This window comes from Ptiloglossa arizonensis, chromosome 1, assembly GCF_051014685.1.
Source record: "Ptiloglossa arizonensis isolate GNS036 chromosome 1, iyPtiAriz1_principal, whole genome shotgun sequence".
Classification (NCBI taxonomy): Eukaryota; Metazoa; Arthropoda; class Insecta; order Hymenoptera; family Colletidae; genus Ptiloglossa; species Ptiloglossa arizonensis.
Genome location: NC_135048.1, coordinates 26573467 through 26717645, shown reverse-complemented (window position 1 = coordinate 26717645; position 144179 = coordinate 26573467). Strand labels below are relative to the sequence as shown.

Genomic DNA, 144179 nt, shown 5'->3' with positions numbered 1-144179 from the left:
ATATGAGAGATATATAGTCGCTTTAAAGTGAAGTGGTCACTCAAGGTCACCAACTGGGAGAAACAAAACACCCAAAGTATGACCAAAGTGTGTAAATATGATACTTGGGCCCATTCGGGAGAAAGTAAACAATGCGCGGTGATTAGGGCGCGATAGAGTCGCTACGAAAAGAAATGTTCGCTCAAGGTCACCCACTAAGAGAGATAAATCTCCCCAAAGTACGATCAAAATGTGTAACTACGATATTTAGGTCCATTAAACGAAAAAGAAACAACTCACGATGACTAAATTGATTACTGTCAAGAGCAGTAGCAACTGCGGTAGACGATCAGTTCTCTCAACGTCAATTTCGATGTTCAAAAGGAGGCCCGTTTTCTGAACAATCTACCTACTTTTTCTAAATAAATACGATAAAAGTGTACGACAAAAAAATAGAAAAGAAACAACGTTGTATAATAAAAAGACATACATACATCAATACGTATCGAAGGAGTGCTTACATCGTGTAGATACCCGTGTACCATCCTGGAACAGATTCTCGATATTCAACGGTACCTGACCTCGCATTTCCAACGCATTGGAAGAAATCCCTCTTATAGGTGAAACTAAACAGGATATTACTTTTCTCGGCGATCAGTCGCGTCCCTGTTCGGAACGTGAAATCTTAACTCACGAGAAACTTATCCCACTTGTGCCACACCGAGGCTGTACCCCCGCCACGAAGTTAGGCCACCCCACCCCATCGAGAGACTAGCAATCGACTCAGCGAACGCGTACTTCGTTCCCAATGCGATTCGCGGTCGGAAAATTGGCCTTGAGCGACCAATTGATTTTGACCCGTCTATAGCCGTGAAGCAACCGCGGTAACGGCTCCACGGATTTTCCCATAATGTCAGCGGGTTAGCCGAGGCCGTGTTTTCTAAAGAGTCCCGCGTAACGCGCGGAAATCGTGATTCGCGCGCCGCTGCCCGATTATCGATGTACCGCGCCGTCTGGTAACCGCGGGATACGTATATTTCGTTCGACTTTCTCACGCTGACTATTGTCATCATAACACGGTTAGGCTCTTGTCGTGAATTACTTATGCTTTTCATGCGATTTCCCGGCCCCGACGGCGATATTTCACGCAATCGCTATCTGGGTATCGCTGTTTATCGGTTATACGTGGCCGGGCGTCGTTGATTCATGCGCGTCAACATCGGTTTCACATCGGTTTCTAACTCTTGTATAATCCTGTTTGCACCTACCCGTATTAAAATTGCATCGTAATGCGGCGCTCGTCGGGATAATCTATACAAAACACGGACCGAGGAGGTTTTATACCGCGACTCGGCCGAGCGAAACGTTCGTCGACGTTTAATGTCTTCTCGTTCGCGCAACGAACTTCGAAAGGGAAGCTCGTGAGAAAAATAAGTCTCGTGGTACGACCTCTACGTTTTTAGCGCGCGATGCTAATCGATCGGTTGCCATTTCTTCGTCGTTGGTCGTTCTTGAATCGTAACGTACCGAGTTTGAACCAACCGAATTGACTAACGAGATGGAGAGTATCTCGAGTAGCGACAGAGGAGCTCTCAACGAATAGTAACGATTCTTCGAAGTCTCTCGACTTTGATTCCTCGCTGATAAATGTTTGTAGCGATTGAATTGCGTTTGGATCGTCCTTTGTGAAATCTACGAGTCGAAAAGTACCTCGGATGGCTGTAGTGGTGCTTTTAACGAATATTTGAAAAAAGTTTCGTCGTTGGTTCCTCGCTGTTAATAGATCGGCTACTTTTTCTGCGTCGTCGGTGTTTCTTGTATAGCCTCTGACGAAACTAACGAGATGAAAAGGACCTCGAGTCACAGGGGAGCTCTCAACGAATAGTAACGATACTTTGAAGTCTCTCGACGTTATTGCCTCGCTGTTAATCGATCGACTGCTTCTTCTCCGCAGTCGATCGTTCTTAAGTGGTCTCGTACGAAACCAACGAGACAAAAAGTATCTCGAGTAGCTATAGACGAGCTTTTAACGAATAGGTTCGAAGATTCTCGTCTTCAGTTCTACGCTGCTAATCGATCGGCGTTTTTTCTTCGTCGTTGATCATTCTAGAATCGTCCCTGATGAAACCAACGAGATGAAAAATACCTCGAGCATTCACAGAGGAGCTCTCAACGAACAGTAACGATTCTTAAAAGATTCTCATCTTCGGTTTAACGCTGCTAATCGATCGGCATTTTTTCTTCGGTCTTAGTCGTTCTAGAATCGTCCCTGATGAAACCAACGAGATGAAAGTACTTCGAGCATTCACAGAGGAGCTCTCAACGAACAGTAACGATTCTTCGAAGATTCTCGTTTTCAGTTTAACGCTGCTAATCGATCAGCATTTTTTCTTCAGTATTAGTCGTTCTAGAATCGTCCCTGATGAAACCAACGAGATGAAAAGTACTTCGAGCATCCACAGAGGAGCTCTCAACGAACAGTAACGATTCCTCCAAGACCCTCGACTTCGGTTCTACGGTGCACGCAACTGCGTTGTCGCAGCTCGTGTGAAAAGTCTCCCGCGACGGCGTCACGACGCCGACTCGACTTTTACTTGGAAGACGAGCACCGTCCACGGTCGCGGTTCGTCGTGCAGCGAATCGGTGCACTCGCTCGTTACCAAGGAAAACCGCGGCGATCGGCGGCAGTCGAAGGCTGTTACAAGGAAACTTTCGAACGTCGCCTGCGCCACGGTTGCGTTGCGAACGCCGGTATAATACGTGGCGAGTCATAGGAGCATTAAAAGACACATCGTGCGCGAATAGTGATTACTACGAGGCTGCTCGCAGCTATGGCTGCGGGTTGATTATCTCACCTGTCCGGACTCTTTTACTCTCGCTGTTGCTATAATAGGTTCTTCGTCCCCATGCCAGTGGTCTGCCGCTGCCACACTCGCTATGCGATTATATTTCTTGCTTCCCTGTATCTTTACCCCCTCCACACCCTCCCTCCCACATACACCACTCCGCATCTTTCCTTGAACTTCCTCCGCTGTTTCTTCCCGCGCCTACGCCCTGTGTCCCTCCTCTAAGAGTCAGGTGGGACCTTTCGATTTCAGCAATGCTGTCCACGTCCACTCTGGAAAGTTTCTGGGATTACCCATGCGCCAGGAAGTCGCGAGAAAATTGCTGGAACGGGGGGGATGAATCCCCTTTGACAGTGACATAAAGTCACTCTTCCGCTTCCTTGAAGCAAGTCCTACATTCAACATGGCTGATACGAATCCATCGTTCGCAATCGTCGTCCCTTTCGGTTGTTCTTAGAGGACACTTAGCCTCGCGAGTGTTCCATTGAACTGTTCCATGGAAGATCCATTCGTCAGATGAATTCCACGGTAATCCTTCCTTCCTGAACCCTCAATCCCATCGATGGAGATACACCCTTAACCGGAAGTCCCCGGTAAAATGGTCTCGAAAGATTCCCAATTCTTCCTTCCTTGTGTTACATCGATTCTGTACTCTTCTAGGACCTGGCGACCACGCTCTCAGCCGCGATACTTTTCAGTGGAAGGTAGAGCCACACCGTTAAAAATATTCCAATCACAAAACCCATTCGGTGTCCGGCAGGCAGCACCGGAGGCTTAACGTGGAAAATGAAGTAGTTTTCTTCTCTGACAACGACAATCGCTCGACTGCCCGGAGCGTTCCGCGGCAGCAACAGCAAACCGGCAATAGCAACGGCAGCCGTACCAGTCATAGCCAGCCAGCAGCACCAGCAGCAGCACAAGCAGCACAAGCAGCAGCAGCAGCAGCAGCAGCTTCCTTTCGTCGTGCAGAAGGGATCGAGCAGTGCATTACCCGTTAGACATGGCCCCCGCGCTGATATATTGACTTGGACAAAAAAGCGACTGTTCTTCTGCTCGCTGGCACCGCGGTTGCCGCCGCCGCCGCAAAGTCCTCCCCCTCTGTCCCCTCCATCACCCCTCGACCTGCCTCTAACGTCTCGCTTCGCAACGCGATGCAGCCAAGCCGCACGCCGGTGCACACACGACCGTGGACTCGCGCGAAGGAAGAACGATCTAACGTCTAATGGAGTTTTCTGTTGCGCCGCCGTGTTTTCTTTCGGCGATTGGATTCACCTCCCTCGATCTTTCAAATTGGTTTCATGCTTTGGAACTGCCCGCCGAGAGAGAGAAAGAGGGAGGAGGAGAGAAAGAGAGAGAGAGAGAGACGAGGGCTGATAGCGAGACCTATGGTCTTCTATCTCGGTGAGCGCGTACGTCCGGTATTAACGGAGGAGAGACAGTTCAACGTATCCATCCGCTCGGTATCTTTGTGCATTTTGCTCGCTACGAGGTAGATCGGTCTTGGGCTCCGCGAGTTCATCCGTCTTCCAAGTTTCGTCCGGTAGATATTGCGAACACGTGGTTTCTCGGCTATGTTGACAAACGTGTACGCAATTGTTCAGCTTTTCCTAGAAAGGGCTATTGTTGAGTGAGTTCATTCTTCTGAAAAGTTTGGTCTGGTGGACCTAGATGCTCCAAAAATGTGATTTCCTGGATAAATCGATAAAGACGTAGATCACTCTATTGTAGGTTCTGCAAGTTCATTCTTCTGAAAAATTTGATCTAGTGGACCTAGATACTCCAAAAATGTTATTTCCTAGATAAGTTCACAAACACGTATCACTCTATTGTAGGTTCTGCGAGTTCATCCTTCTTCAGTTTGGTCTGGTAGACCTAGATACTCCAAAAATGTGATTTCCTGGATAAATTGACAAGCACGTAGATCACTCTATTGTAGGTTCTGTAAGTTCATTCTTCTGAAAAGTTTGGTCTAATGGACCTAGATGCTCCAAAAATGTGATTTCCTGGATAAATCGACAAACATGTAAATCACTCTATTGCAGGTTCTTCGAAGAGGTGGTTTTGTAGATAAGTAGACTAACCCTTACCATTTGAAATATTATCAGCATTATCGGTTTCTATTCGGTCGAATAGTTTCTGGGACTCGATCCAATTCATAATACTCCGGAAAAATAACTATACAATCTTGTCCAATCGCACTTGCTGGACGCAGAGGGTCCCTAAAGATCGTACGTTCACACGAACCCGGTTATCCTTTTTAACAAATCGTGTACGCCTCAGAGGGAAACGTGTTTAACCCTTTGCACTCGAGGCTTCTTCGTTACCAGAAACCGACGCCTCGAGAAAATCCTTCAAGCCGTAAACTTAATCCGAAACGGAACATTTTTACATACTTCGCGTACATGTGTTCACGCTCTACGAGAACGCAATATGTCAACTCCAATTTGTATTCCAAACCACCGAGTTTTCCCGGATCGAAAATAGTACAGTGAATTAGGTGGCGAACGAGGATCTCCTCTCGGGTCCAAAGGGTTAAAAGAACGTACCATCTCGACATCTCGACGAGTCTCGGAATATCTGAAGCCTCGTATCCGTCGTGGAGCGAGTCCCAGCGAGAGTAGGGTTCGCGCGGTTCGCGTACGCGCATCCTAGGTCGCGTCACCATCGAACACTCGTCGTTCAATTAGCCTCGCATTCCGCGAACGACAGATGCTGCTACCACCCGCGGCGCGGCACAGTGAATTTGATCGAAAGAATATGGATACGCTCGCGGTATCGGTGTTAAAGGTTTCACGCGGCGCGTCGAACGACGGACACCGAGACTCTCCGCACCGCGTGTCGCTGCGCGCGCCGTGAAATATCAAATTCAGAAAAACAATTAATTACAAAATTGCATAACGACGTAATGGCAGTTTACGGTGGGCCCGCGAACGCGAACACGCGCGCCCGTGCGCCCGCGCGCACGAGCGAGCGAGCGAGCGAGCGAGCGATCGCCGCGCACGATATGCATAATGCATGACAATCTCACCGCGGCCGATGGTTTTTGATTTAAACGACCGGGGGGATCATTAAGCGAGGCTATTCTGCGGACCAGCCGCTGCTATCGATCAGTAGCCAGACACCGGTCGATCTACTCTGCCCGTCTCTGGAGTGACGTCGAGTCGATTAGCATCTGGCGACCGATCGCTCCACGAATTATTGTCACTAGGGGCACCGCTTCCGGGACGGCGGTTTCTTTATTCCCCACCGTGGCGCCCACTACTTACCTAATCGAGTCGAGAAAGTGGAGGACTATCTTGCTGTAGAACAAGGGGCACGAGAGAAACTTTTAACGGGGGAAAATTTCGGTGAAAGAATTTTCTCTCTCGCGAAAACTCCCTGTGTATTCTTACTTGGGTCGTCGTCTTCCGGCATGGCGGAATTTTTTTCTTTCTTTAATGTGGCGCTTACTATTTACCCAATCGAGTCGAGAAAATGGAAGACTACCTTGCTGTACAACAGGGGGCACCAGAGAAACTTTTAACGGGGGAAAATTTCGGTGAATGAATTTTATCTCCCAAGAAAACTCCCCGTGATGGTACTTCGTGTATTCTTCCGGGATGGCGGAGTTTTTTTCTTCTTTAATTTGGCGCTTACTATTTACCCAATCGAGTCGAGAAAATGGAGGACTACCTTGCTGTATAACAGAGGGCACGAGAGAGACTATTAACGGGGGGAAAATTTTCTCTCCCACAAAAACTCTCCATGATGGTGTCCCGCGTATTCTTCCGGGATGGCGGAGTTTTTTTCTTCTTTAATTTGGCGCTTACTATTTACCCAATCGAGTCGAGAAAATTGAGGACTACCTTGCTGTAGAACAGGGGACACAAGAGAAACTTTTAACGGGGAGAAAATTTCGGTGAAAAAATTTTCTCTCTCGCGAAAACTTCCTATGTATTCTTACTTGGGTCATCGTCTTCCGGCATGGCGGAATTTTTTTCTTTCTTTAACGTGGAGCTTACTATTTACCCAATCGAGTCTAGAAAGTAGAGGACTTCCTTGCTGTACAATAGAGGGTACGAGAGAAACTTTTAACGGGGGAAAAATTTCGGTGAAAAAATTTTCTCTCCCATGAAAACTCCCCGTGTATTCTTACTCGGGCCACCGTTTTCCGGCATGGCGGAATTTTTTTCTTTCTCAACATAGGGCTTACTATTTACCCAATCGAGAGAGTAAAGAGCCATCTTAGAATCCAAAGGAGGCACTATAATTAAAAATTTGAATGTCTAGTGTTATAGATTGGGTACTCGTTACTTAATCGAGTCCAGAAAGTAGGGGGCTACTCCAAAGGGGGCACGAGAGAAAAAAATTAGAGTACAGAGAACTAAGGGTGAGATATCATTTCCATGAAAACTCTCGAACTATATCGTCTACTCATTACTTGAAAAAGTAATCGAGAAAATATACAAAGCCACCTTGAAACCCAAAAAGGTGGAGGAATAAATTCGAAAGAAGAATAATTTAGAAAATAATTACCTTCTCCAACAAACCCCACTAACATATTACCACGCGAGGAACTGTTTACTCGACCAAGTAAGAAGTATACCATCCGCTTCAAAAGTGTCACAAACCATTCGAAAACAAAAATTGTTCAAAAAACTTCTCTCCTCCCTTTACCATAATCTCGAAGAAACCTGGTAATCGGGATTCTCGCGATTCCGCCTCGGGGTTAAAATGTCCAACTCGTCGACCTCTGGTTCGGTTCGCCGTGGTAGCCCGGGCCATCTTTCGCCTACGCGCGAAACGCTCGTCATTCTTCTCCTTCGCGGTGCCCCCTGTCCCCCTGTCCTCTCCCCACCCCCTTTCCTTCACAGCTCCGGCGTTCTCTCCCTTGATTTACGATCGCGGCGATGGGCAGCCGCGCGAAAGTCACCGCGAAAGGTATCGCTAGGAGCGTATCGAGCGCGTCGTCTTCGCGATTTTCTTATCGCGGGCGAACGAGCCGCGAAGCCTAGAACCGGACGATCTCCTTCTTACCGTGGCCGTAAGTAGCCACGGCGCGCCGTAGGCCTCGCCGCCTCAAAATTACCGGTACGCCGTTATGAAAATGATAATTTACTGTGACGGGCCCCTCGGGGCTGTGTATATCTGGTTCACGCGAAACGCGCGCGGATACCTCGCGTGCTACCGTGCGCTTCCCGCTTCCTCGTGAGACCAAGCCGATAGTTAGTCGCAATATACGGCGGCCCGCTCGTAAACTATGCTTTGACGCCGAGTGTACGACGTAAAAATGGGATTCACGAAAATGGACGGGTCTCGTTTCGGACCAGGGGTACAGGTCGATTCAAAAGTAACCGTGCGATGAGTTGGACGTTTGGGAATTTTGTCACCTAGGTGATTTAGAAATCGTGGGGAGTGTTGTTCTGGATTTTCAGGGGAGCTTTCATTTCGATTCTCTTGGTTCTCCATTGATATTTAATTTGACGAGAAATGACGATGAGTTGGTCATTGAGGGATTTTGTCACTGGGGTGATTTAGAAATCGTGGGGAGTGTTGTTCTCGATTTTCAGGGGAGCTTTCATTTCGATTCTCTTGGTTCTTCATAGATATTTAATTTGACGAGAAATAACAATGAGTTGGTCATTGGGGAATTTTGTCACTGGGGTGATTTAGAAATCGTGGAGAGTGTTGTTCTCGATTTTCAGGGAAGCTTTCATTTCGATTCTCCATTGATATTTAATTTGACGAGAAATGACAATGAGTTGGTCATTGGGGAATTTTGTCACTGGGGTGATTTAGAAATCGTGGGGAGTGTTGTTCTCGATTTTCAGGGGAGCTTTCATTTCGATTCTCTTGGTTCTTCATAGATATTTAATTTGACGAGAAATAACAATGAGTTGGTCATTGGGGAATTTTGTCACTGGGGTGATTTAGAAATCGTGGAGAGTGTTGTTCTCGATTTTCAGGGAAGCTTTCATTTCGATTCTCCATTGATATTTAATTTGACGAGAAATGACGATGAGTTGGTCATTGGGGAATTTTGTCATTGGGGTGTGTTAGAAATCGTGGGGAGTGTTGTTCTCGATTTTCAGGGGAGATTTCATTTCGATTCTCTTGGTTCTCCATCGATGTTTAATTTCACGAGAAATGACGATGAGTTGGTCATTGAGGAATTTTGTCACTGGGGTGATTTAGAAATCGTGAGGAGTGTTGTTCTCGATTTTCAGGGGAGATTTCATTTCGATTCTCTTGGTTCTCCATCGATATTTAATTTGACGAGAAATGGTGGAAAAGGGGGTTGGTGGATTTCTGATTGAAGATTAAAAGGGACAGGATAGGCACCAAAATTGGGTTTATATTTGTGAGTTGGTTTATGTATATGTAGAGATCAGAACCACGTTTATTAATTTTCATTTCGGGATAATTAGAATTTGATGGAAGAGATATATTTCTGGTTGAAAGACACGAGGAAATTGGAGCAATTGATACAAAAATTTGGTTGGAATGTGAGTTATATCGTATATACAAGAAATAGTCTAGTGGTTTCTAATCCGATTCAATTAGGGCTTCGAAGAGAAAAAAAGACAGAGATCTAATCGAAAATTACAAAGAAATCGAAGCGATACTTCCAGAAATCTCGTCAAAGAGCCACGCTATATATACACAAAATGGTTCTGATAATTTCCACTTCGATCCAATTATGTTTTCACAAAAAAATGAGAAATTTCTAATAAAAAGTTCCAAAAGTTTCGTCAAAATGTAAGCCACACTGTATACACAAAAAAAAGTCAAGAAGGTGGTTCTGATAATTTCCAATCCGATCCAATTACGCTGTCACCAAAAAATAACAGAGATTTGATAAAAAGTTAGAACGAAATCGAAGCGAGGAACACTTCCAGAAAATCCTTTATACACAAAACGTAATTCTTCTAATTTCCAATTCGATCCAATTACGCTATCACCAAAAAATAACAGAGATTTGATAAAAAGTTACCACGAAATCGAAGCGAGAAACACTTCTATAAAGTCCGTCAAAATATGAGCCATACTAAACATATACACAAAAAATGGTTCCGATAATTTCCAATCCGATCCAATTGCGCCATCACGAACGAAAAGAAAAGAAAAGAAAAGAAAAGAAAAGAAAAAAAAGAAACAAATAAGAAAGATCGCTCGATGCTCGGTCAAAAATGTCTGCCCCTTAAACCTAAAAAACGAAGCTGGAATCCAAGAGACGATCCGGAGATCTACCGGCCAATGATTTTCGAGCTGCGGTTAAGATCCACGTGGAAAAGTTCGCAGCCTGTTCGCTGCCCCGCGGGGCCCATCGTTCGTTCGCTTCCATAATTTCCCACCGGGTCGTCCAAGCGAACGCTAATTAATAACAAACATTTATCCACGACCGTCCCGATTAGGCTCGCCGATAAGCGCGCCGGGCCGGTTCCCACAGAGCGTTCGTTAGAGCTGGTCTTAGGGACGTAATCATTACCGTTGTTATTATCGTTATCGTCATTATTATACCATGAATAACTAAAACGCGCGGACGAATCGGCGAAGTCATTCTCGCTCTCATCTGGCCGGGGCGGTAGGGGCGAGGGGGCGGCGGAGGAGGAGGAGGAGGAGGAGGAGGAGGAGGAGGAGGAGGAGGAGGAACCGAGAGACTTACGGTCGCAGCTGGAAGAAGGATGAAGAACGTCGAGGCCTCCCGAGGCCTTCGCGCGTACGTTTTCACTCGCTCCGTCTCGTTCCACGTACAGTATTCCGTCTCGGTCCGAGCACCGGGTATATCTCTCGCTCTATGCCGCCTCTATACACCTATACGCCTCGCGCAGGGACCGAGTATTCGCCAATTAAGCTCTATTGAAGCGGTCAGGCACCGCAAGGTGGCCTCACGCCGGAGACCTCGCCGTTAAATCCAGATTAAGAGCGGCGCATGACACGTTGAATCCGCGGCTCGTCGATCCAGAAACATTTAATTTAGACGTTACCGCCTGTTGCCAGGAGGAGATATCTCTTTATTCACGGGTGTACCGGAGGCCGCTCGCCGGGCCCAGGGGCGGATTAAACGTCCTCTTCTCGTTCGCTCTTCGGAATTTATTACGCCCGATTCTTTTCACTGGCTCCGCCAGCGACCCGCTCCCGGCGTCGCGGAAAAGATTCTTCCACGTTACGGACGCGGATGACTACGCGAACCGCGGACTAGTAGCGGTCTAGGATACGCGGAGATGTTTATCGACTATGATCCTACACGGTGTTAATCCCTCAACGACCGGGATCGCGGAACGAAAACCGTCCCGGCGTAAATAGCCTGCCTTGCAACTGACGCGGTGCGAACGAGTTCAACGCGGTCATCTGCACACGGTACCGCGTCGCGCTTTACCCAGCGGTATCTCGAGTGTTTCTTCTCGCTCTTTTTTCCACAAACGTTTTTCCCCTTGGGTGCAATTTATTAAATAAAGTGTTCCATTGAACGAGGTATTACATCGAGGTGATGTATATTTTTCACCTAGATTTATCTTCTTTTCGGATTCTACCACAAATTCAGAAATACCTTCGAACGAACGATCCAGACAGTTCCTACCACGAAATCGCTGTTCGTATGAACAACAATATAGACCCGGGGGTAAAATAAAAAATCGATTTCTGAAATGTTATATTTCTTCTCGCGAAGTCGTTAATAAACTGTCCTCCAACGTCGCAACTCGACAACGCGATAGACAGATCAAGATTGGCATTTACCCTCGGATTCGAGTGAAACTACCTAAGAAAACACAAGCGCTGTGCGTAAAAAAAAAAACAAAAAAACTGTAGGGTTCGTAGGAGATACGATCGCTGAAGGATTAATTGTTATCGAAGGAACCGGAAGAAGTTTCTCGAGCGGTCTTCGCGTTCGATTCCACGAAATCGTTCCGTAATCCTCGCGTCCGTACGCGTTCACGGTGTAAACGAACAAGAGGCCCACGGGCCCGGGACAAAGGTGGTGGGGGAGGGTGGGGGTGGGGGGACGAACCAAGAACGATGAAAGTGGTTCGCTCGGGACCACGATTACGATCCTCCGTCACGTAGCCGCGAGCCGAGACGAGACGGTACCGCGGCGCGGCCACCTCATCCACCCACTTGTCCCTTTCCATGTGTTTATTCAATGATAACAAATTACCGAACGAATCTGTGCAGTCATACTCTATAATTGCGACTACCGGCGGCACGGTGCGCTGTGGCTGTCCGGTCGCTCGTCGATGAATCGTTCCGGGAGGTTAGGATCCGCGAGAAAGTCGAAGGTGAAAAAGCCGCGGCAATAACAGGGGGCCGCGGCGCGGAGCGACGCGTGTAAGAGAGTCAAAGGAGCGCTAAAGAGTATGTCTTGCGCACGAAAGTATTCATCCTATTTCTATCGCGCGGTGATTATATTGCTCCGAGCCTTCGTGGCCTTTTTTTTCTCTCCGTCTCTCGTTCTCTCTCTCCGTCGGCATCGTAACGTGGAATTATTCTGCGTTCCGCGACCGAAGGCCGTTAACCTTTAACAGTGGAAGGAACTTCGAAGCGATCGTTCGCGCCGCCGGACGCGTGGACTCGATACACGAGGGGCGTTTTCGAGTGTGGGAAACCTTTCGCGGAATTTTTCGAAAATCTTCGGAGTAGATTTAATCCTCTACACCCGTATCGAGGATTTTTCGGGGACGTGAAGTCCCTCGTTTGGAGTAGGGGGTTCAGTTGGGAGATGCGTTTCGATACCGACCCTCGTTTAGGAGCTTTAGAGGATTTTTTTTTGGAAGAGAGGTTTCGTTTCGGGGAAAGATACGATTGTTGTTGCAAGAGTTGCGTATTTATCGATAATACGACTTTTTCAAAGTGAAATTTTCTTTTTTGATTATTTTTGATTGTTGAGTTTTTTCTTCTTTGTTAATGTGACGTAAACTCTTGATACGGTTACCTATGTAATTTTACGATGTGAAGTATCAAATGAGAGAATACTTCTTCGAGTCGTTTGAAGAGTTTACAACGATTTCGACAAGAGTTAACGTATTCGATAAGAGTTTACAACGTGAGTTTTAGACTCACTTTCGATGAAAATTCTTATATTTCTGGACAGGGGTGTACGTGTAGGGTAAATGCACGAAATATGGAACAATACGTAATGTGGAACATTGCAAAATCCCGACAGGTGAGTAATAAATACACTGTCGAATTACTTTCTAGTGGACAGAAGGCAGCCATATTGACTGTTGAATTTCGGTCAGAAATTTATCATTGAGAAGGAAATATTTTCAATAAACTCAAAAACGAGCCAGATAATTTTTGAACAACGCACAAAAATACTACTTTTGTCAGTAGTGAGAATTTTCAATTTTTTTCCATAATATGAAAACTTTCAATCGTTTACAGATTCGATACATACGAATATCGATCAATTTTTCGCGTTTCGACAGTTGTGTTCGTTAAAAAGAAAATTTCTGCACATTTATTTCATATCACTCTACTTTGATTTCGACACTCTGGTATTATACAATTCCAAAGGAATGTCTCTAAACGATTCGAGAGTTATCGAGACACGCGACTGTCGTATCGATACCTATTAATTACGTCTAGGTAGCCGCTTAATTGCGACGGTAACAAGCGACTATCGTTTCGAATGTCATTTTGCCGTATGGAAACCGAAATGTTTGAACGTGACACATCTCCTTTGGGCAAAATAATCGTGTTTTATGTAAATAACCGTGAGTATAATATTGACATCGAGAGATACTTTTTAATTCGCGAATTTCGTAATCGTGAACTTGCGTGAAAAATGCTCGAAATATTGACAAAAATTATTCTCGAAAAAGTAATTTTTCCCACAGCTATATACTGTGACTCGATTTCGTTTTATATCGATAACGTAATTCGAGAAAAGAAAAAAAAAAATGCGTACAAAATCAGGGAAGCGGTTTCTATGATTAAATAATGTCGCAAGCACGCTACACGAAAAATAATGAAAAATGTTCGGTTGCTTGTACGAACAAAGATTTATTCCAAGTTATTCGAATAATCTACGACTCCGATAACGGACCAACTACATCATTTTCTTGTTGAAGTTTCAATGATACTTAACGCTTGATTCGATATTAATGAATATGTCATTGGATCGGTCCCCATCGCTGCTACAAAGTATTCGATAAGATTAGCCGTATAACAGCGTTCCCGCGCATACACGACACATTATACACACGATTTCTTGGGTAATTATTCTTGTCACCCAAACCTTATATTCGATTATAGGTATCTTATGCAAAACACACCGGTGAGGATCCACGAGCGAGACGCGATACCAAGCACTCTCGATGAATTTGGAATCGTCGCTCGAACCGTGCCTCCATACCGCGATCACTATAAATATTTAATCTCGACATTGCAAAATAAGAAACGAACGAACTGTAGAACATCGTGTAAATTTTCGACAAAATTCAACGATACCGCTCGATCATTCGTCGTGCTCCTCGAATATAATTCTACGTAATAACCGTCTAAACAATCTTCCACGAAGAATACACCATTCAACCAAAATCGCGGCACTTATAGTTGGCAAAAGTGTCTACCTTCAAAAGACGAGTACTTCGATTAATCAAGTTCTTTCGTTCGGTGGAACCGAGTCTTTTATTTCGATCCAAAGAAACCGAACCCGGTATAATACCTTGTCTGCCACGCTTGTTCGCCGAAAAATCATACCGGTTCACGAGGGAATAGCGCGTATTTTAAAACGGTCCAACGAACAAAAGAATGCTCCGCGTTTAATCTCGACCTCCACGGATCCAATCTGCTCGAAAAAAGTCGGATACAATAGCAGTTTCCATTTAAAGGTACAATAATTCTTTGTTTCACTTTGGTTGCAATATAGTAGTGGAAAAATAGATTCAGACTCGTTTTCGCGAGAACGTGCGATACGAAAGTTAAACGTTGATTAATTTCTAAAAAAGACTTGGAAATGTGTATCGACGATGGTTAACGTACGAATTTTTAACAGCTTCTATTAATATCTGGATGCTGGATAAATTGATTATCGTAGCGAGATACTTTGTCAAAAATACGAACTTCGTTTCCAAGTACACGTAATGCTCGCAGAGCAGTTCAAAAATCGATTATCGTTGAAAAGATCGCACTGTGTCAAAAATATACAGTGATATCGTTTCTAACGGAGTACACGTAATGGTCATAAAACGGTACGAGAATGAAAAATATCAAACTACGCACCGATATCGTTTCCAAGTACACGTGATGCTCGCAGAACGGCTGAAAATCGATTCTCGTGGCAAAAATATATAGTAACATCGTTTCCAACGAAGTACCAACACGTGGACATCGTTCGTATTCGAGCATGGTCCCCTAGAGCGCGCAGAGTCCACCTAACAGGACGATAGGTACGATACGGTCGTCCGCCTAAAGCACGGAATTCGTCTCGTTGAAATTTCCCGCCAATTTCTCCGCAGCGGTGAATCTCGAAGTAATTAAACCGGACCGACCGATTCCGCAGCGAGAGGTGTCGGTGGCTGTCATAAATCTCGTCAAACGTCAATCAAAGGAATACCAAGCTGGGTCGGCACCATAAAGCATGAGCGGCGAGGAGGTGACGCTGGAAATAGTCGATAGATGCGCGGAAGTGTAACGCGTACCGCAGGCACGTAGACGTTCCAGTCTGGAACACTGGAGAGTCCAGGCTCGAGAGGAGCCGGCAAACTCTCACGGCCTCTGAACTCGTACTCGTCATAACTGCAAATGGAATGAATACCTGCCTACCCGCCTATAGTGGTAGCCACGAGTGGCCATTGCCTGGTGGATGGTTACTGGCATTTACGGCACTAACCCACTGAATGCAAGCTCTAAGATTGGCTCGAGATATTAAGCGCGCGGTGTGTAGACGTTCACGAACGCTCACGAGCACGAACGCACGCGGAACAGACACACCTGGAGAGACGGCAACACAGAGAGGAAGAGACGCCGCGCACCGTAGAGATACGAGGTGAGGATATACGTGTCTGGACGCGTACGACGGTAGGTAGGAGACCCCAGTCCCCGAAGCAACGAATTACGGGATGACCCGACGACGATGACGACCACGACCACGACCACGACCACGACCAAGACGACGACAACTGAGACTACGACTACGAAGACGAAGACAACGACGTGGACGATGATCGCAACGCTCGTGTGTCTACGTGTACGCGGCCAAGAAGATCAGGGAAGCAAGGTGCGAAGGTGGCATCGACTCGAGCACCTGCTACCGTCATTATCATCAGCCAGTTCAGAAAACACGGGGAGCAAGGAGACGAGATTCGAGTCTAATTTCCGCCTGCGGGTGCAATCCGCTCTCGTTGCTGGTCGTCGACGCTGGCCAAGCTTTAGCCGATTTACCGTGCCACTTGTCGGCACGGCCATTACCATTGCCTGAGTGACGAGACTTCTCCTCCCCCGGGCGAGGAGTTTCGTCCGGTGACTTCCGGTTGACTTGGCGCGCGGGATTTCAGTAAAGCAGTTGGGAAACTGATGAGCTTTAAAGTTGTCCGTAGGAGACGCGGAGGCAATCAATGAAGTACAAACGCGTTCTGTGCACGCTGTGGGTGTCTTTCCTGACTCGGTTCAAGAGGAGTTGTAGATTATCCGAGGTACGAACTATTTTTAGACAACACTCTTCGCGAGCGATACGCTAGAATCGAAATTTGGGGAGTTGTTTTTGGACGTGTGAGTGTGTTTACGGATTTATTAGAAAGATCGTCACGTTTTGTAGACACTATGGGTGTCCTTTCTGACTCGATTCAGAAAGAGCTGTAGAGTCTCTGAAGTACGAACCATTGTTGGATGGATATTTCTCGCGGGTAGTACTCTAGAATTAAACTGTGAGGAGTAGTTTTGGGACATGTAAGTGTGTTTACGGATTTATAAATAGGATCGTAACGTTTTGTAGACACTATGGGTGTCTTTGCTAACTCGATTCAGAAAGAACTGTAGAGTCTCTGAAGTACGAACCATTGTTAGATGGATATTTCTCGCGGGTAGTACTCTAGAATTAAACTTAGTAGAGTATTTTTCGAACATGTAAATGTGTTTAGGAATTTATTAGTAGAATTGTGATGTGACAGCATCGTGACGTTTTCTAGACACTATAGGTGTGTTTGCTGACTCGATTCAGGAAGAGCTATGACTCTTGGAGCTTTGAGAATCGAACTTTGGGGAGTATTTCTCAAAGAAATAAACGTGTTTACGCACCTATTAATCATCTTACTTTATACACGCTGAGAAAAGTATCGGTCCTGCCACGATTGGAAGGAGCTGTAGAATTTCAAACTTCGACCTCCAACTATGAGATCTCATAGTCGAAAAAAACTCAAGCTCGGTGTACATTATATTCAAAGTTCGAAATAGAATATACTTCGCTGAAGTGAACCTCACCGCTCGAACCGAGTGAATAATACCGATCAATAACACAGCCATTTGCTTCGGATGAAGTCGTTGAAACAATTCCTCGAGCACGACGTTAATGCAGATTATAGAAGAAGCTAATAGAGACGTATCGACATCGTTGGCTGGTTTAAGAGGGCAGCCAGTCCCGGGTGGATTAGAATCGATCCATCGATTTCGGTGCCTCGGGGTAGCCTCGAATAATTTGAATTCGATCGGCAGCCCGATAGTCGGATCGATCGATCCCGCGCCGCCCGTTTTCTTCGGCGAAAGAAACATTCGTGCGGCACGCCGACGTTCCACTCGTTGGATCTTCGGCCGTCCTCTCCTCGTAATTCTCTTTCCGCTCGAATTCCCGCGATTCTCCTGCCGGTCTTCGATGCGATAATGCCCTGCCCGGAGTGAGGTCTCGTTTCCTCGCATCGTCGAACCACCACGGGACGCCTAACGTACGATCGCGTCGAGCTATACCTTTCCCCGGTCATTCTTTCCTGCTGCACGTTTCTTCCTCGCCCGTTGAAATATATTCCTTATAAACTGGAAACACTGGAGAGGTTCAACTTTCCAAAGCAATGTATTCAGTCCGCGCTTCCCCGCAGCCACGATGCGAACAAATCGCTACGGGGAATCCTTTCTCGCTTCGAATCGGTTTCGACTTCCATTTGCTCTTTCCGTCGATAACTTCGATCCTCGTTAGTTCGAAAGAACTCTCGCGGAGTCCTACAAAAGGGATGATGTTCTTTGGGTGCAACTGAGATCGTACGGTGGGAGTTTTTATACTCAGTTGCACGGTACGAGTGTAGTTTCGCAAATGGCTGTGTCATCGATCGGTATTATTCACTCGGTTGAAGCGGAGAGGTTTATTTCAACGAAGTATATTCTATTTTGAACTTTGAATACAATATACACCGAGCTTGAGTATCTTCGACTACGAGATCTCAAAGTTGGAGGTCGAACGTTGCAACTGAGATCGTTTGACGGGAGTTTGTATTCTCAGTTGCACGGTACGAGTGTAGTTTTGCAAATGGCTGTGTCATCGATCGGTATTATTCACTCGGTTGAAGCGGAGAGGTTTATTTTAACGAAGTATATTCTATTTTGAACTTTGAATACAATATACACCGAGCTTGAGTATCTTCGACTACGAGATCTCAAAGTTGGAGGTCGAACGTTGCAACTGAGATCGTTTGACGGGAGTTTCTATTCTCAGTTGCACGGTACGAGTGTAATTTTGCAAATGGCTGTGTCATCGATCGGTATTATTCACTCGGTTGAAGCGGAGAGGTTTATTTCAACGAAGTATATTCTATTTTGAACTTTGAATACAATATACACCGAGCTTGAGTTTTCTTCCACTACGAGATCTCAAAGTTGGAGGTCGAACGTTGCAACTGAGATCGTTTAGTGAGAGTTTCTGTTCTCAGTTGCACAGTGTAGTTTTTCGATGAGTTGCGTAACAGTTCTGCTGGACAATGGTGACTGGAAATTAACCCCTTCGTCTACAATTAGATGAGACTCAGGGTAAGAAAATAGGAATAAACATAATTCGAATATATTTTCTTGAAAATATTTGAAAGAAACTCTTACATAATGTTTTCAAGATGAAAATTTAACGTAGAGAGTTGCGATCGAGTTGGATGTTGATTACGACACGCGTTATCGAAATTTAAATCGTAGGTTGATGGAAAGAATCGAGTTCAGTTTGAAAAACAGTATCTTGGTTCCACTGACCAGAAATAACCAACGACGAAGATGAAACAGATACGATCTAAGTATCTTCTACGTTAATGGAACGGAAAATTTCGTTCGCAATTGGATGAGAAATTGTCGCCGACTTTCAGCGAAGCTTCGTGCCTCGATAAAGAGATGGCACTGGCTGCACTGCTCGCGAGGATCCCAGGACCCCTAACACCATCCCCTTGCGACCATCCCTCGTACTCGAGTGCGGGGAACCGTCGACAAAATTAATACCTTCGATACCTCGAAATGTTCCACGCTTTTGGAACATCGATTTCTGGCTGCTCAATTCCGGACACGGTATGGAATACTAGGTTGTTCGATAAGTTTTGTCGTTTTTCCATTATAAAATTTCAAAAGAATTTTGAAGACAGTTGTAACGGTGATAAATTCTATTTCGAACGCCTGAGAGTTAAATACGATCGCTCCAAAGTTCATGATAGTAACTCGATGGATTCCACGAGATAATTTCCACAATTAAGTTCGTCCATTTCGAATTTTCAAGATACTTGCAACAATGATACTTTCCACAGTTAAATTCATACGTTATTGTTTCGACTTTTGAAGACGGTTGGTAAATTCCACTTCAAACGTTCAAGAATTAAATATAGTCGTTCCAAAGTGTAAAATAGTAACTCGAGATAATTTCCACGGTAAAATTGATCCGTTCAAATGTTCAAAGACACCTGCACGATAACAAATTCCACTTTAAACGTTTGAAAATTAAATATGGTCGCTCCAAAATGTAAAATAGTAACTCGATGGACACTTCCAGATAATTTCCACAGTGAAATTCGTCCGTTCAAATGTTCAAAGACACCTGTACGATAACAAAATCCACTTTAAACCTTCGAGAATTAAATATGGTCGCTCCGAAGAAGAAGATATCAACACGCCAGATTCCTCGGGAATACTTTCCACGGTGAAATTCGTCCGTTTCGAATTTCCAAGACAACGACGATAAATTCCACTTCGAACGAGAATTAAATAACAATCGCTGAACGTGTCCTCCGTCCGGCGAGCCGGAGATCTAAATTCTCGTACTCGATCACCTAATTCTCTTCCTTCGCGTCCTCGCCACGGTATCGAAGTTTCAGCGCGGCCATTGAGAATTATGTAAGTCACCGTCGCTGGGAGACCATCGAGCAACTATCGGCTCGTAAAATAGGGAAGCAAGACGCGCATAAAGAACACGGAAGGAAGAGATAGAAGCGAGCGCGAGACCGAAGGTGGAAGATAACCGTCGGGAGTGCGTGGACCCATAGTAACGTACCACCCAGCGAAAAATTAATAAATCCTGCTCTTAAACAAACAAACTCCACCCACCCGCGGATCGGATAAGGGCCCGGCTATTGATTTATTAATTTAGAGCTGCCCATTCTAAGACGCGGCCGGGAACAGGCCGAGGGAATATACTCGGTCGCGCCCGCGCCTGCGCCCTCGCGCTCCTTCGTAGCGCTTCAGGACCCGAAGTTAAGGGATCCGCTATCCGACGTGGTATCGGTAATTATAGCCCTGAACGCGGGCGCGCGTCGGTTACGTTCATTACTGAATTATCGGCTCTGCTCGGCAAACAATGTACCCCTTTCAACCCTCGCTCCCCTTGGTCCGTCCGGTTTATACCCCCTTCTATCTATCCCCTTCCAGGTCTACCTCTGCACGGGCGATCCGTGGCTGTACCTTTTCGTCGTTTTTCTTGCTCCTTCCTCTTCTCGTTCACCAAGCTCGTCCTCCACCTCCTCTACCGATATCTTCTCTCCTCACTCTCGGAGAAAGAGACTCGGTGCTATCTGATGGGCCACGGGCTGAACTACGACCGGCTCTCTTTTTTCTCTCCGTTCCTCGTTCTTCTTCCTGTTCGTTCTTTCCGCCGGGTCCTCGCGCGCCTCTACGTGGCAGGTTATCTCACGCGCACGCGCGCCACCGAGGCAATGGAATTCCGCGATTCTTTTCGCGCGGGAAATACACAACGGGGACAAATGTTTATTTTCAATTTTTCTCTCGTTTCTATTTCTTATTTTTTCGTGCGTCTCGAGGGAATCGGTAGCGGTGAAACACCGGTGCGAACGAGATAACGAAGACGTCCGCCACGGATGATTTTCCAACGGGGCGCAAGAAACGTCTCGAAGTCCCTCTTTCGTCTCGACTTCGAGCCGACCGGGCCGCGAGGGAGATAAAAGATCGATCCCGCGAGCATCCGTGAAGGGAAATGATTAATGGCCTTATCCCTTGCCGCGGATTTCGCGTAATACGCGATCGGTGAAAATAAGAAGAAGCGAGCGTGATTCCATTATGCAGCATCCCGCCCCGCTTCCGATACGCTGAAATTTAATAAATTCGACGTTCCGCGAAACCTCGTTACGGATACGAATTTTACATTCGCCACGGTGTTATTAAGTGTGAATCGACCTTAATACCTAGGCGCACCGTATGACTATACGAGAAGACGTGAACCCGTGGACGCGGCGTGCACCTTTGCTTCGTCATCCATGATGAGGAACGCAAGAACGCGCTTTACCCACGAGCCGCTGCGGCTTTTCTGGTCCACCGTGCGACCGCTTCGACCACCACCATCGACCATTGCCCATCTTCTCCGCCGACGGGAACCCTTTCGTCCTAGGAGAACGCTTTCGATTGAGATTTTCACCGCGAGCCGACGTATTCGCGCCGAGATCTCGCGCGTTCAAACGAACGAGCGCGGAATCGATACCCGTGTGTCTACGATATCGATCGGAAACTATTTTAGTCGTTCGTTTATATATATAAATTCGATAAAAGAGTCCGATTATTATTCTTCGGGAATTTCTAGTAAGTATATTATTATATTTACGTCCGAAAAGTATTTCTATCGGTCGTTTATATACGTAAATTCGATAAAAGAGTCCGATTATTATTCTTCAAGAGTTTCTAGTTAGTTGTAGTAAGAGGAGTTCTAGTAAGTATATTATTATACTTACGTCCGAAAAGTATTTCGATTATTCGTTTATATACGTAAATTCGATAAAAGAGTCCGATTATTATTCTTTAGGAGTTTCTAGTAAGTTCTAGTAAGTATATTATTATACTTACGTCCGAAAAGTATTTCTATCGGTCGTTTATATACGTAAATTCGATAAAAGAGTCCGATTATTATACTTGAGGAGTTACTTGTGTAATTTTACTTATTGTGAATTGTGATCAAAATAAGTATACGGCGAATAAATATAGCATTTATGATATCGATCGAGAAGTATTTTTATCGGTCGTTTATATACGTAAATTCGGTAAAAGGGTCCGATTATTATTCTTGAGGAATTTCTTGTGTAATTTTACCGATTGTAATGAAAGTAATTATATGCTGAATAAAAATAGCATTTACGATATCGATCGAGAAGTATTTCTATCGGTCGTTTATATACGTAAATTCAATAAAAGGTTTCGATTATTATTCTCGAGGAGTTTCTTGTGTAATTTCACCGATTGTGATGAAAATAATTATACGGTGAATAAAAATAGTATTTACGATATCAATGTAGAAGTATTTCTATCGGTCGTTTATATACGTAAATTCGGTAAAAGGGTCCGATTATTATACTTGAGGGGTTACTTGTGTAATTTTACTTATTGTGAATTGTAATCAAAATACTTATATGGTGAATAAAAATAGCATTTACGATATCGACCGAAAAGTATTACGATCGTCCGTTTATACGTAGAATTTTTAAAAGAGTTTGATTATTATTTGTAAGTTAGTGATATACTCGTGTAATTTTACTGTCTATAATCAAAATTTATACGGCGAATAAAAATAACATATGCGCTCCTAATTATTTCTAAAGGGCGCGGAATTAATACGCGTTTTAAATTCCACCTACCCAAATTTGCGACCATTTGGATATAATATTAAAATGCTGCAAACTATACTTACATTTAGCCGAATATGCCCATAAGTAGAAATTTCTCGACACATAAGTATAGAACAATCACCGATACGTTTCATCCAAGTTAAGCAGTGCGCGACGAATATAAATCTCCCAGTCAATGCTCTAAACTCGGCTCGAGTAAAACAACTTAACCTCGCAACGATAAGTATCCGTCGAATAAACGACAACTTCGCTTCGAACGTAACATATTAAAATACGCGAGGAAACGAACCGTAAATAATACCGTGAAAGATCCGTCCCGATAATGGAGTTAATTCCCAACGAAAGAGAAACGCGAACGCGATATTAATGGAAGTATCGTCCCGATGGGTGATTTCAATGCGTGGTTTTCGAGCCTCGAGTCGCAACGTTATCGTCTTCGCGCGAAACGTTCGTTCCGGAAGAAAAAAGTGGCGAAGCCTTTCGATCTTAAAATCCAAAGCGAATTACCATCTTCGAAGAGGAATGCTCGTTTCACGAGAGAAAGGAGCAAGGCCTCTCGATCCCCGACGTCCGAAGCGAACTACCGTCCTCGATCGAGATCTTCGTTTTGCAACAAAAGGGAGCAAACCTTTTTCCACCGTACGTCCAGCACACGTTCGATTCGCTCGTTTATCTCCGGTTGAGAATGAATCCCGTCGCGGATCGAATTATACGTCGAATCCGTACCGCGTCGATAACCGCTCGAGTCGCGAGCACGGAGACAGGTGTCGATGATTCACGAGTGGCCGGTTACAGGGCTATCCATCCATCCGTATGCCTCGTCTCACGGTTCTCTCCTCGTCTCGGTACGATTTTCTGGCCGTGGCGAGCCGAGACCACGGGAACAAGGTACACCTAGCCGGCTCGTAGGTCACGGTGCTGGATTCCACGAAACCGTGGCGGATCTCGACCGAAACGTTTCCGCTGACACGAGGTTTATGGTTCCAGACGTGGAGATGCGATGATCCTCGAGGTAGCGGCCAAACGGGACGACCAACGGGGTATGAGGGCCAGCTGGAACAGGGTAGAGAGAAACGAAGTCCGTGGCAAAATGTAGCAGTCTACGAACGCAACGCTAGGTATAAATATGCAGTTCACCCGTGTCCGAGTTGCGTCGGCGGATAATTTATGCCGCGGTGGTTCCGTGCCGCCCAGTTCGCCCTAAAAATTATTTATTTGATTGAACGCCGCTTCGAGGAAGGCTATTCTTGGCCAACCCGGATGATCGTTCGCAGGAACTCGTTCTCTTTCGACGGTGCAAAAGGGGAAGCACGGGACTGGTGACGCGCAGGTGGTCGATCCCGAACCTCTGTTTCGTGTTGCTGGCAGACACGATCGCCGATTGTGAACCGTTTATACGTTTCGTTGTATCGAAAATGCGTAATATACGTTTCTTTCGCGAACGTTTCCCGTAACCACGGACCGCGTAACGACGATATCTCGCGTTAGAAGCAGCTAATCGGTCGTGAGATTATTCCAGACACGATTTAGGATACAATTCTATTTATTGGAAAGAATTTCTCCTCGATTTGACCAACTTCGATCGGATACTTATTATTTGAACTGCTCAGGGTTGCTCCACTTGTGCGAACACCTGTTGTGTGTAGGAAGGAAAACGAAGCATGTTTATGCGTTGTAAATGTGTCTCAGTCGCGAAGCAGGCTTCCTGTGTCGAATAATTGTGTTCGATTTTATTTTGAGACGATGGTTTTTAACAATTCTAAACGTAAGAGAAACGTACTTGGTGTTTCGAAAGAAAGGAATCTCAGGTGGTAAGATAGTTGTTTGTCTCAAGTGTTCGGTATTGGAAAATCAACAATACCGAACGTCGAGAAAAACGAATCTGGTACAATGATGAGCGAAAGTGAAGTGGTAACGAGTGGAAACAGTTTTCATAAAAATTGGAATATTGCCGTAGTCCGAAGAACGAGCTTAATGTACTGTCGAAAAATGTTATCAAATGAACTTACCTTGTTACATGTAACCAGTGGAAATAATTTTCATAAAAATTGGAATATTGCCGTAGTTCAAAGAACCAGTTTAATGTACTGTCGAAAAATATTATCAAATGAACTTACCTTGTTACGTAAACTGTTTCTTCCTTGTTGGGTTGGCATAAATGAATTTCTCTCGTACTTTGAAAGCATGATACACGAATTACACCGTATCCAGTAAGCAGAAAGCATGTTTCTTCTCCAACCTGAAATCGAATTTCTCAAATTTTTGAATTAAACTGAACTCGTGTAGCATACAACGCGTGCATAGAAACTAAAAGGAAAACCTACAAGAAGATCGTCGACGCCTCCTCGAGATCGGAGTATCCCAACGGCCGATTTCTTTCGACCATGCATTGCCAGTCCATAGAACGAACGATACTCCATCGAACGTCCCGGTGTCTTCAATACCGCGCGCCCAGCAGCGCAGCATCGTAACGAACGATACGAATCTGGTATAATTAGGAACACCTGCGAGGCTGTTGCAAACAATGTCGAAAGTGCGAGCTTCACGCATGAATCATGTATCCCGACCGATAGCTTCGAGGTCGTGTTACGTTGATCGCGAGCCGGAGATCGATGCGGACGCGCGGGGCCCGTACATCTCCCATCGTTGCCTAGACTTCGCTCGTAACAACAACAACAACAACAACAACCAGAACAGCGAAAGAAAAAGAGATAAAAAAAAAATCCACGCACACGTACGGGACACACACGAGCCACCCGGCCTATAACTTTCTATCTTACGACCCATTAGCTTCCCACACTTGACTCGTACGCGTCCCGGCGAACAATGCCAAGCATTGTCCCGCCGTGACTATAATTCGCAATTAGCCTCCTGATTAATTATCGATTTATCGGCCAATTATAATAATTATCTCGGCGGCCGGCGAATCTCGTGCACTAGAGTATCCCCGGTTTTATCTGATAGCCCGAAAGGTCTCTTCCCTCTTTCGATCGGCTCGTGGAAGCTTACGTAACCGTTCGCGAGCTTCTTTCGCAAATAGATCTCTCCGGGTATCCTTCATCCTCCCTCCTCCACCATCATCCCTCCGTGCAGAGTGCTTCGTTCGCGTATCGAACCGTACTTCGATTTTACGACGCGACAGGAAGCCCCGGGTAAATTGGCGGGATTAAACGCGTGCATCCTCTTCGATATCGCGCCGGTGCGAGCCTCGCTGGAAACTCGCGAAAGGGGTACGTACCTACGGCCGCCTCGACGCGACCAACGCGTCGGGTTACACGGGGAATAATTCAACCGGCTAATACGGCTGGATAAATTACACGGGATGATAATCGATGTCTACGCCTATGTCATCCGACGCAATAAATGCACCGTACCAGGATCTACGATCCTCGCGCGGTTTATCGCGCCGTGGTCTCCGCGCATCGGGACTTCCCCTACTCGGGACGCGAGATTTCTCCCCCCCCCCCTCTCACTCTTTCTTTCTCTCTTTCTTTTTCTTTCTCTCTTTCTCTTTCTTTCTCTCTTTTTCTTTCTTTCTCTCTTTCTTTCTCTCTTTCTCTCCCTCTTCCTCTCTCTCTCTATCTATTTATCTATCTATCTATCTATTTCTCTCTTTTTCTCTCTCACTCTTTCTTTCTCTCTATCTATATATCCATCTATCTCTCTCTCTCCAAGTTTTCGCAAAATCCACGTTCCACGTGTCTCGACTCCACGGTGCCGAGTCAAAAATCGGGACACGGGTTCCCGCGAGAACGAGCGCCCCCTGCACGACGCGCCACGTCCGTCCGTCCGTCGGTCCGTCCGTCCGTCCTTTTCTCGGTATTCCGCGAGTTCCCGAGCGCATCGGGACCGAGGACGGCTGGATCCGAGTCTTGGACGGCCGATTGGAGGAGTGGTCGATCCCAGATACGAGGGTCGACCTAACTTTATTGTATTTAATTAATTACTCCGTCCGATACCCGATCCTGCAATTTGTACCTTCCCATACCTCCGCGCCTCTTCTACACCGTTCTTCTTCGTTCTCGGTCGCCGCCTCCGCTCCGAACCGACGTCCGGAATCCCTTTTCATCGTTCCACGGGAATCGCGGAGGATCGAATTCACGGTCGGTTGGCGCCCTCTAATGTATAACGAACGCGACCGCGTTAACGTTTCGACGAATACGCGGTGAAGAGTGGAGGGTGGGAGGTGGAGATCGTGGGAACGTCGATTCCTCGAAAATTCGCGAACACGGTGACACCTTGCGGTTCGGGTCGCTTGTCCTCAACGTTTGAAGATTCAATTCGACTCCCGGAGCGCGAGTCCGCGAATCGGAGTACTCCATCTTGTACACTTTCAGCGATTGTAACGCGCGATAACGTTCCGAGTATTCAATTACACGGCGGTCTCTACCAAGTAGCGCTTGTATCGATATTATTACACAAAAACAAGTCCTGTTACCGATCTGAACATTCCGCGGTTACGATTTACGTTCCGGTGTTCTGTAAATGAAACGAAACTTTCGGGCTTCCGTCACCGACGTACGCGATGTATTCGAGATTCGTCGCCCACGCGAAAAGTTTCTTTCATTTATTTCTCGCCCGTGAATTACGATCCCGACATTGTCGCGTAAACGAGGAATTTAATTTTTTCGCTTCGAGCGAACTGTATCACGCAACGGTACGCAGCGCCACCTACTCGTGTGTTGAATATCATAGGGTTCACCGTGTCACCGAAAAATACATATCTCAACGGCCCACGTCGATAAAACATCGTTCGGTGGCGATCGACCGGCAAAAAGTCGCAGCTCGCTCCGTGGATCCGTTGCGGTGGAATACGGTCGACCGTAGAGTCGCGATAGACCGCCGATAAAGTAGACCGTCGAATTGGAAATATGGCGCGGGCTGCCACGATGACATCGTAAATAACGCGTAACTCGGTGTCCCCTTGGATAAGGAATAAGCGGTGTATACCGGCGTCGCGAGTCGCGGACCGCGCGGCATAAATCAGCGTTAGAGAGAGCTGATCCTACGCGCGGACCGTCCCGACGCGGATGATCCGCGCGCGTGTAAGGCGGCGTCACAACATCGGTAATGCGACCATAATGCTAATTTACCGTTCGTACCGACCGAATCCCTCCCTCTTTGGTCCTCCTCGCCGCTCCGCGAGCCTCACCGCGCGGCCCCACGTCGATCGTCGTTACCCGCGAACCCGGGGAGTCCGGCATTAACACTGGTTCCTTCTAAAGGAAGGCTTGACCTTGACCCTAGCCTGGACACGATTCGCGTCCATGTAGAAACATAAGTACGGCTCGAGATAACGAGAAAACGACGCGTAAGGACGCTAAGCTCGTCGAGTTCCGCTTGTAAACGGTCTCGCGGTACGCGAGAGGTGGAGGGGGGAGCACGCGGCTTTTTAATATTCCCCGACGGTGGATATCCGATCGTCGAAACGCTCACACGTGGGAAGGAGATCGGGAACCCACCCCGATCGATAACGCGGGCTCGATGCGTTATTGCGTCGTAGATTCAGGGTTGCGTTTCATAATATGACGAAGTACCACGGGCACGGCGCGTAATAGGGTAGAATTTATGCTAACCACGTACCGAAGCACGCCGCGTTGCACGTGTAACCTACTTACGGCGCACGCACAATTTTTCTTCTTGCCCCGCCGTCGGATTTATGCTTCGAAGCAGCGACGCCTTGAATTGAGCCTTTAAAGCATTTTTCTCGCTTCCATTCGGAATTTATACACGATCCGCCTACTTTCACGAGTGGGTAATTCAATTTTACGAGAATCGTCGATGAGGGATATATCGGGCACGGATATAAACGCGAGATAATGGACATTATCCGAACGGTAAATCTAAATCGCGTACCACGCGCACGGGAGTATTTTATTCACTTCGAGAGAACTAACTTTTTTCGATAGAATGCATCGGAACGAAATTTGTCGCGTGATTTACAACACGTGCCTCGCGAAGATGCTTCGATTCCCTACCGGACGTGACCGTTGCGAACGCGAGATAAATTAACGGCGTAGCTCGAGACGAGTCGTTGCAACTTTGTAACCGATCCGTGCAAAGAATGCCACGACCGTAATCTCGAAACACCGGGAGGACGAGAACGCACACGCACGAGGTTCACGCTGTATCATGCCCTGTCTTTGCCATTGTACTCACCAATCTGGAACTCAGCACCGCCGCCCACCACGTTACTACGGCTATTGGCTCGAATTTAGAGCTCTTCATCCTTTCAGAGATTCCTTCGTCGGTGTTCCATTCTTCGGTAGGCGCAGCATCCTCGAGTGGACGAGAGTGGAGGTCGAACGAGAGCTTCCAGCGCGGCTCAACACGCGGATAAACATTCATCGGGGCCGAGCCAGGTCGGCTAAAAAGGCGTTACGCCATTGAGCCACCGACGAGTGCACTCGTAACGCGACGTTTGCAAGTCACTTCGTGACCGAATCGTGAGAAACACAAATATGGAGCTCGGCCGGTGCCCGCCGTTAGAGAATCCGCCTCGTCGAGCCTCGGTACGTACCACGATTTTCTTTCGTTCCAAGTTTACGTACACCGTAGCACGGTTCTTGTTTGTAATATATTACGCGCGTTCCTCGTCGAGCAACGTGAACATAATTCGAAACAACACTCGATCGGAAAGCGTACGGTACGGTCACTGCGCGGTCGTTCTACGACGAGATGGGAAACCGCGTGCGAAATCGGGAGCCAATCGCGAGCAATTTTTAATTCCTTTGTTGACCGGGACGAGGGCGCGCGACGCGCCACATGTGCGCGAGTGTTTTCCATAGGTTACGCTGGGTCTTCGGAACGAAATGTAAGCAACGTTGTCGGTCGCGTACCCTTTCGTCTTTTGTTTACTCGAGGACCGTGCTCGTGGAAACAGTTCCTGGAATACCACGTCACGAGCACACCTGCGAACGGTTACGTTGAACGCGAAAAGTCGCGGTGACAGTCAAGTTTTCGTCCGTACAAGAAGCAGAGAGCACGCCGTGCGAAATGTTGGTGGTTCGTCGTCGTCCTGTACGATTGCGCGGAAGAGTGTGCGCGGGGAACCACTCACGTGACGTTTCGCAGGCTTCGTCGTGTGCATCAAACGAAAACGGAATTGGGCCAGCGGAATTCATGCGTGAAAGGACGATCGTTCACCTTGAAGCATCGATCCGTAACGTGAGTACGACTAAGATACATTATTCGCGTTTATGGAAATACTTGAACCGCGTGGTGAACATCTTTATTATTGCACGGAGCGATTCAATGACGTAAACGGTCACCAGCCATTATTACAGTCCCTATTACCGCCGATACGTTCTTTGTATACGATGCTACGTGCCGGTAAACAAAGATTCTTTCCCCCGGTGTACCGCGCTTCGCGTTCTTCGACGATAAAGCGGGAAATCCGTGTTCGTCGGACATTTCTTAAAGTTCCGTGTACGAGATAAAACCGTGTCCAACTGACCGGATTTATTATCGCCAAGCGTATTCGACTTACACGCGCGCCGAAAGGTCCACACGCGGGAACGATTCGTCCAATTAAAGAAAGATCGTTTAATTACGCCCGTTCGATGCGTAATATTATCGCATCGAACAACGGTGACTCTCGTTAATCCATACCGAGGATACACGGGAACGATCGGCCGTCTCCGTCTACGTTCCCCCCCGCGTCCCTCTTTCGTTCTCCACGTGCACAGGACGAGAAAGACTCGAAGCAGAATAAAACGAAACGAAGGGTAACGGAGAAAGAGAGCCGAGAGAAAAGCGTCGAGGCTGGCTTCGGGATATTAACATTATAAATCGTCCAGGCCGGCGACACGCCCGGGGCGGAGCCGATCGTATCGGCCCGATACCCACCTCTGGGCCCGATATCGATTACACTCCCGTGATTGGCAGGATTCGTAACACGCCACGGGGAACTCCTGGCTCGACCGATCGATCGGCGATCGCGCGTATCGCGGCGCAAATCCCTCGATAATCGTCCGCTCGGTTCACGTTGGGCCCGAATCGCGGAATTTCTCTCGGTCGACGCGCACGCAAACGGAATCTCGTTAGATATCGACGCCGATACCCGCGGAAATCCCGCGTCACCGCTTCGGGGAACTCGCTCGGCGTATACCGTGAGAGAGGAACGGTTCGTGCGCTACGAGACTGACGCGTTCTTGCTCGAGAACACCGTGCACGGAAATTCTGAATAATTTTGATAATTGAATCAATATTGTTCTCAAGGTTGGAGAATGTTATTCCGTTTGAAAAATTTTTGCTCGAGAACACCGTGAACGTAAATTCTAAATAATTTTGACAATTGAATTAACGTCGTTCTCAAGATTGAAGAATAATTTTATTTCATGATTGGAAAATTTTACAAAATTTTTGCTCGAGAACACCGTGCACGTAAATTCTAAATAATTTTGATAATTGAATCAGTATTGTTCTCAAGGTTGGAGAATGTTACTCCGTTTGCAACATTTTTCGAACGTGAAATATAACTTCCGTGATACGTTTTCTGGGAGTTTTTCTCACAAGTTTACACTGGTAATTGCAATAGTTTCCATTAGAATATATTTAAATAAATATATTGATAGATTTATTTCTGTATTTTATTACGTACTCTCTGGTATTGTTCCTGAATAAATCTATTTCCATAGAAACGTATACAAAATGAAAAATTCTGATTGGAGTAGAAAGTTTAACAAGTGATGCTTCGAAACAAGTCGATCGAATATCATTTATTATCGTAAATATTTAAGTATTGAATATTTGGATACGACCAACCTTAACAATTACTTCTGAATCTAAGATCGGAGTTAAATCCATACCAATGATCCAGAACGTCACAAATTTTATTTCCACGTTAGTCTACATTCGAATTCGAATCAAAATATAGCAAGTCGATCGAATATCATCTATCATCGTAAATATTTAAGTATTGAATATTTGGATACGACCAACCTTAACAATTACTTCTGAATCTAAGATCGGAGTTAAATCCATACCAATGATCCACAACCTTACAAATTTGATTTCCACGTTAGTCTACATTCGAATTCGAATGAAAATATTCTTACGCACTTTGGGAATCGACTCTCGGATGATCGACATTCGTATTACCGCTGGACGATGTCGCAAACGGAACAAACACGAGTTCGAAAACCAAATGAAATGAACACGAGCATCGTGTGACTTTTTATTCGTCTCACGGGCAGTGAATTCTGCATCGACGACTGCCATCGACCGAGTGTAAGAGTTCGAAAGAGCACGGAGCCCGCGCGCGCAGTCGATGTACAGTAAACGATCGTACTGCGGGACGCGGCGCGATGAACGTCAGGTAAATTTATTAGGAAGTCGGTGGAAAAAATCGCTTATCGCGTGGCCGGCCGCCGCCTTTCACCGTGTTTATCGACGCTAAAGGTGAAAACTCGTCACCCCCTTTGACGACAGCCTGTTGTCGAAGGGGATCCACCTGGACACCGCCGAGTGAAATCGTACGACCCCCGCCCCCACCGAAACGGGATTCGAGCACGAACTGTGGCTCCGCAGCGATGATCCTGACGTTAACTGTCGAAGTGTCACCGACGTCGCGCGGAATCCACACCGCTCCTCGTTTACAGGACGATTTTATGGTCTCCGGTGAGCCTCGTAGCGCGTTCCTCATTTTAGACCGCTTACGAGTCCTCGGTGAAACACCTTGGAACACGCGAGGAGGCAAATTATCGCTCGACGGAAGCCCGAAACGATTCAGGCAACCTCTTGGGAGATATTTAACCGATCGATGCGAACTTGACGGTTGAGAAGATACGGTGAGGTGTAAGGGAACGAGCTACTTAGTTACACGCTGGAATCGGGGATAATTGTATCTCTTGGATGTTGTTACGGGCTTGTAATATTCTGGGTGAAAATAGGTAAAATTATTTTGTTACGATTGAACTTTGGTTATTGGTACTAATAAGTAAATATATTATACGCTGGAATCGAGGATAATGGTGTTTCTTGGTTGTTGTTAGGGGCTTGTAATATTCTGGGTGAAGATAGTTAAAATTATTTTGTTACTATTGAATTTTGGTTATTGGTATCAATAAGTAAATGTATTACACGCTGGAATTGCGGATAATGGTATCTCTTGGATGTTGTTACGGGCTTGTAATATTCTGTGTGAAAATAATTAGAATTATTTTGTTACGATTGAACTTTGGTTACTGGTACCAATTGCTATGGTTACATTTGGAGTCAAACGATACGAATCATGAATAGCGTTATCTATCGGTTATTGTGGTTTTGAAATATTCTATGTGAAAATAGTTAAAATTATTTTGTTACGATTGAACTTTGGTTATTGGTTTCAATTACTGTAATTACACTTGAGGTAAAATGATAAGAATTCGTAGCAACTACTAAATGGATCTATTTTTTGAAATTTGGTTTTAATAAATTCTTTTTAAATTTTACACGGGTGTATGGCATTGTAAGCGATGACATACTGAACTGAGTTCGATAATACAATTTTCCTATCTTCTGTGTAATGTCGTCAGTTATTTTTACAAAAAATTGCAAGTTCTGGAGTGATCGTAATAAGCGGATGCAACTGTAATATTCGATAGCAGCTCACTTTTACCATTTATACTCAAATTTATCAAGAAGATTTTTGAAGTAATAAGATCTCGAGAAAAACTTATAGAAAATTACCTACCATTGCATTATCTCGATAGCACGTGGTAGATGTTACTATTTCGATAGTACTCCAATTTTATTTATTACTCCATCTATTGGAAAATTTATGAAGAAAATTTTTGCGGTAATAAAACCTGAAAAAAAAACTTACAGAAAATTACTTAAGATTGTATTATGCTAGTTAGCATATGATAGCTACGCAGAAATACCTCGAATGTTACTATGATAGTGCTCTAATTTCATAATTTATTCGAAAATTTATCAAGAAAATTTTTGCGGTAATAAAATCTACAAAAAAACTTATAGAATCTTACTTAAGATTATGTTAGTTAGCATATGATAGTTACGCAGAAATACTTAGGACGTTACTATGATAGTACTCCAATTTCACAATTTATTGGCAAATTTATCAAGAAAATTTTTGCGGTAATAAAACTTGAAGAAAAACTTATAGATAATTATTTAAGATTGTACTATATCAGTTAAGATACGATATTTATTCAGAAATACTTGGAATGTTACTATGATAGTACTCCAATTTTATAATTTATTGGCAAATTTATCAAGAAAATTTTTGTCGTAATAAAACTTGAGGAAAAACATATAGAAAATTATTTAAGATTGTACTATATCAGTTAACATACGATATTTATTCAGAAATACTTGGAATGTTACTATGATAGTGCTCCAATTTCATAATTTATTTGAAAATTTATCAAGAAAATTTTTGCGGTAATAAAATCTACAAAAAAACTTATAGAATCTTACTTAAGATTATGTCAGTTAACATATGATAGTTACGCAGAAATACTTAGGACGTTAATATGATACTACTCCAATTTCACAATTTATTGGCAAATTTATCAAGAAAATTTTTGCGGTAATAAAACTTGAGGAAAAATTTATAGAAAATTATTTAAGATTGTACTACATTAGTTAACATACGATATTTATTCAGAAATACTTGGAATGTTACTATGATAGTGCTCCAATTTCATAATTTATTGGAAAATTTATCAAGAAAATTTTTACGGTAATAAAACCTACAAAAAAACTTATAGAATCTTACTTAAGATTATGTTAGTTAACATATGATAGTTACGCAGAAATACTTAGGACGTTAATATGATACTACTCCAATTTCACAATTTATTGGCAAATTTATCAAGAAAATTTTTGCGGTAATAAAACTTGAGAAAAAACTTATAGAATATTATTTAAGATTGTACTATATCAGTTAACATACGATATTTATTCAGAAATACTTGGAATGTTACTATGATAGTACTCCAATTTCACAATTTATTAACAAATTTATTAAGAAAATTTTTGCAGCATTAAAACTGAAAAAAAAAAACTTATAGAAAATTACTTAACATTGTACTATATCAGTTAACACACGATAGTTACGCAGAAATATTTGAGACGTTACTATCTCGATAGTACTCCAACTTCACAATTTATTAACAAATTTATCAAGAAAATTTTTGCAGCATTAAAACTGAAAAAAAAAACTTATAGAAAATTACTTAACATTGTACTATATCAGTTAACACACGATAGCTACGCAGAAATATTTGAAACTTTACAATCTCAACAGTACTCCAATTTCACCGAGCATACCACAAAAACTCGTGGGATCGCGTTCCGGGAGAATACCATTATTGTGTCGTTTCGTGGAAAGTACGTCACGTCGCGCGCGGACGTATGAATTTGTTTGATCACGAGGAAGAGTCGACAGGACCGTGGCCGGCTTCGAGATCGATTTTACGATCCACGGCGACCGGGCGCGAAAAAGTCCTCTTGGAAGTTTGCTGTTCCGTTCGCTCGTCCCTCTTCGCGTTAACTGCCGCGGCACGCCGGCGAACGGATCGACTTTGCGGTCGCGATCGTTCCGTTCTTCCGAACAATGGGCAGCCAGTGCTCGAGAGACTGTGTCAAAGTGCCCTTTTATTGGGCCGTATTTCACCCCTCTGCATTCGAGAACGCACGCGTAACGACGCCAGACGATTCACGACGGACACCGTCGATCGCGACGATCGATGTTCCGTGTTCGTGTCTGTCGGTTGGTTCCTCGTGTCCACGTCCGAAAGAAAACCAGAAAAATCATCGAGATCGGTCTCCACTCGTTGCAGATTCGACCACTGCTACGGAAAATCGAGTTCGATGATTTCTACGCGAACGAAATTTAGATCTCTGGTCGAAGAACGGGGAATACTTGAAATTTAAAGAAAAGGAAGTACACAATATACTAAATCGAATCTTTTTCTCGGTTTAATACACTTGTGGAAACATTCTACGAATTTTTCGGGTACTTTAGTCCAACAATAAAGGAGTTAACATTCCGAAGCTGTACCAGAAATTGTAATCGTAGTGCACTGTACTTTACTTTTATAATACAAACATAACTTTCCAAGAAATGGAGGTAATCTCAATTCGAGACGAAAATTGTACATTTATTTTACATTTAACAAAATTTACTAAATCTCAAATCGGCTAGTTGATCAGTATCAGAAATATCTTCGACACGAGAGAAACACGTTTGAAACACATTTTCGTGCCTCAGTCGATCCTTCCAAACCTTGAAAATCGCATTTGATGATTAGAGAAACTTATTTAAGACGTTGCTATCTTAAATACGATATATAAGAACGATAAAATTTCGTGTGTACGGTTTTCCAATGAAAACGAAAGAATATCGTGAAATAATTGATAAGATCAATTTTCGTCGTCCAACGTGCAAGGAAACCTTCGAGTCCCTCGTAATGGAAAACGCGAACGGTTCGATCGTAGAAAGTTGTCTCCGTCGAGAAAATGAAAGTGCATTTTATCGCGAACGCGACAAAAAAGAAAGAAAAAAAAAAAGAGAGAAAAAGAAAACGGTGACCTTTGGGATTCCTGGATATTTTTATATTTGGTCTTTGTTCGCGAGTTCCACGGCCGAGATTGAATTTCTCGGGTGAAGGGGACTCGCGATTGACAGAACCCTCGGGACGAAGAATTCCGCGGGAAGAAGCCGACCGCACGAAGAACGAAGCGTATGTGAACGCGAGTGTGGGCACGTCGCGTCATAACTCCCCGGGCATTGTAAATCACGGTGGACGCCTCGTGCACCCATAGAAATGGTTATATTCGGCCATAACGGCTCGTACCCACCGCGACGACGACCAGGCTATATTTTAATAGTAACGATAAATTACTTACGAGAAGAGAATCGCGTCCCGGTACTGGCGGCGATGAAACCCTCACGCGGAGAGAGCGCGATCCTCTTGTCGAGCATCGTTCGCGTTCCTCGTACCACTCTCTTCCCCTCCGTGCTCTTAGACGGAGAGTATTGGGTCAACGTTAGACCTGGTAGACGTTTAGTGCCATAACGTGCCTGAAAAGTTTATCCATGTATGCAGATACTGATTGCGTTTCATTCGACCGCGGAATAATGGTACATGTTTGTCTCGCGTACGCCAGAGGCCAATGATCTGTCGCCTCGACGGTCTAGCGAGAATAGAAAAACCGTTGGTGCGATATAAATTGTGAATGGAGTACAATTTACTTCGTTAAGTTTTCTAATAGGTATGGTAGAATTTTGTGGCCAGGGTTTTCCAATAAGAACGATAGAATTTGGTATGTAGAGTCTTCCAATGAGAACGATAGAATTTCGTGTGTACGGTTTTCCAATAAAAACGAAAGAATATCGTAAAATAAGTTTTTTTTAATAAGAACGGTAGAATTTTGTATCCAGGGTTTTCCAATAAGGACGATAGAATTTCGTATGTAGGGTTTTCCTATAAAAACGATAAAATTTCATAAAATAAGCTTTCCAATAAGAGCTTTCCAAAATAAAATTTTGTATGTAGGGTTTTCCTATAAAAACGATAAAATTTCATAAAATAAACTTTTCCAGTATGAATGATAAAATTTCGTATCTAGGTTTTCCCAATAAGAACAATAGAATTTAATATGTAAGGTTTTCCTATACGAACGATAGAACTTTGTATGTAGGGTTTTCCAATGAGAACGATAAAATTTCGTGAGTACGGTTTTCCAATAAAAACGATAAAATATCTTAAAATAAGCTTTTCCAATAAGAACGATAAAATTTCGTATCTAGGTTTTCCCAATAAGAACAATAGAATTTAATATGTAGAGTTTTCCAAAACGAACGATAGAACTTTGTATGTAGAGTTTTCCAATAAAAATGATAGAATATCGTACATCAATTTTTCCAATAAGAGCGATAAAATTTCGTATGTAAGGTTTTCCTATAAAAACGATAAAATTTCATAAAATGAACTTTTTCAATAAGAACGATAAAATTTCGCATCTAGGTTTTCCCAATAAGAACAGTAGAATTTAATACGTAAGGTTTTCCAATAAGAACGATAAATTTTCGTATCTAGGTTTTCCCAATAAGAACAGTAGAATTTAATACGTAAGGTTTTCCAATAAGAACGATAAAATTTCGTATCTAGGTTTTCCCAATAAGAACAATAGAATTTAATATGTAGGCTTTTCCAAACAAAACGATAAAACTTCGTATATAGATTTCTCCAATAAAAACAATAAAATATCGTACACAAGTGTTTCCAATAAGACCGATAAAATTTCTCACACAGAATTTTCCAATAAAAACGATCGAATTGAATATGTAAGCTTTTCCAAGCAAAACGATAGAACTTTATACACAAGGCTTCCCCAATAGAAACGATAGAATATCGTACACAAGTGTTTCCAATAAGCCCGATAAAATGTCTCACACCAGATTTTCCAATAAAAGCAATAGAATCTAATACATAGAGTTTCCCAATAAGTCGTCACACGCAAAGTTATTACAAATATTCGAACGCAAGAATCACAATGTAACTCGAACAGCGTCTCCTATCGAATACGCGACGCCAGATCCACCGTTCTCGATTCAATCAACCGAGCGACATAGTTCAAAACCGCGATGGACGCTTCGCGCGTTCGATATCAGCTGTATCAATTCGCGCGCGTATTTCAACGAACGGCTGCAATGTCCATCGAGGCGCTGTTACAAAGTGCCGTACCAAGCCGCGTGTACGCGAAAGAAACTCGTTTCTGAGAAAACGGTGGATCCGCTTAATGCCAACGTTGTACGCGCGTCAACTATTTTTAAAGAACCACCGGGTGTTTAATTGTCGGCGTTCCTCGCGCGGTGGATAACATTTTCGACGCCCACAGGGACCTCGTGGACGCCGCGGCCGAAACGGAACAGAAACGACCCGACTCGTTCGCGTGTTCTAGAAACGCGCTCTCTACCCGCGAACACTAATCACCCGTTTATCTGTCCATGGAGGACTGCATGATTTTCGCTTTTAGATATCGCCTGGGTGGTGAACCCCGCGCGAGCCGGTATTACGAATCCCGCGGCAAGATTAATGTTCGGCTCTCGTCCCTGTTCATTAATACCCGTAAGCGAGCGCGGGACCGAGACCGAGCTCGTGCCCCGCGTATGTTTAGGATTACACTCCGATAACAGAATGGATTTCACCGGAACATTGTGTTCGTACAACTGGTCGCTAGCCGCGGCGAGAAGACGCGACGCTCCGATCGCTCTTACGAGTAAACGAAATTCCAACGACCGTGACAATTTATATACCGAGCTTCGTGTAATCTCGTGGTGTCTCGTGGTTCACCGAGATCGGTGCAAGTTCCGAACAGGTGTACCTGATTGCGTTCAACCTCGAAATTCGAGTGTGATTTTTCAGATACCTATAAAATAGTACGGATTGATATTCGATACGTGAGATAGAAGAACACGAATTTTACCTTGATTTTACTCAAATTTACTTAAATTTAATTTTTCATTGAAATAAAATAATAAAGTTATTTCGAGTGAAACTTCCGTAAGTTGGCATCGAAGGGAACTTTGTGGAATTAATAGATATGATTATAATTGTAGCTGATTCCGTTCAGCCTTGAAATTCGAGTGATTTTTCAGATACCCATAAAATAGTACGGATTGATAATCGATAGGTGAGATCGAAGAACACGAATTTTACTTTGATTTTGTTACAAATTTAATTTTTCATTGAAATAAAATAATAAAGTTATTTCGAGTGAAACTTTCATAAGTTGGCATCGAAGGGAACTTTGTGGAATTAATAATAGATATGATTATAATTGTAGCTGATTCCGTTCAGCCTTGAAATTCGAGTGATTTTTCAGATACCCATAAAATAGTACGGATTGATAATCGATAGGTGAGATCGAAGAACACGAATTTTACTTTGATTTTGTTACAAATTTAATTTTTCATTGAAATAAAATAATAAAGTTATTTCGAGTGAAACTTTCATAAGTTGGCATCGAAAGGAACTTTGTGGAATTAATAGATGTGGAATAGAATTTTCTTTACCTGAGTTTAGCGTACCTCGTGGTATCTCGAGATCGGTGGAAGTTTGGAACAGGTGTACCTGATTCTGTTCAGCCTCGAAATTCGAGTACGATTTTTATGTAAACGAGCACCAATTGTTAATCAATGCGTGAGATCACAGAACATGAATTTTACTTTGATTTTACTCGAAATTTAATTTTTCATTGAAAGAAAATAATCAAGTTATTTCGGACATATGGAATAAAATTTTTTCTACATGAGCTTAGTGAACCTCGTGGTATCTCGAGGTTCACTGGAATAGAATGAAGTTCAAAACAGGTGAACCTGATTTTGTTCAGTCTTGAAATTCGAGTGTTATTTAATACGTGAGATAGAAGAACACGAATTTTGCTTGGACGTTACTCAAAAATTTGCAAGCAGAGTAACGAAGTAAATCGAACGAAATTTTGTAGAATGTAATGGATATATCTCTACAGAGATAATAGAATTGTCTCTTTACGGTGTGAATACGAACAAAACTGCACCGTTGCGCGTTAACGAATTTCTGGTTACATCGAACGTGTCGTGATGAGCGTAGCCGGAAAAATAAGTAGCGTTCCGTGTGTAAGAAACGAAGCAGTACCGTACGATGGAGCGGGAGAAGTAACGGGTGTACTATAATATATTCGTACACTAGGTGTAACGTGCCCCACTCCTTACCCACGGAATTGAATTTATCTTTCAGCCGCGCTTGTCGTCACTCGGACCATCTTCCACGTGTTCTCAATACCGATCCAAGTGTTACGAAAAGACACAGTAACGGAGAAAGCATAGTGAAAGGGAGAGTCGAAACGAGACAAATGTAAGATTTCGTAAGACGCGATCGATTTTCAAACCGATGTAAAAAAAAATCTCTCGCGGAGTTCCTCTACGTAACGTTTACTGTTCACTCGGACAAAATTTTCTTTAAAATGTCCAAGCGCGAACACCGTCGAGTAGATCTACGAGAACGCTCGAAACACCGGAAAAAAAGCAACGGAAAGTCGAGTAGAGCTACGAGAACGCGAGTAACAACGGGAAATTGTAGCACGTTTTCACGATCACGTTTCCTTAATTTTCCCAGCCGAGTCTTTCCGGCCGTACCGACTCGGTTGTATCTCGAGCTTGCGCAAGCTCCGCTAACTGCTCGCGAGCCGGTCGCCCACGCGGCGTGCAAGGTGGTCCGGGCACTTGAGATCTTCGGGTCTCGGTCTCCGGACACTTTTATGCCCCCGACGACGAGCGACGACGACATCGCCGAGCACCTTCCTCGCGGCGTGGGCGAGTCATGGGAACCTGCAGCCCGTCGTTCCCTGTCTCCCTTCTTGTTTCCCGCACGACCATTTGTACAACGTTAGTGCGCCAGTCCTGCGTAACGTCCACTTCGTTATATATTCACTGGCTTCACTATTGTATTTTAATTGATACAGGTCGGCCGAGTCGAGGGGAGGGATCCCGCGGTCCCGTTAAACTCGAGAATCTTCGAGTTATTCGAATTTATTCCCCCTGGTTTATGGGAAGGTGTTGTAAGCCTCCGAGAACGAAACTCGGCCCCCTCGAGCGTTCACGGTGGATTTTTACTGCGCGAGACTATCGCGTTTTTGTACCTTGGACCGATCAACGTGGATCCGAGATTGAGAAATCGGAGTCGTTGTATCGGTAACTCGTGTCACCGACAAGTATCGTCGAAGCTCGATTAGGGAATCGGAGCCACGTTAGTATCCGTGTCACCGTCAAGTATCATCCGGCGGGTACGAATGCAAAGAAAGTGGATCGCTCGAAGGGAAATTGTGCGTTTAGATACTGCCCTAACAGCTCGAGAACGCCCACGAAAAGCGAGAAACTGTCTCGAGGAAGTAAACGTGTTCTCAGAAGTGTATCCAATGTCTTTGCAGTCGATTAGGGCTATTGTCTCGGATTTAGGTGTAGTATCTTCCGTGCTGTGAGTTACAGTAGCTAGTGTCTGTGACGAGTCTGTTACGTGTTACTATAGGCTCCAAAAAGTAGCTTCACGGTCTTAAATTTCGATCCACGGTATCCCTCCTCCATCGTGGATCAGTAATCGAGATCGTGACGCGTTGTCAATTGGTCGACTTCGATTCTGACGAATTTTTATTTTTCCTTCGTTTCTCCAAGTAGTTAAAACCGTGTGACTCTCTTCTTTATTACGCGAAGAAATGATCGTCTTATGTTCCCCAAGGTTACACAAAGCTACGAAATATCGAAAATTTTTACCTCATTTTTTCCAAGGTGCTTTGAAGGTTGCGCGAAGATACCAAATATCATCGAGACAATCTGCAGCGACCTTCGAGCGAACTAAGGTTCTAGAAGTTATCGAAATGGACACCACGGTACTCGTTGCTTCCTGTACTTTGGTCACAGGACATACTCCAGATTTCCTTCGAAACTGAAGTATCATTGTCGTCGGTGTCGACTCTGGACTCGTTCAAAGACGGTACATTGGCTCGATGAACTTAGAAAGGCACGCGATGACCTTGACGGAGACCTTGCGAAACCGAGGAAAGGATGGGCATTTTTTAACCTCGAGACACTCTGTATCGATCCACGCTTCTTTCAAAGTCGACCATCCAATCTTTCGAAAGTTCCACACTGTAGAACTCATATGTGCCTAGGCCTAGGATCCTTGACCCAATTACAACCAAACGTATCCACCAAGTATCTATTACTTTCAGAGGGGTTTGATTCCGTATAACTAGACCTGTCGTCTCACTCGAACCATCGAAAATACAAGAATGTTTACTCTTTTGTTCAGCTGTTGAGGCCCAACAGAATTTCACCAGGAACACGATCCGTCACCTAACCCTCATCTCGAATTTCCCTCTCTGAAGAGAGAGGAACCGTCTCAAAGAACTATTTTAACCTACACTTTTGACAGTTCTACACTGTAGAGTTCAAGTATACCTAGTCTACGAATTCTTGACTCAGTTGAACCGAAGATGACGAATCAAACGTATGCACCAAGTATCTATCATTATCAGGAGTGTTTGATGTGCAATAACTACATCTTTCGAACACGTACAAGAATAAGGATGTTTACTCTGGCCCTTTTCTCTGCTGGAGCATAACAAGATCCACCAAGAACACGATCTGTCACTTAACTCCAAATTTTCTTCTCTGAAGAAAGAAGAACCGTCTGAAAGAGCTATCTCTACTATTGTAGGGTTCAAGCATGCCTAGTTTACGAAATCTTGACTCAGTTGAAGAGAGAAGAACCGTCTCAAGGAACTATTTCAACCTACACTTTTGACAGTAGTACACTGTAGAGTTCAAGTATACCTAGTCTACGAATTCTTGACTCAGTTGATCCGAAGATGACGAATCAAACGTATCCACCAAGTATCTATCATTACCACGAGTGTTTGATGCTCAATAACTAAATCTCTCGAACACGTACCAGAAGAAGGATGTTTACTCTGGCCCTTTTCTCTGCTGGGGCATAACAAGATCCACCAAGAACACGATCTGTCACCTAACTCCAAATTTTCCTCTCTAGAGAAAGAACCGTCTAAAAGAGCTATCTCTAGAGCTATCTCTAGAAGTATCTCTACTACTGTAGAGTTGAAGTATGCCTGGTTTACGAATTCTTGACTCAGTTGATCCTAAGATCGCGAACCAAAGACACACAGTATATCGATCCACGTTTCTTTCAAAATCGACCACCTAATCTTTCGAAAGTTCCACACTGTAGAGCTCACATGTGCCTAGGCTACAAATCCTTGACCCAATTACAACCAAACGTATCCACCAAGTATCTATTACCTTCAGAGAGGTTTGATTCCGTACAACTATACCCGTCGTCGCACTCGAATCATCGAAGATACAATAATGTTTACTCTCTTGTTTAGCTGTCGAGGCCCAGCGGAATTCTACGAAGAACACCGTCACCTAACCCCCATCAACCTCGAATTTCCCGGTCCACGTGTCCACCAAGTACCTATCACTGTCACGGATATTTGCTTCGATCTGATCCAAACCTCTGGTCGCCCTCGAACCATCGAGAAAGCGTATCGGAACAAGGATGTTTACTCCGTCCCGTTTCGTCGTCGAAGCGCAACAAAATGCCACGAAGAACACGATCCGTCACCCAAAACCCCAAAAATGTCCCTTATTCCGAAGAAAGAAGAACCGTCTCGAAGAACATCGGGTGTTTCCACGTCGGTCGAAAACCTTGCGAGGTAAATTCCGCGCGCGCGAGCGCGTCGCCCCGAACGAGCAGAAGAGGAAGAAGAGCACACCGAGTCGAGCAGCCGGAGAATTCGGTGATCGGCCGGAGTCTCGTCACCGTGGACCGCGTTACGGTACGGATCGTGGTCGATTTTCGATCCGTGGGACACGTGACCGTTGCATCGAGCGATTTACCATGCTGGAATGCGGCGCAAGGTGGTACGCGAGAGAGAAAGAGGAGAAGCTGGCAGTTTATGCGAGGCGAGAGAAGAGAAGCTCCGTGACTCGTACTCGACGTTCCTACATACACCCATCTCGTCGTCTCTTCTCTGGTCCGTGGCTAGGCGTCTCGCTTCCCTCCACGATCGTCTCTCTTCTTCGCTCCGTTGGTCTCCACCGTCTCCACCGTCTCCACCGTCTCCTCCCCACATCACGGGTTCTCCACCTTTTTCCACGGTGCGCCGTTCGTCCTTCTCTTCTCCTGAGCGGCGTACGTGTTGGTTAGGGCCTCGTGAGAGCCGTATGTAATACTCGGCGCAGGCCCCGAGAGCGTATAAAACGCGTCTTTGTGCGCGCTCGGGCCCAGCTGTTTGTCTAACACCTCGTACCTGCCTGAGGTCAGTGGCGATTCTGTTACGAGTCCCCGGGAACGCCGTTCGATTCACGGGCCGGGGTCAACGCCACGCGTTCCTGCTAGATCGACGGTTCTTACTGAAACGTTCGGACAACGGCTCCGCGACATCCACGTCCTCCGCCATGGCCGTGGCCTCCCCGCTTTCTCGAGACGCCGCGATGATTTATGTTTATTCGGCCGTGAGCGTCCACGGGACCCTGGACGACGCTTACGCGCGCCGTCTCGACGACGGTTCGGAGACGTCGGTGCGTCTCGTGAGCACCGAGTCGGAGAATCGCTTCTGTAAAATTCGCGGCGTCTACGGGGGTCCGGGAGCACACACGCCCCCCTGTACCCACCCTCTACTCGATCTTTGTAACGCGAATTTTCCATTGAAAACGCGACTCGGACGATCAACGCAGACCGCGTGCGCGGGAACGAGAGATTTAAATTCCTACCCGGGAAGCATGGAAACGGCTTGTAACGCCCGCGGTGATTTCCGCGTAGACCCCGAGACTCGCCCGCGAAATCCTGATTTATCGTTGGTCGCTCTCCTCTGCGCCCCTACTCGTCGTGGAATTAACAACGGATCGTTGAAACGGCTCGTCAGCGTTTTCGATGGATATCGGTGCGTCTGTCGGGAACGTTCGGATCTCGCGCGTACGAAACCCGGTGTCGGATTTCTTCGTTGGTAATCGGGAAATTAAATGGGCGGGGCGAATCGAACGTCGAAAGTGATTGCATCGAGGGAGCCGAACTCTGTGTTTTCGACGTTGGCGCTTTTCGGGCCACGAACGACCAAGAACGGGGTACTGTTTGGGAAATTGTAGGGGCGTTCAATACGAAAATTGGAGAGATATTGAATTTCGATATTGGAGGGGTACTGAATCCGAAAAATCGGAGAGGTGTTGCGTTTGGAAATGGGCGTGGCGAATTTGGGAATCGGAGGGGTGTTCGAGAATCGGAGACGTTGTCGCGTTTGGAAATGGTGAGGTAGTGGATCTGGAGATTGGAGGGGTATCGAATTTGGAACTTGGAGAAAGTGTTAAATGTGTAAGTTAAAGAAGTATTCAATTTGGAAATTAAAGAGGCGGTGAATGAGAAATTTAAGATTGTATTTGGAAATTGGCGAAGTGTTACATGAGAAAATCGAAAGAGTACATTTAGATAATTAGAGAGATTTTAAATTTGGAGAAACTTATACGTACTCTGAACTTTACACGAAAGAAAATCAAATAAAAGATTAGAAAGAAAGAGATTTTTCCTCGTCTGGTATAGAGGAAGGTCCACCCAATACCAACCACTGTAAGTGTTTTTGTTATAATTTAGTTCAAAGTCGCTGAACCACACCTTTCGAAAAAGGTGTCATTATTACCGTAAATGGTACTCGATAAATGTAGGAAAATTGCTTCTGGAGATTCAGTGGTAAAGAATAAAAATTTCCAAATAAAAATTTTCTAATACACTCCGAACGAAGAATTTTCCTCCTGGTATTGACCACACTTACTCGCTAAATTTTCACTTACTAAGTACTCTCGTTTCCTCTACCCACCTTCGATCGTCCAATAACGAAGCTAACAATTATTCTCAGTTTGGACATTCCTCTGTTCTGCATCCTCCAAACGTCAAACACCACTAAATCTTCACGTATGAAAATTACGTGAATAACGTTGTTCGATCGTCCAATAACTTAGTTAACAATTATTCTTCATCTGGACCGTGATCTGATTCCCCTGTTCCGCATCCTCCAAAGGTCAAGAACCACTAAATTTTTACATACCAACTACTCTCGTTTCCTCTACTCACCTTCGATCGTCCAATAACGAAGCTAACAATTATTCCCAATCTGGACATTCCTCTGTTCTGCATTCTCCAAACGTCAAGCACCACTAAATTTTCACATACTAACTACTCTCGTTTCTTCTACTCTCGTTTCTTCTAACAATTATTCCCGATCTGGATATTCCTCTCTTCTGCATCCACCAAATATCAATCACCTCTCCAAGCCACATTTCCATCTCCTTCTCGCCTATCTCACCAAATTAACCCCAACCGAGCCAAGTACACCACCATTAAAAACCAGCATCGTCGTACGACGAGGGGTTGCTTCGCTGACCCTAAACGCAACCGTCTCTCCCGCGGACGAGAGCGGACGATTCGTCAAAAATTCGAGCTGGACGTCTTCTACGCGGGCAAGAAGCCCGAAACTCATCCAATATTTAACAATAGGCGCAAAACGACATGGCCGAGTCAGCCGCGATCCATATTCACCGAGGATCGTCGGATGACTCGGCCGATTCGAGCGATTGTTGGAAGAAAACGTTGGGGCACGAAAAGGTGAGGAGGAGGGGGAGAGGAGAACCGAGCCCCCTTGGTTCGCCCTCGGTAAAGGACGCGAGCACGGAGGCAATAACTCGGCCGTGATCTTCTGGCTCGCGTCGGGGTCGATGAAAAAGTCGATCGGCGGTAATAAATACATCGCGGATACGGGGTAGGTCCGGTGGTTGGGCATTGATATTCGCGTGGTTTCTTTCCCGTGCAACCGCTAATAACTTATCCGGTAGACGGTGACCGTGGTTCTTGCGCGTCTATCGGGCGTCTCGGTGGAGATCCAGCGGGCAGTGGGTCCGGTGTCCCTCGGGTCGCTCGCTCGGGGGCGAGTGATGTTTTCTGGCGCGGGTAGCAGCGCTCTGTGTGGTCCTCGTGTCAAAATGTGTCAAAACTCGAGTTCGCGGTCTCGGCTACGCCGGTAAAAAGCGGTTCGACGGCCCTACAAATTAACGGGCCGTCCGGGCCGAGGGCGCCCGTCGCCGAACGAGGACGCCGATGCTTGAGAAAAGCCACCACGACGCGACGCGCCGCGCCGCGCCGCCTCGAACTACGGATATACCGGGTACCCTACTACGGCTCGAAAGCACCGGACGCGGGAATACGGGGTCCGGTGGCCTTGAACACCACGAGAGCCATAACGTCGACGACGAAATTCTCAACGTTCAATTCCTTTCGTTCAACGTCACGATCAGACTTTTCTCCGTTTCCGTAAGGAACGCTGTTCGAAAAGGGTCGGTAGTCAGAGGTGTGGTTCAGGTGTGGTGGCCTTGAACATTACGAGATCCATAACGTCGACGACGAAATTCCCAACGTTCAATTCCTTTCGTTCGACGTCACGATCAGACTTTTCTCCGTTTCCGTAAGGAACGTAGTTCGAAAAGGGTCGGTAGTCAGAGGTGTGATTCAGGTATGGTGGCCTTGAACATTACGAGATCCATAACGTCGACGACGAAATTCCCAACGTTCAATTCCTTTCGTTCGACGTCACGATCGGACTTTTCTCCGTTTCCGTAAGGAACGCAGTTACCAAAGGGTCGGTAGTCAGAGGTGTGGTTCGGAGTGGAAATACCATCGTGGTGTTCGTTTCACTCTGGTAGGTTTGGTGCTATTTTTAGAGGAGGATGTCCGAAAGATGTCACGGGTTGTCCTTTCGAGATTGATGGTTCTGTTTCGTGCTTGGTTTCGCTCGGTTTCGGGTCGACTATTTGTTGTTTTGCTGTGGACGATTTGTTTTCTATTTGAGGAGAGTCTGTGTAGATTTAGGGTTTCAGTTGCGGGGTACTTTGGCGAAAAGATACTGGGTTGTTCTTGCGACGTTGGCGGTGCAATCGTTCTGCAACTATCACTCGTGCAATTCCTTTCTACATCTATCACCCGTGCAACTCCAGTTTGTAGCTCCAACTCGCGCAATTCCCTCCTGTGACTATCATTTGTGCAATTACATTCCACAACTATCACTTGCGCAATTCCATCTTACAACTATCGATCGAGTGATTTATTTCTACAATTATCACTCGCGCGTTTCCTTTCTACAACTATCAATCGAGTAACACTATTTTGAAACTATTTACTTGTGCAAATTCTTTCTGCAACTACCACTTGTGCAACTCCATTTTACAATTTCCACTCACGCAATTCCTTTCCACAACTATCACTCGTTCAATTATTTTCCACAACTATCGCTCGTGCAATTCCTTTCTACAACTATTATTCATGCAATTCCATTCCACAACTATCACTTGCGCAATTCCATCTTACAACTATCGATCGCGTAATTTCTTTCTACAATTATCACTCGTTCAATTCCTTTCCACAACTATCGCTCGCGCAATTCCTTTCCACAACTATCGCTCGTGCAATTCCTTTCTACAACTATCACTCGCGCAATTTCGTTCTGAAACTATCACTCGTGCAATTTCTTTCTGCAACTACTACCTGTGCAACTCCATTTTACAACTTCCACTCGTTCAATTCCTATCCACAACTATCATTCGCGCAATTCCTTCCCACAACTATCACTCGTTCAATTCCTTTCCGCAACTACCACTCGCGCGATTCCTTTCCACCACTATAACTCGTTCAATTCTTTTCCACAACTATTATTCGTTCAATCCCTTCCCACAACTATCACTCGTTCAATTCCTATCCACAACTACCACTCTCGCGATTCCAATCCACGACTATCACTCGCAGTCCCGTTCCATTTTCTTTCATTGCCAACGACTTTCCTCCGCGTCTCCCTCGACGCTACACTTTCCTACTCGAGAAGAATTCCACGTGGTGACGCACCTCGAGCAGCGACACGAGTCGCTAACAGAAAAAAAAAAAAAAAAAAGAAATACCGTTCCCCGAACACCGTTTATCGGAATCGTTTTCCGTAAACTCGCTCGCTCATTCGCTCGCTAGCTGGCTCGCGCCGTCGGCCAACGCACCGAATCGGCGTTTCCATCGTTTCGCTTCGTCGAGGAATTCCAAGAGTCTCCGCTCGGGCACGGGTCATCGCCGGGTACCCTGGCGCTGTTCCCTGAAACGTTACGCCGTGTTTTCCCGGTAATTATCGCAGGTGTTAAAACGATCGTCGGCTAACAGCAACAACAACAACACTGGCCAACCTGTCCCGGTGGATACGTTACCCCGTGTACGTCCACAGTCAACCTTTAGAATGCCACCGTGGCGCACGATGAATACGCGATGCGTCGGCTGAATGAAACGATCGGGCCGCGATGGAATTGCTCGTGCTCTCGGGACGCAACCTGGTCGTCGTCGTCGTCGTCTAAATTCATCGAACGACGACGTCGTCAAACGCTAGCGTCGCTCTTTACGGTGTCGACCTTAACACCATCGGTATTTCGCGGCCGACCTTCGCGAGCCAGACCTTCCTCCGTTTGTTTCCGCCTCGAGGACGATTTCCGGCGCGCTGCCTCCTCCCGCCTTACACCCCCGATCGAGATAAAATCGCGGTTTTAACGGGACACTCGACCGCGGGGGCCATTGTTCGACAGAATCGAACCGTTGATTTTCTATGGGATACGGGGGCCGTATTGTGCAAACCGCAACTGGATGCGCTTGTGTGTACACACGCTTGGGTATCGCGGGACCGTCTGCGTTCTCAACCGCGCGAAGCGGTTTTTGTCGAGTATTCTCGATTTCCAGCGATAAGCTCGCCCGTTCAACGACGATGAATACACCAACGATGGATACACCGGCGGCGTTACGGCGACGAGACCATCTGTTCGCCATCGCGGTCTTTCGATCTCGACGTGTTTTCAAAATAAGGGCCACGGGGCTGGTGTCGCAAGGATCGGGGATTCTTTCGCAAACGCGATCCGTTTGATAACGCCCGAGAGGACACGCTCGAAATAATTGAACGTCTAGAATCAAGTGTCGGGGAATTGAGGAAATTGTGTACCCACCGTGTCTCGAGTAACCTTGGGAGTGGTGCTTTTAGGGTTCTGGGGAAGCTTTAAGGTTAGGTTTTGGGTATGAGCTCTTAGGGGGTAGGAATTGTTTGGGAATTTTCTTTGGAAGGTTGCGTGTGCGAGAAGAAAAATTATGGATGGGGGAGCGACTGTTGTTTCTCGATGAGAGATCGCGAGAGCTTTTAGCGAAGAAACTGGAAAATGTTTTAAGCGTCGGATTGAGTAGAAATACAATATATGTATACTAAAATTTCTTGCGTACGCGAGGAAAACGTAAATATGGTTATATCTTGGGTTGTTTCTCTTAGTGAACGCGTGAGCTTTTATCGAAGGGAATGTGGAAAATGTTTCGAGCGTGGAAGTAGGTAGAAATACGATATATGTATACTACAATTTTTTTGCGTACGCGAGGAAAACGTAAAGATGGTCAAATTTTGGGTTATTTCTCTTAGAGAACGCGTGAGCTTTTATCGAAGAAAATGTGAAAAATGTTTCGACCGTGGAAGTATGTAGAAATACGATGTATGTATGCTACAATTTCCTGTGTACGCGAGAAAAACACAAAGATGGTCAAATCTTGGATTGATTCTCTTAGAGAACGCGTGAGCTTTTATCGAAGAAACTGTGGAAAATGTTTCAAGAGTGGAAATAGGTAAAAATACGATATAAATATACCAAAACTTCTGTGTACGCGAGAAAAAAGTGAAGATAGTGAAATCTCTCGTTGTTTCTTTTAGAGCATACACGATCTTTTATCGAAAACAATGTAAAAGTTTCGATCGGAGAACTCGATGGAAACAAGGTACACGTATCGTACAATTTTCGTCGACACTGCTTCGAGAACTTCGTCAAGTGGTTAAAATCAAAGCACTCGTCGACAACTTTGACAACTGTTAAAAGTATCGAAGGTGGTTCTCGTTGATCCGTTTCTCGACAACGCTCGGGGCGGTTGAGAATCCCTTGAGAGTGATCTAAAAGAGATTGAAGACCGCTAACGAGGTTGTCTATCGTGTAAACTCGCGCTCGATATTTGCTCGATTATCGAGAAGGTATCTGCCGTGTTCGACACAGGCCGCTCCGCTGCGGAACGATTTCCTCGTGGATCGACGATTTATTTGTGGATCTACTACATTCCTGATAAATCCTTATTCGCGCTCAAGGACCTTGGCGTCGCGCAGCCACGTTTGCTGCCACTCTCTTTCTGTATTATATACTTGTCCGACATTGTTATTATTGCGAGCACGACTGCAGCTGCTCACCGGGAATAATAATGATCGTCCGTGCACCCCTTCGTTACACGGATGGCATCGAAGTCACGTACGTTCGGTATTGTTATTTAATCTGAGGCATTCGTTTAAATTAACCGCGCAAATCCGTCTCGCATCCATGGAAATGCTTGTACGGTGTCGGACGCGGAAACGCTCCTACAGCGATCAATCGATATTTCCACGTTACTCGAGGGACGATCTTTTATCGAGGATACTAATTTCACTCTCACGCGTATCGAGAAGTTTTCAATTTTTTTCTAAAATTGTGAAAGTTCAAAGTTCAAATTAAAACGAGATCTAACTAACGTTTCTGCCGCTTCCTTGTGACAACTGTCTACAATACTTTGGAATCGACGAGAGGATCTTTTATCGGGGATAATAATTTCATTTTCTCGAGTATTGGAAAGTTTTCAATTTTTTTCTAAAATTGTAATAGTTCAAAGTTCAAATTAAAACGATATGTAACTAACGTCTCTGCTGCTTCCTTGTGACAACTGTCTACAATAATCTAGAATCGACGAGAGGATCTTTTATCGAGGATAATAATTTCATTCTCTCGAGTATTGGAAAGTTTTCAATTTTTTTCTAAAATTGTGAAAGTTCAAAGTTCAAATTAAAACGATATCTAATTAACGTCTCTGCTGCTTCCTTGTGACAACTGTCTACAATAATCTAGAATCGACGAGAGGATCTTTTATCGAGGATAATAATTTCATTCTCTCGAGTATTGGAAAGTTTTCAATTTTTTTATAAAATTGTAATAGTTCAAAGTTCAAATTAAAACGATATGTAACTGACGTCTCTGCTGCTTCCTTGTGACAACTGTCTACAATACTTTGGAATAGACGAGAGGATCTTTTATCGAGGATAATAATTTCAATCTCTCGAGTATCGAGAAGTTTTCAATTTTTTTCCAAAATTGTGAAAGTTCAAAGTTCAAATTAAAACGACATCTAACTAACGTCAAAAAATTGAAAACTTCCCGATATTCGAGAGATTGAAATTATTATCCTCGATAAAAGATCCTCTTGCCGATTCCAGAGTATTATAGACAGTTGTCACGAGGAAGCAGCAGAGACGTTAATTAGATATCGTTTTAATTTGAACTTTGAACTTTCACAATTTTAGAAAAAATTGAAAACTTCTCGATACTCGAGAGATTGAAATTATTATCCTCGATGAAAGATCGTCCACTCGTCGATAACAAAGTATTGTAGACAGTTGTCACGAAGAAGCGGCAGAGACGTTAGTTAGATATCGTTTTATTTGGACTTTGAACTTTTACAATGTTAAAAAAAAAAAAACTTCTCGATACTCGAGAGATTGAAATTATTATCCTCGATGAAAGATCGTCCTCTCGTCGATTCCAGAGTATTCCAGAGAAAGCAGCGGAGACGTTAAATAGGTATCATTTTAATTTGAACTTCGAACATTCAGAATATTAGAAAAAAAATTGCAAGCTTCTCGAAACGCGTCAAAGTGAAATTAGTATCCTCGATAAAAGATCGTCGATAAAAGTGAAAATATCGATCGATCGCTATACGAATTTTGTTCCCCGCACCGTGACCCTAAGTACTCCGCATACGTTCCATCGCGCCGATACGATTTTCACCAATTTCGATCCCATCCGCGGCGCGTATCCGCAAAACCGGCACGTCGATCACGCTTAATTAACTTCCGTGGCGTATCATTATCCAATTAGCAATATATTAGCCGTTGGTGGTGGCCGCGGAAAAATGCCACGTCGGAATGTTAATTGGAAATTAACAGGCTCGAGTCGATGCCGTAGAGCCGGCGAAATTGCGCGCGTATTGCAACGACACAATAGATGCGCGGCAATAATCCCGGGACAGCTTCCGTACGCGTGATCCCGGCCCGGACTACGTCCCGTGCATCCGTGGCTCGTTATTACGGAGGCGAATGGTTCGACCGCACGCACGGCGGGAGGAGGCAAAAAGTCGTTTTCGCGTAAAACGATCGGCGTTGCTCGGCTTTCCGTCGTAAAGTAGCGCCCACACGCGCCGATCCCGCGCCTCGGCTGCGCGAGACCCGCGCAGCCACCGCCAAGAACGTGAGAATGTCCGCGGGACGATAAAAGTTACGCTCGTGAATTTTACGCGGCCCTCGTGGGCCCCTGATCGCGAAACATCGCGAATTTATACCGATTTCCGGCGATGAAACATCAACGCGAGATTTCTAAATACATCTCGGTACGGTTACGGGATCATGTTGTCCGGTTCCGTGTGCTCTACGAGAAGATGAAAGTCAAGTTGGTGAATTTTACGCGGATCGTTCCTCCTGGGCCCCTGATGGCGAAAAATGGTAAGAAAGTGTCGAATGTACCGGTAACAATTCTTCGCGATGTTTCTGCACGAGTTTCGGTATAGTCGCGCGATCATGTTATCCGGTTCCGTGAGCCCTGCGGGAAGATGAAAGTTACCGAGATGATTTTTACGCGATCGTTCTTCCTGGGTCCCTGATGGCGAAAAATGGCTGAAAAAAGTATGGATGGAACACGTGCGTGTAAATGTTGCACGATATTTTTCGATGCGTCTCGGTACGCTCGGTCATGTTACCCGGTTCCGTGAGCCCTGCGGGAAGATGAAAGTTACGCTCGAGAATTTCACGTTCCCGTATCTCCTGGGTTCCTGGTCGCGAAAAATCGCAAAAATCTACCGAATACGTACGCGGAGAAATAAAGGGCGAACGTCCCGCGGTGTTTCTAAGTACATCCCGGAGCAGTTGCGGGGTTATGTTATCCGGTTCCGTGAGCCCTGCGGGAAGATGAAAGTTACGCTCGGAAGTATCGCGTCCCGTCCCTTCTGACGCCCTAATCGCGAAAATATAACGAGATCGTAAAAAGGTAAAGGGTAAAATGATTCGTAACGTTTCCAAAGACAATTTAGAACACTCACTCGTATCAGCCGGCTTCGTGAACTCTGAGGAACGGTAGAAGTGTCACGCAAACATCTAGAATTCAATAAAAACAATCATAGTTCATTCAACGAGCCTACACCAACATAAAACCATCACCAACCCCAAACTCATTATCCACCCCGGATTCAAAAACACTAATTTTCTCTCCACTACTGTTTCTCTCTTTCCACCGGTCGATCCATCCGTATCGATCCGGACTCGCGACAAAAATGCTCACCGACCCCGCTTTGGAAGTCCCCGATCCCACTTTCGTATCTTCTAAACGACAACCACGAGTATCTTCGAACCGAAGTGTCTCGAGCTCGTGGAAAACTCGCGAAAAAAGTGACCAAAGTCGACGCAACTGTGAAACCAAGCGATGTAACAATTTCCCGCGACCAACCCTCGTTCGATGATCGGGCAATTATTGTCTCGAGGTAAGCCGGAAGGGTTTGGTTGATCAGCGATTCGATTGTTTCGGTTTGAAGGGATCGCGGATCGAAACGAAACGAAACGCACGCGCCTCTCGGGCCATCGTCGGATTGTTTATATCTGGTTGGATTCCAGCTCGATAAATTCGATTTTTTACACGCGTACGAATATAGTGCCGGCCATTCAGTCGGGTTTGCAGCACGGGTCGTGTCGGGCGCAGCGTCGTCGTCGTCGTCGTAAGCCCTTACAAGAAGCGGGGTCCATTCAAGAGTCAAGCACACTGAGTTATACCCCGCTACGGATTCGCACGGATCCGCTGGCGCGCGAATTCGCAGCCGGATTCCCCTGGTTGGACCGTGGCTGACCCCGCGAGGCCAAGAATGCCCGGGAAGAAGAGCGGGCACGCTCGAGTGGCTAGTGGTCGAACGTCGGCCGGCCAATAATGGAACGGGCACTCGTTACGTAAACGCGCGTGACCTTATCGAACGGCGAATCGAACCGTGGCTGTCCGCAATAATATCGGATACCGTCGGCCCGTTATTAATAATAGTGATTACGGGCATAAAACGACGGCGTACGCCGCGCAACAATATGCAGAATAGACCACCGTTCCAACGAGAGGGAACTTTGGTTAACGTTCGCCTCGCGCAACGACACGCACTAAGTTGGCGGTTCGCGGTGTTCTTCGACGGTGCTGGGCGTTACGGGGACGCGAGGTATCCTGAAAACGAGAGTAGATTATTTGGAGGAATCTCGTTGTGATACTTCTTTCGTGTACAAGTCTCAAGTTTTCCATGGAACTTGAAAGTTCTCTTGGATAAATAGACCAAACGAGAGTAGATCATTTGGAGGAACCTCCTCGTGATACTTCTTTCGTATACAAGTCTCAAGTTTTCCATGGAATTTGAATGTTCTCTTGGATAAATAGACCAAACGAGAGTAGATCATTTGGAGGAACGTCCTCGTGATACTTCTTCTGTATACAATGTCTCAAGTTTTGCATGGAATTTGAAAGTTCTCTTGGATAAATACACTAAACGCGAGTAGAGTTTAGTAACTCTGAACGATCGATTCACCGTCCGGGAGGACTTCTGTTCCGCGTCGGTTCCAAGTTACGTTTCGTTAGTGGGAGAAGTGTAGGGAAGATGTTCCTCGAAACGATCTGTTCGCTTTCGGTTTAGTTATCGTAAAAGAGAATTTGTTTTCTTCGTCAGTTCCGTGGAGAACTTGCGCCGGGGTGTAGATGTATCACGAGGAAGTGCCTCGAAACGATCTGTTCACGTTTGGTCTATTTATCCGAGAGAATTTTGAAGTTTCATGGAAAACTAGAGACTTGTATATATGGAAGAATTATCACAAGGAGGTTTCTCCAAACGATCTACTCGCGTTTAGTCTATTTATCCGAGAGAATTTAGAAGTTTCATGGAAAATTTGAGATTTGTATATAGGAGAAGTGTCACGAGAAGGTTCCTTCGAATGATCTGCTCGCGTTTGGTTTATTCACTGTCCCAGAGTATTTACTGTACCTCCTTTTTTTCATCGGTTTCAAGTTCTACGGAGAACATGCGCCCCATTGACAAAGAAAATATCGCGGGATCGTTGAGAATTTTATGAGCGAGCTCCTCTGAACGATATACTCGCGTTCGGTCTATTTACTACCCAAGAGAATTCTTGTTCTTCGTCAGTTCAAAGTTCCATGGAAAACGTGCGTCTTGAATGCGAGAGAAGTATCGCGAGGAGGTTCCTCTAAACGATCTGTCCGCGCTCGATTCATTCATCATCCATGAGGAGTCCTGTTCTCTATCGGTTCCAAGTTTCACGTAGAACTTTGCGTCCCGTCGATGGAGACAGTATCGCGAGAAGGTTACTCCAATTGATTTGCTCGCGTTCTGTCTATTTAATAACTCCTTTTGTTCGTCGATTCCAAGTTCTGCGAAAAACTTGGCCCCATCGACGAAAAAAATATCGTTTTCCCCGTTTAGAATCCTGTGAGCTTCTCTGAATTTACTGGATTTACTCCCATTTGGAGTATTTACTCTCCAAGAGAACTTCTATTCCTCGTCGATCCCGTGTAGAAGTTACACTTCATAAAAGATATCACAAGAAGGTTCCTCTAAACAATTACCTCGCGTTCTGTCTATTTAACAACTTCTCTTCTTCGTCCATTCCAAGTTCTGCGGAAAACTTAGCCCCATCGTCGAACAAAATTTCATTTCCCCGATTTACTCCCATTCGGAGTATTTACTCTCCAACAGAACTCCAATTCTTCGTCGATCCCGTGTAGAAGTTACATTTCATAAAAGATATCGCAATAAGATTCCTCCAAACAATAAACTCGCGTTTGGTCCATTTATCAAAAAAAAAAAAACTCCCTCACTTCATGAATTCCAAGTTCCACGTAGAATTTAGCGTCCCGTCGACGGGAGGAGGTCACCACCGCCATCGTACGCGGCGCGATAGACCCGTTCGAGTAATTTATAGTCGCGTTAACCATAATAGACACGAGCGTGCCGTATCCGTCGGCTGGAAATGACAAGTACCAGCAAGTATCGGTTGTACCTGCGTGTTTTTTTCTTTTTTTTTTCCTTCTTCTTCTCTCTTTGTCTTCTCTGTTCTCTCGTCACTCGTGCTCGTCCTTTCTCGTCTTCTCCTACTACCTGCTTCGGCTACCACCACGGACGAGCAAATAGAAGCGCGTAGCGTCGCTACGGAGAGAGAGCTCTTAACGGAGAGACCGAGGCGGATAGAAAGAGACGCAGACTCGAGCGGGGGCACGGGGAGGGGGAACGAGGGCGACGTGGAAGGGGCGCTACTCGCGAGGAGCGATTACCGATGACACGTATGCAGGCAATCTCGCGGCGTTTGCGCAATTATTGGAACACCTCATGTCCGTAATAAATGGCGGAATATGCCCTGAAAGGTGTTAGTTCAAGATCATCCGGTGATACAAGACCACTTGGACGGTATCGCGGCTGCCTGCCGCGTGTATTTCATCACCGCGTGCTCATCCGCGCGCGGATGGCTACCTACAGCCGGCTGGCTGGCTGGCTGGCTGACTGGCTAGGTTTATGTAACCGCGGCGCGGGACATTAAGGTTACCCTCGATCGTGGAAAGTCGCGCCTACCCTATTCTCCTTCGTTCCGCCGCGTTTTCATAATTATTTTCCAACAGGCGCAGTCGTTCTTACGCACACCGTTTTCACATCGGGTACACGACGACGAGCCATCGCGTAAAAGGTCGCGCCACGGCATCCGTGGATCGTGATCTCCTTCGAACTGCGCGGTGCCGCGCCACGATGCCCGCTCGAGATACACAAGTTTGCGAAACGATCGCCGGACTCGAAAATCGATACACACGCGTCGAACAATTTTATGAAATACACGCGAGAATCTTTAGTGGGGATTTTTTTTTTAGATGATCGACAGGCGTGTTCTTGGGTTTCGAACGAGTGGATAGAAAAGGTCTGCGAAGTGTTTGGACGTTTGTATTTATTGTCGTTTATTTTGAAGCGTTGTGGAACTTTTACGAGTACTGTAAGTTTGGCGGTGGATTTTATAGGATTGTTCGGAAAGTCATTTCGTTTTTCGAAATTGAGAATATATGATTCAATAAGATGTTTATACATTCTTAAAAAATTGTGTTTTATTTTTACTAAAGAAATACGAAATGGCTTTTCCAGAAGGAGCCAATTGTAAAATTCGAAAGTGCTGAAGTCTTCGCGAAGGATATCGAGAAGAATTCTAAAGAGGTTTCGATTTGAAGAATTTTCTCGGTTTTTTGGCTTTTTGAGAAATTGAAAGGGGAAGGTGAAATTTTTTGATTTGTCTTCTGGTTTGTACGATATGGATTGTTTGGGGATATTTTAAACGAATTTTCCAAGCTTCTCCAATTATTTTGTATATATTTGCAATTCGTCGTGAGAAGGAAAGTCGAAATTCCTAGCCTGAAAGTAAACCTACTTATCTCGAAAGGTCAACGCGAAACTGTCTTGGAAAAATTCTAAACAAATTTCTAATAAAAATATAAATATAAATTTAATTTTCTATTTCTAATATTAGGTATATTCTTCATGAATCCTATGTACAATGGAGGCGTCGAACGCCTCTGATTATTGTGTAATATTGGTTCTTTTAACATTTGCAATTCTTTGCAAAAAGGTAACTTCAAAAATGATACAAAATAATTCTACTCGCCACTGTGACGAAGAATACCTCGAAATTGTCTTGGAAAAATTCTAAAAATATTTCTAATAAAAATATAAATATAAATTTTATCTTCTATTACTAATGTAAGAAACGTAACTTTAAAAATAATACAAAATAATCCTACTCACCGTTGGAACGAGGTTTAACGCGAAACTGTGTTGGAAAAATTCTAAACATACTTCTAATAAAAATATAAATACAAGTTTCATTTTTTATTCCTAATACAAGAAACGTAACTTTAAAAATAATCAAAAATAGTAAAAAATAATTCTACTCACTGCTGGGACGAGCTTCAACGCGAAACTGTCTTGCAAAAATTCTAAAAATACTTCTAATAAAAATATAAATACAAATTTCATTTTTTATCCCCAATATTAGAAACATAACTTTAAAAATACTCAAAAATAATCCCACTCACTGTTGAAACGAGCTTCAACGCGAAACTGTCTTAGAAAAATTCTAAAAATATAAATACAAATTTCATCTTTTATTCCTAATATAAGAAACGTAACTTTAAAAATAATAAAAAATAATCCTACTCACCGTTGGAACGAGGTTTAACGCGAAACTGTCTCGGAAAAATTCTAAACATACTTCTAGTAAAAATATAAATACAAATTTCATTTTTTATTCCTAATATAAGAAACGTAACTTTAAAAATAATCAAAAATAGTAAAAAATAATCCTACCAGCCGCTGGGACTAGGTTTAACGCGAAACTATCTTCGAAAAATTCTAAAAATACTTCTAATAAAAATATAAATACAAATTTCATTTTTTATCTCCAATATTAGAAACTTTAAAAATAATCAAAAATAATCCCACTCGTCGCTGAGACGAGCTTCACCGCGAAACTGTCTTGGAAAAATTCTAAAAACATAAATACAAATTTCATCTTTTATCCCCAATATTAGAAACTTCAAAAATACTCAAAAATAATCCCAATCGCCGCTGGGACAAGATTCAACGCGAAACTGTTCCAGAAAAATTCTCTTTTATCCTCTACGAAAAGAAGAACGAGGAAAACAAGGTCTCCTCTCTGGCGCGTCTTCGTCGGTGATCCTCGCGCGGAGATTTCAATGCGCCGTGACGTGGGAGTAATTGCGACACACGGAGGCACACGCGCACGTATACAGACGCGTCGTTCGACCTTGCGCTCGTCTTCCCTGCGCGGCGCAATCGTACGCTTTGCGATCAATTACGCGATATCCAGTTTCGTCGCGCTCCTTGCCTAACGACATGGCCCAATTAAGGACGACGATTAATGCGTTCGCCGCTCGCGAGACCTTTTCTCCCGCTGCGACGGCCTCCGAGTCGGCCGCTCGTTAGTTTCTCCGTGTCTTCGGTAACCGAGATTTTTTTTCTTTTTTTTTTTTAAACATTTTTCACCGTTCGATGTCTACGAACGAGGTTTCGTAAAATGAAAGGAAAAGGATCAGGGGAGAATAATAAAGAAATAAAGTAGATGTAATATTTGGAAGACACGGCCATTTTGATCTCTCGATACGCGAATCGACGAAGAAATTGGAACTGTTCACGAACAGTCGAGACATGTTCAATGTTTTTAATCTTCCAAAGATTACCTTGTAGCTGAAAACAGTATCTGTCGAATGAATGTTAAACAATTATATACAGAATTCATCGAAACTTTAATTACAGTAATTTTAATCTTCCAAAAATGGTCGTTTTACATTCCTCTCGACGACCAAATTGAATCGTTTACGAATAATCGAGAAGATCGCTCTGCGAGGTACGCTCGAGACTCTTTTTGCAAATTGAAAACCAAACTGGCTGCTAATTATTGAGAATTAAAAATAATGGATCGATGAGAGAGCTCTGTTCGTGTCTATTTAATTGTTTCTTAGCTCTGGGGAATGGCAGCACGATTTCGTGTTCAAATAATGGAAAGTTTGCGAGCAGAAGTTCTTCGCGCGATAATATAATGCTCGCTGGTATGTCAGGAACGACGACACACGTAAATCACTAAACGTTCCATCGGTACAGGAAGAAATTATTCGTTTAACGAACAAACATAAAGAATCGATATCCACGCAAAACCCACTAACAAGAAACTGCCATGACGACACAGTTAGAAGATTAAAATGAAAACAACCGAATGATTTATTACAACTATAACTCTCATATGTATATCGCCAAGTTTATGGTAGTACTTGCCATTTGAAGTAACGGAAGTCAAACGCTACTGACCGTTATGTAGATATTTGTCAATATTTTTTCTTTAAACGGGCACAAATAGTAAAAAATAAAAGTCTCTTTATTTACGTTCACTGATGTCGCGATTACAATTACTCTCAACTCTTACATTTCAACAGTAATCATTAGGTTAGGTCTGGGTTAGGTCTCTTACACTTCGATAGTAATCATTTGGTTAGGTCTGGGTTAGGTCTCTTACATTTCAATAGTAACCATTGGGTTTGATTTAGGTTAGGTCTCAACTCTTACATTCCAATAGTAATTATCGGGTTAGATTTGGGTTAGGTCTCAACTCTTACAATTCAACAGTAATCATTAAGTTAGGTCTAGGTTAGGTCTCTTACATTTCAACAGTAATCATTGGGTTAGGTTTCAACTCTTACATTTCAACAGTAATCTTTGGGTTAAGTCTAGGTTAGGTCTCTTACATTTCAACAGTAATCTTTGGGTTAAGTCTAGGTTAGATCTCTTACACTTCAACAGTAATCTTTGGGTTAAGTCTAGGTTAGGTCTCTTACATTTCAACAGTAATCTTTGGGTTAAGTCTAGGTTAGATCTCAACTCTTACATTCTAACAGTAATCATTGGATTATATTTGGGTTAGGTCTGAACTCTTACATTCCAACAGCAATCATTAGATTAGGTCTATGTTAGGTCTCAACTCCTCAATTTCAACAGTAATCATTGTCTAGGTCTCAACTCTTCAATTTCAACAGTAATAATGAACTTAAGTCTCAACTCTTACGTTTCGACACTGATCATCGTGTCCAAGTATTGCGAAGTAAGCCCCGATCGCGCACTACTCTCGTGAAGTGTTCTCACCCGGTATTTCGTCTGTTTGAACGAACCGTGGACTCGTCCCTGGTTCACAAACGCACTCGTACACCCTCGTCCTCTCCGAATTCCAATCGCCTTTTCGAGCGCCGCGATCCCGCGCACTAACCGTTAAATCGCAAATAGGCATACCGGTGACTCGTAAATCAACGAGCGTAAGTCGCCAAAAGCGCGCAAGATCGCCGACGAATGGCGAGAATCCGCGCGAGATATGTACCCCGAACGTGTACGGTTAGCAGCTAGCGTAAGAGGACGTTTTGCCTACGCAGAACGTACGCATTAGCATCGGGCGCTTACGCGTATGAACCGTAGAAGGAACCATCCGTGGCGTAGCGTAGCGAGCGAGTATCCTGGCCGAGGATGATCTTTCAAGTGAGAGGACGACTCGTCCTTGTCTGTTCGGTCGAATGGCGCGGCACGGAGCGTGTACATCATGCCCGGGACGCCTCTCAAGATCAGGCTGCTCGCGTGTGACCACACATGTGTAATTCCAATTAACATCGCGGCGAGAGTGGAGCTCTCGCGCCTAGCTCGAGAGCTCGAGAGCCCGAGCGCGTAATGCCAGCGTTACGAGTTACACGCGAGTTGTTTCGCGCTAAGGTTAACGCGTGCGCACCGCAACGCTGACTAACTGACTGACTGATTGACTTTTATTCGTTATCCTTCTCGCTCTCGTTGCACATCGCTCCTCCTCCTCCTCTTCTTCTTCATCGGGTTGTGCATCGCTCGACCGCCAATCGACCCAGAATTTCCATACCCGTGTCGAAACACGACCGCGTCGATTTCCCGCGGATTCGAAAACCGTAACGCTCGCGCGGACCGATCCTCGTACCTTCAGGTTCGAAGATGGTATCGCGGGGGGAATTCCAAGCAACCGCGCCATTTTTCACAACCGTTTCTCGACTTTTCCGATCGTGAAGGATTCCACGCCTCGCTGAACCGCCGCGCCGATCCCATTAACCTCCGCTCTTACGTGGCCGTCTCGAGCCGTCCAATTTCTCGAAAGCCGGCACCGATCGAACCGGTTACTTTGACTTTCCGCCATTTTTCTCCCTACCCTGTTCCCTTTCTGTTGGCGAGAAATTGGGAAATTACGGCTCGACCCTCGAACAACGAGTCGACGATTGGCTTCGAACGGTTTTTTACAATGTTTGGGACAACGATCGCGATGGTTTCGGACGATTGTGGTTCTACTTTTTCGTTTATTCTTCGAACTTTATTGTAGAGATTCGTAACGTTGTATGTATAAATGTGTAGTACGTGTTAGAAAATAGTATTCTGGAGTAGATTATTCGTTGTACAGTTCAAAGGCCGTGACAACTATCGTAAGGGTTTCAAATGCCAAAGTTCCCATTATTCATTAATTCTTCAAACTTTATTTTAGAGATTCATCACAATGTATATATATATATAAATGTGTAGTACGTGTTAGAAAATAATATTCTGGAGTAGATTATTCGTTGTATAATTTAAAGGCTGTGACAACTATCGTAATGGTTTCAAATACCAAAGTTTCCATTTTTCGTTAATATTTTCAAACTTACTTTATCGTGAAGATACACAACAATCCTTATAAATACATACTACGTACTAAAAAATCAAATTCCAGAGTAAATCGCACATTGCACAATTCAAAGACCACGAGAACGATCGTAATACTTTCAAATACCAAAGTTTCCATTTTTCGTTAATATTTTCAAACTTACTTTATCGTAAAGATACACAACAATCCTTATAAATACATACTACGTACTAAAAAATCAAATTCCAGAGTAGATTGTACATTACACAATTCAAAGGCCGCAAGAACGATCGTAATACTTTCAAATACCAAAGTTTCCATTTTTCGTTAATATTGTCAAACTTACTTTATCGAAAAGATACACAACAATCCTTATAAATACATACTACGTACTAAAAAATCAAATTCCAGAGTAGATTGTACATTACACAATTCAAAGGCCGCGAGAACCATCGTAACACTTTCAAATACAAAAGTTTCCAACTTTCGTTAACTTTTCAAACTTACTTCATCGCAAACGTACACGATAACGTATATAAATACACAGTATCTCTCAGAAAAGAATATTCCAGAGTAGATCGTACATCGTAATCGATCTAGGGGGAGTGAAACACTTGAACGTGTACTTGAACACCCCCTGCTGTTCGATGGACGACCCGTATATCGATTTCGGTTCGCGAAAGGGCGAAGAAGGTACTCGACGCGAGCCTTGTCCGTGTATCTCTCTCCGCGCGAAACGTTCCACGGTATTTCTAAACGCGGTTTCGTGGCAGTTGCGGAACGAGTGACTTCGACTTTCGAGTACACGTCGTGTCTCGCGTTAGGTGTATTCTCTCTCCGCGAGTAGATTTACCCGGGATACCGTGGACCACACGCGCTGTCGGGCAAGTGTATCGCGGGATTTATTTCGAGAGAAAATATTATCGTAACATCGGGGGCCCCCGCGAATAATACCCAAGCCGGGCACTCACGCGGCGGAAGCACGGAATAATATCGAGCCTCGAGTCTAACCGCGAATCGTGTTTATTTTCATCGAGTTTGTTTGCTTATATAAATCACGACGACTAATTTTCACGTAAGATGCGCGCCGCCATTATTATCAAGGACTCGCGCTTCCCATCTGCGCGCCAGCTTATCGATACCTCCGGCGAGAAACGACGGCTACTTAACGACGTGAAATCGTGCAATAAAACACACCAGGATTTCTAAATGAAACGGGAATCGTAAAACTTACGTAACTCGCCGATTCAATGGCTCGCTACAAATCGTTGGTAAGCTACTACCGATGGTCTACCGTGTACCGTTGCGATTGTCGATACTTCGAACGGGAGCACAGGAGATTCGTAATGGAGGAATAGAAAAATAGAAAAGATGTACGGGAAGGTGTATCAAGAACGCTGGAGATAAAATAATCTAAAGTGGAGATAGAAGTTGGTGGTATAGAAAGAAACTGATTTAATGTGTCGTTGTAAATCGTCGGTTGCAACTCGTCGATCTGCTCGTGTAACGATGAGGTCACTGGTACCCTAGTGAAGGAAATGTGACTTCAAATGGGAGAAAGAAGATTTTCTAAATAGAAAAGAAGTTTCTTTGGAAATTATCACGTGATACACTTCGATTCATTGTATAGCGATATAGGCATTGATATCAGGAAAGAGAGCACGTGAGTTAAAATACAAAAATGGTAGAAGAAAGAATATCGAGAGCGAGAGAAGATTCTCTGCAAATCGTCAGTTGCTACTCGTCGAACCACTATGTAAGAATGTGGTCACTGGTACTTCAATAAAAGACGTGTGACTTTAAATTCAAAATTGAAAGAAAGAAGAACATCTAAATAAAAAAGAAGTTTTCTTGGAAGTCGTCAGGTGCTACTACTGTGCAACGATGTAGTCACTGATGTCCCAATAAAGGGCGCGTGACTTCGAATACAAAAACAGATGAAGAAAGAATATCGAAAGAAGATTCCTTGCAAGTCGTCAGTTGCTACTCATCAATCCATCGTACAGCAATGTGATCACTGATGCCCCATTAAAAGATATGTGACTTCAAATACAAAAATGGAAGAAGAAAGAATATCGAGAGAAGATTCCTTGCAAGTCGTCAGTTGCTACTCATCAATCCATCATATACCAATGTGGTCACTGATTTCCCAATAAAAGAAATGTGACTTCAAATACAAAAATAGAGAAAAGAAAAACATCGAAAGAACCTTCCCTAAAGAAAAAAGAAGTTTCCTTGCAAATCGTCAGTTGCTACTCATCAATCCATCATATAGCAATGTGATCACTGATTTCCCAATAAAAAATATATAACTTCAAATACAACAATTGAGAAAAGAAAAACATCGAAAGAAACTTCCCTAAAGAAAAAAGAAATTTCCTTACAAATCGTCAGTTGCTACATCCACCGTGTTACAATGCGATCACAAGTGCCGTAAAAGGGACCGCTCGACTTAAGCCGCAAGAATAAATCGAAAAAAAAAAAAGAAAAAAAAGAACACTTAAGATTTCACGAGAATGTAACACGCGCGAGGGACTACTCGATCCATTCGTTGGTCGTTTGTACCGCGATGAAAAGCTTCTGGGAACGATCGTCGAGCGAACGCGACAATTACCAGGGCGAAAAGGAGCGGTCGAGCATTGTAAAAATCAAACCTGGACTATTTCTGGAGATCCTCCTCCTCCTTCTCCAGCCAGCAGCGCGTTGCACGCGGTCAATTCGGCGCGATCTTTTACAAATGCGAAATTTATCTGCGATCTGGACCCGTGGGTCAATACCCGGTACCCGATGGACATCTCTCTTTCAGCGGTGCTCCTGACTCCCATTGTCGAGCCGGTTCAACGGGGTCGTCATTGTCCCGAACCACTTGGAAATGGATGTTTTGGTTTCCTTGAATGCGTCGAGTGGCACCTTCGAGCGGTCCCCGCGTCCACGATCGTTTTTCTTCCTCGAGATTTTCGTCCCGGGTCTCTCCACCTCCTTTTCCTCCGTTATTGTCTACCGGCGCTCCTGTGTTCTTTCCATCGATTGTGAACCAAAGAAAGGAAACCGCTCGAAGACGAATCGAGAACGTCACCTTCGGCAGGAGTCGGTGAATTATCACTTCTCGTCGATCCCGATCGTCTCTAACGGGCACGATTTATACAGAGTTTCGGGAACCACTTGCTCGGAACTCGACCACAGGTTCTGGAACGTGCGGTTGGAAGTTTGCGTTAGATTCTAAACACAGGGTTCGTGATCCGTGGTAGAAACGAGGTCGGAACGATTTCGGAGATCGAAACAAAAAGAGGAAAAATGGACGGATCGAATCGGGGGTATCGTTTTCGAGACTCTTGCCTTTGAAAATCTAATTGTGTAGGTTTCGTATTAAATATTTGAAATGTGTACAGTTTCTTCGAAAATTGCGAATCAGATTCGAGAAAATTTTTCCATAAATTGGAACGAATAGACGTCGACTGGAGAAGGAAATTAAAAATGATCAAAATTTTGAACAGGTACGAAACGGTCGATGTAACATCTAATCGATACTTATCAGCACAATCTTAACTCTTGTATAGTTTCTTCAAGAAATGCGACAGAAATTCAAGAAACTTATTCGACCGATTATAATAAACATCGACATCGATTGTTTCCAAAATCTCAATCAGAAGTTTCTATTCGCGTTTCCAACTTTTCAAGAAATTTTCCAACGCGAACATTCACCATCTTTACCACCTGTATCTTTCTTACTATTCTTGCAAATTTGTATCAACGTTTCGTAAAATTCACACGCATTGCCAGCAGGTTACCGAGCAAGTCCAGCTTCCAGAAAGTAATAATCCATTGGTCCTCCCGTCGCAGTATTCAATTTTTCAAAATTTCGTCTGCACGGAATTTCCAGAAAACTTTCCCTCCGTTACGGAGATTCGCTATCGGTTCGCCTTTTCCACGAAGCCAGTGACCACGCACACAGGGGCCCCGAAAGATCCGTCCAGGTACATCGACCGAGCCATTCATCACGCGCTTGTTAATTTCTTGTTATGAATCGACGCCAGGTCGACTACTGGCACCGACCTGAATGTCTTTAATAAGCGAAGAGGCCAAACGGTTTAAGAGCAGCCGCAGGCACGGCCGCGTGCATGCGAGATACAGATTGCGGCCGATTGTGACCGGCAGCCATGATTAATCGCGACGATCAACCCTCGTGCGAGCAACGTGTGCCCTTCCAGCTCCCTCAATGCCCGCAATTAACCGTATGGGGTCCCTCTCGCCTCTCTTCGACTCGTCGAACCACACCTCGTCGAAATTTCGACGACGAAACTGTACCGTCGTACCGATCTCTTTTCATTTTTGTTTCTTTTTTTCTTTGTTTTTTTTTCTTCTATCTCTACCGGAGGATCGATGTGAAAACGAAAAAGAAAACTCGTAAACCGCGGAAAAACACCAGAAAACTGAACGTCGATCGTAAGGCCGCGTCAATCACGCTCTGATTACGTCAGTACCTTCTCACGGGCTAACAGCGGATAATTGCGTTCGATTAAGTGCCCGCCGCGGCGAAAACAAACGTTTTCCTCCAGGACGATAAATATGTCGGCCGGGATCCGCTAATCGTTGTGCAACACGCGATATTGAAAATCGGAGTCCGTACGTGTTCGAGGAATGTTCGACGATTTTATCGAATCGAGTTTCTTTTAAGCTGAACACGCGGTTCGTTTGGTATCGGACGTCACTGACGAAAGGAGTTCACGAATATCGTTCGCGAACAATCGAAACGTTCGTATACTTTCGATCGATTCGAATCGCTCGATAGAATTAATCTTTGTCTTGTAAACTTAGCTACGGTAACTTAGTTTTCTCGCAATCGTAATCGTTCTTTCGATAAAATCTTGCTCGAATTGTGATTTGATTTTTTTGTTCATTCTAACGGGAATATCGAAGCGGTCGGTATCGGAGAACATAAGAGTTGGAAATTGATTAGTATCGATTCATTTTTTTTTTTTTTTTCGAACGGGTACAGTTCTTTATTGTACTCGCAAGCTTCGTAATCGTTTTTTAGATTAAATCTTACTCGAAATTGTTTCTCGAGAAATTTATTAAAGTTTGTGGAGAGATAGGTTGTATTACAATATTTAGAATCTTGTACGTTTCTGTCTTCTGCTGGAGAAAGATTGCTCGAATCCGGTACGAGATGATAATCTATCAAAGGGTAAACGTCATTGAAAGATCTCTTAGAATCTTTTTCTTTTGTGTTCATTTTTGGAGGAAGGTTGCTCGAATTCGACACGATACGAAAATCTATGGAAAATTAAATGACATTGAAACGTCTACAATTTTCTTCCTTTCAATCTACTTCTGGAAAAGTTACTCGAGTACAACGCAGAACGGAAATCTATCGAAACTTAGATGACATCGAAATATCTACAATCCTTTTCGTTTCTGTCTACTTGTGGAAAAGTTATTGGAATTTTACACAAAATGGAAATCTATCGAAAAGTAGATGATATCAGAAGATCTACTATACTATCTTCTTCGTTTCCATCTACTTCCAGAAGAATTACTCGAGGTCAGCTCAAGACGAAAATTTATCGAAAAGTAGATGACATCGAAATATCTACAATCCTTTTCGTTTCTGTCTACTTGTGGAAAAGTTACTGGAATTCTACATAAAACGGAAATCTATCGAAAAGTAGATGACATCAAAAGATCTACTATACCATCTTCTTGGTTTCCATCTACTTCCAGAAGAATTACTCGAGGTCAGCTCAAGATGAAAATTTATCGAAAAGTAGATGACATCCAAAGATCTACTATACTATCTTCTTCGTTTCCATCTACTTCCAGAAGAATTACTCGAGACCAGCTCGAGATGAAAATTTATCGAAAAGTAGATGACATCGAAACGTCTACAATCTTCTTTCCATCTACTTTTGAAAAAGTTACTCGAATTCAACACAAAACGGAAATCTATCGATAAGCAGATGACATCAAAAGATCTACTATACTATCTTCTTCGTTTCCATCTACTTTAGGAAAAGTTACTCGAGACCAACGCGAGACAAAAATCTATAGAAAACAAAATGACCTCGAAACATCTACAATCTTCTTCCTTTCCATCTACTTTTGGAAAACTTACTCGAGACCAACGCGAGACGAAAATCTATGGAAAATAAGATGACGTCGAAACACCTACAATCTTCTTCTTTTCCATCTACTTCTCGAAGAGTTACTCGAATCCAACACAAAACTCTATTCTATCGATAAGCAAATGCCATCGAAACATCTACAATCTCCTTCCATTCCATCAACTTCCAGAAAAGTTTCTCAAAACCAGTACGAGACGAAAATCGATCGAAATCTAGATAATTGTCACCGAAAAATCAAGAATCTCATTCTCTTCCATCCACTTCCATTGGAAAAAGTCACTCGACTTAAACACCAAACTCCGAACAAAAACAATCGCGACGAATGTGATCAATGATACCCAATACAACCAAGGAGGGTTCACGCTCACGGAAACACCGTCCTTGTGAAAATCATCCTCGAAGGAGAGAAGCGTGAGCAACATCTGTCCGGAAAATTCTTTTCGTCCGTCGTACCGGGGGTCATTAATACGAAATGACGACGCCTGGTAGTCGTCGTCGTGGTCGTCGAGCCCCGTGAAATCCTGAGGATCTCGTTATGCGTAACCGAGTACACGGAAGTGGCACAATGTACGGGCGCCCTCGAGAAGAAAAGGGACAGAGGGCCGTCCCTTAATCCGACGGCGCACATAAATTCGCGGGAACGAGTCAGTTTTCGTCGGGCACAAATCCGGGGTCCGCGTCTAAAAGGGTTTCGCCAGATGTTCCCGATCGCGGGCTGTCTCCGATTCTCATGGCTCGATCTAACGAGACGATTATCGACGATCGTGCCATCCGGTCGACGTTGGAAATTGCCGCGCAATTTGCCCCCGCTCTCGCCACCACCCCCTCTCGACGCGAAACAGAGAAAGAAAGAAAAAAAGAGAAAGAGAGAGAGAGTGAAAGAGAGAAAAAAAGAAAGAAACAACAACAACAACAACAACGATCTCCTACGCCGTAAAACCGGGCATCGAGCCCCGTCGAGAGGCGCATTCGGGATGCGTTAAATGCCTCATCTTCATAAAATTTCCGTTTTATTATGGTATCGAACGAAATCGGCCCATAATGAGGTACATTAAAGGGTAGATGGTGCGTGACACGCGTTGCGTATTCGATCGCGCCACGCCTATCGGAGTCATTTCTTCAAATGATGGAAAAAAAATTTCCGCCAGGTTTACAATCGGGCCGTGTTCCAGGGGAGCTGGAATTCCAAAACGGCGGCAGCCGAGATTTTAATTCGACGAGCGTATTTAATTGGATACACGCGGACAGACGATTTCGGAATGTCTGATCGAGTCTCGGAACCGCGGAACGAGTTACGATCGTAAGAAAATTGGCGAGAGCTTCGATCCAATGAATAATGCAAACAGCTCGCGGTTGATCTTGCGCTTAATAGAACACTATCGGTTCTTATTACATTAAGTACCGCGAAACCGTGCCCGACGAAAAAACCCGAAGCTCTGGATCGAATCTGAGCAGCTTTTGTCACCCGCGTGTCATTCCTCGTCAAAACGGCACTGTATCGAATCAACGTTGCACCGTACGGTGTACCATCGCATCGAACGTGGATGTTTTTATTTCTTCGATAGAGTTTTCTAAAACTGATACCAGGTTCAACTGTTTTATCCTTGTTCTTGTGGTAAAACCGGGTGATTCGATACCTTGGAAGAATTCTCTTCGAATCGAATAACTTTATCAAGACTGGAACTATTGATGTAGAATGTGTTAACTTCGAATCTTTGAAGTTAAACGAGGAAAGGACAAATTAATTTTCGATTATTTGTTGTTTGTTTTAATAATTGTCTACGAATGTTGTACGCAAAGACACCGTTAATAATTAAGTCATTTTAAGAAGTTAAAAGAAGCAGGTTAACTTGATCCCTTGGTAGTTCTAGTGTTAAAGAAAGATTGTCATTTTCTCGTTTTATAAGGGGAATTATGATTTTTGGTGTTGTTCAATATTTTTGTTTCATTCGATTTTTTACCAGCAGGAGAAATATATTAGGTTTTAACCTACTCGACCCTATTCTGTGATTTTTGCACCCAAAAGAAAGATCATTCGCGACCCAGCAGAGCAGGAAAACATGGTTGACACTGAGTCCAGACCTAACCGCGCATCGAAATCTCCAGCGTTGTGCATTACCATTTTATTACACCGATCTTTTCGCCATAAAATTCGCGATTCGAGGTAAATGTACCAATTTGAACTTGTTTCGACACGCTACTTTTCCAAATTCTTCGAGATTCGTTCCAAGATCTAGTATCACCTAACCCAAGTGCATTTCTCGGGTCTTTTTCGACCCATCGCCTACTTTCTTATAATTAAAGTTACTTTCTTTCGATACCATACTTTTCCAAACTCTTCAAGATCCATTCTGAGATCCAGTATCACTTAACCCAAGTGCATTTCTCGGGTCCTTTTCGACCCATCGCCTACTTTCTTATAATTAAAGTTACTTTCTTTCGATACGATACTTTTCCAAATTCTTCGAGATTCATTCCAAGATCTACTATCACCTAACCCAAGTGTATTTTTCAAGCCTTTCTCGACCATTTAGAACCCAGCTTTAGTTATTTTTCAATCGTTGAAGCTATTTCCATTCGATTACGATATTTTTCCAAACTCTTCTATATTCATTCAGGGCTAACGTCTCTCGTTATAATATTTTTCAATAATTACATCTATAACTTATACAATAAGTTGCTTAATAAATTTTATCGTTCGATAAGAAATGGATCTATAAGGTTCGTCGCCTTATTCTTCCAAAGATGATACCAATTTTTGCTGAACAGCAGACGTGTAAAATTTCATTCATACTACACTAGTAACTTTACGCTACACTCTTCTTCTCTAATTTCTCACAAATATAATGTATCATACAAAAGTACACGATTCTTTCAGATAATAACTATTTAAAAAAATTAACCATCGATTCATTCCGTTAATTTTCCTATATTCCTTAGATCTCTTCACTAATTCGTATATTTACTCTCCTTCAAAATTCAAGCGCCATACTATCTTTTTAACAATGGAGAAAACGACAAAACTTACCAAACAACCCAGTACGATACTAGAAATCTTCTCCCACACATTCAGGGCATTTCTCTTCCACAGACTTCGTGAACACGATCGAACCTTCTCGTTGTTCTTCGCGAACACGATCGAACCTTCTCAGTGTTCCTCAAACCTCTCTTCATTTTTCGACTGTCGTTTCTCGATATCAATTTTCCATCATTTCTCGACCGAAACGATCGAACCTTCTCAGTGTTCTTCGCGAACACGATCGAACTTTCTCGGTGTTCTTCACGAACACGATCGAACCTTCTCGGTGTCTTCAAACCTCTCTTCATTTCTCAACTATCCTTCCTCGATATAAATTTTCCATCATTTCTCGCCCAAAACGAACAAAACTGGCCCGAAATCTCGCGTACCGTATCGCGTTAACGTGTCGTATCTCTTCGAAAGAAAAACCCTCGCGGGGCTGATGCACGCGTCGCGACCGAGTGCCCTTGAATTAAAATGGTAATAGAAATGTACGGATTTGAATTGCGAATGTCATAGCGTGCACGCCGCGGCTGAGCCCGGGATATGTATATGCTAAGCAGCGTCTTGTTTTGAATTTAGAACAGGCGCCATCTTGCCGGCGAGCGGTTTGCTCTTTGCCCCCTTCCAGCGGGTAATTCGTGCGCGACCAATGGGGATGCATTCCGGAAACCACGTATGTACCCGGCCGCTATAACCTACGAAGGTATACGTACCTATTTCATCGGGCGAAACACTGGCCCCTTGCCTGTACTTTTATTCGTGACAGGCAGTAGCAAACTCATTAACCTTCGGCTCGTCTACGACCCCCCCCCATACCCTCCCTCCAGCCACCCCACCCTGCTGTGGTTATTTTTCCGCTAAGGTAACCGACGGAAGATGCAACCAAGCTTCTCGGAACTCTGGCAAGAGTTTAGCATTATTTAGATGAATGGAATATTGTTTATCGTCCGAATGGGATATTGTTTATCGCTTGTTACTCTTCGCCAGGGGATTGGTATACGGGTCGTTGGTCCAAGTTTCTATTTTCTAGCGTCGCGAGTCGAAACCTTTTACGTTGGGTGTCTTGTCGGAGCTGGGTTTTCTCGGGTATGAATAGGTATACTTTAATTGGAAAAAGTTCTATTTTTCTTTGCAAAGAAGTACCGTTATCTTAGTGGCTGTTGAAGTTCTTGAATAAATGAGAATGAAATAATCTGAGGTTCATTGAAATAATCGGATCGTCCAATAAACGATGGTTCGACAAGTGCGGTTGTCCTCGTGGTCGTTGAACTTTTAAGATAATTGTTAGTGATTCATCGTTAAACGAAGCTTCGACTAGTATTGTTTTTCTCCTGGTCGTCAAAGCTTTGAAATAAATGAGAATTAAAGTAATTTAAGCAAACAATTAAAGTAATTCTTAACGAAATTAAGGTTGGACGAGTACTGTTCTTCTTGTGGTCGTCAAAGTTGGTTTGAAATAAATGAAAATAAAACAATTAAAATGATTCTTAATAAAATGACGGTTCTAAGGTCACGAGGATAATTTTAATTTCGTGTAATGTGAAATTGAAATTTTCCTCGATGCTTTGCCCCCCTCTACTTCAGAGCAAGAAATCCTTCGAATACTCGATTCTACTGTTTTCGAAAATTGGGATTTATGTAAAGAACGACCTCGTCGATTTCCATGACCTTGGAATATATTGTCAAGATCAACATTCTACGATCCGAGGTGAGTCTCCCGTGTTTGGCGGGAAACCAGAGCAAACATTCCAAGATACGGGACCCGTGGAGAACATTATGTCGGCCATTTAGCGGAATTACTGTTTCGAAGGCAATAGAATTCTGACGGTCGTATAATTGGTTGCTTTAATATTTACTTAATTTCCACTTCTCCGTAGAAGATTGTTCTCGTTTCTAACCCGATAATGCATCCACCATCGTTCGAAATATAATCGATTTTCATTTTATGAGTATAGTTTTTTCGACCTGTGTCCTCTGAACCTCAACTCGTTCAAATCAGTTCAATCTCACTTTCTTAAATTAACGTTCGATGGTAGACTAGTTTCGATCGATCCTCCAAGAAAAAGCAGACTCGAGCAAGAATTAAAGAATTAAAGAATTAAAGAATTACAAGCTGTCGTGGGTTCAATTCTCCAGAAAAAGAAGATGAGAACATGCAACTGTTGAGATGGAGTCTGACAGACTAGTGAATTTTGTTACTGTTAAAAATTCGATTCTAAAGACATTAATAAGAGTAATTCACGTAGAGATTTCTTCTCAAAAATACCTACAAATAAGTATTCTATTAATATCTAAATATCCAAACAATTACACAGGGTTGTACAAACCCCACCAAACCGTACATATGACAAAATAACCATTTGAAAGTGGACTCGAGTAAAACGTTAAAATAACTAATATTTGCCAATTTCGAAACTGTTCCTCGCATTCCACATATATTCTCCAACATTTCAAGATACAAATTGCTCTTCTTCGTCCCAAATGATAATCAACTTTTCACGAAATAATAAACTTCCTCTATGAACCTTTCCAACCCCAGTCTATCATTCTTTTAGATCAATCTGAAAATCGAACAGATCATTCTCCGCAATAGACTAGCGCATGGTAGTAAAAACCCTATTTAAAGACCCTAAAATGAACAATAACTTGCGTTACGAAACATCTCTGTAAATTGAATGTTCGAGCTCCTCGTAATCGTACTTCCGTAGCTCGATCCCTCGCGCGTTCCTCCCGATTCGTGTTCAAAAGACGAGGTAAATCCTGGGTAAAAGCTCGAACAGGTACTCGGTGACGAAGTTTCCTCGAGCGGGGGTCGGTGATTCCGAGCACGTCTCCGGAGAGAGAAATCTCCCGCAATTAGAGAAACGGGGTCTACCGCGACGCCCTGGGTCCCTTTCGCCCTCTGTTTATCCGGGGCAAACAACGCGGGCCGTTCAACGAGTCGAGAGAAGAAAAAGAAAAAAGAAAAAAGAAAGGTTCGCGTCGAAAGGAGGGAACTGGAGGAAAGCCGTAGAGAGACGAGGGCCAGCCTTGGATAAGGACAGAGAGACTCTCTCCTCATTCGAGAAAGAGAGACAGGGTCGCGTAGGAAAGAGATCGTGCCTCGAATCCCGACAGCCACGAATCGCCACCCTCCTTTTGTGTCAGGACCTTTCTCCGCCTCGTATTATCCGCTCGCCTAAGTCAACAGGTCCTCCCGAGATGTCGTGCCTTCTACTTCTCTCTCTCTCCTCTCTCCCCCCTCGTCACCGTTTCTTCCTTTTAGACGTCGACACCTCTAACCGATCGTCTACTCGCACCGAACGACGCTGCTTCCTCCCGGTGCGTTTCACGTTCGATCGTCGGGGTGTTGCCGGCACGTTCGTCTCGAGGGATAATTATCTCGGTTCGGGTCACGGGACGCGGAATCACGGATACGGTGAACGTTCCACGGATCGTGGATGTCGCAACGCGTACATTAGTGTCCAATTTTAATTACATCTCCGGGAAGCCGAAAGCTTGCGCAACGATAATGAGAGGCGGGGATCGATTTCGTACGGATCGAGATACCGGGTGGAAAAATTCCGCGAGCGTTCGCCAGGGGGGAGGGAACGTGACTGGCGTGCGCGCCAGCTGGAATTTCGCGATCCTGCGCGCGCATACCGGTTCGTTGCATCCTGCGCACGCGCTGTTCGCCTTGCGATTTTTCTTTCGTTTTTTTTTCCTTTTTTTCTTGACGATCGATTTTCCAGCCGCGAAAATGGATATGGAGGAGTTCTCGTGAGTAATTTTCGGGGAAATTTTATTTAATGGTGAGAATTGTATGGGGCAACGAGCACTCGAGAATTAATGTAAGAATAATTTGTTCTTTTTTACGGATTTGAACGACGATGCAAGTGTACGGTGGAATGTCGTCGAAGTCGGATTTGTGAAGTTGGTATATGCGTATCGAGTAATGGAAATCAAGTGTTTCTCTTTGAAGTTTTGTTTAGTGGATAGGTAGTTTAGAAAATTGAGGAAAATCGATATTGGTAATTTCTGATTAATACACTTGGGTTAATTATGGTCCAACGATGTAATTTTAGAGTGTATTTTTGAATTTTTCTGCAATTTGGGTTATTATGTATTTTATATCTATTTTATGTACGCGAGTAAGATCACGAAAGGTGATAACAGGTGCTACAAACGAGGAGATGGAACAGAGTTCGAAGAAATTATTTAGGTCGATTATTGCCTGCCACGTACATAATTTCCATCAAGGGAAAATTCGTAGATATTCGAAGATCATAGACGTTTCTCTCGCGCGAGTGTTTATGTATGTTCTTCGATACACGGTATTTTCATTAATATTGAAACCCGACGAGTTGTCACAACACGCGTATTTATCTGCAATTTCTAATATTGAAATTTCTTTCGAGATATTACTTAGAGATACGATCGATTCGTTCTTTTATTAATTTCGTGGATAATAATATATAGAAAATTGAATTCCTTGCCTTTTTGACTAAACAATCAAGTACACGATGAAGGGAAAAGAAAATCGTTCTTCAACTTTTAGGGGGTCGTTGTAAAGAGGAAGCTTCGCTCTTCAAAATCACGGTAATCTTAGATGCGTAAAAAATTTCTGAAACAATTGGAAGCGATTTGAAATTTTTCAATTTTTTTAATTGAAACAAACAATTAATAAAAACATTTTTCATTTTTTTAATCGTTTTCTACGGTAGGAGGATTTTCAGACGAATTCAACTTAGAGTCACGAAAGTAGAGAGTTCGATCTTTATAATGACCTCACGAAGATTTTCATGGGACCATTTTTCACGAAGTTTCTATTCTAAATTGAACTAAAAAATTTCATTTTGTCCACGATGGAATTACACAGAAATTACTCGTATCCTTATCATTGCAAGATCCCATAAATAAAAAATCACTCTATAAAACTAACATGGACAAGTTTCGCGAGCAGCTGAATTTTTCCTCTTTTTACACCATCGTTTTGCAAAATTTCGATAATAGATCAAGTCTATTATAACTCTTATAATTCTCTAAAAGATTTCATTTCCCTTTTCTTTATTTTCTTTCACGACATATACTTACATAATTTCGTTCACGTACCACTTCCAGACTTCGTTCCATTAATTCTACACAAATAATATTCGAAACCGTTAGTAAACTAATAACAACAATAGACTACCGTGCTTCAACCATGTTCACTTTTTTCCATTTCCCGTCCATTTTCCCAAGAGCGACGCTCGAACCTCGCCGAAGGTTACGGCGCGTAAAGGAAACTCTTATTCACCGTCTAATCGAAGAGTCCCGGGATGCGCGCGAGGTATCTAATCCGTGGCATCAACGATAAACGGGCAATATCGTCGAACGGGTCGTCAAGAGTCGCGGAACATCGCCATCTTTTTCGCGGTCGTCTTCGTCGTCGAATTAAATGAAAACACGCGGCACTCGACGGGACCTCGAGGCTTCTCTTTCGACGTAAATTCCGCAATTAATAAATTCCCTCCGCTCTCGGTGCACGCGATTCAACACGAGGCGCGTAATCCACTTAATCGATCATTACACTCGCGCCAAGAACGCCAAGTATTTTTTTTTTTTTCTTTTTTTTTTTTTTATTTCTCGTGTATCTCTATGTATCTCTCTATTTTTCTATGCACCGCCAAGTACTGTTTTACTTCTTCCACAGCTCTGTATACCCCTATATTTCTCTATATACCACCAAGTATTTTTTGGTATTTCTTGTACTCTATATCTCTACTACATACCTCTATATTTCTCTATATAGCGCCAAGTACTTCTTATTTCTTATATATCTCTAGATACCTCTATATTTCTCTATACACCGCTAAGAATATTTTTATTTTCTATATATCTCTACTCACCTCTATATTTCTCTATATACTGCCAAGTATCTTTTTTTATTTTCTATGTATCTCTAGATACCTCTATATTTCTCTATATGGCGCCAAGTATTTCTGATTTTTCACACATCTCTAGATACCTCTATATTTCTCTAGATATCTCTATATTTTTCTATATACTGCCAAGTATTTTTTTATTTCGTATGTGCCTCTATACACCTCTACATTTCTCTATACAGCGCCTAGTATTTCTTATTTCTTACATATCTCTAGATACCTCTATATTTCTCTATATAGCGCCAAGTATTTCTTATTTATCACATCTTTAGATACCTCTATATTTCTCTATATACCGTCAAGTATTTTTTTATTTCGTATGTGCCTCTATACACCTCTATATTTCTCTATACAGCACCAAGTATTTTTTTATTTCATACACATCTCTAGATACCTCTATATTTCTCTATATACCGCCAGTATCTTTTCATTCCGTATGTGCCTCTATACACCTCTATATTTCTCTATACAGCACCAAGTATTTCCTATTTCGTATGTGCCTCTATACACCTCTACATTTCTCTATACAGCACCAAGTATTTCCTATTTCATACACATCTCTAGATACCTCTATATTTCTCTATATACCGCCAGTATCTTTTCATTTCGTATGTGCCTCTATACACCTCTATATTTCTCTATACAGCACCAAGTATTTCCTATTTCGTATGTGCCTCTATACACCTCTACATTTCTCTATACAGCACCAAGTATTTCCTATTTCATACACATCTCTAGATACCTCTATATTTCTCTATATACCGCCAGTATCTTTTCATTTCGTATGTGCCTCTATACACCTCTATATTTCTCTACACAGCACCAAGTATTTCCTATTTCATACACATCTCTAGATACCTCTATATTTCTCTATATACCGCCAGTATCTTTTCATTTCGTATGTGCCTCTATACACCTCTATATTTCTCTATACAGCACCAAGTATTTCCTATTTCGTATGTGCCTCTATACACCTCTACATTTCTCTATACACCACCAAGTATTTCCTATTTCGTACACATCTCTAGACACCTCTATATTTCTCTATATACCGCCAAGTATCTTTTCATTTAGTATATGCCTCCACACACCTCTACATTTCTCTACACAGCGCCAAGTATTTTCCTATTTCGTACACATCTCTACATACCTCTACATTCCTCTATCCACCAACTATACACCACCAACTAAATTTTTCTCATTTCTTTCAAAAGTTGAGAGTCCAGCGGGAGGCGGCCGTTCGATCGGTTAAAATTTCATTTCCATCGGGCATATCGCACCGGGGCTCGTTACGACCGCGATCGACCGTTCCGTGATCCGAGCAGAGAATGCCAATTACGTTTGTTTCTTCCGTTGGCGGCGTCGGCGCGGCGCGGCGCAGCGCTGCGCTCGCTAGCTCGCTAGCTCGCTAGCTCTCGCGGGTCGAGGCGGGCACGAAAGCGACGCGCGTGCATCGTGTGTGCGTTTTTCGACTCGTTCTTACTTCCGCATCGATGGAAACGTAGTCATATCGATGCAGCCGTAAGATAGCCGCCCGTGTGCCCCGTGTGTGCGGAGCGTTGTTCGCGATCAATAGATCGCTGTACCGGCGGATCGGCGATCTGGCGATCTAGCAGCGGGAGATCGTGTAGCGATCGTTCGTTCCGCGATCGCGCACAATACGAATCGTACGTTCCGGGGTCGTACCGGGGGCGACTGTCTACGTATACTACTTCGGATCCGTGAGAAGTGTGCTGCCTGCTCACGGACCCGTACACCGCTCGTGCTGCGCTGTAAAAGATACTTTCGACGACGCTATACGGACGTCTCTACGAATATATACAGGGTGAGGCGCTGCGCAACGCCCGAATCGACGCGGTTTCCGTCCCGAGATCACCACGATCTGGCTCCGTTCCTCGACGATCGTTCGGGTTTCGCGTTGATAGCCATTTTTCGTTTTCGCGAACCTTACGATGGGGCATCTCACTCGAATAAGTACGAAAAGGTACGGACCGTGGTACAGGAACAAGTACCACGAACAAGCACGTATTTCACGTTCGAAGATCGGGGAGGAATTCGTCGCGAGAATGTTTGAACGCGTTTGAGTCTAACTTTTCGATAACTCTGAAAGCATTTAGTATTTCTTCGCGAAATTTTTTTTATACATGGTCGATGAGTTTATCTTTTGCTTCGTGGAGCTATATTTTTCATTTGGTTATTTGCCAGGTTGATATTCGGCATTGAGGAAGCATTTTTAGGTAAAATGTTTCTATTTTGTTTCGATGTAACGTAATTTTCCTGCGGGTTTTTTAATTGAAGAATTGCTACCTTCGACGTGGTAGAATTTAATAAAATTCTATCCAGTTTCGAATTGAATCACTTGGAGAACCAAGATCAAATGGACAGTGGAACTATAATTCATACGGCGCGCATATATGAAAATTAATTCGTCTGCCATGTTTGTTTACGCGCAATTAGAACAATTTTTCTTTTTAAAGAACTACAATGTATCCCCCTTCAGATGAAACAAAAATGAAATTAATTCACGGGATAGTTTCTCTGGAATATTTTCTCGTAGCGATACCTTAACGTTTGCAGCAAGTCTGTCGAATCTTTTTGACAAGGGTAACGTCACAGGTGATTCTCATCGATTTTAAAAAAATTTTTCAGGCTCGTAGGTTTACGTGTACAACAATCGTGTCCGGAATTATAGCCGCACGTGACCTGCCGGTTATGAAAAAAATATGTAAAGTTTGCAACTCCCGATGTTCCCCTCGTGGAAAGACCGTCATGGAAGTCTCTCGGTTTCAGGTCACTGCTTTGCATATCGCTTCGAACCCACTTTGTTAACCTCCGGAGGAAGTTCTACAACTTTCTTGCTACTCGAACGATCGAATGGAGTCCCTCTGTCACAGGTCACTGGGTTGCATTGTGATCTTTAACGGTAGCTTTTTAATATTCGGAGCAAGATGCTTCCGGCTATTTCCATTTCGCTCTAGCAGAAGCTTCTCAACGTTCTGTATGAGACGATTCTATTAGCTTCTTCCTGAGGTGAACAACGTAGCACCAGAGTCCAGTTTGACCCACTGTATCGCATTATTCCCTAGCACCGATTTTCTAGAATACAAAATAAGATGCTTCAACATCCATCTTCTCGTTACAAAAAATTATAACACTACTGTCGAATAGTTTCCAATCACCACCTATCAATTTTCATGAGCACCAGCTTCTTAAAACACCAAGTATTCTTCAACTGTTATTAGCTTCTTCCTACAGTGAACATCGTAGCACCAGAGTCCAGTTTGACCCACTGTATCGCATTATTCCCTAGCACCAATTTTCTAGAATACAAAATGAGATGCTTCGACATCCACCTTCTCGTCACAAAAAATTACAACACTACTGTCAAATAGTTTCCAATCTCTATCTATCAATTTTCACGAGCATCAGCTTCTTAAAACACCAAGTATTCTTCAACTGTTATTAGCTTCTTCCTACGGTGAACATCGTAGCACCAGAGTCCAGTTTGAGCCACAATATCGCATTATTCCCTAGCACCAATTTTCTAGAATACAAAATAAAATGCTTCGACATCCACCTTCTCGTCACAAAAGATTACAACACTACTGTCGAATAGTTTTCAATCGCCACCTATCAATTTTCACGAGCATCAGGTTCTTAAAACACCAAATATTTTTCAACTGTTCCATTCATTGAAACAACCTAACCCAGAGTTTCAGGGCACTACCTTACGTGTCATTGTAGGTCCACTTTGTTAACAGGGGATGTTGCTCTTTCAAATTTCTCGCTATTCGTACGATTGGACTTCCTGCAGTTCGTTCTACCATCAGTTTCTTACCATTCACGGCTGGATGTTTTCACAATCTTCTTCCCACCGAGAAGATCGTAGTCTTTCAGTTTCGGGTCACTGCCTTGCATTTTGCTTCAGCCTTCAACTTCGACGAGCTTCTTCGTCGAGTAGTCTCCGATAGCTATCAATTCCCGCCGGGGTTTTCAGAATTCCAAGTATTTTCCGATGCTTCTGCGAACTTCTTCTTTAACGAGACGATTAAAGCAGTACAGTACCATCGTTTCGGGTCACGACCTTACATATCGTTGTTGAACGTACTTTGTTATTCCTCGAAGGAAGTTGCTTCCGTAGCTTTGTCGCTATTCGAACGATTCGAGACAATTGATTCTTCCTATTTCGTTCTGCCAGTAGCTTCTTAACATTCGGAGCTAGATATTTCGACAATTTTCTTCTTATCGAGAAAATCCTGACACCAGAGTTCCTCAGTTTCCGGAGAATCAGATGATCTAACGTCAGTTTTCCAGAATTCGGAGCAAGATGTATAATCTTCCTCCTGATCACTGAATATCACATTCGAATCGGTTGACTTGAACTCATGTCTCTGTATTTTATTCTAGGATCAGTTTTAAGAATTTTGAGTATTTTTGAACATTTGTACAGCCTTCTCATCGAAAAGAGTAGAGTGATATCAGTAGCTCGATTTATCTCTGTCATTACTTTACTCTAGAATCAGTTAGTTAACATTTAGAGCAAGATACTTCTACAACTCTTTATCTAGTAGATCCCAGTACCAGAGATCATCAATTTCAGAGGTATCACATTGTACTCTAACATCAATTTTCCAATCTCCTTCCAGGTTAAGAAATATTACATTAGAATCAGTTAACCTCAACTCATATCCCTATATTTCGTTCTAGGATCAGTTTTAGGAATTTCGAGTATTTTCCAAAATTTGTACAATCTTCTAATCGAAAATAGCAGAGTGATATCAGTAGCTCGGTTTATCTCTGTCATTACTTTACTCTAGAATCAGTAGTTAACATTTAGAGCAAGATACTTCTACAACTCTTTATCTAGTAGATCCCAACACCAGAGATCCTCAATTTCAGAGATATCACATTATACTCTAACATCAATTTTCCACTCTTCTTCCTAGTCAAGAAATATTACATTAGGATCAGTTAACCTCAACTCATATCTCTATATTTCGTTCTAGGATCAGTTTTAGGAATTTGGAGTATTTTCAAAAATTTTTGGAGTACAGTCATATCAGTAGCTCGGTTTACCTCTGTCTCGAACTTTACTCTAGAATCAGCTAGTTAACATTTAGAGCAAGATACTTCTACAACTCTTTATCTAGTAGATCCCAGCACTAGAGTTCTTTAATTTCAGGAGCATCACATTATACCCTAACATCAGTTTTCCAATCTTCTTCCTGGTCAAGAAATATCATATTTGAATCAGTTAACCTCAACTCATATCCCTATATTTCGTTCTAGTATCAGTTTGAGGAATTTGGAGTATTTTCCAAAATTTGTACAACCATCTCATCGAGAAGAGTATAGCGTTGTCTCGTGCTTCGCTCTAGGATTAGTTTTAGGAATCTGGAGTATTTTCCAAAAGTTGTACAACCATCTCATCGAGAAGAGTACAGCATTATCTCGTGCTTTGCTCTAGAATCACTTCGTTAACATTCGAAACGAGATACTACCATGAAAAATATAAAAAATAAAAACCCAAGAATTAACGAAACCTATGAACGAAGCAACACACTTCCTCTTCCTATCGTGGACAACAGCTGTTCGATGTTCCCAAATAAGAAGAATCCTCCGCTCGACGAAAGAGGTCGTTTTATCGAGGCAGGAATCGATCCCTTTCCTCCTCGCACCGGATACGATCCACGGATCGAACTCGGACCCGTTTCGAGACCCATACGATTAAATTGGTTACCGAATGCTTGTTATTATTTCGCAAACGCGAACCGCAAATACCAGTTAGCTTCCTGACCGACTATAAGGAAACTCAATTTCCACGGGTTACCCAACTCACGAATCCGCGTCGATCCGATTACTCGCTCGTTGATTTACGCGTATCCATCGAACCGAAGAATTCTATTTAACGCGTTACCGGTCGAATTCTCGAAACACCGGTCTATTTTTCACCCAATTGGTCGAGAATTATTGTACCCGTCGCGTTGTAAATTTTCTTCGCGGCGCGCTTTATCCAAACACCGTGAACACACCGTAATCAAAATTTCACGATTCTTTTCGTACGAAAAGTCTCGTCGCTATATTAATTTATTCCGCGTCGACGTAACCTCTCCGTAACGATTTTCATCGCCAACTGTAAACATACAGGGCATCTTTTATCACCGGTTTGACGACCCGTGTCCATACGTCTATAAAACCGATCACTAGCCAGGCCTGTTAAATGCCTCGGCGGTGTTATTCGCGTATCGATCGATTAGCGGTGTGTGACGTAGCCTTTCGCCGCGATAATTATTTGTTTAGAAAGTATATCTCGAAAGCGTTCGGTAGTGATTCGGGTCGGGGGTCGAGATCGTTTAAAACGCTCCGATCGGTCGGGCCGTGTACGCATAAATTGGCACCGTTTCTATCCGGCCGCGTTCCGATTGAATTCTCAAAGGTATTCGCTATCAATCTCGTTTTTCGTGCGGCTCGCTTTCACGCGGGATTAATTTCAATCTCCGAAACGCGGCCGTAATTTGTCAGAAGTCGTTAGCCGACGAATAAAGACTTTCTTTCCGTGTATCGTGGATCCCGTAGACGGGGATTTAATGGCGGTCGTAAAACACGATTAGTCAATACGGTGATTAATTTAATATACTTACCTTGGAAGTCGTCCGGTGTCTCGTTCCTGTTGCGCAATTATCGAGTGATTACTCGACCGGTGTCGATTGTAAATTGTGTGTTGATAAATGGTCGATAAACTCGATCGACGAAAATTCTTTTTCTTTTACGTTCGCGTTCGAACGAAACGAAGCATTCCCCGGATAACTGATCAGGGTACACTGCCCGGATAACTGAGCGCGCGTCGTTCCCCCACCACTGTCGCTCCACCTTGTCCACGGTCGGTACGTTCGAGTCCCTGTCGGTACGCGCGAACCACACCGACTCGACTCGAAGCTACGGAAGGTCGATTCGTGGAAAAAGAAACAATACCTCCTCCGAATGGCTGATCAGGTACGGATCCGACTCGCGATCTCGGCTCGTGAAATTTTTCTCGGCCATCTACGCACGCCAAAAAGTGACGCGACCGGTAACCCTTATAGGGCCCACGGACGTAACAATGTATTTCTACGTCGAGCTGTACATCGAGCCGCGACGATAGTATAAGGTAGTACGGCAGATTGTACAACTCCACACGGTTTACAATTAAGGAAACCGACTACCAAATAAGAGTTCCTTAATTACGACGGGGGAAAAAAAGAAAGAATTTAATCAAGTTGCCACCACGAAAGAAACAAAAGAATGTTTCGTCGTTGGAACATTGCCCTTTTGAAGAGTTATCGGCAATGGCACGTATCGCCTAATTATGGACAACTCCGACTTACTTGTCTAATTTTTGCACGGTTCTGTGTACTTTAAAATTGGGGACAGTTATCAGACAGCAGGTGTCTTATCTTTAGTTCTTAAATTGTGGAAAGAAAACACTTTTATCTAGTCTCTGTTTCGTGGGAAACGAAAGGATGGATGAACCAGTGTTCTTTGTTGAGTACGTGGGACTCAATTGGGAGCCCCAAATTGTCAATTTTGACTCTTCGAGTCTGCAATCATTCTTCGAAGAGTTGCAAATATTGTATTATACAAAGGATCGTTATATTCAGGGTGAAATATTGCCCTTTTTTAGATGTATTGTCAATTTTTAAAATTTTGTTACTTTCGCTGTGAAGAGTGTCCCAATTATTATCGGTCGATTTGAATTTCGCGCTACTTTTAAAACGTCAAACCGATTATCCTAAAATTCGATATATGTTATCTAGGCAGATGGGAAATTAATTGTGAAATCGTGGAATGATTGAAACACCTTTTACAACTGTCCTTAGATTCTCGGCAAATCACTATATCCGTGGTGAAACATTCTCTTCCTTTGCCAAAGTCAGTGACAATGTGTAGGACCCAATTCTGGAAAGTCCCAATTTGTCAAATTTTGTTATTTCTACTCTACAACCATCTTTAGAAACTGTACAAAATATTGCACAAGGAATCGTTATATCCACGGTGAAATATTTGTCTTCCTTTCTCAAAGTTATTGACAATGTGTAGGACTCAATTCTGGAAAGTCCCAATTTGTCAAATTTTGTTATTTCCACTGTACAACCATCTTTGGAAACTCTACAGAATATTGCACAAGGAATCGTTATATCCACGGTGAAACATTGTCTTTTCCCAGAGTCACTGACAATATATAAGACCCGATTCTGGAAAGTCCCAATTTGTTAAATTTTGTTATTTCCACTCTACAACCATCTTTAGAAACTACAAAATATTGCACAAGGAATCGTTATATCCTCGGTGGAACATTGTCTTTTCCCAAAGTCACTGACAATGTGTAGGACCCGATTCTGGAAAGTCCCAATTTGTTAAATTTTGTTATTTCCACTCTACAACCATCTTTAGAAACTCTACAAAATATTGCGCAAGGAATCGTTATATCCACAATGAAACATTTGTCTTCCTTTCCCAAAGTCACTGTCAATATCTAGGACCCATTTCTGAAAAGTCCCAATTTGTCAAATTTTGTTATTTCCACTCTACAACCATCTTTAGAAACTACAAAATATTGCACAAGGAATCGTTATATCCTCGGTGGAACATTGTCTTTTCCCAAAGTCACTGCCAATATATAGGACCCAATTCTGGAAAGTCCCAATTTGTTAAATTTTGTTATTTCCACTCTACAACCATCTTTAGAAACTCTACAAAATATTGCGCAAGGAATCGTTATATCCACAATGAAACATTTGTCTTCCTTTCCCAAAGTCACTGTCAATCTATAGGACCCAATTCTGGAAAACTCCCAACTTGCCAAATTTTCATACTTCCACTCCACGATTATCCTTCGAAGCGCTCGAAGGTATTGCACAAAGGATCGTTACGGCCATGGTCGTCCATCGTACGATCGTCGCGAAACCAGGTTACGATTTCTTTGTCGGTGGTTCGGCGCGCGGTCACGCGTTCGCCCCGTGGTTGAAATAATATTTTCGAGGGACACCGATACGTTTTCGTCGGGCCCGCAAGGCACGCCGGGCATCCGTTGCTCGCGGAAGGTATGCGGCGTCAAGTATCCTAGCGGGCAAAAGTTATATTATACCGAGCGTATCTGATGTCTACATGCATGCTGCTCGTATATACCCCGGCATTCACGCCGACGTTGCGCAGGCCCCGAGCACGAAATAATGCGAGGATCGGGCCGCGGCAGCTGCCGCCAGCCTCGCAACGATATCAAAGGATTTGCTGATTCAGAGGCGCACCACGAAAGAGGAACGACGAGCCCGTTTTCTTCGCGAAGAATCGAAACGTCGATCGATCATCGAGGGCGTAACGTCTTGGTGCCGCGTATCTAGGCATAGAGGGACCCGTGTGCTCGACGCTCCTTCTTCACGAGGAAGATTTATTCTCGTCGTTGAAAAATATCGCTCGTGGGAGTCGATCGAAAAATAACCGCTGTACTATCCATTTTGTCACGTGGATCTTAACCGGTCGATTTGTAAAAAATTTGTTGTAAAAAATATGGAAGGTAACGTTTAATCGGTGCTGTGACTAGAGACGGTTGACGGTTGACGGTTGTTCTAGCTGAGAAGGTATAAAGTATTCTGTAGAGTTACGTGACGGAGGTATTGATCGTCGAAGTTGGCTGAAAAGTACACTATGTGTGTCCAATGCGGTTAAATTTAACTTTTAATTAGTATTGTAGCTACCAAGTATTACACAAAGCTACGTGACAAAGACTTTGATCGTGGAAGTCGGCTAGAAAATACTCTCTGTGTGACTAACACGATTAAATAGAACATTTAATTGGTAACTTGATTAGAGACGATCGTTCTATCTGAGAAGGTAAAAAATATTCTGTAGAGATACGTGACGAAGACCTGGACCGTGGAAGTTGGCTAGAAAATATCCTCTATGTGACTAACATGGTTAAATGTAACGTTTGATTAGTATCTTAGCTACCAAATATTACACAAAGCTACATGACAAAGACTTTGACCGTGAAAGTTGACTGAAAAATACACTCTGTGTGTCCAATACGGTTAAATGTAACGTTTAATTGGTAACTTGATTAGAGACGATCGTTCCATCTGAGAAGCTACAAAATATTCACAAAGCTACGCGAAACTACCCATCTGTATATGGAAAAAGCGAAACGTACTCTTCCAGAGCGTTATGAAGGTATTGTAGCTGTCCTCGAGGTATTGGTAGCTGCAAAAAATGATTATCACTGATACAGAAGACTTAGAAGATGTATGTCAAACGAAGACACCCGTTACGTCTATTTTCCTCGATGAGAGAAAATTCGCAATCTCCAAACCGACACCGAACGGAGCCCTAGATTGATGACCCGGTCACAAGCAATATCGCTGTAGATTCCAGTGCATCTGACCGACGTGTGCAACGAACATGTTCTCCCAGTTGTTCACAGCCCTTCTGAACCGGTCCAACTTTTATTTCGTCGCATTCCAAGAATCATACAGACGTGAGTAAAACGAGCGACCTCGATACAAGAAATCGCTGCTTCCTCGATATCGAAAAGTATTATCAACAAAAACACCACGCTACAAACGCATACTTAATTAACCCTAATTTACGATTCCCCTACCCCCAAAACTTCTATTGTATTGTTCGAAAAGCCATTTCGTTCTTTTCGGTAAAAATAAAACACGATTCTTTCAGAGTGTATAAACGTTCAATTAGATCTTACAATCTCAATTTTGTAAAAGGAAATGACTTCCCGAACAATCGAATATTTACATTCACCGAGGTTTGCGCGCGGTATTCAAGGATGCGAAACACAATTGCGCCACGGAACTTCGACAAACGTCTCTCGATAAAAATAGCTCCTTCGAAAGATTCTTTCCGCGTTCGTTCAGCTTTCTATCCCGCGACCGGTGCCCTCTCCTCCGTGGTTCTTCATTTCCAACCTGAAAAATATCGAAGCGAGTCATGAAACTCGTTTCATTCCGAAATCCGAAACACCGAAATTCACGGGACGACGATCGACCGTGTCCCTTGCCGCGTTTCCAAGCGTCGCGTAGACGGGATCCGCGGGGTGTCCCCCGTCGCGTCGTTTCGCAACGCGATTTATCGACCGTTTATTTATTTTCGCAGCGTTCCCGTCAGACCGGGTCCCGCGATACCGGGGTGTCGATCGCTATCTTAATTTCGTATTGTGATCGGTCAAACGGTCCTGGCTCGCGTTCAATGGGGGCCGAACGCGTACGGTACACGCGCGACACTCTGGTGGGGTCCCCCGCGCCCTTTGCACGCCTCGTTCGCGGTACACCGTGAAGGGAAACCACGGTCCCCGATGACATAGTGTCGAGCGAGAAATTCAACTCTCGTGCGCTCGCGGTTTTACCAAACGCGTCGTAGCTCGCGCGCAACTGTATCCGCGTCGAGCCCCCGCCCCCCACCACGACCCAGCGAAGTTCGCGGTGGTGGGGGAATCGGAGTCGCGCCAGTGTGCCCGTTCGGCGCGAGGTGAAAAGAGTTTTTCGGACCCAACGTCGCGGCATTCCCGTCACGGCCGCGCCAACGTGAAAGTACAAACAATTTAGATAACCGGGAAACGTGCGCGCCGCCATTAACAATCGGGGCCCGAGTCGCGCGTTCTTTGACGTTTCACCGGTTTCGCGGACCGATTATGATCTTTCCCGACTGCTCGACCAACGGGGTGGGGGGAACGGACCCATCGAGCAACCGAGAGAACGTCGCGCGAGCCCAACGGGGAAATTTAAACGCGGAATCGCGATAAACGCTCGCCTCGCGCGAAACATTTCTAAACGTTCACGCGTCAAGGCTCGCTCGTTTCGCGAGTATTCGATGTGTTCGAACTCGAGAGAGTGCGTGAACAAGCGCCACTCGATACCTTTTCGGAAGAGATATCTACGATCTTTCCCCCTGGGGGATATGTTCACGGATTTTTGGAATTCGTTGGAATTGGTCACTGATAACGAGTACAGACACTGTGGGAGAAATGTTGAGAGATAATGGGAATTTAAGTTGGAGGTATGCTTTTTGGAGGTTGGAAGTATCTGGAAAATGTTTTGAACGATTGGATCGAGAGGAAGGGATGATTTGAGCAATTTGAGGCGTAAGGTGGGGCGATAGTGACCCCGTATCGGTAGATACGAATTTACGTACATTTGTTCTCGCGTGTACAGAATAAAAAATGGAAAGATAAATTTGGAAACTACGAACGAAGAAGGCTAGTTTTAAAATGCGAAATGAGTGATATTTATTTCGTACTTGTACAATGACCCATCGCGAGAATTAATCCGGTGGGGAATGATTTTCCGTACTTTTTGAACGTGGCTCCGCCACATTATCGCTCATCGGGTTTACAAAAGGGATCCGGGAAATATTGACGCAGTCGAAAGGCACCAGGCTGAATTCTCCTCCTGGAAATCGAAGAATTTTTACGAAAGGGGGATCGAGAGATTAGTGGACGAACGAAAGACCGTTTCACAAACGGGGGAGGGGGGAAGTATATCGATGATTAACGATTTTAACCCTCTACGATCGAGTCTTCCGCCGTAATGGAAAACTTCCAGCTCGACTAATATTATTCCTTCGAACAAAAATTCGAAATATTCCTCTCAATATTTCACGCGCGATCCTCCACTTTACAGAATCTAGTATTCAAATCTCCTTATTTACTCGTAAAATTCAAAATATTGTTCTCAGTATTTTCGTACTTTAGAAATACTAGTATTTAAATCTCCTTACTTATAATTACTCGTAAAATTCAAAATATTGTTCTCAGTATTTCCCACTCGATACTTTTACACTTTAGAAAAAATTAGTATTTAAATCTCCTTATTTACTCGTGAAATTCAAAATACTCCTCTTAGTATTTTCTACTCGATACTTTCACACTTTGGAAAACCTAGTATTTAAATCTTGTTACTTGTAATTACTAGTATATTCAAAATACTGCTCTCAGTATTTCCCACTCGATACTGTCACACTTTGGAAAACCTAGTATTTAAATCTTCTTACTTGTAATTACTAGTATATTCAAAATATTGCTCTCAGTATTTCCCACTCGATATTTTCACACTTTAGAAAACCTAGTATTTAAATCTCCTTATTTACTCGTCAAATTTAAAATACTCCTCTCAGTATTTTCCACTCGATACTTTCACACTTTAGAAAACCTAGTATTTAAATCTCCTTATTTACCTGTAAAATTCAAAATACTACTCTCAGTATTTTCTACTCGATACTTTCACACTTTACCAAACCAAACACACTTAAATCTCCTTACTCCTAAATACCAGTAAATTAAACCTACTCCTCTCACTATTTCCCACTCGATACTTTCATACTTCACCAAACCAAACACACATAAACCTCGTTACGGGTGATTATCCCGAAACGAGTTATCCCTCCAATTGAACTCCCATATCGTCACTCGGGCGCGAAAAACGTTAAAAAAGAAATCCTTTCGTTTCGTCCCCGCCGAGAGGAGAAATATATATCTCGGTTACGGGATGACCTAGGGTACCGTCCTCCATCGGCGAGGAACAGAACCGTCGTGGTAACCGTCCGAAATCGTTCGCGCGAAAGAAAGGAGTGCACGAGCGGCCCGTAAAGCGGATAATTTACGCATTCGGGGGTGTATCTCGGCCGGGATCTGCGTTGCACGACGGTGACCGAGAAATTCCGAGAGGGGACACAGAGCGAGCAGGTAGACGCGTAGTGTCCACCGCGGCTCGGATCCGTCCCGATTAAACCGGTGGGCGGATCCAGGACGATCAGATTAATGACGTCATAAACCCAATAAAATATCACCGCGAGGGCCAACAATGCGGGCGAAACCCCCGGGGGAATCGGGAGCGGGGCGTCGTTCTCTTATTTCGTCCCCCTCCGACCCCCCAAGCTCCCCTACATCCTCTGGACGTCGCCTGGCCGCGTTTTCCGTCCCCCCTCGGGCCTGATGGATGATGCAAATAACTGTGCCCCGGGCCTGACGCAACCGTCGAACGGTCACGGAGCACTTTTCTCAGCAGGTGGCTGCTACGGACGGCAGGTCCCTGAAAAAAGGGAAGAAACGCGCCAGAGGGAGGAGAAAAGAGAGCGTCCATGGGGTGGGGATCGGGGAGAAAGAACAGCGAAGAATGCAGCTCGCTAAGAAAGTCGAGCTCGACCTCCGGGGAGAGGGGACGCTTCGGCGATGCTTCTCGCTCTTTCTCCTCGCTGTGTATTTTTTCTCTTTTTTTTTCTTTTTCCTTTCGTGCCTCCGGATCGAGCGTAGGTCAATAAAAACGAAAGTCGGTCGAGGGTAAGTCTCCCCCATCGGAGCGTGGGACGCGCGATACTCTTCACCAACGTTTCAGCTTGGGAGGGATTGTTGCACTGTCGCGGGGAAGGCGATTACAACGGTGGTGCGTACATGTGGGCAAAAATTTATTGTACGAATTTGGAAGGGGTGATTCTGTGAGTCGACATTGGGAAGAAACGGAGAACGTTTGAAAATTTAGGTAATTGAGGGGTGATTCTTTGAGTCGAAATTGGGAAGAAATGGAGAACGTTTGAAAATTAAGGTAATTGAGGGGTGATTCTGTGAGTCGAAATTGGGAAGAAACGGAGAACGTTTGAAAATTTAGGTAATTGAGGGGTGATTCTTTGAGTCGAAAGTGGGAAGAAACGAGGAATGTTTGAAAATTAACGTAATTGAAGGGTGATTCTGTAAATTGAAATGGGGAAGAAACGAAGAATGTTTGAAAATTAACTTAAGGGGTGATTCTGTAAATTGAAATGGGGAAGAAACGAAGAACATTTGAAAATTAAACTAGTATCTGTGCAACGAAAAAATGGGGTTGAGAAGATTCTATGGTTTACAATAAAGGGGAAATGAAGAGCGAGGAAATTGTACCGGAGGGTTTGTTTTCGAGAAAAATACATTTGAAAATTAATCTAGCACTCGTGCACCTAATTGTATTATTGTACACCATGTGTCAGAGTTCGCAGTGCCTAGAAATTGGTAAGAGGTGATTCTGTGACTTGAAATGTGATAAAAATAAAGTTATGAAATTCCATCGAAGGGTTTGTTTTCGAGAAAAATGCATTTGAAAATGAATCCAACACGCGTGCACCTAATTGCATGGGTGTATATAGTTCAAAGTTCGTTATGCCTACAAATTGGGAAGAGACGATTCTATAGCTTTCAATGAAACGAAAATGAAAAGAAAACACTCCTAAACAAGAGCAAACAGGACACACCATTATTTCTAGAAACTTTTTCATTATTCTAGGACGTACAATCGACTCTAAAATCGAAATTGATCCGACAAGTTACGTGCCAATCTGTGCGAAACGATCGATCTTTGCAATAATCACACATGTGTCATCGTATAGAATAAATTCCATCGTTCGACGATCGACTATCTCGAAGAAGCGAACCTCGGTGCTCTCCCGTAACGAATCCCGTATTTTCGTTCCATTGAATCGACCATCGTGGAAATTCGTCGATCGAAAATCATTCGTCCCCCTATTATTTCCGATAATCGTTCCGGTGTACTTCTTCGAACGGGGTCAAGTCACCGCTTATGGGTATAAATTGGCCGAGGAACAGCTGGCGATCGTGATACAGAAATTACCTTTCCGGAGCCAGGATCGTCGTAATTATCGTACGCGTAGGTAACCGTGTCCCTCGTTTCGTGGCGCTGTTTTTCCACGTGGCGTTTCTCGAAACGAATGACACGTTTCACGATAAGTTACGTTCGCGGTCGACCGGTTACGATAACTCGTGTAAAGTTTCTCGTGGTACGTACGTGGACGTGTTCACGTGTACGAGATACACCAGATGGGATCGCGTTTAATCGACTCGGACTCGCGCGAGCAAATGAGTGTCTAGCGATGGTCGATCAACATCCGGCGATCTGTCGATGATACCGGTGCTCATGAGCGCCCTCCACCGTCCTTCGTAAAGGATGTATCGACAAATTCGTGTCCCGCGGCGAAGGAGGCAGATCTGTCACATCCGTGGAGAGCAATCAGAACCTGTAGCGCCGTATATCGACGTTCCGCTCGTGTAAGGCCCACGGGACCGTGGGTCGTGGGGGTCGGTATATCGATAGTTCGAATCGACGGACGATGTCTCTCGTCGTGCTCATCAAGAAGCGACAGGACGGCTCGCTGGTTGCTGCGTCATCCGCGCTCGGACGCGGGATGTCTGCTCGATGACCGCATCACCCTCGTTGCCCCTTTGTTTTTCGCGCTGAACCCGTGAACGGGCTCGACGGAAATACCTCGCGATTATTTCAACTGGAACTACTTTTCGGCGAACAAATTTCGTTCGACGTGATATCACGCCAGTGGAATGCGATTGGTTGTTCGATAAGTTTTGTCGTTCGAAAGAAACTTATTGAACAGTATTACATCGAACAGTTGAATAAGTTTCATCGACCGACAAAACTTATCGAAGAATCTAGTGCAATATAGTTTACAAAAGTAGGAATGTAATAGGTTGTTCGATAAGTTTTGTCGTTCGAAAGAAACTTATTGAACAGTATTACATCGAACAATTGAATAAGTTTCATCGAACGACAAAACTTATTGAACAATCTAGTGCAATGTAGTTTACAAAAGTAGGAATGTAATAGGTTGTTCGATAAGTTTTGTCGTTCGAGAAATATTTATTGAACAGTACTACATCGAACAGTCGTTTAATGAAACGTGTCGTTCGATAAGACTTATTGAACAGTACTGTTCAATGTAGCACTGTTGAATAAGTTTCATCGAAGGACTAAACTTATCGAACAATCTAGTGCAACGTAGTTTACAAAAATAGGAATGTAATAGGTTGTTCGATAAGTTTTGTCGTTCGAAAAGAACTAGTGCAATGTAGTTTACAAAAGTAGGAATGTAATAGGTTATTCGATAAGTTTTGTCGTTCGAGAAATATTTATTGAACAGTACTACATCGAACAGTTGTCCAGTGAAATATGTAGTTCGATAAAACTTATTGAATAGTGCTGTTCAATGTAGCACTGTTGAATAAGTTTCATCGAACGACAAAACTTATCGAACAATCTAGTGCAATGTAGTTTACAAAAGTAGGAATGTAATAGGTTGTTCGATAAGTTTTGTCGTTCGAGAAATATTTATTGAACAGTACTACATCGAACAGTTGTCCAGTGAAATATGTAGTTCGATAAAACTTATTGAATAGTGCTGTTCAATGTAGCACTGTTGAATAAGTTTCATCAAACGACGAAACTTATCGAACAATCTAGTGCAATGTAGTTTACAAAAGTAGGCTCTATTGAAAAACGACTAATTTTGTTGGTTCCTTTTATTCCTCAAACAGTGTCGATGGGTTTTTTTGTTATATGTATATATGCAATTTATTTTATTGGGTTGTTCGGAAAGTCATTTCGTTTTCCAAAATGGAGAATATATAATTTAATATAGGGTTTATGCACTCTAAAAAACTCGTGTTTCATTTTTAACAAAAAAAATGAAATTACTTTCCAAACAACCTAATATAATGATATTCAACACTGAGTGTAAATGAACGTGATTACGAGCGTGAATACAACTAGTATCACGTGATATTGGACTCGATGGATGATTAATTCTTTGTTCGTTATTTGCGAGTAAAGAACATAGATACCTGACGCGAGTATTCAACATATTGCAAATTGTAGCTAAGGAGCTGGTAGAAATTACACTCTTCGTATTAATGAGAATATTTGTTGAGAATCACTATTTAAATTTTTGTAAATCTATAATCTTAGAAACATATCTTTGCATATTTCTTTTCGCGAGTATTTCGTGTTCCCTGCGAGAGTAGCAATTATCCTACTATTCTAGAAAATATCACCTAAAAATCGAAATTTCTATTATTTTACGATCTTACAAAATACCATTTAAAAATAAAAATTTCCATTGCTTCAGAGTCTTACAAAATACCATTTGAGAATCAAAATTTCAATTATTTCTACAATTAAAAATCGAAATTTTAATTATGCTACAAAACACACTACAAAACCACCTAAAAATTGAAATGTCAATTGTCCTGCAATCCTACAAGATACTACCTAAAAATCGAAATTTTCATTGTTTTACGATCGTACAAAATACGATCTAAAAATTGAAATTTCTATTGCTTCAGAGTCCTACAAAATACCATTTGAAAATCAAAATTTCAATTATTTCTACAATTAAAAATCGAAATTTTAATTATGCCACAAAACACCACCTAAAAATTGAAATGTCAATTGTCCTACAATCCTACAAAGTACCCCCTAAAAATCGAAATTTCAATTATCCAACAATCCTACAAAGTACCACCTAAAAATCGAAATTTCAATTATCCAACAATCCTACAAAACACCCCCTAAAAATCGAAATTCCCATCATCTAGGAATCTCACAGGCCACCTAAAAATCGAAATACCATTCTCGATAAAATTTCTCCCTCACCACAGTGGAAAAAGATTACCGTGCTTCCATAATTCTTTCGGAAGGTACTTCTCCCGATTCTTTCGCCATTTTTTTCTCCGTTTTACTGCCCCTAATTGCCCTCGCACAACGATCAACCGAAAGGAGCAAGTTAAAGCCGAAAGTTGACAGTCCTCGGAGTCAGGTACGAGGGATCCAGAATACGGTGCAGGTCAAAGCCTCTCAGGAGCGTGGTCGTTTACAGCGTTTTTACCGAACGCCAGGTACCGCGAGGGGGCGAGGTGGTGGTAAAAAAATAAAAACTCGCTCGACGAAAAAGATCTGTAACACTTTACGAGGCTGGGTTCGTGCTTGAGTTGGCTGCATTAATTACACCACCCATCGGACCTTGTTCGAGGCTGGAACACCTAATGACACCGAGAGTTCTCGCTGTTCGTCCATAGGCGCGATTCCAGGTATCGTAACGTTGGGTCCCGGAAAACCAGGCTGATCCCTTACGACAATCGAATCGATTATGACCCATTCACGCACCCATTGTTACCCATTGTTCGAGGGCGTTGGTAATAACTTTACAACGACCGGATGAGGGCGACCGATCGTAAAGAAAGTGTACTCGGGGTCGATGGAGAGGTGCGAATAAAGTTGGAAACTGGAAGAAAAAAAAAACATCGAAAAAAGAAAAGAACCCGTACTTGGAATATAAAAAAAAAGGAACACGTCGGGTGAAGTGCTTGGGGGATCGAGTGTTTCCGTTATCGACAGTTTTCGAGTATTTTATCCCGGGTTCCCGCTCCACCCTTGTTTACGAGGGACTACGAGGTACGTGTTCTCGGAGATTGGGAAACGTCACGATGGTTGTTGAGAAAAGTGTTTAATTGTGCGGAAAGATGATCGTACGTTTCGACAGATATGTGTTTTACTGTCTGATGCTTAATGTTTTACTTTTCATGGTAGGTGTTAATTTTGTTTTGTTCAAATATCTCCCTGTGACAGAGTTACGAAGGAGGATATGGGTGAGGATGGTTTACCTGTGACATGAATGCGAACGAAGTCGAACACTCCCTTTCTAGTATAGTTAGAATGTTTCTGGAGTGTTTTTTCTTCAAATGTATCTCCAACCCTTCATTTTCACTTCCCTAAAATTTGCTTTGTATAAAGAATTAACATTATCGACGAATCGGTTCGAAAGGTCGTCGATTCCTCCTTAGTATATATTTTTCGCTTCCTTTTGCCACGCAATCTAAGTAAAAAGGAATGAACACGCTTCTCCTGGTACAGTTAGAATATTTCTAGTGTCTTTTTTCCAAATGTATCTCCAACCCTCCATCTTCTCTGGCCAGAGTTTCCTTTGTGTAAAAAATTAACATTGTCGACGAATCGGTTCGAAAGGTCGTCGAGTCCCTTAGCATATTTTCTTTCGCTTTCTTTTCTCTTTCCATTCTTTTTTATGGTCGTTCATCGAGCATCCTTGGATTATCTGGCCGAGATTGTTTTGCGTTTTCCAGAAACGGTCGTAAAACGGCCGAATTTCCCGAAGGAACGCGTCCACCCCCAGGGTGAGAGCATAAACGTTGCAACGAAGGACTATCTTTCTACGGTCTAACGGTGCCCGTGACTTTTTGGCAAACGGTACCGGGACCTTGCCTCCTTTCTTTTTCGTTTTTCTTCGGCCCGTTCCGCCGACATCGGGGGAGAGAAAATCGTACGGTTCTCGCATTTTTATGGCGCGTTTTGCCGTAGAAAGAATGAGCTCGCAGACCTGTACCCTCGTTTCCGTGCCGAAAAATGTGGGTCAAGTCGTAAAAACTTTCGGCACGGAAGAAGGGTTCCGACAACTAAGTCGCAGTCGTTTACCGTTATTCCAGAGCGACTCGTAAACTCACGGGCTGCTTTTTACCATTATTGCTCCGAAAATAACGTCGTCGCGGTGCCCGGTGGAAATTTTCCGGACCGTAACAAAAAACTATTCAGCGACTGTTTCTATCCTCGAGTCACAGGGGAGGATTGGTATCCAGTGTAGTATACATTGTACTGGAAATTATTTAAACGTTCCTGGAACCGCGAAAGGCAAAATGAAAGGGTGAAATATTTGGAGACACGTGATATTTTTAATATACTTTACGTTCAATGTTCCTGGGATCGTTCACATGGAGGATGAGAGTGAAATATTTTGAGACGCAACATTTTTGTTATTTATTTCATTTTCAATATTCTTGGTGTCGTTGGTGTAAAGGAGGGTGAAGTGTAATACTTTGAGGTGAAACATTTTTCAGGTCCATTGTCAATATTCCTTGTGTCGTTAATGTGGAGTTATGGGGTGAAATACTTTGAGAGACAAAGTGTCTCTAATCATTACATCGTCAACATTCTTGGAGCCCTTGACATTAAATAAGAGGGTAGAAATATAATTCTTTGAAATGCAAGGTCTTTAATAAATTCATAGACAATGTTTCTGGGGTCATTGAAATGCAGTCTCTCTAATATCTTTCATTGTCATCATTTTTGCAGTCACACACACAAAGCAAATGGGTAAAATACTTCCAAACGTGTAATTCCTCCTATTTCGTCTTCAACTATCCTAGTATTCTTGACAGAAAACAGAATAGGTTCACAAATGTGTAATTTTTTCAATCTACTTCGTCTTCAACTATCCTAGGATTCTTGACTCAACAAAATAAAATACTTCAAGACGTAAAATCTCTCTAACGAATGTCAACGTTCTTATAGTAGTCGACGCAGACCAAGAAGGGAGTAAACGTCATTATTTCTGCAGTCACAAATCCAAAACAAGTGGTTGAAATACTTCCAAACGCGTAATTCTTCAAAAATTTTTCGTCTTCAACTATCCTAGTATTCTTGACACACAATAGAGTAAAATACTTCGAGACGTAAAATCTCTCTAACGAATGCCAACATTTTTATAGTAGTCGACGTAGGCCGAGAAGGTTGTAAATGTCATCATTTCTGCAATCACAAACCCAAAGCAAGTAGTTCCTTCAAAATTTTTCGTCTTCAACTATCCTAGTATTCTTGACTCAACAAAATAAAATACTTCAAGACGTAAAATCTCTCTAAAAAATGTCAACGTTCTTACAGTAGTTAACGTAGACCAAGATTTCTGTCATCATCTTGGGTTTGCAGTCATAAACCCAAAGCAAGTAGTTCAATAACGAATGTCAAAGTTCTTATAGTAGTTAACGTAGACCAAGAAGGGAGTAAACGTCATCATTTCTGTCATCATTTTGTGTTTGCAGTCACAAACCCAAAGCAAGTGGTTCAATAACGAATGTCAAAGTTCTTATAGTAGTTAACGTAGACCAAGAAGGGAGTAAACGTCATCATTTCTGTCATCATCTTGGGTTTGCAGTCACAAACCCAAAGCAAGTGGTTCAATAACAAACGTGAACGTTTCTACAGCAGTCGACGCAGACAAAGTAGGGGACAAACGACAAAAAAGTCTCAACTTTCCTCGATCATTCTCGAATTCTTCTAATCGCTAAAACGCAAACCGTTCCGTTGGTTCGTCCTCGAGGATCGATGCTCGAAGGGGCGGATACTAACAGGGCGTCGTTCGTTGGATCGTGTCGATAGGAGCCCTCTTCGAGGGCCCCGAAGTGGAGCGTTCTTCGGGCGTATCGTTGCGTGAAACCGACTCATCGTGGCACAACGAGGGCCTAACGACGGGCATTCAGTGCGTGCCCGTTTGCCCACGTGACATGCAAAAATCACCCTCCCGTTGCCCGGAACCGCGGGCCTCCGGCTGGGAATGACTGGCCCGTGATTGGGCCCCGAAACTCGAGAAGGAGATCCTCCCTCCCCCCTCCGTTCCCCCTGAACGGAGAGTCGGGCTAATTCGACCAACAAAACGAACGTTTACGCACGTTTTGCATAAATGCTTACTCATTCCCTCCCCTCCCCTCTCTCTCTCTCTTTCATTCCCTTCTTTTCCTTTCTTCTTTCACCCTGGTATCTAGTCCCGAGACAGGGCTTTGTCTTTCCGTTCCTTTTATCTCTATTGTTGTCACTGTTCCTTTATACGGTACACTTTTACGCGTAATTAATTTACGAACAGCTATTCGAGAGCTTTGATATTTGGAACGAATCGTCAAAGAGGAATTTTTATTTCTGTTTCGTGAGCATCGAAGACTGGTAAAAATCTTCTAATTCTTGATGCGAAGGGATCTCAACAGCCGTTCTCACGTACGCGTGAGTCGACTTCTTTACATTCCATTCCTTCTTTCCTTCTAATATTCAATCTTTATGAATCTTTTTATTTTATTTTACGTAGATCGATGACGTGTTTGTGAAATAATTTCGTAGAATTTTCAAAGCTCGAAGTAGAATTGACGCGACAGAGGGTCGATAGTTGAAATTGTTTCGTGTTTCACGTGTCGTGGAAGGAACACTTATCGTGTACTAATCGAAGATAAGATCGCGTTGAAATCTCGAACAGTTCGATCGTTCGCGCGTTACGCCGACGCTCGCTCCGTTTATCTTTACGTTCGTCTAATCGGTGCCCCGTTGCAAAAATGAAAGAAATGCGTCGACCACGTTCGAGAATAATTGTTCGGGTAATGGTAGAAACAACCTTCGCGCGAAAATCAGAATGATGAGTTCGCGATGTTCGCGCGAACAGCCTCGACGACTTATCGAGAAGCAGCACTTCGTTACCTCGCATATTAATGAGCGGCTGGAACTTTCAGCTCGCCGATCCGAATTACTCTCAATCACCTCGCCGCGGCCATATGCTTGCTATTAATTACCACGGCTCGAAAACTCTTAACGACGTAGCCTGTACGATCGATTTTCACCATCGAACGCCTCGACCCGCGCCGATGGAGACGCATCTGCTCGGCGGATCCGTAATAGCGGCCGTGGCTTTCGCCAACGATTACGGACAAAATTATTATCAATAATGTCGTTATTGAATTATCGGTTACATCGTTAAGATATCGATAACACCGACTCTCCGTGTTCGTGGATCGGTGCTGTAAGTGCAACAAGCTGTCCCGGGTTTCTGACTCACTCACCGTGGTACTCATTATGCAGTCAATCAACGAGTTAACCGAGGTTGTTTTCATTAACATACAAATTACTTTTATTCCAAGATAGTAACAATAATCCGACATCAATTCCAACGGTCCCTCTCGGTCTTCGTACTCGAGTCTGATTTAATCGACGCGCGGTGAAAACAATGGACGAAGTATAGTATCGCGGAACGCGGCACGCAAAGTTCCCGGAATTTCTAAGCGCCGTTATCTCTTGTCGAACCTTTCCTCGATCCATGAATTTTCTTTTATCTTTCGAGAAAGAAATTAATGTCTTGGTCGTTCACGCGCGTCCGTGAATAAATCGATGAATCCTCGAATCGAGGAGACTACGCGGGACGAGATGTCCTTGCGAGGTGACGTTGATATTATCGGGTTTTACGAGCGTGCTACGATGCGTTCGTTGGATAGGTTTGTTTGGAACCGGATAGCAGAGTTGGGTACTGAAAAATAGTTCGATCGTTGGTATCTGTCCGATGGAATTATAGTCGAAGGGTCTGCGCTGTTTTAGTTCTTTTACGAAGTCTCTCGATCGAGGATACGCACGAATCGATATACCAAATTGTTAAGATTCGTTAGCTTTTTATTCTGTAGGATTAATATACCGATAATAATATTTGCTGTCTATGCACTCCAACTTTGAAAGCTCCAAGTTCTATATATATATTTTCTATAATTATGTAGATGTGTATTGTGGTATATATTATGTAGATTATGATATATATTATGTAAAGGTAGATTATGATATATATATTATGTAAAGGTAGATTATGATATATATACTATGTAAAGGTAGATTATGATATATATTATGTAAAGGTAGATTATGATATATATTACGTAGATATAGATTATGATATATATTATGGAATATATTGTATAGATTGTGATATATATTATGGTATATATTATATAGATTACGATACATATTATGGTATATATTATATAGATTACAATACATATTATGTATATTATGTACATATAGATTGTATCTTCTATATTATGTACATATAGATTATATCTTCCATATTATGTACATATATATAATACCTTCTATATTATGTACATATCTATTATATCTTCTAAATTATATAAATACAGATTATGTTTTCTACATTATTTACATAATACGCATAAAATTCTCTACGCAAACATTACTGCAATTATTATTACCACCCAGCGAGTAAATTTCAAGAGGGTGGGGGGGTGTTTAAAACGAGAAATTGAAAATCACCGCGCCGAAGAAACTCGTGCACGCTTCTGGATCGTGTCAGAGATGTCATCAGGGTCGAGCCGTCTGTCGTTCCGCAGGACTGGCTGGAAATTCAGGAAACAGGCGGACGTGGGTCTCTCGCTGTCGGCCTAAAGAGTCTGAAATCGCAGCGACAGGCGTCGGACACGGGCCCGCGACTGGCACACGTAGTAATTATCGATATACCCGGTGATCCCTGAACCCCGTTGCTCGTGAAACGTCACGCTTCGCCCGGACGGTTGACGCGGTTTCCGTAATTATTTAGTCACGGTGGCGTCGAATTAACGTCAACGCGTCACTCAGTTCGGGCATCGCGCGAGCCATCGTGATACGTGACGCGAAAACTGGAACACGAATCCGTGCACGACGGAAACCACGGTCCCGTTTCTGATCGTCGGATACGGCGCGTATCGACGCTGTCGAGATCACGGTGATTTTAACGGTAATCGTTTTAACACCCGAGGGCGAACTTAATGATATGTATTTAACGACAGCGTAAATAGTTCGCGAACCAGACGGACGTGTATTAACGACGCGGGGAATTCTGTTCGATCGACGAGTCGAGGTGACGTTCGTTTTATTTATTTTGTAATAAATTTTGAAGTTTGGTATTAAATAATTGAATTGTTGTTGGTATACACTTGGTGGAATTATAGTCGGGGGTCTACGTTTTGTTTTTTGGGAGGGGACTTCTTTCAAGTCTTTTAGTCGAGGATACAGACGAATCGATTTATTAAACGTTACAGTAATTATTATTACCAGTTAACGAGTAAAATTATTTATCTGGATACTAAATATTATTTTAAGTATTATTACTAGGTACGTAGTAGAATTATTCAAGGAAGTCTCTCAGTCGAGGTTGCGGACGAACCTGTTAAACATGAACTTGATTATTAATTATCAATTATTCTTGAGTCTACGCTCCAGTTCTCTGACGAAAAAATTTAGTTACTTGCTAAATATACCAAGATCTACACGCGTGTTAATATTATACTCCAATTATTATTACCATCTACCTAGTAAAAATATTCATCAAAGTCTCTCAGTCAAGGTTGCGGACGAACCTGCTAAACATGAACTTGATTATTAATTACCAATTATTCTTGAGTCTACGCAACCAATCTAGCCGCTCGCTAAATACACCAAGATCTACACGCGTATTAATATTATACTCCAATTACTATTACCATCTATCTAATAAAATTATTCAACAAAGTCTCTCAGTCAAGGTTGCGGACGAACCTGCTAAACATAAACTTGCTAATTAATTACCAATTATTCTCGAGTCTACGCTCCAGTTCTCTGACGAACCAATCCAATCACTCGCTAAATATACCAATCTGCACCCATGTTAATATACTACTCCGATTACAATTACCATCTATCCAATAAAATAATTGAACGAAGTATCTCGGTGAAATCTACGAACGAACCGTTGTATCCACATGTTGTATCGATCGTTATTATTATCATCTCCCGGGTAAAATTATTCAATTACTCCCGTTCGGCAAACGCAGCAACTCCGTCGGAGTATACCGGGGAAAGAAAACGCAATCAATCCTGGCGGAGGACGCGAAAACAGGACGAAGAGGACCACGAGTGAATCGGGAACGCGAGCCCCTGGATCGAAATTAGACTCGGGACGGGCAATCTTCGTGGAAGATGAGCAGTCTCATAGACGAGTGAAGGACAAACGCGCGGGAAAGAGGAATCGAAGGCCGGCCTTTTGCTCGGCGAGGGGTAGAGACGTAGGGGACGTTACACCGGCACGGGAGGGGTCGAAGGGGGTAGCAGCGAGATGCATTTCGTGGATTAAGAAGGTTATATACCTGGCGGTCTCACGGTGAGCCGGCTCGGTAGGAGTCTAATAAGATGTAACTAAATTATGATTGGATTCATCATTGCCGCGAACGGGATTGGTATGGTCGATCGTTTCTGCCCGTGGAACGAACGCCCGGACGCCACCGACCGGTCAATAATTCATCGGCCCCGCGGCATTCTATATGAAGCGTGATATACCGTGATCCCGAATGAGCGATTGCCAACGGCGAAGCGAGACGGAAGAGGAAGGGACGACGGTTTCTTCTGCGCGTACTACTCCTGTTTCTGCGGCCGCGAGGGGTTGCTGACGAGGCCTCGTATGCGCGCCAGCGCCCGCGCGCACACGGTTGTTTCTTACACCCACGGTAATGGAATTTTTACACCGGGAGGTTACCGTACCGGTCGTTCCAGGAATCTCATCGATCTTCGGTAAAGGTCAACCCTTGTGACGCGGTACCGTGAACAGGAATATGGCTACGAGGGGACGTGGTGCAAAAATTGAGTCGAGTGTTCTATTTCTATTAATTGGAAATAGAGGTCTTGTAATGAGAAATTGCAATAGTAGGGATTCGAGAAATTTCAAGGAACTTGGGTAAAGGTCAACCCTTGTGACGCGGTACAAAATATGGTTTCGATATGACGTGGTGCAAAAATTGAGTCGAGTGTTCTATTTCCATTATTTGGAAATAGAATTCTTCTAATGAGAAATTGCAATTGTAGGGATTCCAGAAATCTCAAGGATCTTGGGTAGAGGTCAACCCTTGTGACGCGGTACATTGAACACAAATATATGGCTTCGAGGGGACGTGGTGCAAAAATTGAGTCGAGTGTTCTATTTCTATTAATTGGAAATAAAATTCTTCTAATGGGAAGTTACGATTCCAAGATTAGGGATTTCAGAAATTTCAAGGATCTTTGGTAAAGGTCAACCCTTGTGACGCGGTACAAAATATGGTTTCGATATGACGTGGTGCAAAAATTGAGTTGAGTGTTCTATTTCCATTGATTGGAAATAGAATTCTTCTAATGAGAAATTGCAATAGTAGGGATTTCAGAAATCTCAAGGATCTTTGGTAAAAATCAACCCTTGTGACACGGTACTGTGAACACAATATGGCTTTGATGTGACATGGTGCAAAAATTTCCCAATACTTGAAGATAGATAGAATTTTTCTAATAGGAGTTTGCGATAGTAGGGATTCTAGAAATCTCAAGGATCTTGGGTAGAGGTCAACCTTTGTGACACGATATAAAATATGGTTTCGATGTAGCGTGGTGCAAAAATTGAGTATTAGTTGGAAATAGAATTCTTCTAATGGGAGGTTACGATTCCAAGATTAGGGATTCCAAAGATCTCAAGGGTAGTGGGTAAATGTCAACCCTTGTGACGCCATACTATAAATATAATATGGTTTCGATGCGATATGGTGCAAAAATTGAGTATTAGTTGGACATAGAATTCTTCTAATGGGAGGTTACGATTCCAATATTAGAAATTCCAGAAATCTCAAGGTTCTTAGGTAAAGGTGAACCCTTGTGACGCAATACTGTGAACACAATATGGTTTTGATGTCACATGGTTCAAAAATTGCACAATACTCGAAGATAAATGGAATTTTTCTAATAGGAGTTTGCGATAGTAGGGATTCTAGAAGTCTCAATGTTCTTAGGTAAAGGTCAACCCTTGTGACGCCGTACTAAAAATATAATATGGTTTTGATGTGACGTGATGCAAAAATTGCGTGATAGTAATCGAATTTTTCTAGAAGAAATCACAATATTGAGTAATTTAGAAATCTCATCCATCTTCGAAAAAGTTCAACCCTCTTGTGACGCGGTACAAAATATGCTTCTCGATGTGAAATCACATGGTGCAATAATTGCGTAATAGTTGGTAGTGTAATTCTTTTAATGGTAGGTTACAATATCAAGTAATTTAGAAATTTTATAGATGTTCATAGTAAATACAATCCTCTTGTGACGTGTACTGTAAACACAATACGGTTTCGATGTGACACGGTGCAAAAATTGCGTAATAATAATGGAATTTTTCTAGTGGGAGTTTACAATACTAATAAGGGATGATCCTCAACTCGAAAATTAAAAACTTTCAAAACTTTGGGAATATATAGAACATACATAGATACGTATTACGTAATTTTTGTTACTGCCCAAACTCACTTTAAGGAATAGAAATTCACCCTTAAATATTCATCTATTTCCCCCTTTCTTGTAATTCGAAAACTGTACAAAATAGAAAAAAAATATTTCCAGAAGTGTTGATCATCACAATTCTGCAATGAAAAGAAACTTATCGCATCAGATTTGTTACGATACCATCCTACAGTGTCATGGCGCCTAGAATCACGACTTTACCTCTACCTTAAAAGTTCCAATCTTGGACACTTACCCAAGTCAAATAAAACCTTCGAATCTATTCCATACTAGAATTCTCTACTAACAACGTTTCGTCGCAATAGAAGAAATTACTATAACGAACCAAATTTTGTGCAAATTATTTAAAATACTTGAGCAAAAAATTTCTTTCTCTGTATCCCATTCAGGATCACTTTTACAAAAATAATACCAGGAAATGATCACTCATTGGAAAAAAATTATCACGATTCTCTCCAGACAATCTTTGTCCAGAAACCTATTCCAAATTTTCTTTTTCTCGAAAACGTATCTCTACTTTCCTCCACGCGTCGCTCCAAATACTAGACACAATTCAACATCGATCTACACCAACGTAACTCGACCAGACGTGTACACCCTGTAGATAACCCCAGCGGCGCGTATCGCGTTCGCGTTTCTCGGTTTCGACCGGGTCTGTTCGGTTTAATGCACCCGTGATCTTTGGCACGCATGTGCAACAAGGATCCGGGCCGCGCCAGGTGCCTGTCTGAGTCACGGATTTTATGGTCCACGACCCCGCGGTGATTTCGCGGTTCTCACGCTGCCTTTAACGCAGGAATGCTAAAAAAGTCGTTCCTCATTAAACGAACTGGAACGGAATTCCGGAACGGTACTGGAAATACCACGCAACGGCCGGCGTTCGACCGGGAGCAATATGGATTGCGCATCGCGTGTTCACCTCCCGGTCTCTCGTGTTGCCAGTGCACACGCGACCGACCCGTGAAATAGAGACGCTCTTGTCGACGTCGCGTACCCTCCGTGTACGGGACTCTCGCCGAGGGAATCGCGGTGCTCTTTTTTTAGAGAAATTTCTTTTTTTTTTTCTTTTTTTTTTTTTGACAGCGGAGCGACAGCCAGTTTGCGACCAAGCGTTTCTGGACAAAGAAAATAATCCGGAGAGACTTCTTCCGCGTCTATTTTTGCCGAACAAGCTGTTATCTACCCTGTGTATTATTTTTGAGAAATTTATCAATTTTTCTACGAATGAGTGGTTATCTTCTCATGTATTATTTTTGAGAAATTTAGAAATTTTTCCCGAATATGTGATTATCTTTTCATGTATTATTTTTGAGAAATTTATTAACTTTTCCACGAATAAGTGGTTATCTTCCCCGTGTATTATTTTTGAGAAATTTATCAATTTTTCCACGAATAAGTGGTTTTATTTCCCTATGTATTATTTGGAAGAAATTTATCAATTATTTTCACGAATAAGCGATTATTTCCCTATGTATTATTTTTTTAGAAATTTATCAATTTTTAGACGAATAAGCGATTATTTCCCTATGTATTATTTTTTAGAAATTTAGAAATTTTTCCACGAATAAGCGATTATTTCTCTATGTATTATTTTTTAGAAATTTATCAATTATTTCCACGAATAAGCGATTATTTCCCTATGTATTATTTGGGAGAAACTTATCAATTATTTCCACGAATAAGCGATTATTTCCCTATGTATTATTTTTTAGAAATTTATCAATTATTTCCACGAATAAGCGATTATTTCTCTATGTATCATGTGGAAGAAATTTATCAATTTTTCCCGAACAACTGGTTATCTCCACGTGTATTATTTTTATATGTATGTGTATTGTTTTATCATCGAAACGTTGCGAATAGAGAATTCTATCAATGTAATAGAATAATTTCGAGCCTTGTTTGTCGAGGTCTTGTTACCATTTCTCGTGAATAATATTCATTTTCTTTCTTCCATATTTATTTTCAAAGAGAAAAATCCCTCAGCAAAGGGAATGAAGTATGAAAGGTTATTTCGTCCATTTTTTGCTCGAGTATCCAAGATGATTAGTCAAAAGATTTGTGCACCGTGTTAAATTTGAAAGAGTATCGTTGTTGCACGGTAATTTTAATTTCGAGCCAGTCGTATCCTTTCGCAATTCTTTCATTGTTTTTATCTTGTTGGGACTGTCGCACTCTGTTAAATTATTCCATCAAACGCTTCATAGAAGATCGTACACCACTTCGCGCCTAATTAGCTCCGCTGTCTCGCACGACGTGACGATAAATCATTCTTCCTACGCGACGAAATACTCTATCTCGAGATTTTTCCGAGAAAGTCGTTTATCAGCAGGTTGTCGCCCACTTCCGCGAAGCTGTTTCGCGAAACGAGAGTTCCGACTCCTAGGAAACCCTGACCCGCGCGAAACAATGGCGCACGGAGCGAATTATGCTTCGACACGTTCGCGTAATCGGCCATGGCTAACGACGTAACGTGTGTCTCGGTACGGGGACTGAACTTTCGACGAAATGCTTCCATTTTAATTACCGTTCTCGGAATTCCTAGAACGTACTATTTCGGTACAATAGGTTCCATATTTTTAAAATTTCTCTTTTCGATTAACTATCCCCCACAGAATTCCTAGAACGTAATACTTCAGTACATATTATTCCATATTGTTCTCAAAATTCCATTTTTTATTAATTACCACCCTCAGAATTCATAGAACGTACTGTTTCGGTACAACAGGTTCTATATTTTTAAAATTTCCCTTTTCGATTAACTATCCCCCATAGAATTCCTAGAACGTAATATTTCAGTACACCGTGTTCCATATTATTCTCAAAATTCCATTTCTAATTAATTACCACCCTCAGAATTCATAGAACGTACTGTTTCGGTACAACAGGTTCTATATTTTTAAAATTTCCCTTTTCGATTAACTATCCCCCATAGAATTCCTAGAACGTAATATTTCAGTACATCGTGTTCCATATTATTCTCAAAATTCCATTTCTAATTAATTACCACCCTCAGAATTCATATAACGTACTATTCCCCTACAATAGGTTCTATATTTTTTAAATTTCCCTTTTCGATTCATTCTCCCTCATAGAATTCCTAGAACATAATATTTCAGTACATATTATTCCATATTGTTCTCAAAATTTCATTTTCGATTAATTACCACCCTCAGTATTCATAGAACATATTGTTTTCGTACAATACGTTCTATATTTTTTAAATTTTCCTTTTCGATTAACTATCCCCCATAGAATTCCTAGAACGTAATATTTCAGTACATCGTGTTCCATATTGATCTCAAAATTCTATTTTCGATTAATTACCACTCTCAGAATTCATAGAACATACTATTCCCCTACAACAGATTCTATATTTAAAAAATTTCCCTTTTCGATTAACTATCACCCTCAGAATTCCTAAAACATAATATTTCAGTACATCGTATTCCATATTGTTCTCAAAATTCCATTTCTAATTAATTACAACCCTCAGAATTCACATAACTTACTATTTCGATACAATATATTCTACATTCCTCACGAAATTTCCCTTCTCGATTAATTACTGTCCGCGAAATTTCTAAATAGTATTTCGACACATTCCCTATTGTTCTCAAAATGTCTACTTTCGATTCGGTCCCTCCAATTTTCGTCCCGCGTCGATTGAGTTTTCGTTAAGAGAACAGTGTTGTCGATGTGCCTTCGTCGAATCGAGGAGTAGGAAGCAAGATGGGTGACACCTCGAAGCGGGTTGGCAGCGAGTAAAAAGCAGGACTGAGCGACCGGTTGAACGGCGCCGCGTTCGCTCATTTACGCGAACACGCTTCTGCGGTCTTTCAGCGGCCGAGACTCGTTTGCGGAAACAGCGCGAACGACGACGATTAAGCGCTGCTTTGTGAACCGCCGCCAACGCGGATCCGTACGCTCGGCGACCAACGCGCGTACAGGTGGTATTTAACGCGGGGAGGAGAAATCGAGAGGAGAGAAACCAAGAAATTTCGTCCACTTTTATTAACGGGTAATTAAATTCTACCTGCGATTGCGTAACGAAATAGATCCGCTTACGGGGAATTAAAAACGAGAGTGGTGGTTGGCTTTACACGTTGGTAACTGAGCGTTTCGTACTTGCTGGGAATTGAAAATGAGAGTGATAGACGCGACACGTTGGTAATTGAAGATTTTGAATTTGTTGGGAATTGAAAATAAGAGTAATAAATATGACACGTTGGTAATTGAAGATTTTGAATTTCTTGGGAATTGAAAATAAGAGTAATAAATATGACACGTTGGTAACAAGATTTTGCAATTGCTGAGAATTGAAAGTAAGAGTAATGAACATGACACGTTGGTAACTGAAGATTTTGAATTTATTGGAAATTGAAAATAAGAGTAATAAACATGACACGTTGGTAACAAGATTTTGCACTTGCTGAGAATTGAAAATAACAGTAATGAACATGACCTATTGATAACTGAAGATTTTGCATTTCCTAAGAATTGGAAATAAAAGTAATAGACATGACACGTTGGTAACAAGATTTTGTACTTGCTGAGAATTGAAAATAACAGTAATGAACATGACCTATTGATAACTGAAGATTTTGCATTTCCTAAGAATTGGAAATAAAAGTAATAGACATGACACGTTGGTAACAAGATTTTGCACTACTGAGAATTGCAAATAACAGCAATGAATATGACATGTTGATAACTGAAGATTTTGCATTTCCTAAGAATTGAAAATAAAAGTAATAGACACGACATGTTGATAACTGAAAATTTTACATTTGCTGAGAATTGAAAATAAAAGTAATAGACACATGTTGGTAAAGATTTGGCACTTGCTGAGAATTGAAAATAAGAGTAATAGACACTATACGTTGGCGACTGAAGATTTTGCACTTGCTTGGGAATTAAAAAACACACGTGCCAGGTGCATACGACACGTGACTGAAGATTTTCCAGCGATGCACTTGTGAAAACAGCGAACCTCGTAGAAGGATAGATTCTCCGCTAATTCCTTCCGTCTTCGACCGAAGAGAAGACACGTTCCCATTCTGCAGCTCTCGTACAGGTCACTTAGATGTTCATAAGCAAAGATCGAGCATGACGCGTAACTAAAGGTTCTACATCGTTGCACTTACGAGAATAACGATCTTACAGAAGGATAAATTCCACCTCTGCTAATTTCTTCCGTTTCTAACCGGTGAGAAGACACGACCCAATTCTACAGTTCTCGTACAGGTCGCCAAGGTGTTCGTGATCGGAGATCGAGCATGACGCGTAACTAAAGATTCTGCATCGTTGCACTTGCAAAAATGGCGACCTTATGGAAGGATAAATTCCGTCTCTGCTAATTTCTTCCGCTTCTGGATCGATGACAAGACGCGACCCAATTCTACAGCTCGCGTGTAAGTCATCGGAATACTCGCGATCGAGAAGGTTGAGCAACCATGACACTTGGCTAAAGAATTTGTATCGTTGTCGCTTGTGAGAATAGCGATCTGGTCGAAGGATAGACCTTGTTCTCCCGTTCGTCTCGTTCCTCTGCTAATTTCTTCCGTCTCGGATCGAAGAGGAGACACGACCCAATTTCGCGACTCCAGTACAGGTCACTGTTCAGGATGTTCACGATCGAAGGTCGAGCAACGACCCCGATAACTCCCAAGACGAATTCTATAATCGAACGAAAAGGGACGTATATCGCGTTGTGCAAAACGTACACTCATGTGAGTACACTTACAATGAACACTATATACCCCTTCGTTATTGTTTTTAATTATTTCATTCAGGAAATTTTGAATAATACTATTCTACAGTAACGTATAAATATGTTTCATGAATAATTCATAGTATTCTTAAATTTAACTCTAAAAATCTACCAACCGAATAATCTGTCCTATATCTGTATATCGTGTTGCGCAAAACGTACACTTATGTGAGTACACTTACAATGGACACTATATACCCCTTCGTTATTGTTTTTAATTATTTCATTCAGGAAATTTTGAATAATACTATTCTACAGTAACGTATAAATATGTTTCATGAATAATTCATAGTATTCTTAAATTTAATTCTAAAAATCTACCACCAAATAATCTGTCCTGGGGAGTCAATTACAATATTTGTATTTTTACCCTTTATTATTTCTTTCTATCTAATATGCAGAAACAAGTGTTTAAAAATTATATAATACTTCACCAACTGTACCCCAAGTTACGAGAAAAAGAAAACTTAAAATAATCGGTACCAGGGGACCCTCTTCTCCAAAAATTCAATAGTTCGTTTACTTCTATTTCACCTAAATTACGATAAAAAGAAAATTTAATAATAATCATTATCGAGGAAGATCCGCCTCTCCAAAAATCCAAGTTTATTTACTTCCATTTCGCCTAAAACTTCCACCTAAATTATAACAAAAAGAAAACTTAATCATTATTCGTGAAGACCCTCCTCTCCAAAAATCCAAGTTTATTTACTTCTATTTCACCTAAAATTTCCACCTAAATTATAACAAAAAGAAAACTTAATCATTATCGGGAAGAACTCCTCTCCAAAAATTCAATAATTCATTTATTTTTATTTCATTTGAAACTTCCACCTAAATTATAACAAAAAGAAAACTTAATCATTACTCGTGAAGTCCCTTCTTTCCAAAAATCCAAGTTTATTTACTTCCATTTCACCTAAAACTTCCACCTAAATTACGACAAAAAGAAAACTTAATCATTACTCGTAAAGACCTTCCTCTCCAAAAATCCAACTTTATTTACTTCAATTTCACCTAAACCTGCCACCTAAATTACGACAAAAAGAAAACTCAATCATTACCAGAAAAGACTCTCCTCTCTAAGAATCCCTCTTTATTTACTTCAATTTCGCGTAAAATTCCCTCCACCAGAAACAACGAGAGAAAAAACCACAGTAATCAATCCCATAAAAAATTCCCCTCGAAGAACTCGAGATAGTTTCACTTCCCCCGCGCCTCTACTTTTCGTAGCGTTGAAATTCCCCCAACACGTCCCACTTCCGTTGATTCGGTTCAATTACACGGCGCTTCGCGCGTCGAACCGTTTCCATCGTTTCTCGCGATTCTATCTCGTCCGGAGCGACACCTGTAAACCGCTCGGCGCACATCGTTCCAGGAGCACCGTAGCAGCTCCAATTCCCCGACCCCGTGACCTTGGGCCCGTGGTTGATTTACCGTTTCAGCGAGAGGCACCGGGGACACGACGGAAGGGAACGTAGCGTCGATTCCTCTCCGTGGACCGAGCGAACCTGCCACGCTCGAGAGAAGATCGACGAGCGAAACGGTGGTGGGGGGTTAGGGTGGACGAGAGAACGATGGACGAAGAGGGAACGGAAAAGGGAACGATGTCGAAACGAAAGCCGCTCCAGAATCGTGGTAGTCGTGCATCCGATAATGAGGCTCGCGCGGCATTTTCGATCCCGTGCCCGCAAATAATCCCTTTTCTCTACATGGGAGGCTCTCATTATCGTGCGGACGAGTCGAACAGGGGGTGTGGTGGGGGTGATGGTAGGGAGAGGACCACTCGAGAGCAACCCGAAGACACGGGAGAGCCAGAAGAAAAAGACACGATAAATACGGACAGGCGGGGGCGGTAGGGGTGGGGGATGGAGAAGAAGGAATATACCTTGGGGTCGGTCGATGATGTTTTATTTTTTTCAGAAGCTGATTGAGATCGACCGAGATCATTTACCGGTCGAGCTGTTCCGGGGCTGGACTAATCAGATCAATCAGATAGAACGATCGCGAAATGAGTTCGGCGTCATTATCCCGGGTCGGGGGCACTGTCTCTCTCTCTCTCTCTCTTTCTCTTTCTTTCTCTTTGTCTTGCTTTGGTAGGGGAGAGGGGGCACTTCTGGTCTCGTCCTCGTCCGTCCCGCCGTGACGGGTCCCCGTGGGTCGCAAATCGAATCGTGAAATCGATTTCGACCACGATCCCGACCCGTCTTCCTGCCGCATATAATTCAGAGAGGCATCCGGTCGCTTCCACGCGGAGGGATCGTTATCGATCGCAGCGAGCTACGATCGCGATTATTAGATACGAGCGATACTTTCGATTTAATTAGGAGAACCCGTTCCACGGGGTCGTGCTTCATTGGTTCGCGGTTTAATGAATTTCTCGGTGGTTCGAGTGGTTCTTTGAGTCTTCACGGTGCTGCGCGGTTTCGAGGAGTTCCGTGCGCGGTTCATGCTCCGATTGCGGCACGTTTCGGTACGTTTTGTGGATACGCTTTCCTAGCGCTCGTAAACGTGTATACACGTTCACAGCGTTTGTAAACGTATGCACGCGTCCCCAGCGTTTGTATACGTATATAAGCATCGACAGCGTTTGCACACGTATATAAGCGTCCACAGCGTTTGTACACGTATATAAGCGTCTACAGTGTTTGTATACGTGTATAAGCGTCCACAGCGTTTGTAAACGTATATAAGCGTCCACAGAGTTTGTATACGTGTATAAGCGTCCACAGCGTTTGTAAACGTATGCACGCGTCCACAGCATTTGTACACGCATATAAGCGTCCACAGCGTTTGTAAACGTATGCACGCGTCCACAGCATTTGTACACGCATATAAGCGTCCACAGCGTTTGTAAACGTATGCACGCGTCCACAGCATTTGTACACGCATATAAGCGTTCATAGCGTTTATAAACATGTATACGCGTTCACAGCGCTCGTATACGTGTATACGCGTCCACAGCGATTGAAAACGTGTATACGCAACCATAACGTGTGCAAGCGAGTATCCGCGTCCACAGTGCTCATATAAGTGTACATGCGTCCACAGCGCTCATATAAGTGTACATGCGTCCACAGCGCTCTTAAACGTGTTCATGCGTCCACAGCGCTCCTAAACGTGGTCATGCGTTTGTAGTACTCGTAAACGTGTATATGCGTCCACAGCGCACCTGTACCAATTATTAGACGTGAATACACGCCCAGATCGAAAGTGTTAATATGAACTTTCTTACGTTCTAAGTATCGAAACGATTGCATTCCTCTTGGAATTACTTTGGTAACAATTTTGCGAGGATGTAAAGACAGAAGATGGAATATATAATTGTAAAAAAATAGAAGCTATGATAATGTATACAAATATTTATCGATCATAATTTCATTGATTCTTGGCTAATCTTTGTCGCGTTTTAATTGATAGACCAATTGATAAATTGATTCCTAAAACACAAGATATTTTTTAGGGTATACACAGATATTAAAAAAAGTTCAACACTTCTATAGTTAGGGATTACATTTGACGATACGATTCGTTCGCTCATTTTCGAACTCCGCTTCCGTGACGTCGCCTGTCCACTCGGTGTTAGTGTCGCGTGATTTCACGCGCACGCCTCCAACACCTCGGCGTGTTCCTTTTCGTGGCGAGGACACGCGCACGCCTACGTGGTTCCCAGCTTCTGGTATCTTTCGCGACAAACAAAAGTAAGACGTCGTCGGCACATCTAAAAAATTTGAGAATGTTATTACGATCAAAACGAGAAAAAGAAAAATTGTTATTTTTTTTTTTACCAAAACAGTATTGCGATTTTCTACGCTAATATTTGCACAGTGAACAAAAAATTGACCGTTGCATCTACTCACAATTATTACCACAATTACATAGAAGAGCGAATAAATATCAAAGTCAAGATCTCGGATAAAAAGTGTCCGAAATATACCAAAATTGTGTTTTTAACATAATAAAATAATGAGAAAATTACCTAAGAAAATACAAGAAAATTCTTTTGCATCTACTATAACCAGTTTGAATTATACACTAAAACAGAACCATACATTGCAACGATGCAATGGGTCAAGAAAGACCCGAGGAGTAGTAATGTTAAACGAAGCTTTAACTTGAAGACTTGCTATATATTTTCTCCAATATTTCTACCATCTAGAAGACCTCAATTTACACTTGCTCGCTATACCATATGCATTGCCTATCAAATCAAATAAATATCAAATCAAATAAATATCAAATCAAATAAATATCAAATCCAATGTAAAAGGAAACTTCCACTCAATGCCAATTTCCACGTTATCGACAACCTCTGGAATCTCCTAATTTTCCAGAATCGTAAAAACCGAATCGCCTTAAAATCGTATCGTCGGTTCCATATTCGTTCGGTCGGAGGCATTTGGTGAGATTCCAGATTCGAAACTAGGATCGGCCCTCTTTGTTTGTTTTTTCCTCGCGAGAATCCTAATATCAGGTTTTGGCCGTAGCCGCGGCGCGGGCTCGGTCACTTTCCAAGCGGAGTCTCGAATCGTTCGCCTCGAAAGCGTATAAATATTCTCACGTCGTCTCATCGACGCGTAACTCCCGCGTCCACGGGATTATCCGGTAAGAAACGACGGATTTCGATACGCATTATTCGGAGCGGCCCGTTAAAAATGCAAATGTCGTGTCCCCAGTTGGCTCCGATCGGGCCCCAAAATTCACCGAAGGTCGCGGCGAATAAATCGGCGCGGCTCGACGCGAGAGACAATTTACACGATCGTGGAGGCACGCGGGTATAAATCAATTTGGAAAGCCAACGTCGTTGGCCAAGCCGAGATGATTTCTCGCCCGGATGCGGAACGTTTTACCGCCGCCGGCGGGAGCAGCCGTAACGCGATGATAATTTTCACCGCGCGGAATATCGATACGGGTTGCGCGATCCGCTTCCGCGGTTCGTACGCGGTGACAAAATGCCGGGGAAACGAGACGAAACGATTCGTAGGGCGGAAAACCGTGACTGAGTGCCGCCTCCGTTCTGCCTAACGAGCCGACTAATTGTTTCGAGCCGGGCGCTGATTTACCGTGGGAAAAGCGAAACGGGCACCCGTGCGTGGGGTTGCGTGCCGCTGTCGACCACCGTGAACGCGATAATTATTACGTCTTGTTTAACCCTTGTTCACCGTTCCAAGTAATCGTTACACCGGAGTTGTTTTTCGGTGAAATTAACGCGGTGAAATGTAATTAATTATTGTATCGATGTTGGGGATCATGGTCACTTTTGCATGCTTAAGTTAAACTGTGATAAAGTATTTTGAGTGTTTGAGTTTAAATGTGTAAAAGTATTTTAAGTGTGCAAGTTGAACAGTATTGGAGTAAGTTGAGTGCGTAAGTTGTGCTGTGTCGAAGTCATTTGAGTGTGTAAGTTGAGTTCTGTAGGAGTACTCTGAGTGCGTGAGTTGAACCGTGTCGAAGTATTTTTAATACTTAAGTTAATCTGTGTCGAAGTAATCTGAGTACGTAAGTTAAACTATCCTGAAGTATTTTAAGTGTTTGAGTCAAACCGTGTAAAAGTATTTTAACAGTGCAAGTTGAACAGTATTGGAGTACTTTGAGTGCGTAAGTTGAGCTACGTCGAAGTAATTTGAGTGCGTACGTTGAAATCTATTTGAGTAATTTGACTGCGTAAGTCGAGCTCTATTTGAGTACTCTGAGTGCGTGAGTTAAACCGTATCGAGGTATTTTGAATACTTAAGTTAAACCGTGTCAAAGTATTTTGAATACTTAAGTTAAACCGTGTCGAAGTATTTTGAATACTTAAGTTAAACCGTGTCAAAGTATTTTGAATACTTAAGTTAAACCGTGTCGAAGTATTTTGAGTGTGCAAGTTAAACAGTATTGAAGTACTTTGAGTGCGTAAGTTGAACTATGTCGAAGTAATTTGAGTGCGTACGTTGAAATCTATTTGAGTAATTTGACTGCATAAGTCGAGCCCTATTTGAGTACTCTGAGTGCGTCAGTTAACCTGCATCGAAGTATTTTGAATACTTAAGTTAAACCGTGTCAAAGTATTTTGAATACTTAAGTTAAACCGTGTCGAAGTATTTTGAGTGTGCAAATTAAACAGTATCGAAGTATTTTGAGTGCTTAAGTTAAATCCTAACGAGACAGTAATTCGGTACTCCTTTGCGAGAAATATAAAGCAAGATTTATTCGTACGATGTACTCGTCGTTCAGTCGGCAGACTTTGAGCGCACAGTAAAGCGGAAGAGGTCGCTTCGAAGTTTATCGATTCGCGTTAGATAGGTTGAATAGGTAGGTGTACATCCTCCGCGAAGCGAAGTTACAATTCGATGGAAAGTCGATCCGCTTTCGTGAAATGGCAAACGTTTCGACTTCGGGCACAATGGATCCATTTCACCCGGACTTTCACACGACGGTGTCTTTTGTCGTTCCAGTGGGCGTGGCTGGATACCGCAGGTAGATCCTTTCGACGCACCCTTCCGGGATTTCAGTCGATATCGATGATTTCTGTTCCAGTTTTCCTTTCGAAGAATCGTACAGCTCGTACGCGTGTCGTTTTATTCGTAACCACGGTGAGATCGTTAGATGATTTTTTTTATTCGAGAGATTCTACAGAGTGTCTCTGGAGGAAAGTGATTAACTCTATCGATATGTTTCTTTACTTAAAAAAATATATTCTACACGATGTAAACGAGTTATCTCTAATTAAATTATTTTCAAATAATAGTTCTTTTATTCTTCGTATATTTATCTTTTTTTTATTCGTACCAACTAAAACAGATTTTCCAAACGACGACCCTCCCGGTAAATGTAAATCCATTCAAAGTCGTAATCGTTTCACTCCGTTCTAATAATTTAATTTCTTCTTCGGTTCTCCTTTCTACGCGTAAAACCGACTATTTTCAACTAATCTTTTTCGTTCAAATTGACCCACGAAATATACCGATAGTTTCATTCTCCCCCGAAGCATTCTATATACCCGATGAACGAAAACGATTGTCCTTAATCTGGTAATCACCGCATCGAGACACGGTCGAGCAAGATATTGGTGATGTCACGTTTTTTTTAAAGCCACGTATAATTCCTAACGTACACACCCATTGTATAAATTAAACAGGATCGAAGAAAATTCACTCCCGGTTATTTATCTCTATTCTTCGCGAGAGCCGTTCGTCTGTTAATTTTTTTCTTCGACGTCGGAACGCGCGCGCGTCGAGCGCGAGCCGATCGTTTTGAAAGCGATCCCTTGACAAAGATCGATCCGCGCGGCGAGGCACGGCCGCGTCGGAGGACTCCGCGATCGTCGTCCACGCAATAAAATAATTTACATGGCAAGTGTCGAGAAGTCAAACGGAGTCAAAAGTGAAGGAAGGATAATTACCGCGTAATGTCGTACTTTCTCCTCGGAGCGTCGGTGTACGCGGTCATTTACACGCGTGTAAAACGTTGATGCTTGGAAGCAGCTTACCCGGTGATATTAATGTCGTGCTAGTACACGGCCGTAATAGCGTGTGCGCGGCGGTGCGCGCGAGCGCGCGAGAACAGGCTGCATGATTTAAATCCCGCGATTAAAATGAATAGAAACCAAGCCTGGAACGCAGCCGTTTGTACGACGAACTCGCTTACCGCTCGTTTCGTGGAAATTTTCCTGAACCGTGACCACCTTGCGCGACACCTGCCGTTACCTATCCTTCGCTTATGAATAATTTTTTTACCTTGCTCGGAGTTGCGAAAAAAGATCATCATCCTCGGACCGTGGATTCCGAAATCGTAGCATTCGAACGATCGCTTCGGTGTCTCGAGAACGATCGATGTTTCCGTCACACGGGAAGTGTTTTGAAATTGGAAATAGTTTCAAATCATTTTATTGTCACGTAGAAAAAATAATTACACGGTAGATGTCTGGTTAGAACGATATTGTCTAGTTACTGTCTCGTACCTTGTCCGAACGTTTCGTTATTTCGAGGATTTGAAAACCCAGTCTTCCCTTTCATGGTGTTAGAAAGAATAATTTTACGCACGTTGGATATTCCTAATAGGAAAGTGTAATCTATAAGCGATAATTTTGGTATCTCGAGGATTTAAGATACTCGGTGGAACATTTTTAAAGACACTTCGACGATCTTCCCTCTTTTGAATACTTCTTCTTCCATGAAATTGAAGAAAGTCAATTTTACATACCTCTACGCGTTTCCAATTCGATTGTATTCCCAAGAAGGTTTCGAAACCCCCGGTGTACCCGGTCAAGGATACTCTCTCATATAAATATTCTTTCTCTTCGTGAAATCGCGAAAAATAATTTCACCCACACCGTGGATACCCTTATTCGAGCACGTAGATCCCTCGCGGGATCGTTTCGGCGTCTCGGTGATTCGAAACCCTCGGTGAACGATCTTCCCGCGCGAAACCCCCCCGGAGGATTTACAATACGATTGCACGACACGGACGAGGGCGTAAAATAAATTTCTCAATTTCCCGCGGATTTCACCGACGAAATTTACTGCCCGAGTTATCGTCCGCGACGAGGACGACCGCTCCGCGATAAGCGATTATTTTTACCTCGACCGAACGCTGAATTTACGCTCGGCCACGAATCGGTCGAATCGTGGCTGTCCTTTTCGAGACGATAGGGAAATATAGTACAGATCGAATTACCTGTACGCGACAACCGACCGAGACAAGTACACGGAACGATAAAAGTCGCGATGATATATTCCACGGTGGGGGCAGGTGCGTTTTAACGATTCGGCGTTGGCCGGGAGTATTTAAACGATATCGAGTGGTGCTCGGGGCGTTCTCCAGCGAGGTGAGATGGCGTCCTTCGCGCGGTTGAACGAAGGACGCGCGAGGATCACGGTCGAGGATTTTCAGCGTACGGTCTCGAGCGGTGAAAAGGCTGCTCGGATTCGTGAGCAGCCCCGCCAGAAGACGCCGGTTGCCAGCCCGGGCCCATTTTGATTGATCGGGCAATATAGCTTGCTCGCCCCCCGCGGTTTGTGCATTACCAGCTACGACGTGGAAAAATTACCGGATTGAGATGCACTCATTAATAATACTCGCGTACGTGTGCGAGATCGAGACCCCTTGACTTCGATCCTAAACGGCCGCGACTCGACGAACGAACCGGCCGTGTAATTACTCGTGAACGAGCGCGCGACACGACCATGAACGAAGGGTTACTTACACACGAGGGGGGATACCTTCGATTTTCGACGGAAAAATCCTAGAGGATACTCCACGATCACCAACCGTGATACCGGTGTAACGATTTAGGAACGATCGTTTCGATCTTGGTGAAAAGGGGCCCTTTTTTAGAGAAATTTTATTTCTCGAACGGGGGTAAAATTGTTGGTAAAATTGTTGGTAAAATTGGGTGCTTGTAGCTCGAATTGTGGCATTGTATTGTCGGAGACTCTCTTTAGGAGAATTTTTACTTCCGGGGGCACTCGGGGAAATTGGAATTCTTTCCAAGGGGGTCTTCGTCGAACTCGAAATGTAAAATCGTGATTGTTTGTAATGACTCTCTTTAGACGAGCATTCTTTTAGAACACTTGATCGGATTGAGATTCTTTCGAATTGTAATAAGGGGAGAGAGTTAGAATTGAAAGGCAAAGTTGTTGGTAAAATTGGGTGTTTGAAGCTCGAATTGTGGCATTGTATTGTCAGAGACTCTCTTTAGGAGAATTTTTACTTCCGGGGGCACTCGGGGAAATTGGAATTCTTCCCAAAAGGGACTTCGAACTCGAAATGTAAAATTGTGATTGTTTGTAATGACTCTCTTTAGACGAGCATTTTTCTAGAACACTTGATCGGATTGAGATTCTTTTGAATCGTGATAAGGGGAGAAGGGCAGAATTGGGAAAGTTGTTGGTAAAATTGGGATTCTTTCCCAGGGGGACTTCGTCGAACTCGAAATATAAAATGGTGACTATTTATGGTGGCCCTCTTTAGGTGAATCTCAATTTTTATACAACACCTAATAAGATGTGATTCTGTACAACACCTAACTTCTATAATTTTTAATCCTAAAAATTAGGAGGCAAAGTTGTTGGTAAAATTGAGTGTTTCTTCAGAAGAGGCACTCCATGAAGCTCCAATTGTAAAATTGTATTTTTGGGGGACTTCCTTTAGGAGAATTTTTATTTCTAGGAGACACATGGTAAAATTGAGATTCTTTCCCAGGAGGACTTCGTCGAACTCGAAATATAAAATGATGACTATTTATGGTGGCCCTCTTTAGGTGAATCTCAATTTTTTTCAACACCTGGTAAGAGTGAGATTCTTTGAAATCGTAATGGGGAGGGAGAAAAATTGGTAAAATTGAGTGCTTCTTCAAAAGAGGGGCTCCATGAGATTCGAGTTGTAAAATTGTACTTTTGAAGACTATCTTTAGGAGAATTTTTATTTCTGGGTGGCATATAGTAACATTGGGATTCTTTCCCAGAAGAACTTCGTCGAACTCGAAATATAAAATTGTGACTATTTATAATGGCTCTCTTTAGATCAATCCCAATGTTTCTAAAACACCTGATGAGATCGAGATTCCTCTAAAGGAGACTTCATTGGATTAAAAATTTAAATGGTAACTACTCCTAAGGGACCCCTTTAGAAGAATCTCAATTTCGTAGAACATATAATAAGATTGAGATCCTACCAAAAAGGGATTTCTTGGAACTCGACATTTAAATAGTAACTATTTCCAAGAGTCTACTTTAGAAGAGTTTCAATTTTTTTTAACCAATCGATAAAATTGTTCTTCTTCCAAAGAGGCACTTCACTCGGCTCGAAATACAAAATCTTAATTATTTCTGAAGGGGGTCCCTTTAAAAAAATTTCAATTCTTCTAGAGTACTCAATAAGATTCTTTCCTCTGTTCTCTCGTCGCTCTAACTATTTCTAAATACCATTTTCAGAAGACTCTCAATCTTTCCAAGATTGATCAGAAGAAGAACCTCATCTCTCTCACAACCTGGATATTTTCGTTCCTCCAATAGTTCAACCATAGAATCCAAAAGAAAACTCTCTTAATTATAAAAAAAAAAGAAAAAAATGAAAAGTTCCTCGAGGCCCACAATAGTTCTCCGAATACCTCGAACCCCTTCCGTTCCATCGTCCATTAACCAGACCAGCGTAAAATTATTCTTCCAAAGAGGGACTTCACTCGACTCGAAATACAAAATCTTAATTATTTCTAGAGGGGGCCCCTTTAGAAAAATTTCAATTCTTCTAGAGAATTCGATAAAATTCTTTCCTCTGTTCTCTCATCGCTCTAAAAATGTAAACTCGTAACTATTTCTAAATACCATTTTCAGAAGATTCTATCTTTCCGCGATTCATCAGAAGAAGAACCTCATCGCTCTCGCGAGTACTCGAGAGTACTCGATAAAATTCTTTCCTCTTTTTTCTCTCGTCGCTCTAAAAATGTAAACTCGTAACTATTTCTAAATACCATTTTCAGAAGACTCTCAATCTTTCCAAGATTGATCAGAAGAAGAACCTCGTCTCTCCTACAACCTGGATAATTTCGTTCCTCCGATAGTTCAACCATAGAATCCAAAAGAAAACTCTCTTAATTATAAAAAAAAAGAAAAAACAAAGTAAAACTTCCTCGAGGCCCACAGTAGTTCTCCGAACGCCTCGAACCCCTTCCGTTCCATCGTCCATTTACCAGACCAACGTAAAATTGTTACTCTTCCAAAGAGGGACTTCACTCGGCTCGAAATATAAAATTTTAATTATTTCTAGAGGAACCATCTTTAGAAGAAATTCAATTCTTGTAGAGTACTCGATAAGATTCTTTCCACTGTTCTCTCGTTGCTCTAACTATTTCTAAATACCATTTTCAGAAGACTCTCAATCTTTCCAAGATTGATCAGAAGAAGAACCTCATCTCTCCTACAACCTGGATATTTTCGTTCCTCCGATAGTCCAACCATTAAATCCAAAAGAAAACTCTTCCAATTATGAAAAAAAAAAAAAATGAAAACTTCCTCGAGGCCCACGGTAGTTCTCCGAACGCCTCGAACCCCGTTCCGTTCCATCGTCCATTAACCAGAGCAGCGTAACGTTTCGTACAATTCCCAACAGCGATCCCCGGCTCGCGTTGAACACCGCACCGTAAACTAGAAAATCGTGTCTCGCGCGCGCAGCTATGTACGCCCGTACGGTTACGGTATCTACCGAAGAATCGACGCGTGGTATCGAGCGCGTCTGACACAATACCCGGCCGGTGTGTATTGGTAAGTCCCCGACTCGAGAAGTCCCTTAAATTTCGAAGAAAACGCGGTCCCCCCGGTTTCCTCCGCACGGTATCCCCCGTGGTCTTAAATAGACGAGCGAGGGGGTCGATTCGCACACCCCGAATAAAACGCGTCCCCCGGATGCGTAGAATTAGAAGAGGTGGGGGGGGGGGGGGGAGAGAGGTGGATCGCGGCGCACCGTCTGCGGCATTCCCGTGAAACTCGATATCCGTTTATCAAGGATCCACTTTGCTCCCTGGATCCGGTGAATTGCTCCCGGTTTCTTGTCGCCGATCGGGACGTAAAGCAGCCACGTACACGCAACTCCCGTGTCCGTGAACGCGAATGTGGATAGTTTTATGGCGGCCCTCTGCCTCCACCGTAATGCGTTTGGCTAAGAACTCCCGTGCGAGGCGGAGAGGAATAAAAAGGGCAAAAAGTGGGGGTTTGGGATACGTGGGAGAGGGGAACGGAAGGGGGAGAACCGAAGGTGGGCAGTTCGTGGCAGTGACTTAGCCCCGGTAGAGACCGAACGAGCCGTGCAACAGAGCGAACGAGAAGAAAGGGAGGACAGAATGGTCTTAATATCCTTTGATTTATCTCGGCTGGGTCGCGGCTCCCTCGGCTCCTTCTCGTTCCCTTCGTCTCTCTCTTTCTATCTTTCTCTCTTTCTATCTCTCTTTCTCTACCCAGACACCGAGCCACCCCCGTGTAGAACCGCAACGCATGGGCGGGCCAATAAGTTTTTAAATAACCATAACTCCTGGTTTTATGGGCGAAACGGCGCGCGGATGGCCCACGGCTGACTCTTCCCGCGTCCGCGATACGGTCAAACTGTAGCGAGGCAACTTGTTTGCTTTATCCCCCTTTATATTCGATTGGCTGCGGACCACGATCGGTATACCAACCTGTCGGCGATCGCCGCGGCTCGTTTCTCTTTTTCTCTCGCGAAACTGATTATTCGATGCTACCCGGGACCAATTTGTTACGAACGCGGACCTAACCGTGAGGGATTCTCCACCGGGACCGGGTGGGAGACTGCCATTGCGGGGCTCGACGCGTCGAAGGACAACGATCCGCGTTATCGTCTTGGAACACTGTCGATAGTCACCTCGAATATGTTATCAACCCTTTGCACTCGAAACGTTTTCGCTACCTGAAACTGCCGCCTCGATGAAATCTTTCAAATCGAACAATTAATACGGAATGGAATATTTTTATTTCGATACTTGACATACATATGTTTACACTTTAAAACAGTGTAATACATAATACACCAAATTTTCCCATATTGGAAGAAGTACACTGAATTGAGTGGTGACGTCGAGTTCAAAGGGTTAACACTTGAGAACCGAAACGGGGTAACCCTCTTTTCTTTCTGAGTCTCAGTTACCGAAGTTTCGTTCCAAATATCGGACAGAACGAATTTTCTTATTTATTTCTTATTTATCGTTCTTCTGTATTTTTTATTTTCTATCCAAACGGTCGATTTCAATTTCCAGCTACTTTTAAGACGACGAAATTTATTGAACAATCTAGCGTAATTTGTGAAAAATTAGGTTGTAGGATAAAAAAGATAGTCTACTTCTCTCACGCACGGTTTTACCGTGGATGTTCTTTCATCATTTTGTAATACAGGGTTTTCTATCCAGTTCGAGTCCCAAGCAGCGCGATCGCGCTCTTCAGATTTTGTCTCGAAAAATCTCAGTACATTTCGAGCGCTGTGGACAACTGACGGTTTAGTCACGATCGTTGAAGTAGCGCTCAGATTCACCGACGAACGTAAATCACACAGCTCCTTTTTATAAACGAAAATAAAAGAAGCGCTATCGCGCCGTTTGGGTTCTCTCGCACTCGTTCAGAGAAAGCGCGGTCGCGCTGTTCGGGATTTTTCGAGTGTTTTTCTCAATACTCAAATTAATTAACCCTTTGCGGTGGTATTAAATTTGGACATGGATGTCGTATTGATTGGAATTAATTACCTTTGAGAAAGCAGTGATACGTAACATTTAAAATTACGAAGGATAAAGAAGCTTTATTAATTATTTTGTGAACTTTGGATACATGTTCATACAACAGTGTGTTTTAATGTAATGTCTTTATGTAGAAATTACATTTTATAATTCTCCATGGTGTGGTATCTTTCGAAACAGTCTCCAACAGTCCTGTGTGTCCTTTTCGACTACATAGTATCGCAAAAATAATTACTATCAGTGTCTTCCACTTTTAATCTTTCCGTTTGAACATACAGAACAATCTTTAATCATTTTACATCTTCATAGTGCCACAATATATGCAATTTTCCATTAAGAAAAATCCATTAAGCCTTTCCTCTTTACTTACGTTATCCCTAATAGTAGCACCGTATTCGTGCACGAACAGACTCTTCAGACATTTAGGTTCGTTCGGAGAAAGCGTAAACCATAATGGAAGAAATTATAAGATCAGTACGGTTCCTTGCTATGGTGGTTCAAAGCAGACATACGACCGTAAAGGGTTAAATCACTCTTTCGCTAAATACCTGTAAACTTTGTGTGCACACGCGTATGTGTATTTTCACCTTAAATCAACAACACCACGTATGAAGTCTCTCGAGTTTTCCGGAACATTATCGAGTGGTATCGTCGGCAAATAAAAAGGTAATGGAAAAAGAAAACGGAGGAACGAGTGGGCGCGTTCGATCGGAAGTGGAGGTGCGTGGCAAGCCGAACGAATGGCCGGGGCACGAAACATCGGGCCAGATTCGTGTAGATCATTACAGAATGGAAGCTAGAACAGCGAGGCGCCCGCTTTCTTCCCCGAGGCGGACGCATACGGTCCGCGCGAGCGCGAGCGAGCACGAGCGAGCGCGAGCGCGCTCCTACACGCCGTGTCATGTTGCGGAGGCGCTCCTACTAAGTCACGGGCCATTGTTCTAGTCGTCGTTTGATAGACGATGCTCGTTCGCTACACGACTGCTCGAGAGCACATGCGTCAGGGGTTAGACGATGATGAGCATCCGTTGCCCTTTACGATGCTCCTTTTGTGGTTCGAACGATTTTGTTATTCAAATGCACGAGCGAGCGAGCAAGAGAGAGAGAGAGAGAGAGAGCTGGCGCACGCGGACCATGTGGATCAAAGGCGCCTCGCGGCACCTCGATCGATTCCATCGATGGCACGAGTCCCGAGACGGTGGACAATCACGAACCATGCTGATAAACAAGACGAAAAATAATAGGTCGTTCGATAGGAAATTGAGTTATCGGGTTCTTCGTTTTATTTTTTCTGAAGACGGTACTATCGTTTCATGAACATGTGTTAAGTTTCGTGGAGATTTGTCGACTCGTTCGTATATTTACAATTATTCAAAGTTAAAGTGTCGTAGTATTTTTTTTACGATGAAAGAAACAACAAAATATACTGAACAATTTAGTGTAATTTGTGAAAAATTAAGTTGTATCATAACAGAATAGTCTATTTCTTTCACGCACGTTTCTACTGTCAATGTTCTTTTCTCACTTTGTGATACAAGGTGTCCCAATCATCACCGGTCGATTTGAATTTCCCGCTACTTTCGAAACGACGAAATTTATTGAACAATCTAGTGTAATTTTATAAAAAATTAGGTTCTACGATAACAAAATAGTCTACTTCTCTCACGCACGTTTCTACCATGGATGTTCTTTTCTCACTTTGTGATACAAGGTGTCCCAATCATCACCGGTCGATTTGAATTTCCCGCTATTTTTAAAACGACGAAATTTATTGAACAATCTAGTGTAATTTTATAAAAAATTAGGTTCTACGATAACAAAATAGTCTACTTCTCTCACGCACGTTTCTACCATGGATGTTCTTTTCACACTTTGTAATATAGGGTGTCCCAATCATCACCGGTCGATTTGAATTTCCCGCTACTTTTGAAACGACGAACCGATTAACCCGAAACTCGACGTATGTCGTCTAGACAGATGGGAAATTAATCGTGGAAAAGTACACGGTGAAAGCACGCGTGAAAATTATTCAGACGTATTACGAAAAATCGGGAACTTTAACGTTAATGATTCTAGTCTAGGTAGAAGAGGTGGTCGAAAGTTCTTAACCGATGCACTGAATCCTCTTTGGTGATGTAAGTGGCTGCATCGAGGATGATGGGAGTAAAGAAATATGTACCACATTTGCAACCTTCTCACTGTAGAAATAGTGACGATGAAAACTTCTGTATAAATATTTTTTAATAACGATAGTGTATATGACAAACTTAATTTTCTTAGTGAATATACGGCATACTGGATGGAGAATATTTAACTCGAATCGATTCTTTTCGTAATTGGTAGAAGAATCAACATTTTTTGATCGACGATGGTACTATTTCGAAGGACCTTCAAAGTGATATTTAATTCTTTGGACTGTCTCTTTTTACGTATGTTTTCAAGGTCACCTTTGTCTGTTTTATTTTACATAAAAAAATACTTTTTCTTTTAGTTCGTTGGAGTTGTCTCGATAGAAGAGGAAAATTGTAGGATTGTGAGTAAAAGAATTGAAGGTGACCTCGAAAACTTAAACAAGAATTTATTCAAAGAATTGAAAATGGTTCGCTGGTTAGGGAAAGAATCAAGTTGCCAAGTTAAATGGACCACCCTGTACACTGTATAAAGTAAATATGCCATTTGTTCCCGGCAACAACGAGCCAAGATACCAGCAAAAACGAGTGTAGAGAAGTAAGTGGTTGAAACAAGATCAGGCGATCGGACTATTGCTCGTTCTCGTGGCCTAGATAGCTGTGCACCGGTGACCGGCGCTCTAAACTCCAGATTCTTTAAAACTACGTGAAAAGAACCCTAACAACGTTAACTATTAAATAACATTCCTATCACTAGCAATGCTATAAAATAAATACATCGACGAGTTATCAAATGTATCGTTTCTTAGCGTTCAAATGTTCAGAAACGTGTCGAGGACTCCCCCAAAGAAAAAAAATAGCGTCAACTTTCTAAAAAAAAGTAAACTCAGGGAAGAGATAACAAATACCTTTGCAAATTCTCAAATATTTCTACGACACCTTAAACCCAAACAAATCAGATGAACCTTCCAACCCAAATAAATTCAAAAACTATTAGGTTGTTCGAAAAGTCATTCCTTTCCAAAAACCATAATACACAATTGAATAAAATGTTTATACACTCTAAAAAAATCGTGTTTCATTTTCACCAAGAAAAACCAAATGATTTTCCAAACAACCCACTAATAACAAGTAACGCTACAAACTATCCAACATCTCCACTCTCAAGTCCGAAAAGATAACCTCAACCTTTCGAGAGACCCAAACTCGAATCACACGACAAAGAAGTTTCACCCGATGCGTGGATCCTACGCCTTTCCTCGCGACGATAAAAGAAAGAAAAAAAAGAAATGAAACGCACATCTTCGCGTAAAACAGAAGCCTTGGTTCCCGCGAACTCCGGTTGCAAAATCGTCGATCGGTCGACGAATCGTTCGCTGCGTGGTGCGCGGCGCGCCGAAATCGCGTCGGTGGTCCCCCCTCCCCTCCCCTCCCCCGAAAAGGGACCGCTCTCGCGCTACCAGACGAGTGGGTGGTGCCCGGTCCCGCGAGGAAGCAGGTTGCGTGGCAACGGGGGGACACGGGGCCCGTTTCTCGCGCAACATCGGCGCGCACGGGCATTCCGCGTGTACCGCGTTCGGTTTGTATGCGTGAACGCGCGTGTCGGACTTAAGCGCACGGATGTGGCACCCAATGAGTTTAAATCATGCCGACTGCCGGGACGAAGGCGCAGCAACGCGCTACGAGGGCCCCGGTAGGTTGCGCGCGGCTAAATCATAGGAGCGCCCGGTGGTGCAACGCGCGCGAAGGGGATAACGCTACGGCGTGGCGCGTTCCAGCTCGGCTCGAATCACGGCGTGTCTGTAATTCGTTTCGAACGATCGGTGGATAAGCGACGCGGCAAGTGTTTTCTCGTGGGCACCGCGAGTTTCAGGCCCACGGATCGACGGGGAACGGCCTCCTCCGGCCGCGGTTACACCGCAAGGTGGACGACGGTAAATCCCGCCGCGATTTATAATGGAGGATGAACGGATCGTTAGAGGTACAATGACTGCGGTTAATGCGCGGCCGCCGGGACCGGCGTCGGTGATCGACGCCGCTACTGGAACACCGGCGAAACTGGGACGGTCGATCGGACCCTCTTCGAATCGAAATATCGACATTTTCGAGAGTTTCTCGTGGTTTTTTAAGATTGAGATCGTTGGACGGGAGGAGTTTTTTTTCGTTTTTCGCTTCGAATTTTGAGAGATTGAAATCGGGAACTTGATTGTTAATTGTGTGGAAGGAAGTGTAGGGGCGATTGGTTTGAGAAGTTTGAATCGAGATATTGGGATTTTCGAGAGTTTCTCGTGTTTTTTAGTATTGTAAGATCATTGATCGGGGAGAGATTTTTTCCGTTTTTCGCTTCGAATGTTGAGAGATTGGAATCGGGAACTTGATTGTTAATTGTGTGGAAGGAAGTGTAGGGGCGATTGGTTTGAGAAGTTTGAATCGAGATATTGGGATTTTCGAGAGTTTCTCGTGGTTTTTTAAGGTTGTCAGATCGTTGGACGGGGGAGTTTCTTTCCGTTTTTCGTTTCGAATTTTGAGAGATTGGAATCGGGAACTTGATTGTTAATTGTGTGGAAGGAAGTGTAGGGGCGATTGGTTTGAGAAGTTTGAGTCGAGATATTGGGATTTTCGAGAGTGTCTCGTGTTTTTTAGGATTTGACGATTGTTGGTTAGGATGAGTTTTTTCCGTTTTTCGCTTCGAATGTTGAGAGATTGGAATTGGGAACTTGATTGTTAATAGTGTGGAAGGAAGTGTAGGGGCGATTGGTTTGAGAAGTTTGAGTCGAAATATTGGGATCTTCGATAGTCTCTCGTGTTTTTTAATATTGTAAAATTGTTGGTTAGGGTGAGTTTTTCCGTTTTTCGCTTCGAATGTTGAAAAATTGGAATCGAGACCTTAATTGTCCTCCTTATGAGAATTTGTCGTATTTTTGAGGACTATGCGATTATTAATTAAGGTGAGTGTGTTTCGTTTTTCACTTCACTGGATTGAGTTTCTTCCGTTTTTCACTTCGAATATTGAGAAATTGAAATTGGAACCTTGATTGTTAATAATGTGGAAGAAAGTGTAGGGACGATTCCTCTGCAAAGTTAAAATCGAAATATCGGTATTTTCAAGAGTTTTTCGTATTTTTTAGTACTGTGAGATCGTTAGTTAGAATGAGTTTCTTCTGTTTTCCACTTCACTAAGGTGATTTTGTTGCGTTTTTCACTTCACTAGGTTGAGTTTTTCTATTTCTCAATTTGAATATTTAGAGATTGGAATCATACCTTGATCGTTAATAGTGTGGAAAAAGTTTAAGGAAAGTTGCTTCGAGAAATTCGAATCGAGATATCGGACATTTTCTAAAGTTTCTCCTAGTTTTAACATTAGGTTTACAACACGTGTCATTTTAACGCATTTCCCGAAACTGTTTACATTTTTCTTCTACAACTTGTACTAACTTCTATCAATTTTCCAAGACAAATATACATCAAAGCTTATTTTCTTCAAAACTTTCTATTTTTATAGAACTCTACACGGTATACTCATTTCTATAAACACCCACAAATTCAACGCAAGAAATATCCCTAAACCGAGTGTTAATATTATGAAAAAAAGTGTAATAGATTCGATCAGTATTTTCGAGAGTTTCTCTTGGCTTTAAGGACCGTGTGATCCTTGCTTACAGCGAGTTCCTTCGTATTTGATTCTAAATATACTTTATTCTTCATAACCTTGTACATAAATTTCTTACACACGTATCACGTAACTCTATACTTTATTGTTATTCAGGTACCAACATCGCAAGATCGATGAAACGAAGCTGTAGGATCCAACTCGTATTAGGACATCGTCGCTCTAGTGAGTATCTCACACTCCCCTACAATCTCAAACTCTCTCAAAACATTCGTACCCTGTTACATTTAAACGTTCCTCCGGACTTCATTTCTCTCTTCTCTCCATCTTTCGAATTCTACCATACATCGAGAATTTTTCTCACAGTACACCACCAATTCAACACCAATTTTCACCCATTCTAATTTCCTCATGTCGCATCCAAATCGCGTCACGGTACGATCGAGTGCACGATATCGAAACGAATCCAGACTCGAACAAAGAGAACTCGAACCGCGCCGCGATTCTTTCTCCGCACAGTTCGGAACGACGAAGGAAACATCGAGAGACAGCGCTTCCGGTGATCGTCCCGGGTCTCCCGTTAATCCTAACAAATCGAATCCAACCGTCGCGACGCCGCGAGAGCGTCGAATCGTGTATAGGTGAAGCGAGAACGACGATAGCGGGTAGAGAGGACCGTAGGGAAGAAACGTTGCGCGGTTACGAGGGCGAGGGACGGTGGGGGGTACGGTGAGGCGGACGCGGACGCGGAAAATAATAAAGCGAGTCGGTGCCAGGTGCCACGGTTGGCACAAGGAGGCGTCCAAAAGCAGTGCGTGTCATTAGAGACCGTGAAAGACGTGACAAATGACAGTCTGTCTCGTCTTGAATGCGCATTGGCGCCCCCTATCGCTGCCATTCGTTTGTTTGCGGTCACACATTGTCGTGCCGCGACGAGAGTGAGAGAGAGAGAGGGATAGAGAGAAGCTACGGGCCAAGAAGCTTCTTCGTTTATCGTTGGAAACCTCCGCCGTTGGCGTTCGCCGACTCCTCTGTGAGAATGCGATTCGCCACGGATCCTTGGGGATGTTTTGACGGCCGGTTGACGAGCGATTGTCCTTTCTACTTCTGCTGCCCTTCCGAGTGCCTCTCCTTGCCACTTTTTTTTCCTTCCTCGTATTCAGTGTACCTTCGTCTCTCTCTGTTACCTGGCCACGCTGGTTGACTTCTTTCCTGGCCCGTATTTCGAGTGGCCTTGATCGACGAGCGCCAGTTTTTTTTTTTTTTTTTTTCTTTTTTGCGTACCTATTCTCGTCGAATCTCGAGGAATATAAATCGACGAACGGGGGGAAGTTATCGGGGCGACCACCTTGCGTACGCTAGGGTATCGATCAATCGGAGATGCGCGTTCATTCTCTCGTTGCGCGAGAATGGGTTATCCAACCTCGATTAAGTTCGCCCCGATTTCGCACGGGTTGCGGTTTAACGAGGTACGTGAATCTTCGGTGCATGGAACACCTGGGGATGGAAAGGAGGAGGTTCCGAGCTGGTATTGTGGTAGATGGATGAAGATTAATATATGGGTACAGGTAGTTATGTAGAGAACAGACTTTCAATCTCGGATTCCCGAAAGGAGTCTTCTAGGACGGATTTTAATTATTTGGATATTTATTATGTGTTTGCCAGGGAGAGGGAAATAATGTCGGGATTACTTTTGTTGTATTGAATATTGTTTATGGAGGATTGAGATTCACGGGTGATACGGTTACGATGTCATTTGGTATCTTTAAACAAAGTGAGTACTTGTGGTACAATCGCAGGAAAGTTCTAGAGTATGTAAACGATAGAGATTTATAAACGATCAAATGTAAAATCCCATCGAATACTTGGAAAGATCGCTGAATACTTTTCTGGTACGATCACATCAAACTTCCTATTCATGATCGATTTAATCGTACAAGACCCTATCGAACACCTCCAAACCTCACCCTTCCAGGTCTAATCAGAGTAAACTTTCTCCTGCTCTAACCTTATGAAAGTTTTCATTGCTCTAAATTTTCTCATGTTATACTTCACAAACGGCAAAATACGAGACCCTATCAAACATCTCCAAATCTCACACTTTCAGATCCAATCACAGCAAACTTCCTACACTTCGTAAACTTCCTCCTACTCTAATCTTACCAAAGTTCTCATTGCTCTAAATTTTCTCATGTTATACCTCACAAACGACAAAATACAAGACCCTATCAAACACCTCCAAATCCCACCCTTCCAAGTTCAATCACAGCAAACTTCTTACACTTCGTAATCTTTTTCTAACCTTATGAAAGTTTTCATTGCTTTGAATCTTCTCGTTTTATACTTCACTCATAACAAATCTTCACAAACGACAAAATACAAAACCCTATCAAACACCTCCAAATCCCATCCATCCAGATCGAATCACAGCAAACTTCCTACACTTCGTAAACTTTCTCCTGTTCTAACCTTTTCAAAGTTCTCATTGCTCTAAATTTTCTCATGTTATATCTCCCAAACGACAAAATACAAAACCCTATCAAACACCTCCAAAACCCCACCCTTCCAAGTTCAATCACAGCAAACTTCCTACACTTCGTAATCTTCCTCTAACCTTATGAAATTTTTCATTACTCTGAATCTTCTCATTTTATACTTCACTCATAACAAATCTTCACAGACAACAAAATACAAGACCCTATCAAACACCTCCAAATCCCACCTTTCCAGATTCAATCACAGCAAACTTCCTACACTTTATAATAATCCTCCTGCTCCAACCTTACCAAACTTCTCATTATTCTGAATCTTCTCGTACCATACTTTACCACAAATCTTCGCAAACGAGAAACTGCAGCACTCTATCAAGTACCTTCAAACCTCGCCTCTGCTGCTCCTAACCGCTCCCAACTCCTCTCGATGGTCGCTGCTCCATTGCCACCTACCTCTTCGCTCTCCACCTTCCTACAATTTCCTCGATCCCAGGCACATCCGACCTTGAGTAGACGCAACCGATGAACGAATCCCAACCGATACAAGCTCCCGATAAGGCCCCGTCCAGGGTCTTAAATCGTATAACCACGTCCAGGCCGGGCAATATCGTCGTCGGTGGCCGGTAGTCATCACGGGACACTTAACCCGGGCGACGCGTCCAACGATCCGGTGAATCGTGTAAAAAAAGAGCACCACCGGGAACCTCGCGACCACCATCGACGGGAGAAGGTGGTTTATCGAGCGTCGGGACGCTGCCAGCGGCGGCGACTCTATTTCTCAATTACCCGGGGGCGGACAGGAAACGAACCGTTGGTAGAGGGATTGTGAGACGGGGGGTGGGGTGGTGTGGTGATAGGGGGACGACGGTTGGTCCCTGGCGTCTCGCGGATCCATGTTAACACGGACGGCCACTAATCGTTCACGTTTTCGCCATAAGGGCTGATTCACTGGCAGCGCCGCTTCTTTACGGCATTGTTCGCCGGCCCGGTCGGATCGCTATCTTAACTAGCCTCGTGTGCGCGCTCGGGGCCGCGAGGAACTGGTAGCTACCGAGGCAGTCCGGGCAGCCTCAGCGGCCGCTTGGTAGCTACCAAGCGCTCGTAGACATGATCGTTCCTACGGCGTGTTCTACGCCGTGCTCGGCCACGGCCTATACGTGACGGCAGTAAAGTAAACGTTCCACCGTGGTTGGAACCGGCCCCCCTGAACAACAACAGCTCGCCACGGACTCACCGGGAGCAACAACGTCCACGCCGCGGCGAGCCGCGCGCGGAAAACCTCTAGTCTAGAGAGAAACAGAGAGAGAGAGATCGAAGGACGATAGGAAACGCTTCCATCCCCTCTCTCTCTCTTCCGCGAGGGAGAGGTAACGTGAGCGAGGGGGCACCCGGTAGGGCCCCGAGGTGCGAAGAGACGGGATTGGCCGGTGCTACCGTAGCCCCGTCGTTGGAACCCCTATCGCGAGGATGCGAGCAAAGGTCAAGTTACGTCAAGTTGTAACCCTCCTCCTCGCCCCGTGCTCCTCCAGACGGGATACGACCACGGAGGGAGTCAGCTCTACATCCCTGTTGCGAGAGCTCTCTCTACCTAACCCCCCTCACCCTTCTCCTCCTCGTCCTCATCCTCCTGGCCGGGGTTCGGTTGGCCGAGCGTTACTCCGTTTCCTCGAGGTCACGTCCTTCCCGCGCGAGACGATTTGCGGTTATAGGGGGCCCTCGGGGAATCGTGATCGTCGGATTGGGTGCGAAGAACGCCTCCGAGAGGCTGTTGTTGCGGTCGTGGTGCTGGTTAAGGGCCCTCCGCCTCGTTTATGTGCGTGCACGCTCCTATCTGTGTGTATATGTGTGCGTGTGTATGCGTGCCTCGCCCGCGGAAAAATCGTTTCTCTTTCGCGCGGTTTTCCAGAGTCGCGCCCGCGCTGAGAGCACGTTTCGAAACTGAAATTGAAATTGTTATTCCGGGTGACGGGAAAAATTGTTCGATTGCAAGCAGGACGAGACTACAGTCTCGTCTTATGGTTAATTGGTCACGTGTCGTGGGAAATACGAGAGAGATTGCAATGGAGGATACGATGCTTCTATTATTAAAGTTGCACGGGAAGCGAATCTAATTCTTAAAAATGATTTTTTCGTCGAACAGGTACAGGATCCTCGTTGTTGTATATTTCTTCGTGGACGAGTGTGTTGTAATTTATTTCGATAAATGGCGTTACACGAGCGTTATACGATGCACAGGGCACACTTCTTGGCCGAAAATTTATTTACAGTACAGTGCAAGACGATGCATCGTCGTGATGCAGCAACGAAGTTACTTTTACTTAATCTTTCAAGAACCTCGCAATAATAAATTTCGATTAATGGTTCGGTAATAAGTTTGGCTTATGACGCAAATTTCCTAATATTTCCTATAATTTTACTTCATTTTATTTTATTATCATTATTCTTCGAAATGAACAAAGTGTCAACGAACGCATAAAGTTCGCTCTGTTTTCCAAATTTGTATTATTTTTGAAGGTTTCGACAAAATATACGATATGCCCATATAAACTTCGACGCGTTTAGAAGTTTTTACCTGAACTTTCAAGTTGCCCCTCGCGTTCACAGTCACAGAAGGGAGATGATAAGCCATGTGCGTTTACATGATCGATAACCGTGCTCGGATATCCGTGGGGTAAACAGAACGACGTACGAATTGGACATCGATCTCAATAGATTGGCAATCGGTAGCCATCCATCACGATTTATTTGAAACGAAAAATCGACGCGTGGCGGTTCTTAGAATCGGTAATTCTCGGTTAAAAGCCCCTCGAAAAACCGTTGAGACGAGCTGAGATGTTTCCAAGTTTCGCGCTCGAAAAGAGAGGAGAGAAGAGAAAAAACTGCGAGCGTCGATTGTAATCTATGGATCATCCATCTAGTTTTGGTGACGTTCAAAACGACGCGTCGACGTATTCGAGACTACCCGTATTTTCACTTTCGTTTAATTCGCCTGTTAGAAAAACGAGCAAGAATAATCGAAGAGAGAAATTTCTTTGCACTTGGAGCATTAGAAATTATAGAAACAGAATTGTCTATTAAATAGCCCAATTCCCTACAAAAACTCCTTACACTTACACGACGATTGAAGAATAAACATTCGATCCTTTGGAAACTTTTTTGGCGCGAGAGGAGTGGAATTGTGATTAATTTTGAATATCGATTGGTCTGTATTTCACGTGTGATTTGTGTAATTATTTTGAAACGATTAACTGACCAGGAATTGTTATATACAATAGGTTGAAACAATAGTTTTCTATATACTTAGTGTGTGTGTATGTATTGTTCAGACTGTGCTAATTACATAGAGCAAATGACGTAACCTTTCTACTAATCTCGGCAACGATCGATTCGTCGATAGACTCGTAAAGTGACTAAGTATTGAATCCGACGTGAAAGAGTACTCCGATATATTTCATCGTCGAAACGTTTGTTAATTGCTCGCGCACCGTCCAGGACGAAGGCCGACCGGAAAAAGCGTTATCATCGTTAGAATGGTAATATTCACTTAAGAAAGTGAAATCAATTTGTTAAAAGTCGACGGCGCGTCGAAGCGGAGCAGCCTAATGGGGCCGTTGGACGCTCCTCTCGATCATTATCATTCATCGGAGTGAAATTCTTGCTCGTCTAATTGTTTTCGACGCGAGGGAAAGTCTACGCGATGAAAATTGTCGACCGTGTGATGTTTACGAATGGTGTTCACGAATAATCACGAATATTTCGCGTTGTCGTGAACGATCGATCTTCGAGCAAAAAATTCGAATTCAAATCCTGGCTTGAACATCTGTCCACGTTTTTTTTTTTTTTTTTTTTTTTTTCGTAGGATTACGTGGCGAGGTCGAAATGTAGGATGTGTATTTCAAATAAATGAAATAAGAATAAGAATGATAGCGAGTATTTCGACGTTATTAACCGTACCGTTGTCTCGCGTTTGTTTTTTGATTCTTTCGCTGCATTTGTTCTAAATCCTACACAGAGACACATATATACTCATCTTAGTTTGAGAAGATTCATTTCGCTACATACTCGATTCTCTATCGTCCAGAATACTCTAAACAGGCACACAGTTTCTTAATTCATTGATGATTACAAGTGTACCAATACGTTCTCTCATGACTGGCCATCAACGCCTTGAATGTATCGATACACTCTCTTGTAACTGGGAAATGAATGTGTAATGTTCACAATCTACGAAACAAGTCAATGCGTAATGTTCATAGCTTCCAAAGCAAGTCAATATATAACCGTAATCTCCAGGACAAGTCAAAGTGTAATGTTCATGTTCTTCGAAACAAGTCAACGTGTAGTCGTAGTCTGCGGAACAAGTCAAAGTGTAATGTTCACAATTTCAAAAGCAAGTCAACATATAACCGTAGTCTCCAGGACAAGTCAAAGTGTGATGTTCATGTTCTTCGAAACAAGTCAACGTGTAGTCGTAGTCTGCGGAACAAGTCAAAGTGTGATGTTCACAATCTCCGAAACAAGTCAACGTGTAGTCGTAGTCTTCGGAACAAGTCAAAGTGTAATGTTCACAATCTCCGAAACAAGTCAATGCATAATGTTCACAACCTCCAAAGCAAGTCAGAATGTTCACAATCTCGGAAACAAGTCAATGCATAATGTTCACAACCTCTAAAGCAAGTCAATGCGTAATGTTCACAAGCTCCAAAGCAAGTCAACATATAACCGTAATCTCCAGGACAAGTCGAAGTGTAATCTTCACAATCTTCGGGACAAATCAACGCATAATGTTCACGATCTCGAGAACAAATTAAAGCGCAATGTTCACAATCTCTATAACAAATCAACGTGTAGTATATTCTGTCTCCGAAGCAAGTCATCGCGTAATGTTCACGATATCCGGAACAAATCAACGTGTAGCCGTAGTCTTTGGAGCAAGTCAACCCATAATGTTCACAATCTCTTGAGCAAGTCAACGCGTAGTGTATTCTGTCTCTGGAGCAAGTTAACATGTGATGTTCACATTCTCCAAAGCAAATTAACTTGTAATGTTCACGACCTTTGGAACAAGTCAAGGCGTAGTGTTTACAATCTTCGGAATAAATTAATGCGTAATGTTCACAACCTCCAGAACAAGTCAACTCGTAGTCTATTGTGTCTTTAAATCAAGTTAACGCATGATGTTCACATTCTCCAAAGCAAATTGACCTGTACTGTTCACAACCTTTGAAACAAGTCAAGGCGTAGTGATTACAATCTTCAGAACAAGTTAACACGAAATCTTCACAATCCCGAAAACAAGTCAACGCGTAGTGTATTTTGTCTCCGAATCAAGTTAACACATAAAGTTCACATTCTCCAAAGCAAGTCAACCTATAGTGTTCACAACCTCCAGAACAAGTCAACGCGTAGTGTATTCCGTCACCAAAGCAAGTCAACGCGTAATGTTCACAATCTCTGGAGCAAGTCAACGCGTAGTATATTCTGTCTCTAAAGCAAGTTAATATGTGATGTTCACATTCTCCAAAGCAAATTAACTTGTAATGTTCACGACCTTTGGAACAAGTCAAGGCGTAGTGTTTACAATCTTCGGAATAAATTAATGCGTAATGTTCACAACCTCCAGAACAAGTCAACTCGTAGTCCATTGTGTCTTTAAAGCAAGTTAACGCATGATGTTCACATTCTCCAAAGCAAATTGACCTGTACTGTTCACAACCTTTGAAACAAGTCAAGGCGTAGTGATTACAATCTTCAGAACAAGTTAACACGAAATCTTCACAATCCCCAAAACAAGTCAACTCGTAGTCTATTGTGTCTCTAAAGCAAGTTAACGCATAATGTTCACATTCTCCAAAGCAAGTCAACCTGTAGTGTTCACAACCTCCAGAACAAGTCAACGCGTAGTGTATTCCGTCACCAAAGCAAGTCAACGCGTAATGTTCACAATCTCTGGAGCAAGTCAACGCGTAGTATATTCTGTCTCTAAAGCAAGTTAATATGTGATGTTCACATTCTCCAAAGCAAATTAACTTGTAATGTTCACGACCTTTGGAACAAGTCAAGGCGTAGTGTTTACAATCTTCGGAATAAATTAATGCGTAATGTTCACAATATCCAGAACAAGTCAACTCGTAGTGTATTCTGTCTCCGAAGTAAGTTAATACATGATGTTCACATTCTCCGAAGCAAGTCAACCCGTAGTGTTCACGACCTTTGAAACAAGTCAAAGCGTAGTGTTTACAATCTTCAGAACAAGTTAACACGAAATCTTCACAATCCCCAAAACAAGTCAACGCGTAGTGTATTTTGTCTCCGAATCAAGTTAACACATAAAGTTCACATTCTCCAAAGCAAGTCAACCTATAGTGTTCACAACCTCCAGAACAAGTCAACGCGTAGTGTATCCCGTCACCAAAGCAAGTCAACGCGTAATGTTCACATTCTCCCCAGCAAATCGAGTCAGCAACGACGTTCTTCGATGGATCGATCTCCCCTTTTGGATTACAAATAATCAAAGTCTTCGAGCATGGAGCGTTCGAACGATCCGCGAGGATTCAGGTGCACGGTGTCGGAACGATACGGGAAACTGACGCCCCGCTTTACGATTTTCGAGAACGATGGCTGTCCAGGAGTAAGTGGAAACCGAAGTGGCAGAGGAGACGAACGCAGCGCGCGGTTCGCAAGTGTCGTAAATAAATTTGCGGCGGAGATTAGCGAGCCGAAACCGCGAAAGTTACGGTCCACCTTTCGAAGACGTCCTCGTGCTCTGTCTCTCGTTCCGACAAAGGGTTGTCCCTGCCCGTCCTCTCTCTTCCTCCCTCCATCCCTTTGTCCCGAATGTATTCCTTTCCACCGACGAAGACAGCCCTAAATAAAATTTGACCGGCATGCGCCGGCATAATGGACTCTCGTAGAGTCCGCTGCGAACAGATTTACGATTCGGTGCCCGGCCGCGATTGCATTTTCAGCTCGGAACGTTAGGTAGCCCCGCGACCGTGCCGGGCAACGTGGTAGCGTGCTTGTCACGATGAAAAATATGTTTCGTCGAACGTGCCTTTTTGCCAAACAAGAACGAGCGAAACTGGTTGCTAAGATAGTTTTAATGTTCTATATTTAGCGCCGCGCTTTAGCGACCAAAGGTACGCGTAAACGCGATTTCAAGTGGACGAACATTTTCGATATTTTAGTAGATCTCAACTCGTGTGCACACTCCTCATACATAAGTATTTGGACACTGGTCGAAAGTGAATCCGAACACTGGTGAAAATTTATCAAAAGACTCGAAGGAACCCATTTGATGTTTCACATGGTAAAATGTTACACGGAAGGATGTGTTTCGAGGTGAACTTTTGGAAATTTTCCTCCATCCATCGATAAACCGTTACTTCGATATTCGGTGAGAGTTTGGAACATCGAAATTCAAACATTGTCTTCCACGTGGCCCGAAATGGTCATTCTCTTGGAAAGATTCGTGAGATAGGACACTCACCAGATGGAGAAAAGTGTTCTTCCTTGGAGAAGAATGCTAAATTCGGAAGACACTCTTCGAACACGTAATTTGGATCACCGTGTATGTAAAATAAGTATCGCAAGTGACCAGTCTCCATCACTGTTCCCAACAACTGCAATCTAATCGCTATCGTAACTTTCAACAATTAAACTCCCCGTATTCTCTACCATTATCATCCCTCCTTTGCACAGTGCTTAGACTCCATTCTATGCTCGTAGAAGCACATTTACCCCGTTAAAATCTCCACGCTCCATCATCCCCGTTTCGTGATAATTGGAAACCTTGCCCGGTCGTAAACCCCCTAACGAACAGGTTGACGAAAGCTCGCCACATTTCCAACCCTCTCCCATTGATTCCGAAAAAAGGCCCTATGTCACTCGAAAGACACAACACGAGCGGAAAGGGTCACCGCGGTCGAGTGGAGGCTTTGTTCTACCGGTAGACCGGGCACGACGATTTCTCGGCGTATTTACCAGTATTAGGATAATCCCATTTGTCGAAATCTGCCTCCTTATGGCGATGGTATACCGTAGACACGCCCCGTCTTCGCGATTCCCGTGGTCGAGGTCCCACTTCGTGGCTAGGAAGGGGTGGAGAACGGGTCCAGCCGGTACGCGTCCACGCTACCCTCGTGGGACACGGTACTTAAGGGCGCGTTTGTTCTTCCAGTACGGTGGCATTGTACCAGAAGCGAGCTCCTCGTTGCCAAAGGCAATCCGTGGCTTTAAACCGCGTACCGTTAACAGATGCCGGAGAGAATACCAGAATACGGCGAGTTCACGCCACGGGGGCGAGCGAAAGGGCTGCCCTGCCCTAATGCCGGAAAATTTAAGACCGAAACTAGTCCCGAGGGAGTGCTTCGACTCGCTCCCGGGCA

The 144179-nt window shown here is 43.2% G+C and overlaps 1 protein-coding gene and 1 long non-coding RNA gene across 2 annotated transcripts; one reads left to right on the top strand and one right to left on the bottom strand.

Annotated features, from left to right (window-relative positions):
* The first annotated feature begins 29803 nt into the window (after nucleotides 1-29803).
* On the top strand, nucleotides 29804-133508 carry LOC143148609 (uncharacterized). The gene is made up of 2 exons (XR_012992534.1): nucleotides 29804-29983; nucleotides 133457-133508. It is a non-coding gene; the product is annotated as an uncharacterized LOC143148609 (long non-coding RNA).
* On the bottom strand, nucleotides 35936-57490 carry LOC143148601 (uncharacterized). Its single transcript, XM_076315088.1, has 3 exons — nucleotides 57390-57490; nucleotides 36680-36854; nucleotides 35936-36056 (listed from the first exon to the last, which is right to left on the bottom strand). The coding sequence occupies exons 1-3, from the start codon at nucleotides 57453-57455 to the stop codon at nucleotides 35986-35988; spliced, it is 312 nt and encodes a 103-aa protein (XP_076171203.1). The 5' UTR covers nucleotides 57456-57490; the 3' UTR covers nucleotides 35936-35985.
* Nucleotides 133509-144179: the final 10671 nt, after the last annotated feature.

Excerpts from the sequence above, each read along its gene's own strand:
- LOC143148601 (XM_076315088.1), bottom strand. The coding sequence starts at position 57,455 with ATGGCGGTGGTGACCTCCTCCCGTCGACGGGACGCTAAATTCTACGTG. Across the intron at positions 36,855-57,389 it reads TGGAACTTGGAATTCATGAA|GCACGTTATGGCACTAAACG; the intron begins GTGAGGGAGTTT and ends TAAACTTTTCAG. Across the intron at positions 36,057-36,679 it reads CGGGACGCGATTCTCTTCTC|GTTTGGAAGGATCGACTGAG; the intron begins GTAAGTAATTTA and ends GCGATTTTCAAG.